The following is a 109,951-nucleotide window of genomic DNA, read 5'->3' on the forward strand; positions in this document are numbered from 1 at the left end:
GAAAACATTTAGTATGAAATGGAATCAAGATCAAATGAACCAAATGGCCTGTCCAGTGCCGTACTGTTGTGTATTCTATGTATTCAACCAATCAGAAATGGTATAGGTCTAGCAGAAGACGTACAACATTGTTAAGATTCCATTTCCATTCCCTTGCTTTTGATGGTGATAAAGAGAACATAATTTGTACTTGACAATCTTTACAGCAAGTTTAGTTTATTCTGTGTGACAGGTGAAATCTATTTATTTGAGTTGAGATCTGACATCTGTTCCTTCCCTGTTTGTCTATAGGGGTTTGCCTTCACCTCTTTTGCAATTGCTTCGAGTTGATGGACTGAGCCATGTCCAAGGACTCATCAGAGGATCTGAACAAGTTCACCAGAGTTGTCACTAACTTCATAAAAACAGTCATAGACAAGAGTGTCCCCACAAAATCATTCAGAATTTTCCCCAATCAGATGCCCTGAATGAACCACAAGTTCCCCAATGTGCTGAGGGCCAAATCAGAGGCACTCAAGTCTAACGACCAAGAAAGTTACCAGAGTTCCAGGTACAATCTCCAGAAAGTATTCTTCAGGAGGGTGAAACCACTGAAAGCATCTGGCCCGGATGGGATATCTGACCAAAAACTAAAGACCTGTGCTGATCAACTGCTGGAGTGTTCACTGAGATCTTTAACCTCTCCCTTTGGCTGTCTGACGTACCCACCTGTTCAAGCAGGCTTCAATTATACTGGTGCCCAAGAAAAACGTGGTAACCTGCCTCAATGACCATTGTCTTGTAGCACTTATTTCTGAAAGGCTGATAATAAAACATACCAACTCCTACCTGAGAAGCGAATTGGATGCTCTCCAATTTCTCTACTCGTTCAACAGATCCACAGCAGATGCTGTTTTAGTGGCTCTACACTCAACCCTGGAGCATCTGGACAGCAAAGATGCATACATCAGGATGCTCTTTATCAACTACAGCTTGGCATTCAGTACTATCGTTCCCTCAAAAATAATCAATAAGCTTCAAGACCTTGGCTTCAATAACTCCTTATGCAATTGAATCCTCGATTTCCTTACTTGCAGACTTCAGTCAGATTGGATTGGCAACATCTCCTCCACAATTTCCATCAGCACAGGTGCACCACACTGAGCCCCCTGCTCAACTCACTTTACACATATGACTATGTGGCTAAGTACAGCTCCAGTACCATATTTAAGTCATATCCCCTGTCATAGGCTGAATCAAAGATGGTGATGAATCAGTACATAAGGAGAGAGATTGAAAACCTGGTTCCAATGTTGCAAGACCACAGAATTGATTATTGACTGCAGGAAGTCATGAGCAAATTCTCTTCAGTGGATTAGAAATGGAGAGGGTCACCAACTTTAAATTCCTTGGTGCTATTAGTCAGAGGACCTACCCTGGGCCCAGCACTTAATTGCAATTATGAAGAAAGCATAGCAGCACCTCTGCTTCTTTAGGAGCTTGCGAAGATTCAGCATGACATCTAAAACTTTGACTAACTTCCAGTTATGTATGGTGGAGAGTATATTGACTGGCTGCATCACATCCTGGTATGGAAATACCAATAGTCTTTAACAGAAATCCTACAATAAGTAGTGGATATGAGTACAGGTAAAGCAACACCCCCCCACCCCCACACACACACACACACACACACACACACACACACACACACACACACACACACACACACACACACACACACACACACACACACACACACACACACACCATTGAGCACATCTGCATGAACCGTTCTTGCAGGAAAGTAGCATTCATCTTCAGAGACCCCTCCCTCCAACCACCCAGAACAAGCTCCCTTCTCACTGCTGCCATCAGGAGGTACAGGAGCCTTGGGACTCACGCCACCAGGTTCACAAACAGTTATTACCCTCAGCCATCAGCCACTTGAACCAAGGGGATAACTTCACTCACCTCATCATTGTAATGTTCCCACAATCTATAGACTCACTTTCAAGGGCTCTTCATCTCATGTTCTCAATATTCATCGCTTATTTATTATTTATTATTTCTTTTTCTTTCTTTTTGTATGTGCAGTTTGTTGTGTTCTGCACACTGGTTGTCCTCCCTGTTGGTATGGTCTTTCATTGATTCTATTAAGGTTATTGGCATAATAGCCTACAAGAAACTGAATCTCAGGGTTGTTTATAGTGGCATAAAAGTACTTTGATAATAAATTTGCTTTGAACGTTGAACTTATTAACTCCACTTCCTACCACAGATCTCTGATTTCTGAATGGTCCATGAACGCAAACTCATTATGCCTTTTGTAGTATTTAGTTTAATTTTATTTTATTGTTTAGAAATACAGCATGTTAACAGGCCCTTCCAGCCCAACGCCTCCACACCACCCACTTACATACATGCGACTAATTAAACTACTAAGCCGTACATCTCTGGAGTGTGGGAGGGAACCGGAGCACCAGGACGAAACCCACGTGGTAACAGGGAGAACATACAAACTCCTTACAGACAGCGGTGGAATTGAACCCGGATGGTTGGTGCTGTAATAGTTTTACAGTAATAGTAATTTATTTTGTTGCATTCCACTGCTGCTGCAAAATAAAACAAATTTATCATCAAAGTGCATATATGTCATATAAATTAGTGATAATAGATCTGATTCTGAGGTTACTGGTTCAATAATATTTTACCAAATCTGGATCCCTCTGCTGAATTTGGCACAGCATCAATAATTCCTCTTATAAACTGCACTTCCTGCATTCCTAGTTGCTTGTACATTGTGTTATTCTGAAGCTGTGATTACAGAAGGGTGACTTGTGGAGTAGAGGGTCACAAATATAAGCAGTGAATGCAGAAAGAGTAACTGCAACCACTCTGAGTTGCCCTAAGCAACCCCAGAGCACTTGTACTCGTGCAAACTCAGGTTTAGCGTGGACCCTCACTCAACACAATGCCATGCATTCAATGTCACACCACTCACATTTCAATCGGAATACCAAAGCCAAGTTCCCCAGACAATCACTCACATCATCCCCAGGTGACATGGGAGTTCTCCACCTCCTCATGGACACCCTGCTCTGGTCTTCTACCTGCTCTGGATCTCTTTATTGCTAATTGCCACTGGGACATCAACCGTCTCGACTTCACCGCACCCTGTTCCAATTCCAACCTCACTCCTTCCGAACGCTCTGCTCTCCACTCCCTCCGCACCAATCCCAACCTCACTATAAAACCTGCTGATAAGGGGGGAGCTGTTGTAGTCTGGTGTACTGACCTCTACCTGGCCGAGGCACAGCGGCAACTCTCTGATACCTCCTCTTGTTTACCCCGCGATCATGATCCCACTAAGGAGCACCAGGCCATTGTCTCCTATACCATCACCAACCTTATCAGCTGTGGGGATCTCCCATCCACTGCCACCAACCTCATAGTTCCCACACCCCACACTTCCCGTTTCTACCTCCTACCCAAGATCCACAAACCTGCCTGTCCAGGTAGACCTATTGTCTCAGCTTGCTCCTGCCCCACTGAACTCATTTCTGCATACCTTGACAATGTTTTATCCCCCCTTGTTCAATCTCTTCCCACCTATGTTCATGACACTTCTCATGCTTTGAAGTTTTTCAATGATTTTAAGTTCCCTGGCCCCCATCGTCTTATTTTCACCATGGACGTCCAGTCCCTATATACCTCCATCCCCCACCGAAGCTCTTCGCTTCTTTTTGGATTCCAGACCTAATCAATTCCCCTCTACCACCACTCTCCTCCGTCTAGCGGAATTAGTTCTTACTCTCAATAATTTCTCCTTTGGCTCCTCCCACTTCCTCCAAACCAAGGATGTAGCCATGGGCACCCGTATGGGTCCCAGTTATGCCTGCCTTTTTGTTGGCTTTGTGGAACAGTCCATGTTCCAAGTCTATACCGGAATCCATCCCCCTCTTTTCCTTCGCTACATCGACGACTGCATTGGCGCTGCCTCCTGCATGCATGCTGAGCTTGTCGACTTCATTAACTTTGCCTCCAACTTTCACCCTGCCCTCAAGTTTACCTGATCCATTTCTGACACCTCCCTCCCCTTACTTGATCTTTCTGTCTCCATCTCTGGAGACGGCCTATCTACTGATATCTACTATAAGCCTACAGATTCTCACAGCTACCTGGACTATTCCTCTTCCCACCCTGTCTCTTGCAAAGATGCTATCCCCTTCTCACAATTCCTCCATCTCCGCCGCATCTGCTCTCAGGATGAGGCTTTTCATTCCAGGACGAAGGAGATGTCTTCCTTTTTTAAACAAAGGGGCTTCCCTTCATCCACCATCAACTCTGCTCTCAAACGCATCTCTCCCATTTCCCTCACCCCATCCACCCGCCACCCCACTTGGAATAGGGTTTCCCTTGTCCTTACCTACCACCCTACCAGCCTCCAGGTCCAACGTATAATTCTCCGTAACTTCCGCCACCTCCAATGGGATCCCACTACCAAACACATTTTTCCCTCCCCCCCTTTCTGCTTTTCGCAGGGATCTCTATGCGACTCCCTTGTCCACTCGTCCCCTCTATCCCTTCCCACCGATCTCCCTCCTGGCACTTATCCTTGTAAACAGCACAAGTGCTACACCTGCCCTTACACTTCCTCCCTCACCACCATTCGGGGCCCCAGACAGTCCTTCCAGGTGAGGCGACACTTCACCTGTGAGTCGGCTGGTGTGGTATACTGCGTCCAGTGCTCCCGGTGTGGCCTTTTATATATTGGTGAGACCCGACAGACTGGGAGACCGTTTCGCTGAACATCTATGCTCGGTCCGCCAGAAAAAGCAGGAACTCCCAGTGGCCACACATTTTAATTCCATGTCCCATTCCCATTCTGATATGTCTATCCATGACCTCCTCTATTGTCAAATGAATCCAAACTCAGGTTGGAGGAACAACACCTTATATACCGGCTGGGTAGCCTCCAACCTGATGGCATGAACATTGACTTCTCTAACTTCCGCTAATGCCCCTCCTCCCTTTCCTACTCCATCCCTGACATATTTAGTTGTTTGCCTGTTCTCCATCTCCCTCTGGTGCTCCCCCCCCTCCTTTCTTTCTCCTGAGGCCTCCCGTCCCATGATCTTTTCCCTTCTCCAGCTCTGTATCACTTTCGCCAATCACCTTTCCAGCTCTTAGATTCATCCCACCCCTTCCAGTCTTCTCCTATCATTTCACATTTCCCCCTCCCCCCACTACTTTCAAATCTCTTACTATCTTTCCTTTAGGTTAGTCCTGACGAAGGGTCTCCGCCCAAAACGTCGACAGTGCTTCTCCCTATAGATGCTGCCTGGCCTGCTGTGTTCCACCAGCATTTTGTGTGTGTTGTTGTTTGAATTTCCAGCATCTGCAGATTTCCTCGTGACATGGGAGTTCTTGCAGCTTTGCCATATACACTTAAAAATGTAATACTTTTACAACTTACAGAAACTGGTTTCAAAAATTGGAACAACCCAATGTTTGTTTTCCTTTCTAAACCACGACATAGCAGCAGAATTAGGCTATTTGGCCCTTTGAGTCTGATTCGTCCTTCAATCATGACTGAATATTTTTCAACCCCATTTGCCCATCTTCTCCCTTTAACCCTAGTATGGTCAGGAGAATAGACAAAGTTCTCTGTCACAGGGGTAGAGCGTCCCGAAGGCTGTGTTGCCTGCCTGGTGCCCGGGTTTGGGACAGCTTATCTGACCTGCAGAGGAATTTGCAGTGGAGAGGAAAGATCCAGTTGTCATGGTCCATGTGGGTATCAACGATGTAGGCAGAACAAGAGGTTCCGCTGAGGGAATTTGAGCAGCTAGGGACTAAATTAAAAAGCAGAACCATAAAGGAGGTAATCTCTGGATTACTACCTGAGCCACATGCAAATTGGCACAGGGTTAAGAAGATTAGAGAGTTAAATGTGTGGTTCAAGGATTGGTGTGGGAGAAGTGGGTTTGAATTCACGGGAAACTGGCAGCGGTATCGGGGAAGGAGGGAGCTGTTCCATTGGGACAGACTCCACCTGAACCGTGATGGGACCTGGATCCCAGCGAATTGCATAACTAAGGCTGTGGATAGGGCTTTAACCTAAATAGTAGGGGAGGTGCATTCAACAGATTGGAGAAATATGGATAAAGTAAAAGTGTGGATAATGATAAAGTAAAGGCAGAAGTTAAAAAAGAGAAAAGTAAAGGTGGAGTACAGAAAAGTCAAATGCATAAGAGACAAAGGCTACTAGATTTTAAAGGCACAATGAGTGTAAGGGCACTTCATCTGAATGCCCGTAGTAATAACAGGTAATATGGAAGGATAGGCAGGAAGGTAGGGGAGGTGGGGTAACACTCTTAATTAAGGATGAGATCAGGGTGATAGTGAGAGATGGTATAAGGTCTAAGGAGCAGAATGTTGAATCCATCTGGGTAAAGATTAGGAATAGTAAAGGGAAAAAATCACTGCTGGGAGTTGTCAATAGGTTACAGACTAACAACATTACAGTGGCACAGGCAATAAACTGAGAACTGGCTGCCTTAAGGGCACCAAATGACTTGGCCTGCACAGCCCTCCTTGGCAATGAATTCTGCAGATTCACCACACTCGTTTAAATAATTTAATAGAGGTCAGCTTGTGGTGTTTTGAAATAATCAAAACCAGGGAAAGGGCTTGCTTTACTGTCGTTGTTGCTTATGTGACCTACAAACATGGTGGGTATGGTATTGGTGCTGGAATGTGTGGCAACACTCATGGGCTGCCCACAGCACTACTTGAGTTGTGTTGGCTGTTAACACAAATGCAGCGTTTCACTGTATGTTTCGATGCACATGTGATAAATCAATGAATCTGAACCAAGGCAGGGCAAAGGACTCAGCAGCAGTTGAACTGAGACAGAAATTGGTTGTCTCAGAGATGGCTAGGTATATAATTTTATCCTCGGACGCAGATATGCAATGATTACCGTTTTATGGCCTCATTCATATCTCACCCTACACATCCCAAACATAACATCACCCACGGTGACAACGTCTTTAGCGGGAGAAACGCAAGAGCTCCCTCTCTACACACTTTAAGGTTACCACTTGATTCAATTGCACTTTCCTCATTTTATCTAGAATCTTGAGTAACTCAGATTTTGCTTGGTTATGCTCCTAATGGCCCTCTTTGAAATTTTGGCAAGCCTGGAAAAATCTTTCCATTTATCATCAGCTGCACTGCCTGAACTGCAGTCCTCTGACTCCCTCGTGTGGTAGGGAGCATGTGACAGAGTGAGAAATTCTTCGACTATGAATAACCTGAAGACACTCCATGTCTCTTTATGCCATGAGAACAGTGTTAGGGGTCACCTTAAAGCTGTTGTGAAAGCAGTGTAAAGAGAAACAACTTGAGTTACAAGGCCGATAGGAAATCACCATAGGACATCTACTTATATGTTCCTAGTTCTCTTATCAGGTGGGACGTTGTCAGCCTACTCACGAAGGAGCATGCCACAACACAAACAGAACTCTTCCAGCTACTCTTTCATTCATTCATTAGGATGTGCGTATCACTGAAGATATGGTGAAGGGGAGGGGGAGGGGGAAGGGGAAAGGGAGAGAGAGAGTTAATGTCACAATCTACCTCATCATGGCTGGCCTGAACTGCACTTTCTCTGAAACTATTACTCCATAATCTGCATTCTGTTATTACTTTTTTTGTTGACCTAATGTGATGATATGACCTACTGTCTATGGATGGCATGCAAAGTAAAATTTTCCCTCTGTACGTTGGTACGTGACAACCACTTTACTAATTTACAGGCTTGTGCATGAAAGTTCAAAGTACATTTATTATATACTATATACAACCTTGAAATTCATCTTCTTACAGCCACAAAAAAAAAAGAAACTGAATTGAACCCATTAAAAACTGTCAAACACCCAATGTGTGGAAAGAAAGAACAAGTCGTGCAAACAATAAAAAGTAAACAAGTAAAACCCAGAACTAAAGTTCACGAAAGCATGTTCTTCCTGCAAGGTGCTCATGGAGATCTCCAGGACATAGCCTTGTGCCTTTGGAAGTAGCCAGAGAGATCTCTGTAAAGGTACATTATGTGCACAACTTCTGTGATCTATCTTCTGGGTAATGTCCATACTGTGGAAGTGGTAGAATCCCCCTGCTCTGCTCTCTCTGTACCTATGGCTGTTTCAGTAAGTACAGCTTCAACACCATCTAGAAATTCACCTGAGATTCCATATGTGAGATAGGTCAGCTGGTTGAGTGATGTCTAACAACTTTATTTGTTTAAACATGTTTATGTTTAACAATGTTTATTTTCCCTACATTCTCATCAGCTCATTCATATTCTGCCACTCACTTACACACTACAGGCAATTTATATTGGCTAATGAACCCACCAGGCCACACGCCTTTGGGATGTGGGAGGAAGCCTCATCTAAAAAATTGAAAAATTATGGAAGAATCAAGAGCAATTTCTCCCTATAAAAGCCAGGTGATTTGGCAATACTGAAGTCACTGAACTATCTTGACAATGGAATTAGCAAATCAACCTCACTCTGCCTCGAAATAACACTGTCATCTTGCAACCTAACTTACATCATTATAAACGTTAGTGATAGTACCGTGTTAAAGGGAATGAATCTAGCACCACATCTTTGTGTAATGTTCTGGTATCAGTCGCAGACCTAACTAAACAGAGGATATATCTGTTTATCACTTCCTTAATTCTTAAGTAATATGGCTAATGCTAACAGAATTAACTTAAAATAAGTGCCTCAAATTTGAACATCTTCGTATCAACTATTCCAGTATCCTAGGTTGTCCATTCGTGTTTAAATCATACCACTAGTTATTTTAATTTTGCCTCTCTAGGACAGAAAATGTTTTTATTGAATTACATTGATAAATTATTATTAGTATTGAGAAGATCTGCAGACATCACCTTGCAATAATTTGCGAAAAACTTCGTTCAAATCTCTGCGTGGGCAAAGTAATTTCTAGAATTCTTAAATATAAATTTAACTGATGCATTTCATCCTAATGACACTTTTTAGAGCCTTTTGGGGTAGGTAGGTAGGTCGCATCCAGAATTATTTCCAGGTAGCGGACGATTTTCTTCCACGGCGCTCTGACGTATTGGGAAATCACACGCATACTAGGCAAGTTACAGCAGTGGTTTGCCATTTCCTTCTGCCAAGTGAGGTTTTTTTAAAAGATCACCAGCTCTTAATGGGAGCCCGCTGGATTCAAACTTGGGACTTCTCACCCAGAAGTCCAGCGCTGATGCCACTACGCCACCAGCCTTTTGGAGTAGAATGTGCAATTGCAGTAAAGACTATTGGTTTTGTGTACCAAGATTTAATGACCTTTGATATCAGTCGGTCAGTACTTTTTTTTATCTGGTCAAAAAAATGCCAATGCTAAAAACTCGCTAGAGTTGTTAGCAGTTATAAGGCAAATACTCTGTTGGCCTTCAGATGCAGAAGGATTTGCGACTGCACAGGATCTTGGTAATACCCCTTCTGGAGTTTTGTGTAGATACAAGGGATTGTACCTGTTGCAATCCGGAGCAGTAAACGAAAAAGCTAGAAGAACTCCGTGGATCAGGCAGTATCTTTGGAGGGAAATGACAGTCGGCGTTTTTGTTAGAGTTTCTTCATCTGGACTGCGACAGTCAATATTTCAGGTCAAGACCTTCAAATGCAATTTTAGTTTTCTTACCAAGGGATGTTTTGTCACGGACGAAGGTGAAATGAGAAAAGGTTAGAGCAGATCTTGTGGCTAGTTCCTAGCTATCATTTCAGGGATGATTTCGTGTGAGGCCCTGGGCAATGATTTCTAGTATTACTTTACCCCTTAAATCTTATTCACTAGAATGTTCAAACACTGGCTTTCTGAGAAGGTCCCAAAACTAGGAATCCCGGGACATTGAGTATCACCTCAATCTGACCTCCGGCGAGTCTGAGTTGCGGAGGACCCGCCCCTGTGGGGGAGGGGGGAGGGGAGGGGCTGGGTGATGACGTCATAATGTGCGCCGGGCCTGGTAGTGACAGGCGAAGCCGCGGATTCGGCAGCTGTGATCTAGGTATTCTCGCCGACAGCAGAGCGGCCCTCTCATATAGAGTCAGGTGGGTCAGAAGACTCCCTGCCAGGGTGACCAGTGCCCCCAGGATTACGTCCAGGCGCCGTTTAGCCACCACAACGAGGTTTGAGCAGCGCTGGCGGGGTGATACAGCGGCGCGCGATGATTGGCTGAGGACGTTTCCATGGGAATAGGTTGTTTGGCGGCCCCTCGGCCCCTCTCCCTCTTCTGACCCTCCTCATAGCACAGTAGGGGAACAGGTTTTTTGGCCCATCATGTCGGTATTTACTACGATGCAAAATTTTAACTAATCCTATCTGCCTGCACGTGGTCCATATCTTCATTCTCTGTTGGTTCACGTGTCCATCTGAGAGCTTCTCAAACGTTATTATCATTATCTACTACCGTTAATTTCCCTGGCAGCGCGTTCCAGGCACCCACTGTAGTGTGTAAAAAACACACACACTTGCCCTACACATCTTTGAATTATCTTAAATACACGCCCTCTGTTGTTAGATATTTTTACCCTGGGGAAAAGAGGCCAAAAGCCTATCTATACCTCTGATAATCTTATAAACTTTCGTCATGTTTTCCTTCAGCTTCTGATACTCCAGAGAAAACAATACCAGTTTGTCCAGTCTCTCCTTGTAGTATATATCCTATAATCCAGGCAGCATCTTGGTAAATTTCCCTACCATCTGCAAATGTCACTCAAGAAAGTATCTTCAAGAAAGGAAGGAGGCAGAAGAAAGGAAACTGAAGGCCAGTTAGTCTGACCCCAGTGTTTGGGAAGACGTTGGAGTCAATTGTTAAGGACAAGGTCTCAGGATACTGGAGACACATAATAGGCCACAGTCAGCATGGTTTCCTCAGGGGAAATCTTGCCTGACAAATCTGATGGAATTCTGTTAAGAAATAGCAAGCAGGATAGACAAAGGAGAAGCAGTTGGTGTTGTGTACTGTATTTGGATTTTCAGGAGGCTTTTGACAAGGTGCTACCATAAGGCTGCTTAACAAGCTACGAGCCCTAGGTGTTACAGGATACTAGCAGGAGGCAAAGAGTGGGAATGAAGGGAGCCTTTTCTGGCTGGCTGCCAGTGACTATTGGTGTCCCACGGAGTTCTGTGTACTTTTTACATTATATCTCAATGATTTGGATAATGGTATTCATGACTTTGTTGTAAAGTTTGCAGATGATAGGAAGACAGGTACTTTTGAGGAAGCTGCCTCATTACAGGAAGGATGTGGATGCTATAGAGAGAGTGCAGAGGAGATTTACAAGGATGTTGCCTGGATTGGAGAGCATGCCTTATGAGAATAGATTGAATGAACTTGGCCTTTTCTCCTTGGAGCGACAGAGGATGAGAAGTGTCCTGATAGAGGTGTAGAAGATGATGAGAGGCAATGATCATGTGGATAGCCAGAGGCTTTTTCCCAGGGCTGAAATGGCTTAGCACAAGGGGGCATAGTTTTAAGGTGCCTGGAATTGGGTACAAGGGGAATGTCAGAGGTAAGTTTTTCACAGAGAGCAGTGGGTGCGTGGAATGCACTGCCAGCAAAGGTGGTAGAAGCGAATACAATAGGGTCTTTTAAGAGACTGTTAGATAGGTACATGGAGCTTAGAAAAATACAGGGCTATGCGGTAGAGAAATTCTAGGCAGCTTCTGTAGTAGGTTATATGGTTGGCACAACATTGTGGGCCGAAGGGCCTGTAACGTGCTGTAGATTTTCTATGTTCTAAGTAGAAAGGCTAAAGAAGGACTTAGAAATGTTAGGAGAATGGGCAAAGAAATAGCAGGTGGCATACAATGTTGTATGGTCATGCACTTTGGTAGGAGAAATGAAAGGGTTGACTATTTTCTAGATAGAGAGAAAATACCAAAACTGAGGTGCAAAGGGACCTGGGAGTCCTTGTGCAGGATTCCCTAAAAGTTAATTTGCAGGTTGAGTCTGTGGTGAGGAAGGTGAGTGCAATGTTAGCATTCATTTCAAGAGGACTAGAACATAAAAGCAAGGATGTAAGTTGAAACTTTATTAAGCACTGGTGAGGCCTCACTTGGAGTATCGTGAGCAGGTTTGGGCCCCTTATCGTAGAAAGGATGTGCTGAAACTGTAGAGAGTTCCAAGGTGGTTCACAAAAATGATTCCAGGATTGAATGACTTGTCATATGAAGAGCGTTCAATGATTCTGGGCCTGTATTCACTAGAATTCATAAGAAAGTGGTGATCTCATTGGTCAAATGGTTGCACTCTTTTGAATCACGGGGTTCACAAACATTTGAGGTAGCTCTCCAGTGCAGTGCTGAGAGTGTGTTGACCTGACGGAGAACCCAATTTTCTTAATGAAACTTCATCTGTTCACTCTTCAGCTGTGTGCAAAGAATCCTCAGTATAAATTAGAAAATTCTACATCTATTTCCATTTAATGGGGGGGGGGGGGGGAGAGAAGAATTTTTACTTTCCTGACTACAATAACTGCACTTCAGCATTACTTTGCATGTAAAGCAATTTGGGATGACCAGGTAATCATGGAATGATCTAGCTTTCCAAAGGTTAACAAGCAGATCGATCAAGTAATTAAGAGTGGATGTTCACAGCTTCCTGAAAGTGGTGGCACAGATGGACAGGTTGTAGACTGAGGCAGTGACTATAAAAGAGGAAATGCCATGTTATAGGTGTGCAAAACTTTCATTAGGCTAGGATTTTGTAGAACTGGAATAAATAAGTGATTGGAACAAAACTTCTTATAACTATAGCGTGGTTTATGTCTGTGCCATTTGCAGAGGCAATTTTCTCAGAAATTTTTAGAAAAGCTGCTGAAATTCTCAATCAATGTCTTTTCTTCACTGTATATTTGAAATTTTTATCATTTTAAACCAGAACTAATTTATTATTTTTCTCAAATTTTAGTGTGATGAGGTAGCATACTGTTTATAAAGTCCTGTCCACAATGGGATCTCAGGCATATGGTGAAGGGGCAGAACCTTCTGAAGCCTTCTTGAAAGATATGGATTCAAAGGATAAAAAAGTGGAACAGAGTGGAATCAGTGACTGTGAATCCAGGGATGAGAAAAATCAATCAAAGGAGAATGAATGGAATGTTGGCAGAAAGGAGCCCATATCAAAAAGACAGATGAAGAAGTTAATGAGGGAGAAACAATGGCAGGACCTAAAAGAGCAACGCAAGTATGTGTTATTGAATAAATATGTCCCCATTTTAATTTCCTTAGAGACATCATTTATATCATGAATAGAAGTCAAAATCTCTCTTGTCAAATGACATGATAACTTTTCTTGATATTTCACTATGATCTGCATTTTGATTTTTCTACCTTCTAATAGCCCCCAACATATCTTCTTTAGTTGTGAAATAGAAGCAAATGAAGCTGTATCCACAACTCTCTGCAGTTTCTTGTGATCATGTGCAAAGCAGTTGCCATACCAAACTCTTTGAAATGCCTACTGTACTCATTTCCATTGATGCTGCCTGGCCTGCTGAGTTCCTCCAGCATTTTGTGTGTGTTGCTTGCATCCAGATGTGATGTTTTCTATGGTTCACCAGTAAAAGTTGGTAAGGGTTGAGGGGATCAGTTCTTACGTTTTGCTGACATTAAGAGAAAGGTTGTTGTCATAACACCATGTCACTATGCTCTCTATCTTCTTCCTGTACTCCATAATGATTTGAGATATAGCCCACTATGGTGGTATCATTGCAACCTTACAGATGGGGTGAGAGCAGAATCTGGCCACGCAGTCAGGAGTAGAATAGGGGGCTAAGGACGCAACTTATGGAGCACCATGGTTTAGAATAACTCTGGCGGAAGTGCTGCCGCCGAACCTTACTGATTGAATCTGTTGGTCGGAAAGTCAGGCATCCAGTTGCAGAGGGAGGCATTGACTCCCAAGATCCAGAGTTTGTTAACGAGTTTGCTTGGAGTTTTAGTAATGAAGTATTATACTAGAATAGCCTAGTCATATGTAGATGGATAAGGGAACTTTTTTTAAAAAGTAAAGAACAGACTGGGGCTGTGAGAGACAGAATACAACGGATGCTAGAAAATGAATAAAAACGTATAATTCCCGGAAGGAAATCACCTTCTGTTTACCTCAGATTTCCAATAACCATTTTAATTTTTATGCTGCCCAATTGCCCTTGTGCTCTTCCTATGCATCCCATTTAGACCTGATAAGTGCAGCTAGTGCTTTTGATACCTCCTGTATATCAATGATTGGCACCTCTAGAATCTCAGTTATGCTTCAGTTAATTCACTGCCAAGTCATGCCCAGAATGCCAAAGTGTGTAAAGGAAAAACATGGATTAGGAGGGACTCCATCAGGTTTAGGAACGGTAATTACCCCTCAACCATCAGGCCCTTGAACGAGAGGGGATAACTTCACTCGCCCCATCATCGAACTGTTCCCACAACCTATGGACGCACTTTCAACAACTCTTCATCTCATGTTCTCAATATTTATTATTTATTTATTATTATTATTATTTTCTTTTTGCATTCGCAGTTTGTTGCCTTTTGGACATTGGTTGTTTGTCCATCCTCTTGGATGCAGTCTTTCATTAATTCTGTTGTGTTTGTATTTGCTGTGAGTGCCTGCAAGAAAGTGAATGTCAACGATGTAAATGGTGACATACTGTATGTACTTTGATCTCCATTAGAAGGATCGATAGTCCACACTGGTAAGAGTTCATTTCAGTTGCAGGAAAGGTTATTTGAAAGAGATTGAGGCATCACATACTGTATTAACTGTTCATGTACTGGGCCCTTTTTAAGAACTGTGATTTCAAGTTAATCAGTGTACCATATGCCATCTTGGGAAAATACCAGTGTGGCAAGTCACCTGAAACTAACCTTGTCCTTGTCCATTCAATGCCACCTTTGCAGTACCGTAGACACCAGTGAATGCAGTCCAGTTTAGTTCATAATAACAATGAGGACTTTTACATTGAATAGCTACAAACCTTTCACTCACCAATAGTAGAATTAAATTTCTAAACTAATCACTTTTTGACTAATATTTTTCTTCCTCTGGAGTCAGACAGAAACGTAAAGAGAAGAAACTTAAAAAGAAATTAGAACGTCAAACTCGGATCGAAGATGGGATTGAAGAGTCTACTAAAAAGCGCTTTAAGAAAGATATCATTCCAAGTAATGTTCGTGTGGCACTGGACTGCAGCTTTGATAGTTTAATGGTGCTGAAGGTGAGAAAGAGTGAAAATAGCATAGATAGAGTTCACAGCTGTCCTCAGCTAGAGACCTCCCCTTTATAACAAGTTTAAAAGTCAGCACCAGCATTGAACCTGTTAACATTGGGAAATCTCCAGGTTGGACGGACCTTCATGGACCACACAAAAAGATGGGGAGGCAGCAGATTGCATTGCATCCAACAGAGGTGATGGGATTGAACACAAAACCAGCAGATTGTCAGTACATGTAGTCAATAGCCTGGGCTCACCCCGTTGGGCAGGATGTACCCATGGATGCGGCATCTCAGCACTAAGAGGCTGCACTACTCACCTCAACCCACTAAACACCACTCCCACGGGCAACTGCTACACATAATCGTGGGTATTTTTCTCCTGCAGGAGTGCTAGCAGAGGTAGAGATTCATACCTGGTTCCAAAACTGGACAGTCAAAGCTGATGTCTTTTTGTTTTAAAATACAGATGTTGACATATCTGTAAATGACCAAACTGGAGGCCAAATAGTTATAATGAATCAGCAAGCAGTGGCATAGTGGTAAATGTTCTTCTGTGTGACCTCCCACAAAAATGTTTGATGTCTTTTAAAAATAAATACTCATAAATTTAAAAATATTACCCTCCACCTCTTTCTCTTTAATTATTCGAAGTTCAGTCTTCAGTTTCCTTCTCTCTTGAAAGTGATAATTACTCATAGCTGCCTTGATAGTGCACTATTTGTCTGAGTTTAAAAACAAAGTCGAAGTCACCTGACAATTGCAAGATTTACTGTGCTTATATTCTAAGTGTACCTCATGGTCTCATGCTGTTCTCCCATCGTTGAATGGGTTTTGGGCAATGCATTGATGAAAAATGCTGTTAAAACTGACCAGTAGTATGATTTTGTAAGTGTAAAGTGCATCCCTTGTTTGCATTATTTTGCTGTTCAACATTCACAAAGGTATAAAGTGTGTGCACAAGAGTAAAAATTGTTTTATTTAATTTAGGATGTCAAAAAGCTGCATAATCAGATTCAAAGGTGCTATGCGGAAAATCGAAGAGCAACACATCCTGTAAAGGTAAGGTCTCACATTCAGTTTCAGTTGCTTGTCTGCAGGTTGGAGAAATAAAAAGTTGAATTTTACTCCTGAATCCAATTGTTTTCAGTACTTGGTGGTCATTACAGGTAATTTTAAGTAAAACATATTAGGTTGTGAAAACACTTGAGAATAGAACTGTAATATCCCGAACAGTTTTATAGCCAATTAGACAGTGATGATTGTTGATATACAAGTGACACAGAAGCCAATTTAGTTTGTATAATAGACCACAGACAGCAAAGTGAAGAAGACTTGAAAATCTTTCTTAATTGTTTTGAAGGGTAAACATTGTGCTGATACCAGAGAGAATCTCCATGTTCTTCTTTGAAATATTACCAATGAAATATTACCGCTACTTTCTCTTGAGGACAGACAAAGTCACAGTTTAATGTCTCTAACATTTCTTCAGTGTGTACTGGAATCTGAATCTAGATTTGTATTCTTGGGTATCCAGAATGGTATTTGAATTGGTAATCATTTGTAAATAGAGATGAAAGTTACCAACTGAGTCTAATTTAGCACACATCAATGATGTTAAACTAAGACACTAATGTGATTGGTTAACAATCTTGCAATTTAACTATAAGGTATCAGAAACTGCTCTGCTGGGCTTTGACTATATAATCCATGGTTGATTTTCATCAGAGGGGGGGCTTAATTATCAGAGATGCCATCCAACATAACGTGAAATGAGGATATACCTTTCAATTCAGGTATATATCAAAGGTCCTAGAGCAGTATTTAATGAAAAATTAGTATTATTATTTGTGGTTGAAAAGGGATCGAGTACTTTCCTGGCATATATGACAAATAAACTCTTCATGGGCTTCCAACCTGGTACAGGCATTGATTTTAACCAATATTTTGATGACAAAAATGTCAAATTGTCGGTTAAAATCGATAATTACACCTGGCTGGAAGCCCAAGAACAGTTTTTACGCTATTATTTGTGTGCAAGGAGAACTACTTAATTTGATCTAAATAAGAAAGCGAGAATACAAAGTAATTCATGGATGAGGAGAACATGAATACCATAGTAAGTTGGTAGATACCATAGTAAATTGGTTTATTATTGTCACATGCATCGAGGTAGAGTGAAACTCTTTGTTTTGCATGCCATCCAAACAGATCAATTTATCACAGTGCTGAGATGGTACCAGAAAAACAATAATAGATTCTAGAATAAAGTGTTACGTTTACAGAGAAAGTGCAGAGCAGGTAGACAATAAGGTGCAAGGTCATGATGAGGTAGATTGTGAGGTCAAGAGTTCGTCTTATACTAAGGGACAGCGGGCAAAGTGAAGGAACTTCATGGAGATGCAAGAAACTGCAGATGCTGTAGCCTGAAGCAACAGACAATCTGGTGGAGGAACTCAGCTGTTGAGCAGCATCTGTGGGAGGAAAGGAATTGTTGATGATTTGCACTGAAACCGGGTCCTGATGCAGAATTTTGACAGGAAATGTTAATAATTGTTTTCCTCCCACAGATACTACTCAATCTGCAGCGTTCCTCTGGCACATTATTTGTTGCGCCTGATGGAACTTGAAAAATCTAGGTATCCCTGTATTATTTTTTTGTTTTCCAGTGTGGATGGTGGTTCAAAATGAAGAGAAAAGAGAAAAAGCTTCGGTTACAGATTTATCCGGTCTAGTGTGGATGTAGCCTATGTTTCACTGTTAAAATGTAGAACAGTACAGCATAGGAACAAGCCCTTTGTTACATCATGCCAGTGCCAACTGTTAACTAATCTAACCTGCCTACACATGATCCCAATCCCTCTTTCCCCCCACATGTTCACGTGTCTGTCTAAATGCCTCTTAAACATTAGTATCTTGTTTGCTTTCACTACTTCCCCTGGTAGCATGTTCCAGGCACCTACAATACTCTGTGGGGGAAAAAGCTTCCCTTGTACTGTAAATCTCCTTAAAGCTTTTCTCCTTTGTTGGAGTCTGTTGTTTTTTATACTTTTTATAAGATATTAGTTGAACTAATGCAAGATTAAAATCGTAGTTTTAATCATAGTTTCTTTTTGACTGACATAATTTGTAATTTTAGCAATTTGTATCTTCAACAAACTCATGTATTTTTCACAATGTGTGGTGTTTTGTCTCTACTTACTGGTAGAAAGCGGTATAGCAGTTACATAACGGTTTATCACCCCTTTTCACTTTTCATTGGCTAAGTTTTAATACATAACCCATGCAATATGGTTGTACAGCAGTTGATTTGGTTCGTTCTTATCTAAGGAATTTCTCTTATCTGGATTATAAAGATGATAGATTTTTTGTTAAAAATGCCATCTTTTTCTTTAATTTTGGTCCCTTGGTCCTCAGCTCCTCACTCAGTTTTAAATATACTTGTTTAAACCTTAAAATAAACGATCATGAAGAAACATGTTTTTTACTCTTATCGAACTCCTAAAAGAATGCAGGGATTGAAAATTACCAAGATTCAACATCTTATAGCTTCTACTCTGTACTCCAGGCCACACTTAGTGGAACTCTTCTGCAAACTTTCCAAAGCTTCCACATCTTCCTGTCATGTGGTGGACAGAACTACATGCAATACTCAATATGACTTGTCTAAAGTTGTACACAGCTGTTTTCTAGACATTGTTAAGTGTTCTACAGTGTTGAAAGTTTGAATGTAATTATGATAAACTCTGGAGCTTTTGAATAAGTATTAATTCTTATTTTACCTCCTTTTCTAGATGTTCTTGACCAGTCATAGTGGACAACTAAAGAAGAATATGGATGAAAATGACAAAGGATGGGTCAACTGGAAGGTATGAAGAAAGTATTTATGGAATAGTTTGATTGGGCAAATGACGATGAGTCTTTGCTTCTGTTGGACTGTGTTCTGGCTGAGCAGTTTACCAGAACTAATCAAATAGCCCTGAAAATAGTTAGAAATTCTCCAGCGTAGATTGATGTTCCTGTCGATTTCTCTTTTAAACTATTGGGTTTGGCCTTCACATGCTACCTCACTGACCTCGAATGATATTTTAGGATGTTTTGCAAAAACCGATCTATAAAAGGAAAAACAATGCTTGCTGTCCTACCTAAGTGGCTCCGAGTCCAGAAAAACATGTATTTTAAAAATGTATAAGCTCATAAGGCATAGGAGCAGAATTAGGCCATTCAGCCCATCGAGTCTGCTATGCCATTTCATTATGGCTGACCCATTTCCCTCTCAATTCCATTGTCCTGCCTTCTCCCGTAACCTTTCACACCATGACTAATAAAGAATCTATCAACTTATGACTTAAATACACCCAATAAGCTGGCCTCCAAAGCCACCTCTGGCTGTGAATTCCACAGATTCACCACCCTCTATCTAAAGAAATTTCTCTTCATCTCTTGATGAAGTCCTTCTATTCTATTCTGTGGCTGTGCTCACAGGGTTCAATGAAATCCCTCATCATTCTACTAAATTCCAGTGAGTACAAGCCCAGAGCCATTAAACATTCCTTATATGATAACCTTTTCGTTCTTGGAATCGTTCTCAAGAACCTTCTCTGAACTCTCTCTAATGTCAGCACATCATTTCTTAGATAAGGGGTAACGCCAAAATCTATTGATTCTTGAAATATCATCACTGATGCCTCCACAATTTCTTCAGCTACCTCTTTTAGAACCTTGGGATGTAGTCCATTGGACCATGTGACTTACCTACCTTCAGACCTTCCAGCTTCCCCCTGGTAATAGCAACTGCGCTCATTTCTGCCCCCCCCCCGATACTTATTCAGTTTGTCAGCCATTTTCTTGTCCCCCATTACTACCTCTCCAGCAACATTTTCCAGCAGTCCAAAATCTACTCTTACCTCTCTTTCACTCTTTATATATATATATGAAAAACTTCGGTATCCTCTCTGATATTATGGTTAACTTAACTTCATATTTCATCATTTCCCTCCTTAAGGTTTTTTTAGATGTCTTCTATTGGTTTTTTAAAGTTTCCCAATCGTTTAACTTACTCCTAATTTTTGATCCAGTTATGTGGCCACTCTTTTGCTTTTATGCTGGCTTTAAATTCCCCCGTCAGCCACGTTTGCATTATCCCGCCTTTGGAATACTGTTTCTTCTTTCGGATGCATCTATCCTGCGCCTTCAGAATTACTCCCAAAAATACCAGTCATTGCTGCTTTCCCATCATCCCTGTTAGTGTCCCCCTCCAATCAACTTTGGCCAGCTTCTCTCTCGTGTTTCTATTTCACTGTAATACTGATACATCTGACCTCAGCTTCTCCCTCTCAAATTGCAAGGTGTATTTATCATATTATGATCGCTGCCTCCTAAAGGTTCCTGAATCCCTTAAGCTCCCTAATCATTTCACAATACCCAATCCAAGATGGCAGATCCCCTTGTGGGCTCAACAACAAGCTACTCAAAAGCCATCTCTTAGGTATTCTACAAATTATCTCTTGGGATCCAGCACCAACCTGATTTTCCCAATCTACCTGCATATTGAAATCTCCCATTTCAACATCATTCGATTCTCTATCATAGCATTGCCCTTTTGACATGCCTTTTCTGTCTCCAATTGTAATTTGTAGCCCACATTCTGGTTACTGTTCAGAGGCCTGTACATAACTCCCTTCAGGGTAATTTTACCCTTGCAGTTTCTTAACTCTATCCGCAAAGATTCAACATCTTCTGATCCTATGTAATTTCTTCCTAAGGATTGATTTAATTTTTTAACAACAGAGCCACACCACCTCCTCTTCCTACCTGCCTGACCTTTCAATACCATGTGTACCCCTGATGTTAAGCTTCCAACTAAAATCTTCTTTCAGACATGACTTGGTGTTGCCCACAATGTCATACCTGTCAATCTCTAACTATGCTACACGTTCATCCACCTTATTCCATGTACTACATGCATTCAAATATAACACTCTTTTTGATTTTGTTCCTGTTGCACTGCAGCTCGTCCCACTGACTGCAATTTTGCCCTCTCATTTGCCTGCCCTATCTGACATTCTCACTACACACTGCCTCTGCTTGTATACCAACTGCCCCCATCCTCAGCCCTATCACTCTGGTTCCCATCCCCCTGCCAAATTGGTTTAAAACCCCCTTTCCAACAGTTCTAGCAAACCTGCCCGAGGATATTGGCCCTCCTCTGGTTCAGGTATAACTCAACTTTGTTTTCCCATCTTCATGATATTAACCCTTCTTTTTGTAATCCCTTCCAACTTTACAACTCTCCCAGATCTCTGCTCTAATGTACATTTTGATTTGAATCATTTTTTTTTTATTGTGTCTTGTGCCTGGAATTCTGACAACCTTCCATTCTTGTCAATCTCTTTGATCAAATCTTCTTTCAACTATCCTAATATATCATGCATGGTTTGGCTAAATTTTGCTTGATATCACTCCTGTGAAGTGCCTTGGCACATTTTAAAAGTAGTATTATTGCAAGTTGATGCTGATGAATTTCTAACAACACTGACCTGGTTTATTATCATTTAAACCTTTTAGGGAATCACTGTTACCTCAAATCATTTCAGTGAAATAATAAAGAAGGAAGACTTGATTTATCTTACGTCTGATTCCCCAAATGTGCTTAATGAGCTGGATGCAAGCAAAGCTTATGTCATTGGTGGCTTGGTGGATCATAATCACCACAAGGTATTCTGTAACTTCTATACCTTTACAGCTAGCAGTTTTTGACACTAGAGCAGTTTGCAGTTTTTATTTCAGTGTGGCGTAATATGAATGTTGAAAGTTATTCTTAATGTTGGAATCCCACAATTAGGAACTTTACGAAAACAAGCTAAACATTGCTTATTGTGTTTATGTGGCTGCTATTTCAGGGTTTAACATATGATAATGCACTGAAGCTAGGAATCGCACATGCCCAGCTTCCTCTTGGAAATTATGTGAAAATGAATAGCCGCAAAGTCTTAACAGTAAATCATGGTAAGTAGTAAAATGATCAGTTCCATTCTGTGAAAGCCCACATCAAATGTACTCTTTTTTTTTGGATAAAGCATGGGTGTTACATACGAATGATTTACAATAATATGATTAAATTGCATGACTCAATGAGATAACAAAGAGATATAACTAATGACCAACAGCAACAAAATACATCAGCTGTTTTGCAGAGGGATTTTCAACTCCTCTTGATGGTGTCAGTGGCTTGGAATTTAGACACAAAAATAATTGTCCATCCTATTGCCTGATTGTGAAATGGAACTATTTTCTTTCCTGCAGTATTTGAAATAATCCTGGCATATCTGGAGAAGCAAGATTGGGAGAAAGCTTTTTTCACAGTGCTGCCACAGCGCAAAGGAGCAGTTCCTGCAGGAGAGGTTGGTAACACCGAACAATACCATGCTGGTGCTGACTCGGACACTTGTGATTCTACAGAAACGGGGACAGCAACGTCAGCAGCTTGTGCACTAGAAGACAAAAAGCCTACTGACTTAAATTGTGAAGATAGAAGCATAGGGATCGAGGAAGAACTACACGGTGAAGTGTAGTCCTTTCTCAATTTGATTCAATACTTGACTGTTGCTTTGAAGTTTTATTTGTATGGCTTAAAGAAAGCAAAATCAAGTCTTTCCATTTGGCTTCATAGTTCTTGTATTCCTCATGTGATATTTAAGTCAGTGAATACAGAAAAAAATCATTTTTAATGAATGAATTGGATTTATTTAAAGAATTTTAGTCAAGATTGACAGCTGTTTCATTTTTTCAGCAGCTCCACTGTTACATTTATAATGTTAAAACTACACTCACCATAAGTGCCATTTTGCATTTCGGATGCTTTGAATTACTCCAGTTCATTATGACTGCATAATCTTAGCTCTTCTTTATTACTTTACAAAGGCACAACTATCGGAATCATATTTATTATCACTGACTGTATGATGTGAAATTTGTTTTGCAACATCAGTACACTCACAAAATTACCATAATTACAAAACTAAATAGTGTGAAAAAAAAAAGGAATAACGAAGTAATGTTCATGGACCATTCAGAAATCTGATTGCAGAGGGGAAGAAACTGCTTCTGAGTTATTGAGTGTGGGTCTTCAGGCTCCTGTATCTCCTCCCGGATGGTAGTAATAAGACAAGAGCATGTCATGTAACTCCCACAGACTAAACGCATTCTGTGATCATGATAAACTTGATTACACGTGATTCAAAGATGAATTCAATCCATTTTCTATTAGCAAGGAGGCCTTGTTTGCTTTAAATTTCAAATATATAGTATTTGATTTACAAGGGACCAAGCTGATATTTGCCAAATAACAGTAATTCAGACTTCAGCCTCAACTGCTCAACTGATGTGTAGTGGAATCAGCAACCAACCAGTTTGTCAAAATAACCCATAAAATATAATCTTCCACCTTAGTTTATAAGATAGAATTTACTACAGAAACCTCCAGGGCTGTCAATAAAGCATTAAACCAGAATTGAATATTACTATTGAACATTGAGATTTGGCAAAATCCTGAGAGTGACATCAAAAGTTCCTTTCTCAGGATTAATTATGATACTTGACTGTAAAAATATTTTAAAATCCCTTTTTGCATTGTTTCAGAACATTTTGAGAACAGCGTAAAATGGTTCAGATAATTAAAGTGTTTTTTGTGGTTCACAGGTAGCCATTTGTCCACTCATATCTATCGCACTTTCCAGTGAAAATCTGCTGGACTGAATTGCCTTTCTATATTTAACTATGTCTCGCTCATCAACAGTATCCTGTCCTCCTACCAAAGTAATTTAAACTTTCCCCAGCAAACTTCCCTGCAATGATGTTGGACCCTTTCCAGTTTAGATGAAACCTATGCAGCTTGTCACATCTTTCCCAGTGCCAGTCCTCCTTCCTGCTTCATCTCTGATCTATCCTCAGACCACATAGGACTGTAATCCATGGTTTAAAACCACGTGCATCCAACTCTTCAATTTGCTCTTTAGTGCCCTATATTCGGGTTGCAGGACATCATCACTCTTGCCTGTGTCATGAGTACCAATATGAACCACCTTTATCTGTTCATGCTCCCCTTCTTAAACAGTACTTTAAGAAATGGCACTTCTGGCATCTTAGTCATCCCCAGTGTTCGCACTCCACCACTGGATGAGAATCGGGTTTAATATGTCATGAAATGTGTTGTTTTGCAGCAGCAGTCCATTGCAAGACATTTACCACTCAGAGTTTTAAAAGTAACAAAAAAGAAATCTTTTAAGGACTATACATATTAAAATAACCTCCAAAAGGGCCACAACCTTGTCTTTGGATTTGGAGGCTTGCGTGCCTCAATGACCCAGAGAGCTATGGTTGCTGGCTTTATGCTTTGGCTCTTGGTAGGATCATCCATGCCAAACAGGTCAAAGGGTAGAGGCCAGACTAAAATGGTCCACTGGTCCTCCAGGTTCAGGGATTCAGCTCAGGGCTAACAACCTTGACTTGTAAAACAAAATTGTTATGGAAACAGCAATGAAGAATCCTTCTACACCTGAGTGTGACATTATCCTGAGCCTTCACCCAGGACTTGCATGTCTGACAGTGGTGAAAACCAGGGGAAGCTAAAGATATGATGATTGAAGAAGCTCTGAACATCACCAGAGATGGAGAACCTTCATTGCTGCACTAAACGCCAGTAATGTAAGTAGTAAGTATTTTATAATTTATAATCCTTATAAGATTCGTGACATTTGCACCATCTAACTAAGTTAACATTTTCAGGATTCCCTTAACTTTAACCACTATAACTCAAACCTGAAATTCTGTAAAAGTTTTTGCAGTCGATTGGGAATATCCTCCAGTAAGTTATTAATCATCAGTAATCAACACAGGACTGTTATTAATATTATTACTTTAACATTAATTAAATCAGTTAAAACACTAGTATTGCACTAACATCTTAGTAGAATTACTTCTATATGTGCATTTGTATATCTTAAGTGTAACTTCTTGGAACTAATTGAAGTGGTTAAAAAAGTTTCAAAGAAAATATAAATATTTACATGACGTGTTGTAAAATGGATTGGAACTGACAATAGGATGTCTTCTGCACTGCAAGAGAGACAGTTTTAAAGTTGTTAAGTTTAGACTAACTTGTATTGTGTCTACACAAAGTACACTGCAGATTCTGTGGTCAAATCAACACATACAAACAAGCTGGATGAACTCAGCAGGTCAGGCAGCATCCGTATTTCAACGGATGCTGCCCGACCTGCTGAGTTCATCTAGCTTGTTTGTATGTGTTGTATTGTGTCTCTCTGTTGCCTTATGACATGGGTTGATTTGCGTAAGTCCTTTTGTAGTGAGCTGCTGTAATTGGACCATGCTTAACAGAAAATCTTGACACCAACTGGCCTTTGTGCCCCTGACATCCAGTCAAGAAAAGCAAGAGATCTGAGGTGGTTTTCCAAATCAATGGGTATATGATTTTAGAAGAATTGACAAAAATGAAATAAGATTTTAAATTTGTATATAATTGGAAGAGATTTGGTCTACAAAAGATAATTTAAGAAACTGAATGACTATTAGGGTACAAAATCACACAGATATATAAAATAACCTGTAGTTAAGAATGCATATTTTGTACAACTGTACATCCTTACCTGAATGATGTTACAGTAATTATGGTTGACAGTCTTGACTGGTATTTCAGTGGAGGTACCACCATTTCAAATCATCCCTAATGTGATCAATCCATTTTCCAGGACCAGCTTTCAAACCAATCTGAAAGTAGTCTTACTGATTTGTATGAATACTGACTAACTTGTTCAAAGAGTCAATTTCCTCCACAAGTGCTCAATATTTAATTAATAAAATGATCATGTAAAATTCTTTGGAATCAGAAAGTGTGTGCATAAGGAGCCATTTATGATTACAGTAATAATCAAGTCTTACTATTAATTATTTGATTTCAAACCAATATGTTAAAGAATGTCCATAATAATCATAAACACATGTATTAGTTTAGTTGTAGCCTAATCAAAGGTTCTCTGTTAAACTTATCTTGTTTCAAACAGGATTATTCTAGAGGATGACAAATGCAAGAACTTCCAAAGTAATTCCTGTTAAATTATTCATTGTATTCATGTATTCAAACACATAGGAACACAAAGTAAAGTAAAAAATAAAAGAGAAATTAGAACCTTAAGGGATGTAGATAGTAATCTGAAATTGCTGTAATAGTTGGTTTCGCGTGGGTTAAGATATTTCTTGTTGAGGTTGGGTTAAGGAACACAAAATGTATTCAAGGATATACTAAGTTGCAGTCAACAGAATAATTATTTTGCTTTGTTGAGCTGTATTAAACGGAATAGAGTTGTTGGGCTTCCAGTCATCTGGAACACCTTCATATTCCAACGATGCAGTTGAGGGATCTAAATTCACTGAATGTTTGAGCTGCAAGCTATATTAGTCCTTCTGATTATAAAAATGATCTGATTGTCATAACAAAGGCACAGCAGATATGGAAGGGATGTCTCCCATGGTGGGGGAGTCTAGGACACAGCCTCAGGATGGGGGTGGGGGGGCGTCCATTTAAAAGAGATGCGGAGAAATTTCTTTAGCCAGGAATTGGTGTATTTGTGGAATTTGTTACAGCAGACAGCTGTGGAGGCCAGGTCGTTGGGTGTATTTAAGATAGAGATTGATTTGATGGGCCAAATGGCCTAATTCTGCTCCTATGTCTTATGGTCATGAATTTAAGGAAGAAATGTAATTGTCCTTATAGGTCTGGTCTATACATCGCTCCCATCCCATAACATAGAGGTCTCCAAATGATATATCTAAGTGAGTCACTGGGTTAATGGGTATTTAGAGTTGGGTAATAAATGCTGCCAGCAATATCTTGAAATAATTTGCAAGGAGAGACAACTAATATCAGCAATAACTTGTAATAATATATTAAAAGAACTTTTTAGATAAAATGCTTGTATTTTTTAGTTCTGTTGTGCAGTAAGAAAGACATGCCATCTTTAATGCCACAGTCACAGTACAAGTACATTCATAGGATAGTAGCCACATTGCTACGTTATAAAACTAGAATTGTGACTCTAAAGTTCCTTAAAATTACTGAATTTCCTTTGTGTAACAGAATGTGCTTGGACCAATCTGTAATTTAAATCAAGGAAGTTGGATGACATAATCTACACATTGATACTTCCATTAACTTCAAAAAAAATTTACTTCTAACAACTCTGCAAGCTCATTTGTTGCAAACTGCTGAAGGGGTGTGCAATTTTCTTTTAAATTTTATATAAATCACTCTCACTGTGACACAATTTCCCTTCCATTATAGGTGAAGAAGGCACATTGAAAATTTTCCTTATATCTCCAAGTGCTTTTGTCTTCTTTGCAGTTTTACTCTGTGAATTGTGTTGGCAAGAACGAGGCGACTTTGTGTTTTCCAGAACATTGAAATCTTTTTTATCTGAAACAGTAAAATTACGATAAATGTGATACATGCTTGATTAAAATCACAGAAAATTCATAGCACAGAATGAGGCCATTTGAGACAGCAAATCCTAGTTAAAGGATTACCCAGCCAAACCTCACCTTCCTGCACTGGATCCCATAATCCTTTAGGACATGGCTCTTTAAATACAAATTCATGTTTAAATTGGATGAAAATATGAAAGTTTTCAACATCCTTTCAGGCAAAGTAAGGAGAGGCTGGTCAAGGGCTGTGAGCAAACTAAACATTGTCATGTTGAACCTGTTGGGATCCATTCTAATCAAGTTAATCAGTGAATGACACAATCCCTTTAAATAGCAGCTCAGGGGTGTTCATTCATTTTAGAAATCGTTCAGCTATTAGAACGAGAGCCACATGCTTGTCAGTACTGAGACAGTGGTTCCACCATCCAGATGATAAGTGCAGAGGTCTCATTCGAAAGGAGAATTTTGTCACTGTGAGATACATCTTTGTCTCTTATAACTCAATGGCCTATAAACTAGTAGTATATCAAAAATCATGTCTCCAATATAGTTATTATTAAAATAACTATCATTTAAAAACATTAGACCTGAAGATTACCATTCAACCGTTGTGACTGTGTTGGAACTTTGAAAGAGTTTCCACTTAGCCCCCATTTCCTCTTACCCACCTCCACTGACCTGCGTATTCTCTGCTTACCTTAAATGCAATCATCTCAGCTCTGATCAACCCATGGTGCAGTCTTTCCCTCCATTAATGGTTTATTGAGTTGCTGCTTATTATAACTAACCCCTGTTTAGATTACTACAACAGGAAGAACCCATTGTTTGACACCTTGAATCAGAACTTGCATACCTGGCTCCTTCTCCAAGATTGCCTCCAATCTCTGCTGTTGGGACCTGTAACAGTAAATTCCTTTAGTTCTAATCTTTTGAAAAGAGAGCAATTTCACAGATCCTTTTATCCCCAGTGAATAACTTTTGCTTTAACTGTAAGTAATGCTATAATGTAAAAAAAAAATTGGTGAACAGCAAACTTCCACAAAACAGAAATGACCACTCTGTTTAAGTAGTTTTATGCTGGTTGATCAAAATTTAAAGTCTTATCTGTTTTTATGCCTGACTATCAGAAAGATTGCAAAGATGGAAAAATAGGGTCACAGTTGTACAGCACCGAAACAAGCCCTTTGGCTTGACTTGTCCATGCTGACCTTTATACACAGATACACCGATCCCCATGATCTCCACTAGGATCATTTCCTTTTATGCCTTACCATTTATGTTTCAAAAATCTTAAATACATGTGTAATCCTCCCACCACAGTTTGTAATAAACCATGCTCCTTAGCTGACACACACAAAATGCTGGAGGAACTCAGCAGGCTGGACAGCATCTATGGAAAAGAGTAGAGTCGATGTTTCGGGCTGAAACCCTTTGGGAGGACTGGTTAGTTCACTCTGGCTAACAGCCACAAAGCCCATCTTCAATAAGTAATGTGTCTAGAGTTGGTTTGATTCAGTTACAACTCAACAGGAAAGTTGGAATATTCGGATGAAGGAACAAAAATTAATTGTGAATGCTCTGTAAATGCTGCCCCATACAAAATTATCACTCGCCCAGAAATAACAGTCCTTACACCAGCATAAAATTAAAATGGAAGTATATTTACAGATATTTCAACTCTAACAGTTAATAGAGAAAAAGTAAAAGGGCCCAGTACGGATAAACTAGTCCAAATGTGCACATTTAAGTTGGAGCTCATTTCTGGTGTAGTCGGGTGCTTGCTTTGATTACTCACACGCTGAACCCAAGTTCTGCATGAAAGACACCAACCACAGTTCGAACTTCCCTCAAAGACCATTTCAAATGAACTGGGTAACTCAAGTATTGACACTTCCTCCTTAGAAGCATTTGTCTGCACAAATCACTTCTTACAACATGGTCTCTTCCGAGCGACATTCTGTGAGCATCTTCCCTTGTGCTCCACTCCATACCTCCTGCCAACAATGAACCCAAAAACCAGACCACTGTCCCCCAGAAATATGATGCCGGCCAGTTCTCTCGAATGTTCCATGGCATCCCACTGGACAGAATGTTACAGCACTTTAACATCAAACCCAACTGGTTGACACAACATTCCCAGGCTGAGCAAAGGACTCCTTATCTCAGCTGAAGCCAAAACACTAGTCTATGAAACTTAACTAACAGAACACACTGTATTAGCAGAAAAGCTGCTAAAAGCACTAAAATATATATCAGTAGAAATACAATAAACCATGTTCTGAACCAGGGCATTACATTCAATGCCCACCAAAAATAGTTATGTCCTCTTGACTTTGGAAGCCTTCGGAACTTATCAAACTATTATTAATAACCTGGTATTCAAATGAATTTTGTGATTTCAGGACCACCCCCCAATCCATTTGTAAATGGAAGTACTGTTTCTCACTATTGGGATTGACACAATACTCTGTTTCCCAGGTGCATCATATGCCAGCCTATCTGGACTCTCCTTACATCATCTTAAGCTTCTTCAGCCTCAGCCACACAACGTGACTGTTCCTGTTTACTCAGGGGTGCCTCCCCGTCTGTCATTTCTACTTTCTGGCAACTCAGTTCCTTCCAGCCCCTGACTGAACTCAGCTTCTTCCAGTTTAAGCAGGTGCTACTGAACATCTTCAACCTGCACTGGTGCTAACTGGCGAGACCTCTCTCGGAAAGGGGTTACTATGTCACTCTAGCTGCTCCTCCAGGATGTAACTTGACAGGTTTAGTCTGGGTGCACCGAACAGTTCCTTGTTATTGCTCATCATCCTGATTAGGAGGAACTTGCACCTCCTTGAAGCAGCTCTGAATACCGGGTGAATGGACAAGGTTTTCAAAAAATTCTGTCCATTTCTCTTCTTGCTTGCTTCCACGGGCCTTCTCACAATGGGAGTATTTGTTCCCACAAGAATGGAAACTTCACCCTTTTCAAACATATCTGGGCAGACCAACACCGGTGTGGCAATGGTCGCAGCTACTCCAACATCTGCTTCCGAAAACTCCAGTTACATTGACAAGTAACCATCATATGGGTAATGATCAGCACTAAGCCCCCAATTCTCAAGGGCACTGAGTGGTGTCAATGATAAATCTATCAAATGCTGGTTGTAAAAGGATCTACAGAGTAAAGTAACTTGAGAACCTGTGTCAAGTATGGCTCTAGCATAAATGCCTTCAATCCATATGGATACATCAGAGCTTGGTCCCACTGAACCTTAAGGAATAATGTTTTGAACTTTAGTATTTCTAGTGATACACTGATTGGAACGTATTTTCTTGGAGATTCCAGTCTGTTCCTTCACTGGATCCCTCCGTAGTTTTGCTTCATTTTTCTCTGTTTGATTAACCATGACTTACTTTTCAAAGTTTTTCCTGCCCCTCTCATTTTCATTTGAAATGTACATCATTTCCACGGTTTTAAATGAAAATACCGGTCATCACTCTAGTAAAAAAAAAAACCCTTTTCAGCAGCATTCCTCTTCCTAGTAAGTCCTACAGGAGGGTTGGTTTTCCTAACAGACATGTCACGTTTACTTGAAATAGCAGCAGACGTCCTGTGAGTCAGCTCAGCTCAAAGGTTTTTCACTCGATTCCTCAAAAGCTCTATCTCTGCGGCATCAGGGGCCACTGAAGTCATTACTCGGATTTTGGAAACATTCCGCTCCTCAATCCTATTTTCCTCCCCTCTAACTTCTTTGAGTAACTCAGTAAAAGATGGAGGAGGAAGCATCTTGTTGGTCATTGGAATGCGTAGAGCAATCATGTCGTGACAGCACACCCTTCACAACTTGCACCACCCTCAAGCAATTTCTCAGATAGTTGGATGCTCCCTTTGGCACAAACAGTGCAGCAGTTTCTCCAACCTGAAAAGGTAGGCAGAAAGCTTCTCTCCTTTTCTCCTGGAATGTGTGCCTAAACTTCATCATAAGACTAGCTGAACTTTCGGTAGTGCCAAAAGCGTTTTCCAGAGTTTACATATAGTTAGCTGACATGGCTAAAGGATTTTCTGCCTTTAGGAACCTCACTATATCAGCCGTTGGACCTTTTAAATTCTCTACCAGCCTCTGCTTTTTCATCTTATCTGAGCACTGCCATTCTTCCAGTAACTTGAGATGTCTGCTCAGCCCAAGCCCTATATTCTTCTTGCCCATCGGGTGTGGGCTTGACGCCAGAGAACATTCTCAGCCTATGATCACTTTGGCATTTATCGACCAGTGATTAATAGCTGAAACCAACTGCTGAAGGACCTATTAGACCTTTCACATCAAAAACTCCTTTCCTTCACGTCACAGAAAAGAGAACAACTTCTCGTTGAAATCTTCACTCTCAACTACATTCCTTCTGGCTATGGCTCTGTCTCTCCAAGTACCCTTATCCTATTGGGCAGTGTGACTTCAGTCACGTCATTGGTAGCTGTATTGAACCCAATCTTAATCTCCATGGCATCCATAATAAAGTACCTTAATTATGAAAGAACTCACTTTACACAAAACATTAGTTTAAACACTGACTCCAACACACAAATAAACAGCTTAATCAATCCTTATAAAGCATTGGATCACCAGACGAAGCCCCCAAAAATGTAATCCTCTCACTGCAGCTTGTAATAGACCAGAGTCTTTAGCTAAGTCTGACTAACAGCCATGTGACTCAGCATTGCATGAGTAACAGTGAGAAAGCCACCTTCAATAAGCAACACACATCTAGGATCAGTATGATTCAGGTTCAACCCAAGAGGAAAGTTGGAATGTTTCAATGAGGGAACGGAAATTATGGTGATTGCTGTGTAAATGCTGGCCCATACAAAGTTCTCACTCGCCCAGAAATAACAGTCCTTACACCAGCATAAAATTAAAATGGAAGTATATGTACGGATATTTCAACTCTAACAAACAGTTAATAGAGAAAAAAGTAAAAGGGCCCAGTACAGATAAATCAGTCTAAATGTGTACATTAACACTGGAGCTCATTTCTGGCATAGTCGGGTGCTTCTCTTTAATTACTCACATGCTGAACCCAAGTTCTGCATGAAAGACCCCAGCCACAGTTTGAACTTCCCTCGAAAACCATTTCGAACAAACTGGTTGACTCAGGAGTATTGACACTTCCTCCTCGGAACCATTCATCTGCACAAAGCACTTCTTACAATGGGGTCTCTCTTTCAAGTAGCATTCTGTGAACAATCTTTCCTTGTGCTCCGCTCTGCACCTCCTGTTAACAGCAAACTCAAACACTAGACCACTGTCCCCCAGAAATCTGATCCTGCCCAGTTCTCTCAAATGTTCCATGGCATCCCACTGGACAGAATGGTACAGCACGTTAACAAAACAAACCTAGCTGGCTGACACAACATTCCTAGACAGAGCAAACGACTCCTTATCTCAGCCAAAGCCAAAACATTAGTGTATGAAGCTTAACTAACAGGAGACACTGCGATGGCAGAAAAGCTGCTAAAAGCATCATGCCATAGTAGTAGAAATACAATAAAATAGGTTCTTAACCAGGGCATTACGTGTGAAAATGTGCAAGTATGGACCATGTAGCAAGATTTTATGGAACATAACAGTATAACACAAAGGATGATACTGACCGTGCACGCCGTCTCTCAGAGGCAGTTGGTGCTCGAAATATTGCTTCTGGGTCTTCAGCCATCTGGTGCAGGGCTGAACCTTCCTTCGACACAGTGCCGCCCAGCCCATTCAGATTTGCCGACCTCATATTCGCCACTGCCATACGAATCAAATCCAGCATCGCTTCTTTGTCTAAGGGAGGATGAAAAGTGGCAGGGAATGTAATTGACAGATAATGTGCTACTTTACAACTCAAACAGGCTGTGCTCAAAATTCTCTCATGGCAGATATTGGAAATAGCAGCTACATTGTTTAAACCAGGTAAGGAATATTACAATGTTTTTATTTAGAATGGTTTAAATGTAATAAAGCATCCCTGTTGCTTCACGGAGGTGTCACTGAAGAAAGATAAGTTTATGCCAGACAAAGGATGTGGAATTAGGGCAGAATGGCCAAAGATGGATCCAAGTTTCTTCCAGTGTTAGCGAGAAGCAGTTTGTAATTCTATGTTATTAAGGTCTAAATGGATGTTAGCATAATTGCTAGTGACAGGGTGAAGGACTTCTTTGTCCAGGATGGTGCCAAGCTGCAGGAAAGAAAGATCTTCAGGACATTTGACACCTAGAGCCAATGAGAGCCAATCTTGCTTCCATTGTGCAAACTTGCAGGGCATTTTCCACCCCTCCTCCCAATGATCACCACGTATGTAGTGTGTTATAACAAACATGTATTTAAGAAATATCTTAAATTCTGGTCTTCTATAAATGATGCTAATCAATTTCACCAACATACCCCACCAGCTCCCCTTTCAACATTCCAAAAGGAACTCTGCCCTCTGCAACTCCCTGACCCACTCCCATCACCCGCAGTGGCACCTTTTCTCACTCTTAGTTCCCTGTGCAGCTGCAGCACTTTTACCTCGTTACTCTGCACACTTCAGGACCCAAGCAGTCCTTCCAGGTGAAGGACCACTCAATCACACTTCGTCCAGTTTAGTGTACTATTCACGACGTGGTCTCTTCTACAGTGGGGAACTCTTAATACAGATTAGGTTACAGATTGTAGAATATCTTCATTCAGTTCAAGAGGGCGAACCAAGGCTTCCACCATCCCACTCCTACCATTACCTCAACAGTGCCTAACTTAAGCTTTGTCAAGGTGCACAACTTCATCTTCTGTCTGGCAACCCTCAAGATTTGATATTGAATTTCACATTTTCAGGTAACCTGGTCTTTTGCCTCTCCACAGATGTGATTCTACCTCTGGGTTTAAATTTTTTTTCTTGTTCTTTTCTGATACCACCTATCAATTTTTAAAATAAACACTCCCTCCAACAACCTTGGTCTGGATCCTATCACAGGTATTCCCTGTCCTTCCACACAAACTCTCTCTGCAACTTAAAATGTTTGTTTTCTCACTTTCCAGTTCAGATGAATGATCTTTGACCCAAATCATCAACACTGTTTCTCTCCCACTGCTTCCAGTAACTTTTGTTGTTAGTGTTAGGAAATAGCTTAGTGTAATTGTGAAAGCCACCTGGTGTTAAGGACAAAAAGATATGAATTTATTTAACATCTTTCATGAAGACATCCTGAAGTACTTTAGAGCAAATAAAGTATTTCAGGAGAGAAGTTTGTTGTACTTCATGAAACAAGTGTGGAAGTTTCAACAGAAAGATAATGTCTTACCAAGGTCACTAATATTCCTGGGTTATGTCACAAACCTTTTGGACTTGTCACAAGTAACCATTGCTGGACTGCTTGAAGTGAGTCAGTCTGCAGGATCTGAGATAGCAGTTCCATCACCTGTGAAGGGCAGTACATTACACAGAAATATTGTTTCACCAATCCCAATACACCTTCCTGTTGCCAGTACTATGATAGTTTGTTGTGGTGGGTCACGAGGGGCTGTGAATTGAGTATCCAAATGGAACACAGTCTCAGTGATACAGGGTAGCCATAATCCTTTACAACATCTACATTTAATCTTGTTTCTCTTGTCTCTCCGTACTGGGTTATCACAATGAATTAAAATGGGTGTGATGATTCTTTTAGTCATAGAGTAATAAAGTAGAGAAACAAGCCCTGTGCCCCACTTTTCTATACTGACTAAGGCCCACTCAGTCTTGTCCCATTTTCCCATATTTGACTTGTATCCCTCTAACATGTCCTTTCCATACAGAATACTTATCCAAAGGCCTCTTAAATATAGTTATTGAGCCTGACTCATCTACTCTTTCTAGAAGTTTGTCCCATATACACTACCCTCTGTGTGAAGTTGCCCCATAGGTCCCTTTTAAATCTTTCCCCTCTCACCTTAAATCTACAGCCTGTAGTTTTTGGCTCACTTTACCCGGGACTAAGACTATGCATTTAGCCTGTCTGTGCCCCTCATGAAATTTAAACTTGTATAGGATATCCCCTCAGTCTCCTACACTGCAAGGAATAAAGTCCTAGCCTGCCCAATCTCTCACTTTAACTCAGACCCTTAAGTCCTTGTAATATCTTTGTAAATTTTCTTAGCACTTGACACAGCTTTATGATGCCCCTCCTAAAAAAGGACAACCAGAATTATACACAATTGACTGAAACTATACACTTTTGAAAACAGTTATATGTTCTCCTATTATATTGGAGTTCACTTCAGAACTGGTCATTGTTTCTGAAGTAATCTAAAAAAAAAATTGTTTAACGACGAGGTAAGGCTTGGCTTGGCTGTTGAAGTCAAGTCAAATTCCCTGTCATATGCACAAGTACACGTACAGTATGTTCAGGTGTAATAAAGGCTTACTTGCATCAGCATCACAAACACATTGCATTAGATAAGCAGCATTCACAAGAAATTTACACACAAAATTAAATGCTACAATTTAGCAACACTATGACCACTTTGAACACTCTGTGCTAAAATGTTTTTTTTTGTTCTGATTGTCATTCTTTCTTGTAAAAAGTGTGTATATTAAACATAAAATATTCATTTTTTACAAGAAAGAACACATTCGTACAAGTTGGTACAAAGTGATCATAGTGTTGCTAAAATGTAATGATTGGGGTTTTGTCAGTTGGTTCAAGCAGAGAAGGGAAGCAACTGTTGTTGAACCTGGTGGTGTGGGACTTCAGGTGACTACTATGTATTGTTGCCAATGGACTCTAGAGATTCAGACAGATAACAGAACATTCAATTTGTGCCTGTGTTAAGTGGTGCATTACACCATACACATGTGCAGGTTTATCAGCTGAAGACTCTGATCACAACTGCTTGCATTTATATTCATGTCATCACATCTTTGTGACAGATGAATAGAGCCACTGATTAACACCACAGTAAATCATTGGTACTGTATATGCAAAGGTATAGCACTCCCTCAGTACTGTGCTGTGGATGTCAGCCTGAACCTCTGGATTTTTGAAACCACAGCATTATGAAGAAGTCACACTTCATAGCTGTACTTCAAGTTGTGATATTGGCAGGCAACACTTGTACCAATAAATTGCATAACACATTGTAGGAATACTCACAAGGATTTCACGTTCAGTCTCTGAGAGCACCAGTCTCGCACCTTTGTTGGTTCCAGTATGCGAGCTTGGTCTAGAGGAGTTCCGTGATACTGGCCGTGATGGTGAGAAACAAAGACTCCCCCTCTCACCAGAATACTGGCTGGCCCGTTTCTCTTCCTATTTTAAAAATAATTAAATTTTAAATCAGTTCAAAAATAATAGAGTGTATAACCATTCAACAAGACTAGCTTAGATGTTGAAAACCCTGATCATCCTAACTACTAAAGAATTCTTTGATTACAAGCTGAAAAGAGGAAGGTGTGATCAGTATCACTGAGATCATGGCTGACTTGTGATACAATTCCTTCTTGTTCTCTATACCCCTTTGGTCAACAAAAACTTAAATTACTCATGGATTTTAAATTATTAATTGATCAGTTGACTTAGAATCATAATTTCTAAACAGCTACCAACACCCCCCCACCCATACTAAAATGGAACCTGGCCACTCCTGGACATCCTCTGTTGTTTTCTCCCACCATGACCCCTAATCCTAGACTCCTCAAACCTGCAGGAAGCTTCTTTATATCAATTGTATCAAATTTCAACCTTTGTACACCTTATAGTTCTAAATTCTCAGGAAAAATGTGCATTGCTCAACATTCCTAGCCAAGGAAAATATATTGAAGTTTAACATTTCAATTGACTCGCATAAGGGCAACAAAATTCCAATTTTCCATGTGTCCTTTGTATGAAAAGGGTATCTTGATTTCACTGAGCTATCTGGACATTCCTTTGCTGTCCGTCCTCCCACCAGAGGAAATGGTTTATATGTAGCTATTACTTATTGCTTCACACTCCTCAAGCTGATCCTTCCTCAGCTTTCCAAACTCAAGTGAATAGAAGCCCAGCTTGTGCATCCTGCACAGAAAAACAACAAATTACAGATACTGCAAACTGAAGGAAGACAGAAGATGCTATAAGTACTCAGCAGCTCAGGAGAAAGAAGAACGGGTTAACATTTCAGGATTTGTTAGTACTGCAGTTCTTACTAAGCGATTTATTGTTATGAAACATTAACCTTGTAATTAATTTTTTCCAGCTCCTAATCACGCCCCAGCTGGGTACTGCATTAGTTTCCAGTCCCTATAATATGATATCATTTGTACTTGTTTTCCATTGCTACCACCATATTGATGAATCTTCTGTGCAGGGCACAAGTCTAAAGTCTTCTGAAAATATAAACACACCACACTGCTGGTTCTTTTCTTTCTTTATCTATGTCCACAATGAATTCCAGCAAATTAGTCCACCCTGACTTCCTTATATAAATTATACTGATTCTGCCCAATGCTGTTCTTGCTTTCTAAATGTTCTACAGAACAATGTTCATTGTGGAATCTTGTTAAATGTGAAGCTAGAAATCGCTGTTCAACTTTTAAAAAACCAATTTGTTTCTCAACGCACGCAGGGGTGAAAACCTGCTCATTAAAGTGAGGGACATCAATGCTGGAGATTGAACTTCCACCACAGGTACTATGGCTACCGACTCCATTTGGACTAAGTCTAAAGTTTTCATTACATGGCCTCCACTTTCCTATTGTTACCCACCTCCTAGTAGTCTCCCAAGGTCATTCAGAAAGCAAACATACTCTTCATTATCCAAATCATCCTCAAGCATATGGCCTTTTTATATCCATACTTTTTTATGCAAGTACAAGGAAGATTTATTTGTTTATAACAATGATCATTTTAATTTCTTGATTTTTTTTCTCATAGTACTTCCTTTGGATCAACGTAAAGCAATCTTTGAGTGTTGGCAAGCCCAATGTACATATTGGGTGATATTCCTCCTCTAGTTATATTTTACCAAATAGGTGACAGGATGAAACTAATTTAGATTTGTACAAATTCTTTGTTAATAACATTATTTTCAAAAGATGATTAATTATTTGACATTCACATATCCAGGGTTGATGCAGGGGGTAAAACCCAAAGCAGTTTCTCTCTTTTAAGAACGTGTTTCCAATCATTCTTATTTTGAATCTCAGACCCTCAATGTGCATATATTTTCTTAATGCCGCTAGAATTCCTTCAACAACATGCAAATCCATCAAGGAACTCCATGAATGACACAAGCACATTTAACAATATCATACAATATCAAATATTTTCCAAGAATCTTAACTTCTGCAATACCTTTCCCTATATCCAAATCCACCTTAAAACTCATAACGAATGTGGTTTTGAAGTGTAATTGGTGTGGTAAGCTCCCCATGTTTAAGACAGATATAAACATCAGGAAAGGAGGTAGATTTCAAGAAGGTCAAGTTTGTTTTTTTGGTTGATATTCGACAGATCAGTATTAGGTAAAAGCAGTGCAAATTACCTCTTTTGCTTCCATTCCTGGTTCAGCAACGAATTCCACTCTGGCAGTTAGGTCCTTCAGTGCTTCCTTCCAAGCCTGGGAGTCTGAACAAAAATATAGTCACATAAATAATACAAAAAAACAACAAGCCTTAAATTTCATTAAAGAAATTCCTTCACACTCAAAGAAACTGATTTTTGCGAAACAAAGCTGGCTCCTGTACAAAAATTGTGGTAGGATTAGGAACTCTGAAGGAAAGTCAAAAGGAACGCTGTCCCAGAAATAAAATACTGCAGATGCTGCATATCCAAACTGAAAACAAAATGCTGGGAATATTCAGCTGGTTAGACAGCATGTGTTTTAAGTCCATGACATTTCATCAGAATGATTCTGAAGGTTCTTAATGTCCAGCAGAGTCTCATTAGTACTTACATAATAATCCGATGTCAGGTTGTGATTCTTCTTTACACGGGAACAGTGGCAATCCCGTAATGAGGTGTGCCGGATACGGAGGTGTGATGGGAATATTGGCAGTGATTGGCCGCTTAGGTCGGAGGAGCTCTTGTTTAGGTGTTTGTGATCGGCCTGGCACTTTGGGGTAAACCGGATCATCATCCACCTTGCACACCAACGCGTTGTTCAGACCTGCAATACAGTCATAAAGTAATATAACATGAAAACAGGCCCTTCGGCCCAACCTGTCCATGCTGACCAAGATGCCCATCTGGGCTTGCCACATTTGCCTGCATTTGTCCCATGTTCATCAAAACTCCTCCCTTCCATGTACTTATCTAAGTGTCTTTTAAATGTTGTTATTGTATCTGCCTTTAACCACTTCCTCGGGCCTTTTACCAGCCTCTGCAACTTCGGGTCCCTTTTAAATCTTACACGTTACACCTTAAAACTAAACCCTCTAGTTTTACAAACCTAAGCCTCTAGTTTTAAGTTTCCCTTGCCTTGGAAAAAGCGTATGTATATTTACCCTGTCTATGCCCCCTCCTGTTTCTATCCACCTCTCATAATATCAGCACTCAATTTCCTACACATTAAAGGTGTCTGAAGAGATGTTTCAGCTGCTAAGAGTTTTGCTATTTATGAAGTCCACAGAGGCTAAATGTACCATCATTGTAGTTGGGTGACACAGACAAGCATGCAAAGCTGAAGGTCAAATAGACACCTGTTTCCCTGTAATTCTGCCCTACTATGATGAAGTGTTTTTAGAGTCAGAGTATACAGCCAGATACAAGTCCTTCAGCCCATTGATTCCTTGCTGACCATAGCACTCACCCAGCTAGTCCCAATTTCTTGTGTTCAGCCCATATCCCTCTAAGCCTCACCCCTCCATGTTCCTATCCAATTGTGTCTTAAATGATATTATTGTACTACCGACCTCAACCACTTCCTCTGGCAGCGTATTCCATTTACTCCCCATCCTCTGCGTGAGAAAGTTGCCCCTTAGGTCCCTTTTAAATTTATCCCCTCTCACTCTAAACCTCTGCCCCTGGTTTTAGTTTCCCCTAACCTTGGGAAAAGACTGTTACCATCCACCTTATCCATGCCATACATAATTTCAAACACTTTGGCAAGGCTATCTTCATCCTCCTATAGTCCATTTTATATTGACTTTTGCTGAATTATTCCACAGATTATACAAACAGCTGATCCCTTCACAATTCAGTCCATTATTTGTGTCATAGGAGGCTGCTCAGCCTACTTTACCTATGTCAGTTCTTTGCAAAAGCTCTTTTTCTGATATTTACTCCCTTCTTACATTTTTATCCAATTCTCTTTTGAAAGCTGCCCCTAAATCTACTTACACCACCTGTTCAGGCTGCGTATTGTAGCTCACAATAACCTGCTATATGTAAAGAAGCTTTCTGTATATGCCAGTGGCCGTAACCCAATGCTTACTAAACCCTCCCACTGCCAAATAGAATCATAGAGTTGTACAGCACTGTTTCCCTTCACCCCCCACGACAACCTTTGTGCCCATGTACACTCATCTCGTTTGCCTGCATTAGGCTTATAGTTCTATGTCTTGACTGTTTAAGCATTTCTCTAAATGTCTCTTAAGCATAGCGGTTAGTGCAACACTATTACAGCTCGGGCGTTCCAGAGTTCAGAGTTCAATTCCGGCATTATTCTGTTCACCTCCCCTGTGGAATGCATGGGTTTTCACCAGATCCTCTGATTTACTCCCACAGTCCAAAGACTTACTGGGCGGGGTAATTGGATTTGTTGGGTGCTGCTGGGGAGAGTGGCTCGAAGGGCCTACTCCATGCTGTATCGCTAAATAAAATAAAAAATAAAGATGAAATGTATCTGATTCCACCACCATCTCTGGCAGAACATTTCAGATATCAACCACTCTCTGCAAAAGAACAAAAATGTCCCCTCTCCTACCTCTCACCTTAAAGTTATGACCCCTCTTGCTTTACACCCTTTGACAGGAAATAGATTTTGACTATCTATGCCTCTCAGTCTGATTTACCTCTGCTAGGGGCCCATCTCTCAACCACACTTGCTCTGGGAAAAACAAGCCCAACCTATCCAATCTCCCCTTAACTGAAGTATTCCATCTAGCTGAATCTCCTCTGAACTCCTGCATCCTCCCTAGTGTGGTGACCAGAACTGCTGACACCACTCCAAGTGAGGAACCAATGGGCTGAGAAGCTGCAATAATATCCCAGCTCTTTTCACTACAAGGAGTTCTACTTTATCCAGTTGTCCCAAAAGTGTATTTTCAAAAACTTTGATAGCCCTGATGGGTTTTAATAATTAGTGTGTGGCAGCATGGGTTACCTCTGATGTGATAGACCCTTCTGGGATGAGGATTGTTACGGGAATAGAATGAAGTGTCGACATAGTACTTGCAGGTGTTGGATGTTGCAGGTCTGTTGTTGCCCAGCGACGGTAAGGGTAGCCCATTCCTGCTTTGTGCCAGCAGTGGTTCAATTTGAAACTCATTTGCAAAATTACTGAAAGATAAACCGTATCGTTAGCCACTAATGACAACACTCAGAAGATCTGACAGCGTCCGTGGAATAAGCAGTGATTCAGGTAAAAGATCCAGCATGGGAACACTGTCAGACTTAGTTTTGCAGCAACTAGTAATTAGTCATTGGCTTATTATTGTCACATGTATTGGGGGACGGGGGGGAGCTTTGTTTTGAATGCCATCAGACAGATCACCACAGCATTGCATTGAGGTAGTACAGGGAAAAGCAGCAACAGAATGAATGGAAAATGAAATGTTACAGTTACAGTGAAAATGCTGTTCAGGCAGATAATAAGGTGCAAGGCCATAACGAGATAGATTGTGAGGTAGAGAGTCAATTTATCATGCTAGACCTCCATTCAGTAGTCTTATAACAGTGGGAAAGAAGTATTAAATTTTACAACTATGTACCCTATAAAAGGCCTGTGTGCATTTATACAGAACAACACACAAAGAAGATGTAGGAACTCAGTAGGTCAGACTGTCGAGGGAATGGACATTGAATGTTTAAGTCAAGACCCTTCATCAGGATTTCCTGAAACATCAGCCATCCATTTCCCTCCATCGATGCTGCTGGAGTGGTTGAGATCGTCCAGTTCCTTTGTGTGTTGCTCCAGATTTCCAGCATCTGCAGTCTCTTGTGTGCATTTGTGCATTTTCAAGGGGGAAAAGATGTCCCCATGATCTTCACAGAGCATCGTCTTCAAATACAGAACATAGAATGGAACAGCACGGGAAATGGCCTGACAACAGATGACAGATGACCCACAAAATACCAGTCTCTCTCAGCAAATGTAGTCGTACTGACGGAGGTCCTATGAGATAACTCTAAATGTGATCTAATGTGTTCTTGAAAGTCAAGAGAAGAATTAAACAAAAAAAGAGGAAATTGTAAACCAGCTCATTAACAGTCCTGATAAAGGACTTGGCCTGAAATGTTAACTGATCGTGCAGGACCTGCTAAGTTCCTCCAGCATTTTGTGTGTGTTGCTCATTAACATTGGTGGGCCAAAGGGCTTTTTTCAATACTGACTCTGTAAAAAGGATTATGGTTTTTTTTTTAAAGGTAATGATATGCATGCAACCACTGCAACAAGTTGAAAACATACATCTAGGGCAAGAAAAAATGTTCATGTTGCTACAATTGCCAAGGAGATCTCTGGAGTTTCAAAGAAGAATCTGCTTACACAGATTCTTTGAGGGGGTAACTTAACAGTAACTGATTAATGTATTACTTAATTTCTATAAAGTTATGAGAAGGTCAGAAGAGTGGAATAGGAAGTAATTACTTTCTGAAGCAACAAGGTCAGTGACCAAAGGAAGTAAATGCAAAGCAACAGGTTCAAGAACAAGAGGAAAATTGCATTCCTCAATAATAACCTGCTATTCCCTGTGTGAAAAGGTGGTGGAGGAAGAAACACTAATAGCATTTAGGATGTGAGAACCCCTCACGTACGATACCCTACAAATGTGTGTGGCCTCCATAGGTTGTGGTCGACCATGGGTATTGCGCCTCTGGTAGTCACTGGGAGTGGCTTCTCCAGGACGCAAGCCAGGGCAGAGTTGTTATGGAGATCTATCTGTTGCCCACGCAGTGGGACCCCCCCCCCCCCCCCCCAAGCTGATGACAGGTCCAAAGGAACGACAAAAGTCAATACAGTTTGGTGCCAGCAGCATCGCAGGAGTTGCCGTGCCGGTGCTGGGTACAGCAGTCAGCCGCCTTCAGGACTCCAACTCCGGACTTTTCCTCGGGGTTTACTCCCAAAGCCTTCCCCGTGAGCGGGTATAGCCGCAAGGCAGCGGAGGTTTTAAATCAGAGTTTTCCCTCTCCCATACCCTACAAGGCTATAGACAACAAGGCAGAATGACAGCCAGTGCTCCTGCTCTCGGCTTCAGTGACTGGATTCACTCCTGCTAATTGTATGAAGTTTGTATACTTTCCCAATGGGTTTCCCCCCACTACTCCAGCCTCTTCCCACATCCCATAGACATGTGGGTTGGCAAGTTAATTATCTACTGTAAATTAGCTATAGTGTGTGGATGAGTGGTAAAATGAAGGTGAGGTTAATGGGAATGTAGGGGGAATAAGAAACTGCATTAATGTAGGATTAGGTGTAAATGGGTGGTTAACAGTCCAGAGGGGGCTGAAGAGCCTGTGTCCATGCCCTAACAGAGACAATTCTGGAATACCGACAGGGAAGATGTGGAGAAAGTATTTTATAGGTGAGACCAAAACTGGGGGCCATAATCATACAGGGTGACTAATTAATTTGATAAAATTTCTTTAACCAGAGAGCAAAAGAGTTAGAAACATAGAAAATAGGTGCAGGAGTAGGCCATTCGGCCCTTCGAGCCTGCACCACCATTCAGTATGATCATGGCTGATCATCCAACTCAGAACCCTGTACCTGCTTTCTCTCCATACCCCCTGATCCCTTTAGCCACAAGGGCCATATCTAAGTTGTATGACAGAAATATGTTTAAAAGGAAACTGAGCTAACACAGAGGGAAGAGAGGAATAGAATTGTAGGAAAAGGTAAAGAGAGAGGAGCCTTGCATGGAACACAAACACGAGCATGAAGAAGTTGGACCTAACCCAGGGTTGTACATTCAGTGACACTTTATATATAAAAAATATATAGATAGAAGATTCAGACTTACCTCATTTTGAAAATGGTAGGTCCTAATTGAAAATTCATTGCTGGTGTCATTATAGCCTCAGACATGATTCACAGCACTGCTGAGGCATAAGAGGAAACAGAAAATGAACTCAGAGTTAAAACACAATACAGAAATTTACCGTGTGCTAACCATGGCAACACTTGGTGTTAATGTATAATCTCCAGAGTTTATATTGTAATGCAAGTATCATACTTGACATTTGTCACTTTCCAACCTTATTGCTGAAGGAAGGACACGGCAGAGCAATGAGAACATTGGAGGATAAGGGCATTCCAATAACCTGGCAGCCTCTTCTTCAATACAGTTAGATGGTAGCTGATCTATTGTGCCAACCCAACCTTCAGAAAGCATGACTGTGGTGTCTTTACTTACTGATCTCCAGAAGGAAACTAAGAAGTGGTCCTCGACATCATGGTCATTTCTACTTCCCTTCAGCTGTATGAGTGAAGGTGAAATACACAAACTATCTCAGGGTTCAGAAGTGAGGACTACCAGAATTGACTGAAGGGGAGCTAGATGATATGGGTTAGGTACTAAATGAATATGTGTTATCTGTACTCATCATGAAGGACATAGACCCTAGTGGCATCTAACTACGGTCAAGTAAGGACACATAGGTAATTTGGAGCGGATTGGTATTGGGGAGGGAGATGTTAGATGCCATTGGACATGTGAAGGTAATAAAATCCCAGGGCCAGATGAGATCAATCAAATTGTGCATGAGAAGCTAAAGGGAAGACAGCTGGATCACTGAATGGATGTTTTTTCCATTGTCATTGGCCATAATGCGAGATGCAAGACTGGACAATAGCTAATGTTCTTCCTTCAATTAAAGAGCAGCTGGAATAAACCAGATAACCACAGGGACAGTGAACCTTATGTCTGTAGTGGAGAAAATTCTAGGGGACAGAAGTTACGTACATTTGGAAAGGCAGGGCTTTTCAGGGTGCTCAGCATGGCTGTGTGCAGGGGAAGTCATGTCTCACTATTTTAATTGCGTGTTTTAGGATATAACTAAGAAGATTCACAAAGCAGGGCATGAAGATTATCTGTTTGAACTGTAATAAAGCAGATGATTTATAACTATATATTTCCAATGCAGAGAGATAGATTCCTGCAGTTTTATCTTTGCTTGCTCAGTTTAGTAGCTTTTCTGGTTATAAACTAAATCTTAATAAGAGTGAACTATTCCCATTGAATATGCAAGTTCCAATTTACAAACATTTACCATTTAAATTGGTCACAGACAACTTTACTTACTTGGGTGTTAAAATTACTAAGAAACATAAGGACTTATTTAAGGTTAATTTTTTACCTTTAATTGATCAGGTTAAACAACTGTTTACTCAATGGTCCCCATTATCTCTATCATTGGTTGGTCGAATCAATGCTGTTAAGATGATTATTCTAGCTAAATTTTTATACTTATTTCAAGTGTTACCAATTTTTATTTCTAAATCCTTTGGTCGTATATATGGCAGAATAAAACTCCTAGATTAAGTAAAAAATATTTACAGAAGTCTAAAAAAGGTGGTTTGGCATTGTTATGGACAAAGTCTTTATGATATGGAAAACGAAGGGTATAACATGCTTTCGTGACTTATTCATGGATAACTGTTTCATGTCTTTTGAACAGTTGTCTAATAAATATAGTTTACCCAGATCCCATTTTTAGATACTTACAAATTAGAAATTTTTTGAATAATATGTTACAGTCTTTTCCCAACTGATATAATGGAAAAAATTTTAGGTTTAAACCCTTATCAGAAGGGCTTAATAGCAACCATTTATGATATGATCATGAAAATACAGCCAGACATATCAGATAAAATTAAGAATGAATGGGAAAAAGAACTTCAACTTCCGTTACCTACAAGAAATGGGAGAAAATTCTACATTTAGTTAACTCTTCCTCTACATGTGCTAAACACGCGTTGATACAATTTAAGGTGGTGCATAGGGCTCATATGTCTAAGGACAAACTTGCTCATTTTAACTCCCACATTAATCCTATCTGTGATAGATGCTATCCCGAAGTAGCCTCTTTGACTCACATGTTCTGGTCTTGCCCTCTTTTAGAGAAATATTGTAAAGATATTTTTGGTATTATTTCAACAGTTTTGAGTATAAATTTACATCCTCACCTTATTACTGCAATTTTTGGCTTACCAATGGTGGATAATAGTTATTTATCCCCATCAGCTCATCGGATGATTGCATTTGTTACATTAATGGCTAGAAGATCCATTCTATTGAATTGGAAAGAAACTAATCCTCCAACTACATTCCAATGGTTTTCCCAAACTACATCTTGTTTAAATTTAAAGAAAATCAGAAGTGTTATTTTTGACCCTTCGATTAAATTTGAAGAAACCTGGAGACTATTTATTCAACACTTTCATATGAGCTAAATCGATCTTTCCCGAACCTCTTTTATTACCTTTAAATATTTGGATAGAGGAGCGGAGTTATTGACACTACCGTTTATATCCGTTATAATATAATAGCCCAGCTTTTTTTTCTCAGTTCAGTCTGCAAGTTAGTTATTTTTTATATGTTTTTCAATTTGGGTTTTTTTTTCTTACTGTATAAATACAGGGTGAGTTTGGGAGATTTGTTATATTTGTGTTATCAATAGTTTATACTTGTATATACTGCCCTATTAACTTTGTATTCCCAATCTCTCTGTATTTCTATTGTTACTCTGTTTTGTTTGAAAATTAATAAAAAGATTTAAAAAGAAAATAAAAGAACTGTAATAAGACATTTCACAAAGTTCCACATGGTAGGTTGGTGTAGAAGTTTAATGATTGATAGATAGATAAGTGGATACTTTATTGTTCCTGAAGGAAATTACAGCATTACAAGTACACAGGTATAAATATTAGAAGAGAAGTAAAAAGAATAAAAAATAAGTTACCACAAACAGTCTAACAGGAGGGGGTCATCACTTCCCGGCTATAGGTTGACTCATTATAGAGCCTAATGGCCAAGGGTAAGCATATGGGATCTAAGGCAAGTTTCAGGGTCTTCACCTGAAAAGTCAACATCACTTTGCCACTAGGGACACTGCTTTCCCATCAACTTCCTCCAGCATTTGATTTTTCTTGCTCTCAGTTTCAGCCTCTCTTGTGGATCAAAAATTGGCTTGGTGATACACAACAGAGAGTAGTGGTGGAAGGATGCTGTTCTGATTGAAAATCTGTAACCAGGAGGTATACTACACAGATTTGTATCAACACCCTTGTTATTTGTGATACCCTGGGGTTTAGTCCATCTGGTCTACTTTCAGACCCTTCAAATTCCCAAGCACTTTCTCCTTAGTAATAGCAACTATATTCACTTCTGCCCTGATACGTTCAAATTTCTGGCATACTGCTAGTGTCTTCCACAGTAAAACTGACACAAAATACTTAATAAGTTCATCCACTAATTCTTTGCCCCCTATTACAACTCTCCTGTGTCATTTTCCAGCAGTCCAATATCTACTCTCGCCTCCCTTTTACTCTATATATTAAAAAGATCTTTTGGTATCCTTTTTGATATTTTTGACTAGCTTACCATCATATTTAATCTTTTCTCTCCTATTGTTTTAGTTGCCTTTTATTGATTTCTAAAAGCTCCCCAATCCTGTAACTTCCCACAATTTTTAAAAATATTATATGCCCTCTCTTTTCCTTTTATGCTGTCTTTGACTTCCCAGGTCAGACACATAAAAACATAAGAACATAAGAAATAGGAGCAGGAGTCAGCCATCTGGCTCATTGGGCCTGCTCTGCCATTCAATAAGATTACAGCTGATCTGACCATGGACTCATCTCCACCTACCTGCCTTTTCCCCATAACTCTTCATTCCCGTACTATGCAAAAATCTGATTCATTGGGCAGAGAAATCCACATATTCACCACTCTCTGGGAAAAGCAGTTCCTCCTCATCTCCATCCTAAACCTACTCCCCTGAATCTTGAGGCTATGTCTCCTAGTTCTAGTCTCACCAGTGGAAACAACTTTCCTGGTTCTATCTATCTGTCCCTTTATATATGTTTCTACAAGATCTCGTCTCATTATTCTGAATTCCAGCGAGTACAGTCCCAGGTGACTCAATCTCTCTTCATAGTCTAACCCCTTCATCTCCAGAATCTCTTAAATTCAATCCCTCTAGCAATGAAGGCCAACATTCCATTTGCCTTCTCGATAGCCTGCTGCATCTGAAGACCAACCTTTTGTGATTCATGCACAAGCCCTCCCAAGTCCCTCTGCACAGCAGCATGCTTCAATCTTTTATCATTTAAATAATAACCTGATCTTCCATTTTTTCTTTCAAAGTGGAGGACCTCACATTTACCAACATTGTACTCCATCTGCCAGACACTTGCCCACTCAATTGATCTATCTGTATCTCTTTGCAGACTCTCCGTATCCTCTCCACAATTTGCTTTTCCACTCACTTTAGTGTCATCAGCAAACTTAGACACATTATACTAGGTCCCGTCTTCCAGATCGTTAATGTATATCATGAACAGTTGCGGGCCCAGCACCAACCCCTGTGGCACACCACTCACCACTGATTGCCAACCAGAGAAACACCCATATATCCCAACTCTCTGCTTTCTATTGGTTAACCAATTCTCTATCCATACTAATACATCACTCCCAACTCTATGCATCCTTATCTAAAGGGTAAGTCTTTTATGTGGCACCCTACCGAATGCCTTCTGGAAATCCAAGTAAATAACGGTCATCTGTTCCCCTCTATCCACTGAGCTCATTATATCCACAAAGAACTCCAGTAAGTTAGTCAAACAGGACCTGCCTTTGCTGAATCCATGCTGTGTCTGCCTGATGGATCTATTTCTTTTCAGATGCCTTGCTATTTCTTCTTTAATGATAGCTTCAAGCATTTTCCCAACTACAGATTTTAAACTAACTGGCTTATAGTACCTGCCTTTTGCCTACATCCTTTTTTGAACACTGGTGTGACATTCGCCATCCTCCAATCCGCCAGGACCTGCCCAGAGTCCAGAGAATTTTGGTAAATTATCACCAAAGTTCTACCATAACCTCTGCCATTTCTTTCAGTGCCCTGGGATGCATTCCATCAGGACCAGGGGACTTGTCTATCTTTAGGCACACAAGCTTGCTCTGCACTACCTCTTTAGTGATAGCTATTGTATTGACGTCCTCACCTCCTATTGCATCCATATCATCTCTCTGTGGCATGTTAGATGTGTCCTCCACCATGAAAACCAACACAAAATAGTCATGCAAAGCCTTCACCATTTCCTCAATACCCAGTATCAATTCCCCCTTCTCATCCTCCAAGAGACCTACTTTAGCCTCCCTTTTCCGCTTTATATAATTATAAAAACTTTTACTGTCCATTTTTATATGTTGTGCTAGTTTATTTTCATAATCTATCTTCCCTTTATTGCTTGCTTAGTGGTTCGCTGTTGCTTTTAAAGTTTTCCCAATCTTCCAGTTTCTCTCTAATCTTGGCGACTTTGTACGCACAAGTATTTAGTTTGATGCCTTCCTTTATTTCCTTAGCTATCCACGGCTGGCTCTCCCCATCCTTACTGTCCTTGCTTTTAACTGGAATATACTTTGTTGAACACCATGAATAATCTTGATGAAAGTCTTCCACTGTTCCTCAACCGTCCCACCATATAGCCAGTGTTCCTAGTCTACCCTATCCAACTCCTCTCTCATCCTGTTGTAGTCTTCCTTGTTTAGGCATAATACACTGATTTTTAAACAAACTATTGCGCCCTCCACTTGTGTGAGAAACTCAGTCATACTGTGATCACTCTTTCCAAGAGGATCCCTAACTACAAGATCTCTAATTTTATCTATGTCATTGCACTGGGCCAGATCCAAGGTAGTACATTTCTTTGTAGGTTCATTAACATGCTGTTCAAGAAAGCTATCATATGTGCATTCTATGATGTCCTCTTCAAGACTACCTCGACCAGCTTGATTCATCCAATCTATGTGCAAGTTAAGGTCCCCCATGATATCTGCTGTTCCATTCTTACATGTCTCAGATATTTCTGTTTATTGCCTGTACCACTGTACTGTTATTATTCTGGCCAATAGACAACTCCCACCAGTGATTTTTTTACCTTTCTATTCCTAATCTTTACCTGGATGGATTGAATATTCTGCACCTTAGATCGTCTATCATCTCTTACTATTGCCTTGATCCCATCCTTAATTAAGAGCGCTACCCCACCTCCCTTACCTTCCTGCCTATCCTTCCATATTACCTGATATCCTTGGATATTTGATTCCCAATCCTCTCCACCTTGCAATCACGGTTCTGTAATGACTACTAGATCATACCCCTTTATACTGATTTGTGTCACAAGGTCACTGACCTAGTTTCGAATACTACGGGTATTCAGATAAAGTGCCCTTACACTCATTGTGCTTTTAAAATCTAGTAGCCTTTGTCTCTTATGCGTTTGACTTTTCTGCACTCCACCTTTACTTTTCTCTTTTTTAACTTTAACTTTTACTTTCTCCATACTTCTCCAATCTGTTGAATGCACCTCCTTGCTATTTAGTTTAAAACCCGATCCACAACCCTAGTTATGCAATTCACCAGGATCCAGGTCCCACCACGATTCAGGTGGAACCCATCCCATTTGATACAGCTCCCTCCTTCCCCAGTACTGGTGCCAATTTCCCATGAACTCAAATCCACTTCTCCCACACCAATCCTTGAGCCAATCATTTAATTCTCTAATCTTCTTGACCCATATGCCAGTTTGCATGTGGCTCAGGTAGTAATCCAGAGATTGGCACCGTTTTGGTTCTGCTTTTTAATTCAGTCCCTAGCTGCTCAAATTCCCTCAGCAGAACCTCTTTCCTCACTTTACCTATGTCATTGGATCTTTCCCCGCTCACTGCAAATTCCTCTGCAGGTCAGATAAGATGTGCTGAACCAGGCACCAGGCAGGCAACACAGCCTTTGGGATGCTCTATCCTCGCAACAGAGGACTCCGTCTATTACCCTGACCATACTATCCCCAATTACCACTACATTTCTCTTCTCTCCCCCTTCTTGAATGGCTCCCTGAACCACGGTGCCACAGTTAGGTTGCTCATCCTTCCTACAGTCCCCACTCTCATCCACACAGGGAGCAAGAATCTCAGACCTGTTGGACAAACTCAAGGGCTGAGACTCCTCCAGTACTGTCTCTCGGATTCCTCTACCCACCTCACTCGCAGTCACACCCTCTTGTCACAGACCGAATTTGAGGCAGCTAATCTAATGGGTGTGACTACCTCCTGAAACAGAGAATCCAGGTAACTCTCCCCCTCCCTGATGTGCTGCAGTGTTTGAAACTCAGATTCCAGGTCATCAGCTTCGAGCTTGAGTTCCTCGAGCAGCCAACACTTGCTGCAGATGTGGTCACCAGAAACCACGATGGGGTCCACCAGCTCCCACATCATGCAGCTACAACACATCACCTGGTCCTGCACTTTCCCTGCTTTATTTAATTAGTTATAGTATGGTGACTTCTTTTATTCAACCACTACAAAACCTTTACCCACTCCTCTCCGGTAACTCCTCACTGAAGCCTTGAGCAAAAGTTGGTAAACTCTGCTCTCTCCATTGGTAAGCTACACCGCGAAGCAACTCTTAGTCCCCCCTTGTTAGGCCTACCACAACTTCGCCACTATTCTAATTATCAGTTCATTTTTTTCTTTGAAGAGCATGCTAAGCACCTCTATTACCGCTAATGCTAGCAAACAGTTTATGCAAAGACGGAAAAAACGGCCGCACAAAACAAGGGATAAGCTGGAAAACAATTCCTTTGTGGCGACCAAACACGTTATATAAACAGCCATATCCAAAATTTAAAATAGAGTAAAAGAATGTTACAGGCCAAACAACCAAACCTCTTTCTAACACTCTCCAAAACAGCTCACACAGTCGGACCGGAGTCTACTGCACCATCCTCTTTTAGAATACTTCATCTTTGGGATGTATCTATGCTGCACCTTCTGAATTGCCCCTAGAAACTCCAGACTCTGATGTTTTGTGTCATCCCTGCTACTGTCCCTTCGAATCAACTTTGCCCAGCTCCTCTCTCATGCCTCTGTAATTCCATTTGCTCCACTGAAATATTGATACACCCGACATCAGCGTCTCCCTCTCAAACTGCAGGGTGAATTCCATCATATTATGATCGCTGCCTCCTAAGGGTTTCTTGACATTCAGGTCCCTAATCAAATCTGGTTCATTACACAACACCCAATACAGAATTGCCTTTCCTCTAGAGGACTCGACCACAAGCTGCTCTAAAAACCCTTCTCGTAGGCAATTTACAAATTCCCTCTCTTGGGATCCAGCACCAACCTGGTTTTCCCAATCTATTTGCATACTGAAATCCTGATGACTATCATAACATTACCCTTATTACATGCCTTTACTATCATAACATTACCCTTATTACATGCCTTTACATGACCAATGAAATTTATATCCCACATCACAGCTACTGTTTGGGGACCATATATGACTCCCATCAGGGACTTTTTACACAATTTCTTAATTTTACCCTCAAGGATTCTCCATTTTCCAATCTTATGTCACCACTTTTCTAAGGATTTGATTTAATATTTTACCTACAGAGTCACCCCACCTCCTCTGCTTACCTGCCTGTCTTTTCAATACAATGTATATCCTTGTATGTTAAGCTCCCAACTGTGATCTTCTTTCAGCCATGTCTTAGTGATGCCCACAACGTCATACCTGCCAATTTCTATCTGCGCTAGAAGATCATCTACTGTACTCCAGTCAGAATTTGTGGTGCACTTGGGCATCAGTGACATAGGTAGAAAGGGGGAAGAGGTCCTACGCAGTGAACTTAGGACATTAGGGAAAAAGCTGAAAAACAGAACCAAGGTAGTAATCTCTGGATGTCTTCCAGTGCTGCGTGCTAGACAGGGCAGGAGCAGGATGATGGTACAGATGGTACAGTGGCTGAGGAAGTGGTGCAGAAGGCAGAGTTTCAGATTACTGCATCGTTGGGATCTCTTCTGAGGAAGGTATGCCTTGTACAAAAAGCATGGGTTACACCTGAAACCTGAGAGGAAACAGTATCCTTGTGGGCAGGTTTGTTAGAGCTGTTGAGGAGGGTTTAAACTAAGGTGATTGAGTAATGGGAACCAGAGTGATAGGGCTGAGGACGGGGCAGTTGGTATAGAAATCGATGCAGTGAGACTGTAATGAGGGACAGGCAGATGAAAGGGCAGAATTGTAGTTAGTGGGATGAGTTAAAGTGTAACATGGGGGCAAAGTCGAAAGGACTGATGAATACAGTACCGAAAGTGTTATGTATGAATCTCCTATCACCGCTCTGCCTGACTTTACCCTTTCCCGCTGAGCCTCAGAGCTGGCCACAGTACCACTGGCCTGGCTGCTCTGCTCTGCCCTGATAGTTCAAGTCCACCCAGTGGTATCCAAAGGTTACCACTTTTTGCTGAGGGGAATGGTCACAGGGGGACCCTGCACTCAGCATCATCAGCTAACACACGTAGTCGAGTATGATTCTTCTCCTGGAGGCTAATCTGGTCACTTGTGGGTCTTGAGATGACTGAAGAAGCTAATCCGTGATCTGCTACTCCCTTTACATCACCTGGTGGTCACCCATCTACTATCTGAAGCTTGCACCCTGGGTGTGATGACCTCAGTAAAAGACTCATCTTTGAAATTTCCAGCCTCCCGGATGGTCCCGAGTGCCTCCAGCTTCAGCTCCAGTTCCTTGACCTTGTCAGTCAGGAGCTGAATTTGGGTGCACTTCCTGCAGATGTAGTCATCAAGAAGCCCCTTGGGTACCCTAAGATCTCACATCTCCTTGCCTGAACTACCATCCTGCCCACACTTGTCAACATCACTAACACTATCAACTCCAGAAACTGAATAGCATTACGGACACTAAATTCCCCTACTATCAATATTTTACTATTGATCAGGAACTCGAGCAACATCCTACAGATGTACCGTGGAGATCATTCTGATTAGTTGGATGGCCACCTGGTATGGAGGCTACGATGCAGCTGCAGAGGGTAGTAGTCTCAGCAAGCTCTGTCATGGGCACTACCCTCCCCACCATTAAGAACACCCTCAGAAGGTAATGCCTCAGGAAGGTGGCACACACCATTAAGGACCCTCACCAACCAGGACGTGCCCTTGTCTCATTGCTACCATCGGGGAGCATGATGATGCACATGCAGCATTTTAGGAACAGCTTCTTCCCCTCCACCATCACACTTACGAATGGTCAATACTTCACTGTCTTTTTGCACTGTTTATTTAGCTTTCATATATTTCTTATTGGAACTTACAGTAACTTTTCAAGTATTGCACTGTACTGTTGCCACAAAACAGCAAATTTCACAATGTACGTCAGTGACAGTAAACCTGCTTCTGAAACTGAACTGGAATAGCCCTATACACAAGCACAAGAGATTCTGCAGATGTGGGAAACCCAGGGTAACACATCTAAAATGCTGGAGGAACTCAGCGGTTCAGACAGCATCTACTGAGGAGAATAAACAGTCAACGTTTCAGGCTAAAGCTTTTCATCAGGACTAGAAAGGAAGGGGGAAGAAGCCAGAATGAGAAGGTGCAGGGAGGGGAAGGAGGACAAGCTAGAAGGTGATAGGTGAAGCCATTTGGGTGGGGAGGGGGGATGAAGTGAGAAGCTGAGAGGTGATAGGTTGAAAAGGTAAAAGGCTGAAGAAGAAGGAATCCGATTGGAGAGGAGCGTGGACCATGGGAGAAAAGGAAGGAGGAGGGGCAGCAGGGGGAGGTGATAGGCAAGTGAAGAGGAGAGATAAGAGGGGAACCAGAGTGGGGAATTGAAGAAGCGGTAAGGGGGGGAGGCAGAAGGGGGAAGATTTTAATCAACATGGAATGCTGATTTGGACTCTCAGGTTTATAATGTGTTCCGGTTCTGGTCACTCCTTTTTGTTACTACTTTTGATCAATTTTTGAATTGGAACAGCCTGCAGATAATGAACGCTGAGCTGAACTGTACTGAAATATGCTTTGTGATTTTGTATCTTTTATCAGGCCAAGACCCTTTATCAGGTCTGGAAAGGAAGGGGGAAGGGGAAGGAGAGTAGTGGGAAGTTGATAGTTGAAGCCAGGTGGGTGGGAGAAGCAGACAGATGGAGAAGAAGGAATCTCATAGGAGAGGAGAATAGATCATGGGAGAAATGGAAGGAGGAGGGGCACCAGGGGGAGGCGATAGGCAGGTGAGGAGAAGAGGTCAGAGACCAGAGACCAGAGTGGGGAATTGTAGAAGAGGGAAGGGGAAAGGGGAAAAATTACTGGAGAAATCAATGTTCTTGCCATCAGGTTGGAGGCTCCCTAGACGGAATGTGAGGTGTCACTCCTCCAACCTCCGAGTAGCAGAAGAGGAGGTCATGGACCAACATGTCAGAATGGGAATGGAGATAGGAATTAAAATGGTTGGCCATAGGGAAATCCCACTTTTTGTGGATGGAGTGGAGGTGCTTGACAAAGCTATCCCCCAATCTACATCAGGTCTCACCAATGTAGAGGAGTCCACAATGGGAGATCTGGATATAGGAGACAACCCCAGCAGTATTGCAGGTGAAGTGTTGCCTCACCTGGGGCCCTGAATGGAGGTGAGGGAGAAATGTAGTACTTCTGCTGCTTGCAGGGCTAGTGCCAGGAGGGAGGTCAGTGCTCAGGGAGGAACGGACAAGGGAACCATGGAGGGAACAATCCCTGCAGGAAGTGGAGAGTGTGGGGGAGGGCGGAGGTAGAGATGTGTTTGGTGGTAGGATCCCGTTGAAGATGGTGGAAGTTGCTGTAGGATGTGGAGGCTCATGAGGAGAAGAGAAACTCTCTCCGTTAAGGCGGTGGGAAGATGGGTTGAGTGCGGATGTCTGGGAAATGGAGGGGATGCGGGTGAGGGCAGCAGCATATACATAGTGTGGTTAACAAGAGCTACTCAGAGGACAGGGATCCTGCAGTGAGTATCTCATATCCTAACTCTGCAAAGTCTGTCCATCATCTACAAGGCTCGAGTCAAGAGTGTGATAGAACACCCTCCATTTGCATGAACAAGTGTAACTTCAACATCACTGAAGAAGCTTGATAACATACAGGACACTTGTTAGGCAACCCATCCACTTACTCCACTACTACATGGACAGAGGCAGCATTTTGTACCATCTGCAGGATGCACTGCCCCAACTCACTGAGACCCCGTGAACAGCACCTTCTAAACCCACCACCTTTACCAGCTAGAAGGTCAAGGGAACTCCACCACCTGAATTTTGCCCTACAAGCCATCATGCTGAGTTGGAAATATATCCCTGTTCCTTCACCATCAAGGTCCTGAAAACCTCTCCCCAACAGTATCGTGTGTGCCCCCGATATTATCTCAAACCTCAAAGACTTCAAAGGTTCAAGAAAGCAGCTCAACACCAACTTCTCAGGAGAATTAGGGTTGGACAATTAAATTCTGGCTCACCCTGTAAAGCCCACATCTTTTGGATCAGTAAAAAAGTGGGCAAAAAGTTCAGCATGGTTGTCATGGGCTGGATGATGCTGCGCAACACTATGAATTCTGTTACTTGTTTCCAAAGTATCTTTGTAGAGATAAAGCCAAGGTTAGAGATAAGACTGCGAGAAACTCCAGCACATTTTATCAAACTGCTTATGTATTATCAAGGACGGTATGATATGAATTATAAGTCTGAGTAACAGACACTGCTAGTTTACCAACAATTTCAGGGCCCTTGTATTTGAAGGCTCTCAGTGCACTGGAGCTCTGCTCACAGAAGGCAAGCTTTTTCTAATGGTAGGGATATCAAAAATAAAAAAAATATATAGGTTTAAGGTGAGAGAAATTAGGTTTAAAGGGGATTTTATTTTTAAACAGCTAAGGTTGATATCTGGAGGGGAAGTGGTGGAATGAGATCGAGTACAATTATAACATTTTAGGGACATTTAAGCAGATATTGTGGATTGGAAACTGAAATATAAACCTTCTGATACAGAGATACAACATTTAAGATACTGGACCAACTTACAGAATCTTAGAGTCATAGAGCAATACCGCATGGGTACTGGCCCTTTAGCCCACCTAACTAATCCCAATTTCCAGGCCATCTGCTGTCAAGCCCTGCCACTCCAACATGCTTCTTAAATACTTCTAATTTACCTACCTCAAGCACTTTCTCTGACAGTTCTTTCCATCCTCTGCATGAAAAAGTTTCATAGAAACATAGAAAACATATAGCACAATACAGGCCCTTCGGCCCACAAAGCTGTGCCGAACTTGTCCCTACCTTAGAAGTACCAAGGCTTTACCCATAGCCCTCTATCCTTCAAAGCTCCAGTTAGCCATCCAGGAGTCTCTTAAAAGACCTTATCATTTCCGCCTCCACCACAGCCACCAGCAGCCCATTCCACGCACTCACCACTCTCTGCATAAAAAACCTACTCCTGACATCTCCTCTGTACCTACTTCCAAGCACCTTAAAACTATGCTCTCTCGTGCTAACCATTTCAGCCCTGGGGAAAAGCCTCTGACTATCCACACAATCAATTCCTCTCATTATCTTGTACACCTCTAATCAGGTCACCTCTCATCCTCTGTTGCTCCAAGCAGAAAAGGTAGAGATCACTCAACCTATTCTCATAAGGCATGCTCCCCAATCCAGGCAGCATCCTTGTAAATCTCCTCTGCACCCTTTCTATGGTTTTCACATCCTTCCTATAGTGAGGCGACCAGAACTGAGCACAGTACTCCAAGTGGGGTCTGACCTGGGTCCTATATATCTGCAACATTACCTTTCGGCTCTTAAACTCAATCCCACAATTGATGAAGGCCAATGCACCGTATGCCTTCTTAACCACAGAGTCAACCTGCGTAGCAGCTTTGAGCGTCCTATGGACTCAGACCCCAAGATCCCTCTGATCCTCCACACTGCCAAGAGTCTTACCATTAATACTATATTCTGCCGTCATATTTGACCTACCAAAATGAACCACTTCACATTTATATGGGTTGAACTCCATCTGCCACTTCTCAGCCCAGTTTTGCATCCTATCAATGTCCCGTTGTAACCTCTGACAACCCTCCACACTAGTTTCAGCGACAGGTTACTATCGATGCAATGCTCCTCAGACAGGATGATGAGGTCAATACTCCCCAATGCCATTAGGCTTTACAATTCAACCGCCAGGAGTAAGATATGTTAAAGTGCCGGGGTTGATTGTATTTAAGTAAACTACTTAAGAACTTTTTAAAAGCTATTATTAATGCTTTTTGAGAGAGTGATTTAGATGCATATCATATTTTTACTGAGTTAAGTATTGTATGTAATTAGTTTTGCTGCAAGTGTATGGGACATTGGAAAAAATGTTGAATTTCCCCATGGGGATGAATAAAGTATCTATCTATCTATCTATCTATCTATCCACAACACCTCCAACCTTTGTGTCATCAGCAAATTTACTAACCCATCCCTCCACTTCCTCATCCAGGTCATTTATAAAAATCACAAAGAGTAGGGGTCCCAGAACAGATCCCTGAGGCACACCACTGGTCACTGACCTCCATGCAGAATATGACCTGTCTGCAACCACTCTTTGCCTTCTGTGGGCAAGCCAGTTCTGGATACACAAAGCAAGGTACCCTTGGATCCCATGCCTCGTTATTTTCTCAATAAGCCTTGCATGGGGTACCTTATCAAATGCCTTGCTGAAATACATATACACTACATCTACTGCTCTTCCTTCATCAATGTGCTTAATCACATCCTTTAAATCTTTCCCCTCTCATCTTAAACTTATGCTCCCTAGTTTTGGACTCCCCTCCTCTGGGGGGGGGGGGGGTGGTGCAGAAAGACTATTACCATCCACCTAATCTATGCCTCTCACAATTTTAAACGTATCTGTAGATAGATAGATAGATAGATACTTTATTCATCCCCATGGGGAAATTCAACATTTTTTCCAATGTCCCATACACTTGTAGCAAAACTAATTACATACAATACTTAACTCAGTAAAAATATGATATGCATCTAAATCACTCTCTCAAAAAGCATTAATAATAGCTTTTAAAAAGTTAAGTAGTTTACTTAAATACATTAAATACAATCAACCCCGGCACTTTAACATATCTTACTCCTGGCGGTTGAATTGTAAAGCCTAATGGCATTGGGGAGTATTGACCTCTTCATCCTGTCTGAGGAGCATTGCATCGATAGCAACCTGTCGCTGAAACTGCTTCTCTGTCTCTGGATGGTGCTATGTAGAGGATGTTCAGGGTTTTCCATAATTGACCGTAGCCTACTCAGCGCCCTTCGCTCAGCTACCGATGTTATACTCTCCAGTACTTTGCTCACGACAGAGCCCGCCTTCCTTACCAGCTTATTAAGACGTGAGGCGTCCCTCTTCTTAATGCTGCCTCCCCAACACGCCACCACAAAGAAGAGGGCGCTCTCCACAACTGACCTATAGAACATCTTCAGCATCTCACTACAGACATTGAATGACGCCAACCTTCTAAGGAAGTACAGTCGACTCTGTGCCTTCCTGCACAAGGCATCTGTGTTGGCAGTCCAGTCTAGCTTCTCGTCTAACTGTACTCCCAGATACTTGTAGGTCTTAACCTGCTCCACACATTCTCCATTAATGATCACTGGCTCCATATGAGGCCTAGATCTCCTAAAGTCCACCACCATCTCCTTGGTCTTGGTGATATTGAGACGCAGGTAGTTTGAGTTGCACCATATCACAAAGTCCTGTATCAGTTTCCTAAACTCCTCCTCCTGTCCATTCCTGACACACCCCACTATGGCCGTGTCGTCAGCGAACTTCTGCACATGGCAGGACTCCGAGTTATATTGGAAGTCTGATGTGTACAGGGTGAACAGGACTGGAGAGAGCACGGTCCTCTGCGGCGCTCCTGTGCTGCTGACCACCGTGTCAGACCTACAGTCTCCCAACCGCACATACTGAGGTCTATCTGTCAAGTAGTCCACTATCCAATCCACCATGTGAGAGTCTACTCCCATCTCCGTTAGTTTGTGCCTTAAGATCTTGGGCTGGATGGTGTTAAAGGCACTAGAGAAGTCCAGGAATGTAATCCTCACAGCACCACTGACCCTATCTAGGTGAGAGAGGGATTTGTGCAGCAAATACGTGATAGCATCCTCCACTCCCACCTTCTCCTTATACGCAAACTGAAGAAAACTTGAACAATTCATCCAAATACGAACATGAATTTCGCCAGCACAACTGATGAATTTTAATTTGTGGTGGAATAAATATGGACTAAAAAGCCATAATTGGTATTGGTAAACATGAAACTACCAGACTGATTTAAAAATGACACTGGAACCATGGACATCCTTCAGGGAATGGAAACGGTACTCCAGACTCAATAGCTTGATTGACTCTCCACACACTCAGGTCTGGCAATATCTGCTGACAAAGTCCAGGTACCATGAATAGATACATCTTGTACTAGGAATGAAGCTGTCAGTGCTCCAACTTGCCCATTTATCTCAGGAAACACACCACATGAAGCATAATATCTCTCTTGCCTCAGGGTTCCTGTGCTAAAGTCTTACTGTCATGGTTTATGATGGAATTGAAACTGTTCGATAGATTTTATGCCCATTCCTGCACTTGGGTACTGTCCCCAACCCTCCTTCGTCCCCCCCGGAACACAAGTGCATTAGGATAAAGGTTCACCTCATTTCTGAGGAGATTTACAGATCTGACCATGAATATAATATTTGATTATAGAGTTACCGATAACCCTGGTCACGTGTTTTAACTGAAAATATGAAGAGGAAATGATAATTTTCGGTGTTAATATTTAGCCTTCAGCTAGCAAAAAAAAAATTACCTCAATACTCGCCTGAAACGACCTCTCTCGCCATTTTGCAGGTAACTGGAGTCCAACGTGAAGACTGCAGTGGCTACCGACCCCTGAGGCGCAAGATAGTTCAAGAAAGAGCGATTGTTACGAAATGAATATTGTTTGGGGAGGAGGGGGAGGGGGAATCCCTTTCATTATAGGTCATTATCCGTCTCCCCACATCGGCTGATTTATAATCATCAATGAAAAGTCAATGCTTTGGAACCTCTGCGCGATTTTCCAATCTAATCTTAGAAGAAACCCTATTCACTTTCATTCACATATTTTCAGCAGGATGCGTATTTGTGAAGACACCACATATTCCTGATGAAGGGTCCCGGCCAAACGTCGACAGTTTACTCTTTTCCATAGATGCTGCCTGGTCTGCTGAGTTCCTCCAGCATTTTGTGTGTTGCTATGGAATTCCAGCATCTGCAGATTTTCTTGTGTTTGTGATATTATTCAACTAATGTTTTCATCTACATAACTTTAATTACCTCCACTCACTTTATTACCACCAACTGGTGACAATGTTATCCGCAGTTCGGTATTAATTTTCACCAAACTGTTATTACCTCTGGTCTAAAAGACCCTTCTCTCGAAATCCCCCGCGCCTCCCGACTCGTTGTGTTTCCAGGGTTGCGTGAAAGGCCGTTGTTCGCCTTGTCTTACTAGCCCGTGAGGCACAACACGCACGCCAAACCTTTGCTCTCCTCGCTCTGAGCAAAAGCTCTGCTCTCGCCCCGAGTCCGAGACAATACCAAACCTGCCGAGTGTGGGATGAAACTTCTGAAGTATTAGCTTGTAATGAAGGTTTAAGTTTGTTGAGGCTGAAATCCCCCCCTACGCGCCCACTAATCAACATCACCACTCTCCACGTCTTAGCAACCTCACAATGACTTGAGCAACACCGAGCGGTAAGAAACATTCCTATTGCCGGTGCCCAAGACAATGGTGATCTTCAACAAACAAACTTCACAAAAGTCTGTAGCTACGAAACAAAAGGAAACCATGACAAATAGTGGGAAAAAAGTACAGTCAACGTTTCGGGTCGAGCCCTTCGGCAGGTCTCCGCCCGAAACGTCGACTGTACTTTTTTTCCACAGATGCTGCCTGACCTCCTGAGTTCCTCCAGCATTTTGTTTGTGTTGCTTGGGTTTCCAGCAACTGCAGATTTTCTCTTGTTCATGCCAAATAGTCCCCGACCTTGGACAACTACATGGATAGGAAACAAAGGATATGGGCCAGACTTAAGCAAATAGGACTGGCTTAGATTGGCATCTTGGCTGGCAAGAAACAGTTAGTCCAAAATATGTATTTTGTGACTATGACTTTATGACCATGGATGTTGCCTGTCACAGAGTCGTTTCAGCATTTTCTGTTTTTATTTCAGATTTCCAGCATGAGTTTTTAAAAATATTTTTTCATCTCCTACTTAAATTATTTTCTCCTCCACCTGGCTAGGCTTCTGTGGATAACAAACCTCACAAGCTTTGTTTACAGTGCCCGGGGCAATTAGGCGATAAACCAGTAAGAATCCTGGACACCATCTATTGCAAGGAAGAGCCTGGCCCTGGGGCAGGGAAAAGGACCAATCATTTGGCCAACTGGAGATCTCTTATCTCAGAGTTGTGAGAGTAGTTTGGGTGAGTACTGGTCCAAAAGGAATTATTGACTCCAGATCAACATAATTTACAGGGATATTTGCAATTGATATAATAAAGTGTTTCAATACCTTTGCAGGTAATTTTGATTAATTAGGATTTGTGTGGTCATACACTAAGTTAATTGATAAGGATAAGGGTCAGTACTGGGTTTGTTTTTCCAGGAGTAAAGGTGCTTAAGAGAGAATCTGATTGAGGTACATAAAATTATGAGGGGTGTAGATAGGGTAAACTGCAGGACCTAATCACCCATCCCAATGGACCCAATCTCAGTTGCCAGCCCAAAAGATCCATTTATTCCCACTTGTTGCTTTCTATCTCTTTAGCTATTTCTCAATCCATGCCAGATACTCTACTCCCAATTCTACGTGTTATCACTTCAAACATTTTTCCTCAACACCAATTAACATAGTACATATTTGGATGAAAGCAGTGTCATAGGTAGACAGGGTAATGAAGTTGGCATTTGGCATTCTGTCCTTCATCAGTCAGGACATTGAGTGTAAGTTGGGACATTATGTTGCAGTGGTACAAGACATTGGTGAGGTCAATTTGGAATTTTGTGTACAGCTTTGGTTATGCTGTTATAGGGAAAATGTCATTAAGCTGGAAAGAATGCAAAGAGGATTTACGAGAATGTTGGCAGGAATCAAGTCATAAGCAGAGGTTGGGCAGCCTAAGGCTTTATTTCATGGAGTGTTGAAGACTGAGACGTGATCTAAGAGAGATGTATGAGGGGACATAGATAGGGTGAATGCACACAGCTTTTTCGGCAAACCTAGAGGTCAGTGGTTTAAGGTGAGAGCAGAGTAATATTTAAATAGGCCTGAGTGAGAGAGTGGTGTGTAGCAATCATAAGACAGAGCAGAATTAAGTCATTCAGCCCATCGAGTCTGCTCTGTCATTCAATCTTTGCTGATTTTTTCAACCCAAAACGTTGACTGCTTCTTTCAACGGATGCTGCCCGACCTGCTGAGTTCATCCAGCTTTTTTGTACGTCTTGATAAGAACCTATCAACCACTGCCTTAAATACACACAATGACTTCACCCCCACCACCCTCTGTGGCAACAAATTCCACAGATTCATCACACTCTGGCTAAAGAAATTCTTCCACATCTCATTTTTAAGAGACATCCCCTTATTCTGAGGCTGTGTTCTAGACACCCCTATAATGAACCTATCCTCTCACATCCACAATATATAGGAGCTGGCAGGAGAAGTGCTTGAGGCAGGTTTAATAACAGCATTAAAAACATTTGGATAAGTACATGGATTGGAAAGGTTAGTGGGATACAGGTCAAATGCAGGAAAATAGGACTAGCTTAGATGGGCATCTTGGTTAGTGTGGGCAGGTTGGGCCAAAGGGCTGTTTTATTTTAAATCTCTACACCCCAAGAGGTCAACCTCACTGACAAATGAAAATGACCCTTTGTCTAAGTCCTTCATGACTTTACAGACCCAGATATGGACCACCGCCCTTCTCCAGATTAGTACTATGGGATCCTCTCTATCCATCAGAGCAGACGGGCTTTGGTTAAATCAATGCATGGCTGCAGAGGGTTGTAGACTCAGCTAGCTTCATTCCGAGCGCAACCCACCCCATCATCGAGCAAAGGCATTTTCAAAAGGCAATGCACCAAAAAGGCATCATTCGTCACTCTGGACCCACTGCAAGCCGGATATGCTCTCTACCATTTGGGAGAAAGTACAGGAGCCTGACGATGCACACACAACGATTCAGGAACAGCTTCTTCCCCTTCGCAATCAGTTTTCTGAATGGTCCGTGAACACAAACTCTTAATTGACTGTTTATCTATCACTTAATTTATTTATATGCCTTGGAATGTACTTCTTCTGAAAACAAATTTCACGACATATGTCAGCAATAATAAACCTGATTCTGATTTTGGTTCCTCCAACAGTGAGGCATTCCTGCACCAAGACGGATTTTGTGCATAAGATCCGGCCAAAGCTGCCCGACTCGACCAGACCGAAGCGCTTCCCATTGTCGACGGGAAACGCGACACGGTAACTTTGTCGGTCGGTCAGTCGGTCAGGAGGGGTCACGGCTCCTCACCCGCCCAGCCCATTGAGGGCAGACGTCGGTTTAGCCAACCAGAATCTGGGTGCCTATGATTGATATCTACTTTGACCATTCACAGATTAGATACGCGCCGCTTGGCGTTCCCTTGCTGCAGCTGCTTGGACGGTGAACTGCCTCGCTTCTGCAGCGCTGAGAAGATGGCGGGGACTGCAGGCCAGGTGAATTGGGAATCTTACAGCCCGGAGTGCCTTTGCTGGGGTCGGGGTCAGGTGGTAGGGAAGGCGGCTGTGCAAGGTGTCCTGATCGCAGGCCCGGCTGGTGTATCCAGTGTAACCCCTCACAGCAATGTTACAGGACGCAGCGTTGTGTTGGAGCGAGCCCAGGGCAGTCCGTCTACCCGAGGGTGCGGTGCGGTGCGGTTGTGTGTTGCTATTCCGGGGTGTTTGAAACAGGTTGGGTGTTGCCGGTTTGAGGATTTGGGGGGGGGGGGTTCCATTATCAGACTGGAGGGGGTTAAGGATTAAACAACATACAGTTAACAGCGAAGATTGAACTCGGGTTATTGACGGTCTTTTTCAGAGCGGAGTAGTGAACTAAGTTCATGTTTTCTTGTTCTAAGTCAGTCAATCAGCTGCGTTCTAATTTTAAGTACAAATGAAATATATCAAAAACACACAATTTCTAAATTAGTTGAATGTTTGTGGTACATTTTCAAAGGCCACAGTGCATATGGTGTACTGTTCTGGTCGTCCCATTGAATGATGTTGAGGCTTTGCAAAAAGGATGCAGAAGATGTTCATCAGGATGCTGTTCGGCTTAGAGGGTAGGACTTCTAAGGAGGGTTTGGGCAAACTTGAGTGGTTTTCTCTCCCATTTCTGAGGCTTGGGAGAGCCCTAATAGAATTTTATAAAACTATGAGAAGGGTACATCTTTTCCCCAGGGTACAACGGTCAAGTACTAAGAGACATGCATTTAAGATGGGGGAGAGGTTTAAAGGAGATGTGTGGGGTAAGTTATTTTAGACAGAGAACGGTAGGTGCCCAGAACAGGCTGCCAAGGGGTTTGTGGTGTTAGCAGATATGTTAGTGGTGTTAGCAGATATGTTAGTGGTGTTTTTTAAAATTCATTTATGGGATATGGTGTCGCCAGCTGAGCCAGCATTTATTGCTCATCCCTAGTTGCCCTTGAGAAGGTGTTTAAGAGGCTGTTAACTAGAGAGCCAGCTGGTGGCATAGTGGCATCAGCGTCGGATTTCAGAGTGAAGGTTCCGGAGTTTGAATCAGGCCAAGACTCTTAAAGGAAGAAGAACAAGCTGGCAGGTGATAGGTGAAACTGGGAGAGGGGGCGGAGTGAAGTAAAGAGCTGGGAAGTTGATTGGTGAAAGAAAGGGCTGGAGAAGGGTAGAAGACCATGGAAGAAAGTGAAGGGGGAGGAGCACAGGAGAGGTGTTGTTAAGATGAGAGAGGAAATGGGAATGGGGAATGGTAAAGGGGGGCAGTTACCAGATGTTTGAGAAATTGATGTTCTTGCTCTCAGGTTGGAGGCTACCCAGATGAAATATAAGGTGTTCTTCCTCCAACCTGACTATAGCCTCATTGCGACAGCAGAGAAGGCCATGGACTGACATATGGGAATGGGAGGTAGAATTAAAATGGGCGGCCACAAGGAGATCCTGCTTTTTTGGGCAGACGGAGCGTAGATGCTCGGTGAAGTGGTCTCCCAATCTACATCGGGTCTCACCAGAGCGCCATACTGGGAGCTCTGGGTACAGTCGATGACCCCAACAGAGTCATGAGTCGCCTCACCGAGGAGGACTGTTTGGGGCCCTGAAAGGAAGTGAGGGAGGAGGTGTAGGGGTAGGTGCAGCATTTGTTCCACTTGCAAGGACAAGTGGGGAGGGACAAATGAAGAAGGGAGTAGTGTAGGGAACAATTCCTGCGGAAAGTGGGAGGGAGGGAAAGATTTGTTCAGTGGTGTATCTAAGGTATGCCACGTGCCCTGGGCACCACTTGAAGGGGGGCACAACTGAGTATTTTCTATTAAAGTCAGACAAGCCATCCTCAGATAGTGAAAAAAGAATTTTCTTCAGATGTATGATCTGTCTTTGATTATCATGGGTGAGAAGCACTAGGATGGCCTTATTTCAGAGCATTGTGTAAGAAGACCATGAAATGTTTCTTCACGAAGAAGGGAAGTGGAGCTGAAGGACAGAAGAGACAAAAGTTGGAGATGGAGGAAGCTAAGAAGTCGAGCAAGTTCTTCATGCCCTTCTTTGAAAAGCCCGGAACAAGTAGTTCGACACGTTCCATGGAGTGGCCTGCACCCACTACAAGTTTGTTAGAATCAGAAGGTGGATCGAGTACAAGTGCATCACAAGCCGAGGAGGAAGTCAAGTCAGATAAATCCGAGTATGGCGAGATTAAGAGTGAGGCTGCCACAGAGAACGTGGACATGACAGGAGGGGAAGACGATGGTGGTGGTGGTGATGTTGAGTTTATTGACAAGATTGAACCTGACCACACTGAACCTAGTGAACTGGATGGTGTCAAAGAGCCTCGAACTGTCATACCAGAAGTGATTGAACAGCATGACATTGGACTTCTGAAGTTCGACAAGGATACTGGAAAAGCAATTCTGCCTGATGCGTTGAGAACAGAAATAATAAAGCTGGGTTCGAAGTATTTCCAGAACAGTAAGGGGCCTTTCCTACCAATAAATAACCACTCAATGAACAAAACTTGGTTCAAGAGGAAATTGGGAAATGGTCGTGGTGTGGAAGTGACTCACTCATGGCTGGTCTATTCCCCTTCTAAAACATCTGCATTTTGTATCCGTTGTCTTCTCTATTCCCAGTCAGATCATCAATCCTCATTGGAGCAGGAAAGTGGATTCAGCCAGTGAAAAGCACCTGAAAGGATTAGTGTTCATGAAAATGCCAAGAATCATCAGGAATGCTTCACACAGTGGAAAGAAATGGAAATAAATTTAGCTGGAAACAGAGGAGTTATTGACGTGGTATCTCAGTTACAGATTGAGAAGGAAAAGCAGAAGTGGCATGATATCTTGACGAGAATCCTTCACTGTATAAAATTCCTTGCGACTCAGAATCTGGCTTTGCAAGGACACAGGGAGTCACTTCAACTAGACGATGACTCCAATGTGGGAAATTTCCTTGGTTTACTGAAACTACTGGCCATCTTTGACCCTGTCATAAAAGAACACCTCACTCATTTGGAAAGTCATCCTGGATCCACGTCTTATTTTTCACCGGGTGTCCAGAACGAATTCATGCACATGATGGCATCCACTGTTCACCAGAGTTTACTGAGAAGCATTCATAAAGTCAAGGTGGTCTCATGTTTGACTTGACTCCTGATCAGGCGCACCGTGAGCAGATGTCAGAAGTAGTGAGGTATATGGAAGTTGATTTTGAGAGGAAAACAGTCCGTGTTAGAGAGTCCTTCCTTGGTTTTATCCAGATAAGCCAGAAGGATGCTGAGAGCTTGGTTGAAGACATCTTGAAACAGCTAGAGAAGGACGAAATGAAGCTATAAGATTGTTGGTCACAGTGCTATGACAACGCTGCTGTGATGGCTGGACACAAGTGATGTTTATCAATGAATAAGTGAGAAAAACAACCTGGCAGTGTTTGTGAATTGTGACAATCACTCACTCAACTTGGTGGGTGTACATGCAGCCAAGCAGGATACAATGATGGTCATGTTTTTTGGAACCTTCGAAGCTCTCTATGTGTTTTTCTTTCATTCAACACAGTGCTGGGAAAAACTCAAAAACGCCGTGCCTGTGATTGTTAAGTTGGAGTCCGAAACCAGGTGGAGTGCAAGGACAGAAGCAGTGAAGCCCGTCAACAAGTACCTTGAGGAGATACTTCAAGTCCTCCAGGACATGGTAGACAATGAAAACAAGGCCAGTGAAACAAGAAGTAACGCAAGGCAGCTGTACAACTGCACGTTGAGTTACGATTTTCTGATTTTGCTAGGATTTTGGAACAAAGTACTCATTCGCATTGTCCGTATTCAAAAGAGGCTGCAGGATCCTAGCATGATCTTCCACGATGCTGCCCTGGCTTTGAAAGGCCTCCGAGTTCACTTTTATGATGAAAGAGAAGTGTTGGTCAGTGAGTCAGTCGAAGAAGGAGTCAGCCTCTGTCAATAATGAAATATTGAAGTTGAAAGACGTCAGAGATGAAAGAAACGAATGGCTGATGAGAACTCGAGAGATGCTGGGTTAACAGCTAAGGAGGAAATGGAAAGAGTCATGAAGGGAATATTCGACCGCTTTCACAGAGAAATGGCCGAAAGGTTCGCTCGTTTGCATGACACTGACGCCAAGTTTGGGTTCCTTCTCGATGTCGAGGGACTGTGTTACGGTGCTGACAGTAACAGTCTAAAGCAGTGGTCCCCAACCACCAGGGCGCAAAGCATGTGCTGCCGGGCCACGAGGAAACGATATGATTTGGCGATATGAAATTATATGAGTCAGCTGTACCTTTCCTCATTCCTTGTCACACCCACTGTTGAAATTAAACGCACACGAGGTCATCAGTCGCCTAAACGCAGTGCTACCCTAGTGCCAGGGATCACTGGTTGGACTCGGGTAACTGGCCGCCTCGCACGGTCGGCGAGAAGTGCCGTTGATACTGGCCTGGAGCGCGGACAGATGGGCGCCGCCTCTAAACTTGTTTAGCACACTGAATGTTTGTGGGGAACCCGGTGCTAAAATATTCACAGACGACCTAATTGAGGCTCAGGGTCTCATAAGTAGCAGAGCAGCTACCTCGCTGCGATCTACTGAAAGTCATTCCTTGAGCCAAACTTTTGTCGGCCGATAGATTCTACCTGCCTACAAGGGCACACTTGTTGCACTCCTCGCTCGGTCAGTCGCTCTCTCTGGACTGTGACTGCCATGGCCCCCGGTACAGGGACCAACGGCCCTTACCTTGTCCTCTCACCCTGCCACCCCCCCACCCCCCACCATGACCAGCCACACCTGGCCAAGGTGTCTAGCGGCGGGCGGGCGGGAAGCTGGAGTTCGGGCCTGGAGGCTGTCTAAATGAGGTAATGAAGCCCTCAGAACAGCTTCGGCATCTTGAGTCGAAGCACCCTGCACTTAAAAACAAACCCATTGAGTTTCTTGAGCGGAAAAAACATGAGCAAGCGAGACAGAAGCAAGTGCTGAGAGCAGTGAAAACTAAATTGCGGAATAGGCTGGACATAAGGAACCACCTTCGAGTATCACTGTCTCCCATCACCCCTTGATGGGACTGTTTTGTTGCAGGGAAACAACGAATTCCCACTGATTCAGCGATATTGGTGTGCTGCAATGATTTTATATGTTCATACGAGGAAAATATGCGGTGTGTTTAATATCGAAAGGTTACTTAAAATGTTATGATGCTATTCACTTATAATTGACATCACTATATTCATGTGAGGAATATATGTGCTGTGGGTTTAATATTAAATCCATTAGATAAACCCTTTTAGAAATGAAATTGAATGTATTAGTCACTTATAAGTGACTTATAGTTGACTTACCACCCATATTCCGGTCGTGATTAACACCCCCCGTCGGCTGGTCAGCGAGAATATTGTCAATGTTAAACCGGTTTGTGGTGTAAAAAATGTTGGTGACCCCTGACTAAAGAAGAAGTGTGAAAATTTGGGCGAATTGTACAGCTCTGATGTTGATGGACAGCAATTATATAAAGAAATTTTGGATTGCAGATTGTTGCTATCAAGGTGGGTCAACATGAAAATATCAAGACCTGAAGAGCTTCTTGAATTATTGTTCAGTATGGAGATGAGAGCGTCTTTCCCAATCTTCGCATTGCTATTCAGATATTGCTAACCACCGCAGTTTTCATCACCAGCTTCAGCAAGTTAAAACTAATACTTCCATATTTAAGAGCCTCCATGGGTCTGTGATCTTGCTCTACTGAGTGTAGAAAGTGAAAAAACTGACTTTAATCACATCATAGACCAATTTGCATCAGTGAAAGCAAGGAAGGTGCAGTTATAATTTTCATGTAGTGCCATAATTTGTTAATTAAAAGATTAATGAGCTTGATTTGTATTTTTGAGCTGATACTATGGTAAAGTTATCTAAAAGATGGGTGTCAGATTTTTGGACAGGGGTGCAATTTCAGTGCTTGCCATTGGTGCTATTTTCCATAGGTATGCCTTTGGGTGGGATCCCATTGGAGATGGCAGAAGTTACAGAGAATTATCAGCCCTGATGAAGGGTCTTGGCCCGAAGCGATGTCTGTTTACTCTTTTCCATAGATGCTGCCTGGCCTGCTGAGTTCCTCCAATGTTTTGTGTGTGTTGCTCTGGATTTCCAGCATTTGCAGATTTTCTCATCACAGAGGATTATGTGCTGGACGCAGAGACTAGTGGGGTGATAGGTGAGGACAAGAGGAACCCTATCCCTGGTGGGGTGGCGGGAGGAAGGGGTGAGGGCAGGCGTGTACAAAATGCAAGAGATGTGGGCGAGGGCAGCATTGATGGTGGAGGAAGGAAAGCTCCTTTCTTTAAAGGAGGAGGGCATCTCATTAGCTCTGGAATGAAAAGCCTCATCCTGAGAGCAGATGTGGTGGAAATGGAGGAACTGAGAGATGCTTGGCATTTTAACAAGTGGCAGGGTGGGAAATTGAGAGAAGGGGATGTCATTTTAACAAGTGACAATGTGGGATTGTTTCTCTCACTGACTTCTGATGGTCATTGTCATCTTTGCTTCTACTATAGGTTTTAAACACTGGTCAGGACACATCTGGTCACCACACTACAGGAAGCATGGAATCAAATTGGAGAAATGAGTCACCAGGGTATTGCTGTGAATTAGAGGATTGAGTTATAAACAGATTGGATAGGCTGGGCCTGCTTTCCCTGGAGTGATGGAGGCAGAGAGATGACATGATGGAGATATATAAAATTATGAGATTCAGTGATAGGGTGGATAGTCAGTTGCCCTGTGGTAGTTGTGCCGAAACAGAGGGAAGAGGTTTAAAGAGGATTTGATGGGTTAATTTTCTTCACACAGAACAGTTGTTATCTGAAAAAGAGCTGCCAGGGGAGATGGGAGGAGGCAGGAACAGTAGCAACATTCGAAGGGCATCTGGTCGGGCAAGGTGTAGAAGGATATGGACTAACACAGGCAAGCTGGGTTACTGTTGGTAGGCACGAGGGTCAGCAGGTACACAGTGGGCCGAAGGGCCTGCTGTACAACTCTAAATCTGTTGAGTAACCATAGTACATTCAGAGACAAGTTCAGAAATTACATTTTTATCATTCTGTTGTTCAAGGAGTAGTTATGAGAGACAGTTTGTGATTTTAGTGTACATACCTTGTGGACTTTACACTTTTGGCACAACACCATTCAGCTTGCTCCATCTGTAGCCAGCAAGCCGTGACCCTCTTCATCAGCCAGAGGAACAGTTCAAAGTTTAGTACTTTATTTCCTTATTTAATTAAATATGGAATTGGCAACCCAGCACGCAGCTTATCCTTGGATCTCAGCTACATCTTCTGACTAGACAATTTATCTTGAATATCTCACAAACTACCACCACTCTGATCACTTTGAAATAAAATTGACATTTTTTGTCCTAATTGTGATCTTGTAAAAAAGATGTATAATTTCTGTTGTTGTTGTTTTTCTTGTGAATTCTGCTAAGAACCTGTGATGCCACTGTAAGTTGTTTTTTAATTGCATCGGAGCATACATATGCACATGCATATGATGGTAAGCTTGACTTTGACTCTGTCTTTGAATGGCCTGTAGTCCTTCTTCCTGGGGTCTCCAGCCTAGCTGTCTACCCCTCTGCCACAAAATTTAACCTTCAATGTTTATCAATCAGGGATGTGGATTTTTAGGACACCAGCTCTAATTCAAAGGGTAGCCTACAGTTGAGTCAGAAGGACAGGGTTTGAGACTTGAGTGCAAAATTTGTGCTGGGGTGCTAATTCATTATCTAAAATTTAATACTTTTTATCAGAATCAGACTTTAATCGCCAAGTACCTGTGCACATACAAGGAATTTACTTCCGGCAGATGTTGTCTCTCTGCTCATAACAATAATAATGATAAATATAAATGAAAATATAGATTATACATACAGGTAGTGCAATCTGTTTATCTGTTTATTATTTATCTGTTATTCCGTTAAATCATATATGTCAAACTCAAGGCCCGCGGTGGAATTATCTTTGGCCCGCGAGATAATATCAAATTACTATTAAAGCTGGCCCCAGTAATCGAAGCGCCTATGGCGTATGATATGGCTAATGCTGAGTTTATTCAGGTACCAGGTTTTCAGGTTTTTAGTGTTTATTCGGCAGTCTTGCTCGGCAGTCTTCTTCATAAGAAACGGAATTTGTAAAGTGAAACACTTTGTAGTTATAGCAGAGACTGAGACACATGAGAGCAGGCTGAAAAAACGGAGGCAACGAAAGCTGCGTTCGCACGCGTCCGACTGATCCGGCCCGCATGAAGCTGCATTTTGCTCAATCTGGCCCGTGACCTAAAATGAGTTTGACACCCCTGCGTTAAATAAAGGTACAAAAGAGGATGATGGAAGACATCAAGCAGATAAACTTCTAGCTGCTGTCTGCAGCCTGTGAAGACCTGCCACAGTGGGAATGAAAGATAAATCAAATATTGTTTTGTCAGTGAGAGATGCGCCTTGGTCTGCCTGAAGTGTGTTTGCCTTGCAGTGTCAGATGCTCAGGAGTGAATACTGTCAGCTGGCGTATTCCAGGGTGTAGGAGTACGTGCTGAGGGGCTGAAGCTCAGTGTAGCCAATTCAGAGGCTCTTGGGGAAACAACCACAGTCTTAAGTCCTGCAGCTGTGGTTGCTGAGGGACTGGGCTTGTGTAAAAGCCTCTCCAAAAGTTCATGGATACATTGAAAGAGAAACGTAAGGAAAATTAATGCATTGTAAGTGAAGGTATCTATTTCATAGAGCAATACAGCACGGGCTTGCAGGCCCTCTGGCCCAATGGGTCCACAGCCTGAAAAATCCAGTCATCCTCAACCTTTGGTCAATAAATGTGCTATCTTTATCTTCTGTCCAGTCCCGGTGTTTAGCTTCACTTACTCCACAGTCAGAGTTGGTTTATTACTGTCACATGTACCACGGTACAATTAAAAAATGAGGTGATGTTAAGGGTCCATTTTCTGGTACTAGGGAACCATCCAGTTGTCTTTTAACACCAGGGTGGAAGCTATCTTGAGCCTGGTAGCATGAGCTTTTGGGCTTTTAAAGATATAAAAGTCTGCCCGGTGGGAGGGGGAGTAGAAGAGTCCAGTGTTGGGTGGAACTTTGGTCATGCTGGCTGCTCCACTGAGGCAGTGAGAAGTGTAGTCAAGAGTCCATGGGCTGGAGAATAGTTTCCTCAATGTGCTGAGCTGTGTCCACAACTCTCAGTAGTTTCTTGTGGTCGTGGGCAGAGCAGTTGCTGTACCCAGCCTTGATACATTTGGATAGGATGCTTTCTATGGTGCATCAATTAAAAAAAAAACTAAGGGGTGATGCTAGATTTCTTCAGCTTCCTGAGGAAGAAGAGGTGCTGGTGAGTATTCTTCGCTCATGGTTGGAACAAGACAGGCTATTGGATGTTCACTCCAAGAAACTTGAAGGTTTCAACCCTCTCAGTCTCATCACGGTTGATGTAAAGCAGATTGTGTGTACTTCCCTAAAATCGATGACCAGCGGTTTGTTTTTTTGTTTGCTGACATTGAGGGAAAGGTGGAAAGGTTCTTGTCATGGCACCATGTCACTCGGCTCTCATCTCCTGGTTATTTCAGGTTTGGCCCACTGTGGTGGGATCATCTGCAAACTTGGAGCTAGAGGTGGAGCAGAATCTGCCCACAAAGTCATGAGTGTATAGGGAGTAGAGTAGGGGGTTGAGGATGTAACCTTGTAGTGCACCCGTGTTGAGAATAGCCATGGTGGAGGTGTTGCTGCTTATCCATACTGACTGTGGTCAATAGTTCAGGAGATTAAGGATCTACTTGCAAAGAAAAATGCTAAGTTCTATGTATAGGGGTTTGGGGATAGAGTCACCTCCCTCTCTCTTCTTTCTTGTTCCCCATTCTGGCTTACCTCTTATTCCTTCTCTTCTCCTCACCTGCTTATCACCTCCCTCTGGTGCCTCTCCTCCTTCCCTTTCTCCTGTAGTCCACTCTCCTCTCCTATTGGATTCCTTCTCCTTCAGCCCTTTACTTTTTCCATCTATCACTTCCACCTCTACCTTTGGCATCTTCAGAGGTGGTGGGGGGTGATTGAAAGAAGGGAAGAGTTCCAGGCTGAGAGGTGACCTGGTAGAAGCATGTATGTCAGCTATGTAGGTAGGTTAGGTGGTCTGAATTATTTCTCTAGGGTAGAAAACCAAATCAAATACTAGAGAGCATAGGTGTAAGGTGAGCAGAGGAAAGCTTAAAGGAGATTGACGGGGCAAATTTTTTTTAAGTTGAGGGTGCCTGGAATATGCTGTCAGGGGAAGTAGATGCAGAATCAGCATTTAACTGGCAATTAGACAGACACAGGAATAATGACCCTGTGAGGGCAGGTGGGATTGGTTTGTCGTCATGGTGGGTCGAAAGACTTGTTCCTGTGTTGTGCTACTTCTGTGTTCTCTAATCTTAGCTTGAGCTGCTTTCTGAACATCTGGGCTCTGATATGAAGGCGATCGCCCCTCCTGGCTTCCATCTTTTGCTGTTATTCACTGAAACCTTTTGTTTTGACAGGTTATCAAATGCAGAGCTGCTGTTGCCTGGGAAGCTGGAAAGCCCCTTTCTATTGAGGAAGTAGAAGTTGCTCCCCCAAAAGCTCATGAAGTTCGAATCCAGGTATGGAATAAAACCTGACCACTGTAGGCTTCAAACACCCAGGAGTTTGGTTAATCTTCTGAGTAACTTCTAACTTCTTTAAAATTCATTTCCAAATTCATTACGTTAAAATCACTGCTTCCAATAAATCACCGTACACTGGAGCTCTTCTGATGAATGGAGGTGTTTGTTTTAACTTGATAAACTAGATGCATAGTCTTGCAGCATGGAAACAGGCCCTTTGAGCCATTGAGTCCATGCCAACTACCAAGTGCCGATTTACACTAATCCCACTTTATTCTCTCCACATCTCCTGAACTACCCTGAGAATCCACCACACACCTACACCAGGGATGATTTAGAGTGACAAATTAACCCACCAACTAGCACATTTTTGGATGTGGAGGGCAATCCACAAAGTCACAGGATGAGCTTGCAGACTCCGCTCAGGTGGCACCAGAGAACAGGTTCAGATCGAGGTTGCTGGAGCCATGAGGCACAAGTTCTACTCAATGTACCGCAAGGCTCTGGAATACATTTAACAAGAAGTCTGATAGGAACCTAACTGGGTATGTTACACATTTGAAAAGGAAAGTTTTTCCAGGGCTGTGGGGAAAATGCTTTACTACTCCAGCTTTCGAACTATGTCAAAGTGGCCACAGCCCCAACTTTCCATCTGTCCGTTTCCTTAGACTTGATTCCTCATTATACTTTAAATAACTGAGAAAATTAGTTTTGTGTTTAACATTCATGCATTGGGTAAACAAATAGAGCTGTTGTCAGTTCTGATGTTCAGCGCCTGTGTTGCAAACAAGTTTTTCATTGCACCTGTGTATACTTGTGTTTATGATAATGAACTAAACTTTGACTGTTGGGTGTCTTAACAGAGACAGGACAGTAGAGCACAGGGACAGGCCCTTTGATCCATAATGACTGTGCCAAAAATGCCTAATTAAATTAATTTTCTTCTGTCTGCTATTTCCTCCATATTCATGGGTCTGTCTACCTGAAAGTCTATTAAACATCTCTACTGTGTTGCTTGCGCCATTCCCTCTTTGAGTAATGGATTCCAGGTACTTCCCACTCTTTGGCTGGAAATCTCTCAGCTCATTCCTAAACCTTTTGCTCCCTGCCCTAAATCAGTGTCCTGTAGTTTTATCCACCTTTGATGTGGGGGTTAAATTTCCTGCAGTCTACCTTATCTGCACACCTCATAATTTTATATATCACAATCCTGTCCTCTCAACTTTCTCCACTCAAGAGAAAACAGATCCAATCTCTCTAGTATCTCCCTAACTGAAATGCCCCATTCCAGGGAATATCCTGGTGAGTCTCCACTGTTCCCTCTGCTGCTGTCACATTCTGCCTATAGTATGGTGACCAGAGAAGCAGGCAGTACTCCTGCTGATGTCTGAATAATGATTTGTAAAGTCAGAAAGTAACCTTTGGAATCCCAGTGTTTCCCTCTAACCTTAAACAACCAGGTAGACAGATCTTTGATAACCATTCATTTAATATTAATAAGTGACTTTGGGTTGACTTTAACCTGCAGGACAAAGTTCCAAACTTCTACCATGCCTTGTAATTTCACTGTATTTGATTGCTCCCTTTTCCATGACATTTATCCCCAAAACTCCCTGGCAATAGTTTCTCCACTTCATGAAAATATATTTCTTGTTGGTTCATTTTGTCTTAGTGCTTGCAAAACACTGACTGGTCGTTAATATGAAAGGTTGAGATTGTTTCCTGTTTAATGAAGTTGTGATGTTTGCCTGTCAGATTGTGGCCACTGGTGTCTGCCACACCGATTCTTACACCCTGAGTGGTTCTGATCCAGAGGGGCTCTTCCCAGTTATTCTTGGCCATGAAGGAGCTGGCATTGTGGAGAGTGTTGGAGAAGGAGTGACCTCCTTCAAAGCAGGTAAAGAACTACGAAGGAAGCTTTAAAATCTCTCCAAAATGAATATAGGTTGCAAAATGTTTCTGTGTGTTTAGTCAATGGTGCGGTTGAATATGGTTGCATTGCTGACGGAGTGCTGGGATGTTGGATGAGGTGTTAACATTCCTGTCTCAAGTATGTGTACAAGATCCAAAAGCTGTATTTCAAAGAAATGTAGGTGAGCTGTACCAGGTGTTCTGCCCAGTTTTGTTTTCTCCCTACTGAATATTTACTGTGGTCTACACTGACCGCTATACCTCCTCTCTCACCCCCATACAGTCCTAAACATCCCTTCCTCTAGCCTTATTTGTTGCATCTGGTACTGCCGATGTGGCTTCCTTTACATTGGAGTGGTCTGAGAGACAGCTATGTCGAGCACGTGTTCTCTGCCTGCCGTCTCCGTTTACACCTCCCAGTTGCCAACCATTTCAAAGTTCAAGTAAGTTTATTATAAAAAGTACGTTCAGTATATACGACCTTCAGGTTCATTTTCTTGCAGGCTTTTACAGGGAAATGAAGAGATGCAATAGAATTTTATGAAAAACTATACATAACAGAAAAAGAGGAACAGACAGTCAATATGAAAAAGAAGACAAACTATGCAAATAAAAATAATACTGAGAACATGAGTCCTTGAAGGTTAGTCTTAGGTCGTAGAATCAGTTCAGAGTAACGGTGAATGAAGTTATCCAAGTCGTTTCAAGAGCCTGATGCTTGTAAGGTAATAGCTGCTCCTGAACCTGGTGATGAGGGACCTAAGGCTCCTGTACCTCCTGCCCAATGATAGTAGCAAGGAGGAGACATGGCCTGGATAATGGGAATCTTGATATATTCTGCTTTCTCTCTTTTGTCTTGTAGCTCATTGATCATTATCATGAGTGCTTTATGGTCCACCTGAGTCTACAGTCTGGAACCAGGACACTTGGGCAATAAGGGGGAAGGTTCTTTTGGTACAATAGAAATTAACAAGCTATAGTTGAGTTGAATACTGTTAGTTTAACTAAAGCCAATTGGAATTCAGTAAACTAAGGTTGATTACATTTGCATTAGATGGAGGTACAATCTAGACTGTTGGATAAAGTTCAGACATTGTGCAGCCATAACAATTGAATAGTAGTTTAGACCAGAGGGGCTGAATAGCCTTCTCCTGTTCTTATTTCTGACACTCCTGGAATGCAGTGTGGAATAATGAAGAAAAGAATACATTTCTGAAGCCCATCGCTTCTGTGCTAGATGGAAGAGCTGAAAGCTTTCATTTTGTCTGATGTATGTCCTCTTGTTTATAAGGTGATCGAGTGATTCCTCTGTACATACCACAGTGTGGGGAATGCAAGTTTTGCCTGAATCCCAAGACCAATCTCTGCCAGAAGATCAGGTAGACTCATTGTTCTTAATCATTCTACACACGAGACTGAAATATCTTGGTTTATCATGGTGATTTGAAATGTTTCTGCACCAGGAACACCATTTGAATATTAACATCTACCTCTGAGATTGCTTATAACTATGGCACACTTCGTGGTTATCCCTAGTTGAATGAGTGGTCTGATCCAAGGGACAGTCTCCACTAATAGTTCTTTGGCACAAGTGGTCAGGTCTGCTGTATTTGCTCTAAACCAGCAGTTCCCAACCTGGGGCCCAAGGACCCCTTGCCTTGTGGTATTAGTCCATGACATTAAAAAGGTTGGGAACCCCTGCTCTAAACAAACCCCCACTCTCTTTATGTTACTATGGAGTCTTTGTACAATAAAGACTTAAAAATAAAAAGAGACAGGTATGTGAATAGGAAAGGCTTAGAAGAAATGAGTCAAAAGCAGGCAAGTGGGACCAACTTAGAAGGACATCTTAGTTGGCATGGCCCATTTGGGCTGGAACACCTGTGTTTGTGCTGTATGATGTTATCGCATCCTAAAGATAAATCCTTCTGTTCTTCTCTCCTCAAAATATTACTTTAAGGATTTTTTTTCAAATGATGGGTGTAATCATGTCTTAGAGAAATTCATTAAAGAAATCTATATGCAAATTCTGGTGAATACTTTTATATTAGTGAAATTGATAGCTTTTATTGCTGAATATTTCATTGTCCTATCATTCTATAGGTTATTGGTAGTAAAATTAATGACTTTTTTTTGGTGGAATCTGTGTCTCATTAGGGTAACCCAAGGCCGGGGTCTGATGCCAGATAAGACCAGCAGATTCACCTGTAAAGGCCAGCAGCTTTACCACTACATGGGGACCAGTACCTTCTCCGAATACACAGTTGTTGCAGACATTTCTCTGGCAAAGATAGATGACGCAGCTCCACTAGATAAAGTTTGTTTGCTAGGCTGTGGTATTTCCACCGGCTATGGAGCTGCACTCAACACTGCCAAGGTATTTTTATATAAAGTTTTTAACCTTCCCTATCTTCAAGCCAATGTTACTGAATTGCTTCTATTCTGGCACAAAAAAAGAGCTATTGCTGAAATTGGACTGGACTTGTTGCCATATATAGTTTGTATCAAAGATGATGGACATTGTGAGCCTTCATCAGATTAATTCATTGGGTAGGAGCGTTGTCCTACGAGGAGAGAGCGAGTGGAGTTGGTTTATACTGAGTGGACCTTAGAAGAATGAGAGATCACTTGGACTTTGAGAGACTATTTCTTCAGGCTGGAAAGTCCAGAATGTAGGAACTTCCTCTCGTGATTTACTACCCTCTGGCTAAAGAAATTTCTCCTCATCTCTGTTCCAAATGGACATTCCTTTATTCTCAGGTTGTGCCCTTTGGTCCTACACTCCCCCACTACAAGAAACATCTCCACATCCACTCTATCTAGACCTTTCAATATTCCATAGAGTTCAATCAGATTCCCTCTAATTCTTCTAAAATCCAGCAAGTACAGGCCCAGAGCCATCAAGCATATAGAAACAGAGAAAACCTGCACAATACATGTTAACCCTTTCACAAGCAAGAGAAAATCTGCAGATTCTGGAAATGCCGGAGGAACTTAGGACAGGCAGCATCTATGGAAAAGAGTACAGTCGATGTTTTGGGTCGAGACCCTTTGGCAAGACTGGAGAAAAAAGATGAGTCAGAGTAAAAGGGTGGGGGGGGGGAGAAACACGAGGTGATAGGTGAAACTGGGAGGGGAGGGGTGAAGTAAAGAGCTGGGAATTTGGTTGGTAAAAGAGATACAGGGCTGGAGAAGGGGAAATCTGATAGAGGACAGAAGGCCATGGAAGAAAGAAAAAGGGGAGAGGAGCACCAGAGGGAGGTGATGGGCAGGCAGGAAGATGAAGTGAGAGGGGGGAATGGGGAGTGGGGGGGTGGCATTACCAGAAATTCGAAAAAGTGATGTCCATGCCTCCAGGTTGGAGGCTACCTAGGTGGAATATAAGGTGGAGCTCCTCCAACCTGAGTGTGGCCTCATCATGACAATAGAGGAAGCCCTGGGTGGATATGTGGGAATGGGAAGTAGAATTAAAATGGGTGGTCACTGGGAGATCTCTTTTTTCGATGGTTGGAGCTAGGTGCTCAGCGAAGCGGTCTCCCAATCTATGTTGGGTCTCACCAATATACAAGAAACCATACTGGGAGCACCGGATACAATTGATGACCCCAACAGACACATGGTGAAGTGCCGCCTCACCTGGAAGTACCTCCGGCAGCCAGGGCATGCCCTTTTCTCACTGTTACTATCAATTAGGAGGTACAGAAGCCTGAACGCACACACTCAGTGATTCAGGAACAGCTTCTTCCCCTCTGCCATCCAATTCCTAAATGGACATTGAACCCTTGAACACCACCTCACTTTTTAATATATATTTCTAGTTTTTTGCACGATTTTTAATCTATTCAATATACGTATACTGTAACTGATTATTCATTATTAATATTATTATTTTCTTTTATGTTATGTATTGCATTGAACTACTGCTGCTAAGTTAACAAATTTCACGACACATGCCGGTGATAATAAACCTGATTCCAGTTCTGTTTGGGTCCTAAATAGTAGTGAGGGAGGTAGTGTAGGGACAGGTGTAGCACTTGTTATGCTAACAAGGCTAAGTGCCAGGATGGAGATCAGTGGGGAGACCCTTTCATTTGGGTTCATTCTTGTGAATCTCCTCTGGATTTTCTTCAATGTAAGCACATCTTAGATAAAGGGCCCAAAACTGCTCACAATACTCCCAAGTGTGGTGTGACTAATCCCTTTCAAAGCTTCAGCATTATCTCCTTGCTTTTGTATTCTAGTCTTCTTGAAATGAAAGCTAACATCGCATTTGCCTTCCTTACACCGAATCGACCTGCAAGTTAACCTTTAGGGAATCCTGCACAGCACTCTCAAGTCCTTTTGCACCTTTCATTTTTGAATTTTCTCCCCATTTAGAAATTAGTCCATGATTTATTACTTCTTGCAAAGTGCAAGACCATGCAGTTCCCTACACTATATTCCATCTAGCATTTCTTTATCCATTCTCCCAATCTGTCGAGGCACCCTACTTCCTCAATGCTATCTGCCCCGCCACCAATCTTCAAACCTGGCCTTTTTCTATGCCTTTTGTATCCCTCTTTGTAATCTGTAACCCTCATCAGGGTCTTTTTACCATTGCAGTTTAATAAATCTACCCATAAGAATTTTACATCTTGTATCACCTCTTTCTAAGGATTTGACTTAATTTTTTTACCAACAGAGCCACTCCGTAGCCTCTGCCAACCTGCCTGTCCTTTCGATACAATGTGTGTCCTTGGATGTTAAGCTCCCAACTATGATCTTCTTTCGGCCACATCTCACTGATGCCCACAACATCACACCTGCCCATCTCTAACTGCGCTACAAGATCATCTACCTTATTCCGTATTCAGCGTGCATTGAAATATAATACTTCAATCCTGCATTCATCAGCCTTTTGGACCCCTGTTACACTTTTAGCTCATCCCACCGACTGCAATTTTGCCTTATCATCTGCCTGTGTTTCCGCAGTGTCACTACATATTGCCTCTGTTTGTAAATCAACTGCCCCATCATCAGCCTGACCACTCTGGTTCCCATCCCCCTACCAAATTAGTTTAACTGCTCTCCTACAACTCTAGCAAAACTGCCCTCAAGGATATCTGAACCCCTCGAGTTCAGGTGTAACTCGTCCATTTTAGATAGGTCATACCTTTCCCAGAAGAAATCCCAATGACAGAAATCTGAAACTCTTCCCCCATCACCAATTTCTCAGCCACATACCTATCTGCCAAATCACCTATTCTTACCCCCCTCGGGCATGTGACACAGGCCTGCAGTCCAGAGAGTCCCTGGACATCCTGCTTTTATAGCTTCCTGCCTGATTCTTAATATTCTCTCTTCAGGACCTCTTCCCTTTTCCTACCTACGTTATTGCTGCCAATATGTACCGGGACCTCTGGCTGCTCACCCTCCCTCTTTATAATGCTGTGGACACAATCTAAGATATCTCTGACCCTGGCACCCGGAAGGCAACATACTATCCTGGTGTTTCATGTCCACAAGATCTCCCATCTGCTCTTCTAATTATGGAATCCTCTATCACTAATGCTATCCTCTTCTTCCCCACAACTCCCCTTCTGAGACATGGAGCCAGAGTCCCAGTCGCTGCAGCTTCCCACTGCTACGTTGTTCTCCCCCCATCAACAGTATCCAAAGTGGTATACTTGTGTAACTTTCTAAGTGGGGCTCGTAACAAACTTGGCTCTTTAGCTAACTCTGCCCAACGGCCACATGATTCAGCATCTCATGGGTAACAGTAAGCAACACACGTCTAGGGTCGGGTTCAACCAAACGGGAAAGTTGGAATGTTCTGATGAGGGAACAAAAACTGTGGTGAATGCTGTGTAAATACTGCCCCATGCAAAGTTATCACTTGCCAGGAAATAAGTCCTTACACAGGCATAAAATTAAAGATAAGGGCCCGTTACAGTTAAACCAGTCTGAGTGTGCACATAAACATTGGAGCTCGTTTCTGCAGTAGTTGGGTGTATCACTTTACTCATGGTGCTGAACTCTCATCACCAGCCAAAGTTCAAACTTCCCTCGAAGAATGTCACAAACCAACTGGCACTTCCTCCTTAGAACCATTTGTCTGCACAAAGCACTCCTTGCACTGGGGTCTCCCCTTCAGGTGGAATCCTCCAAGTGTCATGTCTTGTCTTCTCCACACTTTCTCCCAGAAAACCCAAAGCCAGACTACTGTTCTTAAGAAATCTGATCCTGTCCCGGTTTCAAATATTCCAAGGCATCCCACTGGATGGAATGTTACAACACGTTTCCAAGACAAACCGGATTGGCTGACACAGCATTCTTAAGTTGAGCAAATGGCTCCTTATCCCAACTGAAACCAAAAAACTAGTCTACGAAGCTTGCTAACAGAACAGTGTTTGCAGAAAACTGCTATAATAAAATGCCTAACAGCGTAGCAGTAGAAATACAATAAAACGTGTCCTTAACCAGAGCATTACACTTATTATTGAGGGAAATGGCCACATGGATACTCTGCACTGGCTGCTTACTCCCTTTCCCTCTCCTGACAGTCACCCAGGTACCTGCTTCCTGCTACTTGTGATCTACAGTCACACCCATTTGTCATTCCTTATTCTCCTGTATGAGCCGAAGGTCATCCAGTTGCAGCTCTAGTTCCTTAACGTGGTCTCTAGGGAGCTGCAGCTCGATGCACTCTGTGCAGATGTCATTATTAGGGAGACAGAGTTACCACATCTCACACAATATTAACATACTACTTACACTGGATCCATTCTTAGCACACAAGGAAAGAGGGGAAAAAAAGTTTAGCAGAAACTTATTTAGATCCTCCACCAGTCTTCACCTAAGCCTGACCACTCCCAACACTGGCCCACTCCAACACTGACCCCTCCCACAATGGCCGCTCACTTACACCTCACTTCTTTACATAGGTCTTTGCTGAGTAATTGAAGCCAGAAGGCCCTGAACACTTTTTTAAACCTTGCGCTGCATCAGCTAAATGAGCAGCCCTAATTAAACTAATAGAATATATATTGCATCCAGATAATAATGAATGCCTTGAAATACTTTATTACTATTCGCTTGAAAAACACTTTAAAATTCATGAAAGAATTTGTGTAAAGTCGAATTTGTATAAAGTCAGATTTCTGTAAGTCGGGTTATTTGTAACTCAGGGAGCCCCTGTATATTCAATTTGGACATTAATAGTATTTTGTATACACAAGGATTCAAGCAATAAGGAGATAGTGCAAGACTGTAATGTGGAGGTGACGGATCAAACATGAAGGGGCGAGTGGCCTATAGTTCTTTCGTTTGCTTTATGCTCTTGTGATTACCTGAAGGGAATGTCACTGAGAAGGGCTGTTTGTTCTAGGGATGTATTGGAATCCTGGCTGAACTCTTCTCTGTTTGCCCGGCTGACTGTTTGTGCTCCCAAATCGCAGGTCGAACCGGGCTCCACCTGTGCTGTGTTTGGACTTGGCGGAGTGGGTCTCGCGGCCATCATGGGATGCAAGGTTGCAGGCGCCGTCCGGATCATTGGCGTCGATGTCAACAAGAGCAAGTTTGCAAAGGCTGTGGAGTTTGGTGCGACGGAATGTGTGAACCCCAAGGATCATAACAAACCTATTCAGGAAGTTTTGGTAGAACTAACTGATGGGGGAGTGGACTATTCTTTTGAGTGTATTGGCAACGTTGTTACTATGGTAAGTGAGAGACCATTCATTATCTACCCTTGTCTAATCATGATTGCTAAAGAAAAGAACTTGCTTTGCACCTGAGCAGAATTAGCGTTGGTTTATTTAAAGTCACTGGGTGAATAGGTATTTTTCAAAAAAATCATTCCTCTCTCTGAGTAAAGAGTCTATTCTACCCATCAGCTCTATTCTGCAATGGTGATATCATTGCTGTTTGTTATTTTCAATAACTTGCCCTAGTTCCATAATCCTTAATCTCTCTGTTTCATTAAAAACCTCTTAACACTTGGCTGTGGAAGTTTCAGCTGGTGTTTTATAAAATACAAAGCTGCAGATACAGGAAATATGAGATATAATGCTGGGTATAGTCAGTAGGTCGGGCGGCATCTTTGAAGAAAGGAAAGGAGTTGATGTTTCAGATCAGTGACCAAAATAGTTGTCAGTCATAACACTTTTTCAATTGTTTAGATTTAGTTTTGGAAAGTTCTGCCTCCTGCAATGTTTTAGGCACTCTTTGATGCATTTCAATAAACTTAAATTTATGAAGTCTCCAATCTCAATAGAGTTAAAAGGGGACTTTATATAAATCCAAGTTGATCTATAAATTGTCACAAGATGTTTTGCAACAGAGCTAGCAAGCAAACTTTGATGCTGAGCTTCTTCAAGGAATAGTAGGATTCCTTGAAGAAGCACAGCATCAAAGTTTGCTTGCTAGCTCTGTTGCAAAACATCTTGTTTTGCATTGATTTTTGCCCATTGCATTGTTTTGTCCATTGATCCAAAACTTTGCAAAGAGGTAGGTGGGTCTTGTGGAGCATATTAGAGAAATGAGAGGAAAGCAGTGAGGTTTTGGGGTATTGCAAAGCCTAAGCCCATGACAACCAAAGGGAAGGGTGCTTATGAGGGACAATGTTCAGAAATGATTGGTAGGCTGGAAGCAGCAGAGCACAATGTTGTTATACTGGATAAGTTTGCAAAGAGGGATGTGGGTGATCCCTGGAAACATTTAAAAATCAGAGCCTAACAGCATTTTGTGTGTTGCTGAGCCTTTTCAGGACTACTTGAGATTTTAATTGTTCTATCACTGGCAGCTGCCAAGACCCCTTACCTCTAGAATTCCCTCCATTGATGTACCACTGTCTCTGTTTTAAGATGTGTCTTAATACCTACCTCTCTAACCAAGCTTTTGACCACCTACTCTGGTTGACTTGGTGTGTAATTGGGTTGGATTTGCTCCTGAAAAAGCTCCAAGACCCAAAGATGCTTTCTAAATGGAAGTTGTCACTATTGTTGCTAAATCTTGTCATTTACAATAAACTATCCCTGTGACCTCTAAATTGTATTGCTTCCTGTTTGTCTCTTCCACCCTCTTTGTCACCTTTAACTTGCCCTCCAAAATAATTTTACAGAGAGCTGCCCTGGAGGCCTGCCACAAGGGCTGGGGAACCAGTGTCATCATTGGCGTGGCACCTGCAGGCCAGGAAATTGCAACACGTCCCTTCCAGCTGGTGACTGGTCGTGTCTGGAAAGGAACTGCGTTTGGAGGTAACACCTGTGCATTGTGACTCTCACTGTCTTCGATTATGGACTGACTGGACCTTGCTCTATTCTGGCCCTTTGAGTTGGGAACTGTCCTTCCCTTCTGAAAGTGGTAGGCTCCCATTTGGTAATGCTCTAGTTTCAGAAAGTGCGTACGTTTCTGCAGGAGAGAATGAGGAATGGGCATGAAGTCCAAGACCCAGCACCGAGCATTTACTTTATTTGTCTGATTAGTCACAGCTCCTGGCTTTAATTCCTCACCATTTCCAGTAGTTATAGAGTCATGTAGTAATACAGTATGGCCCAACTCATCCATGCTGACTAAAGTACCCCCTAAACTACCCTCTAAGCTAGTCTCATTCACCCATGTTTGGCTTATGTCCCTCTAAACCCCTGCTACCCATGTACCTACTTGCCTACCAAAATATCTTTTGAACGCCATTTAAGCACTTGCCTCAACCAGTTGTCTGGCAGCTCATTCCGTGTATGCATCGTGCTCTGCAAGAAGTTCCTTGTTAAGGTGCCAATTCTATGAGTGCAGGTAAATGAGAACAGTTGGTGGGACCTTCCCAAATTAGGGCAGAATCTTGCACCTCGGATTTTGCTGTGGCCTGCTACTGTGGTATTGAGATCGACTGGCAGGAATAAACAAACATGGATGCAGTATGAATGATTTGAGTAATAATGTGCTTAAAATTCTCCAGACTCTTGTGTTAATTTCTAACCATGTTGTTCTGATTTTATCTGAAAGAAACTCCACCATTTATTTAACATTGATAGGGTGCAAAACAGGGCTGAGAAGTGACAGATAGAGTTCAACCCAGAGAAGTGTGAGGTGATTCATTTTAGTAGGTCAAATATAATGACAGAATATAGCATTAATGGTAAGACTCTTAGTGTGGAAGATCAGTGGGATGTTGGGTCCAAGTCCATAGGACACTCAAAGCTGCTGTGCAGGTTGACTCTGTGGTTAAGAAGGCATACGGTGCATTGGCCTTCATCAACTGTGGGATTGAGTTTAAGAGCCGAGAGGTAATGTTGCAGCTATATAGGACCCTGGTCAGACCCCACTTGGAGTACTGTGCTCATTTCTGGTCGCTTCACTACAAGAAGGATGTGGAAACCATAGAAAGGGTGCAGAGGAGATTTACAAGGATGCTGCCTGGATTGGGGAGCAAGCCTTATGAGAATAGGTTGAGTGAACTTGACCTTTTCTCCTTGGAGCGACGGAGGATGAGAGGTGACCTGATAGAGGTGTACAAGATAGTGAGAGGCAATGATTGTGTGGATAGACAGAGGCCTTTTCCCAGGGCTGAAATGGCTAGCACGAAAGGGCATAGTTTTAAGGTGCTTGGAAATAGGTACAGAGGAGATGTCAGGGTAAGTTTTTTACGCAGAGTGGTGAGTGCATGGAATGGGCTGATGGTGGAGGCGGAAATGATAGGGTCTTTTGAGGAGCTCCTGGATAGGTACATGGAGCTTAGAAAAATAAATGGCTGTGCGTAAGCCTAGGCAGTTCTAAGGTAAGGACGTGTTCAGCACAGCTTTGTGGGCCAAAGGGCCTGTATTGTGCTGTAGGTTTTCTATGTTTCTATACCATTTGTATATGGTGGCACTGAGGGGCAGGACTTCATCTGTACTACAGCTATGGCTGGAACTGGAGACATCAGTTGTACCAAGCTGGTACTCAGTAGTAACATTGATCAGGATGATCCTTTAAATTGTAGTTTCATATTTTGTATAATAGTTTGGTTGTTTTTACTCTGTAGCTAATCAATAACCTGTTACAACTCTGCTTGTATTGCTTATCGTAGAGTCACTGGGTTGAGAAAGAGGCCCATCAACCTGCTGGGTCTGTGCCAGCCATTCACACCAATCCTATACACTTCCATTTTATTCTCCCCTCGCTCCTATCAGATTCTACTGCTTACCTATACACTCTGTAACATTGAGGGATTGGAGATGTCTCTCAAGAGACTTCTTTCAGGATTTTCTATAGAGACTTTCCCTATTGTCCTTTGCAGGAGTTTTCTGAATGGTTCGAGTCCCTACTCTTCACCTCTCTGGCTATCCATCCCATAGGATGATGATGGTTCCTTTCAGTCAGTTAGTGGGGTTTGATATGTGTGTCCTGCAGTGGCTGTACAGGCAGATCCTTGACGGGCACTGCTTGCCACATACTTGGCAGATGAGGCCTGGAGGGGCAGCAGGGGCAGAAGCTCTGTTGTGGCACTTCCTGTGCCTTTCCTCTGTTGCTTCTATGAGCTTGTTCTCAGCAGCGTCCACACCTTTTCTGATGGTGTCCCTCCACTGTGAGCGATCTTGAGCCAGATCCTCCCATGTTGATGGGGCAATGTCAGCTTTCTTGAGGCTCCCGTGCAGAACATCCTTGTACCATAATTGCTGGCCTCCTTGTTTTCGGGTAACACTGGACAGTTGGCCGTACAAGATGTCCTTGGGCAGTCTTCCTTCAGGCATTCTGACAACATGTCCTGCCCAGTGCAGCTGGGCTGACATCACCAAGGTTGAAACTGCTGGCATTCCGGCTCGAGAGAGAGGACCTCAGTATTGGAGACCTTGTCTCGCCAGGTGATCTTCATCAGAGAACGTAGGTGACGCTGCTGTAGTTCGTCAAGCTGGCTTAAGTGACTCTGATATGGGCACCACATCTCACATCTGTATAGCAAGGCTGATATGTCAGTGCCTGTATACCTTGCACTTGGTGGCCAACCTGATGTTCTGTGACCAAACTCGATCTTTCAGCTGACCAAAGGCAAAACAGGCTTTTCTGGTTCTTGAGTCAATCTCTCCATCCAGAGAAGCTGAGGATGTTATTATGCTGCCCAGGTAGCAAAACTTGTTGACAGCATTGAGACGAGTGTCATCAGTGAGGACAGTTGGTTCTTCGTAGCTTGAGCCAGGAGCCAGTTAGTACAAAACTTCTGTCTTTTTCAGGCTGATTGTCCGTCCGAAGCTTTTGGCTGCACTGGCAAAGCGACTGGTGATCTCCTCTAAGTCTTCGAGAGAGTGGGCAACCAGTGCACAGTCATCAGCAAACTGTAGCTCATGCGCCACAATGTCCCTGACTTTTGTTTTTGCCCTCAGTCTTGCAAGATAGAGGAGCCTGCCATCAACCCTCATTTGTAGGAAGACCCCTGACTTCAGGTCTGATGTGAAGAACAGCAGCGAAGAATAGTCCAAACAGAGTAGGAGCCAAAACACAGCCCTGTTTTACGCCGTTGCTGATGGGAAATGGGTCTGAAAAATACCACACACGTTGATGCGGCCTTCCTTGACTTCGTAGAACTGATGGATGATGTTGGTTAGGCATGGGGGGCAACAGAATTTTGGTAGGAGCTTCCACAGGCCATCTCTACCAACAGCATCAAGTGTTCTCTGATGGTGGTGTCTGAAAAGAGGATGCTGTCCAAGTTACATGCCATCTTGGACAATGTCTCCCATCGACTCCATAATGTACTGGTTAGGAACAGGAATACGTTCAGCCAGAGACTCATTCCACCGAGAATTAACACTGAGCATCATAGGAAGTCATTCCTGCCTGTGGCCATCAAACTTTACAACTCCTCCCTCGGAGTGTCAGACACCCTGAGCCAATAGGCTGGTCCTGGACTTATTTCCACTTGGCATAATTAACTTATAACCATATAACAATCACAGCAGGGAAACAGGCCATTCCGGCCCTCCTAGTCCGTGCCGAACTCTTAATCTCACCTAGTCCCACCTACCCGCACTCAGCCCATAACCCTCCACTCCTTTCCTGAAACTTATTATTATTTAATTATTTATGGTTGATATTGCTATATTTCTACACTATTCTTGGTTGGTCCGGCTGTAACGAAACCCAATTTCCCTCAGGATCAATAAAGTATGTCTGTCTGTCTGCTTTGGTTAGATCAACAAATGTGACATAGAGACTAATCTGCTGCTCAACACATTTATCTTGGAGCTGCCTCAGTAAGAAGATCATGTCCACTGTACTACAGCCTGTTTAAAAACCACACTGGCTTTCTGGAAGGATGTTGGACACCAAGCATCTAAGGATGATCTATGAGGCACTTTCCCGCAATTGACGGAAGAGAGATGCCACGGTATTTCAGGAAGGTGTTTCTGGTGTTCGTTGCAATGAATGCAAGGCTGGATAGTTTGCTGTCAGTCTCCACAACCCAGAAGGCTGTAGTCTCTGTTACTGCTCTGGTGTATCCAATTCCTGCTCAGAACTCCAAGGACTGGTCAGAGTTCCTGTAAGCACATCTTCCTAATGTATTGGTTTATTATTGTCATACGTACCAAGATGCAGTGAAAAGCTGTCTTGCACTGCACCCTCTTCTTACATCTGAAGTATTTACTCAGTGCATTGAGATAAAGCAAGGCAAAAGAATAGCAATGCAGAATAATCTGTAAAAGGTGCAGAGTAAGTACGGTGCAGGAAGACGGAAGTGCAAGAGCATAGCGATGGCAGGGTAGAAACTGTCCTTGAGCCTGCTTTCAGGCTTTTGTATCTTCTGCCCAGTCGGAAAAGGGAAGAGAGAACGTCTGAGGTGGGTGAGCTCTTTGGTTATGCTGGCTGACAGACCAGTGAAAGAAACAATTTTCAAAGATGCTTCTGCAAAGTGTCTAAACAATGGATAAAATGCTGGCTGTAAATATAAACGTAGTTTATCAGTATTTATGAATTAATTGGACTGAACAGAAAAGTAATGGAATCTCATTCATGAATATTACTGGGTATTATTGACTCTTCACCACAGCTCTGCAGATTATACCCTTGTTTCAGATTTGTTTTTCACTTTGAATTACACCTTCATCCACTTGCAGTCTTCAGGAGGAAGTGCATTGCTATCAGTTGATGTTGATCCGTCTGTCCTTGTGTTACGCAGGATGGAAGAGTGTAGAGAGCGTCCCCAAATTGGTGAAAGAGTACCTGGATAAGAAAATAAAGGTGGACGAGTTTGTGACTTTCACGCTCCCATTTAAGCAGATTAATGAGAGCTTTGAACTGATGCATTCTGGCAAGAGGTAATTTTTTTTTAAAACTTCTTATTGAAATGAAAAAGGATTGCTTACTTTCCTGGCATATATGAAGAATACTCTTTGGTTTCCAGGCAGGTACAGGTATTGATTTTAACCTGATGAAAATGGCAGAGTTTGTCATCAAAATGTGGGTTAAAATTAATACCTGTATGCGGTTGGAAGCCTGAGAAGAGTTTTGCTAAAATAATAGGTGTGGCTCTGGGAAGCTCACTTCTGACCAGGTGGTCCAAGGTCCTGAGCTAAAAAATCTAGTGTGCATATGTGAGAGCTGACGTGTAGTCTCTACATCAGCACCCCACCTCCACACTTGGATGCGTACAAAGCTATGGAACTGTGAAGAAAAGCTGGGAAGTTATCCATGGTGACCAATATTCTGATAAAGAAAGTGATCTGGTTAATGGTTTTGGAAGATAAATCTGGGCAGATTAACTTTATTTTTCCTCTGTTGTTGGTGACCACACTTAGTTTTATAGACTTAAGTATTTTCTAAACACATTGGAATATTTTGAAAGTGACATGAAATACAAGTCTTATTTCAAAGCCAACCACCAAGGATTTTGTCTCAGCTTTTCCTGAATCAGAAGTCAGGCATCATCAGTGGAGAGGGAGACATGGTTAAAGCTTCAGGTTAAAGATCCTTTTTCAAAATCAACTTACTGTTATGTTGCATTGAAGGTGGGTATTGTGACTATTGAGTTACGGAGTGACACTGGAGCTGTGATATAAAAGTCTTTATTCAACACTGCAGATCTTCTGGAGAGAAGTTCCCCTCCTCATGCCAAGGAACTTTGTAGAATTACAATTAGCAGAACTGTTTTAAATATTAAAATATTTACTTAAAATATAAGTGGCTGGTCCAAAAGCTTTGAAGCAAAAACTACACACAAAATATACCTCTGCAATTAGTGTTGAGGAATAGCTACCAGAATATACAATTGGTGAGGATATTAATTGACATAACAGCCTTGTTCAGTGACAGAGGAACATTTTAGCAATGGTGAAAACCACGTAATGTGTTCCCTGATCTCATCCTGAAGTCTTCAGTGGTATAGAATCAGAATGTCCCCCATCTAATGAGCCTTAAAGAATCAGTTGAAATTAAATTGTGAACAGGGTTTATTTCCTGAAGACTGATCCTCATCTACTAGCCATAATTTCATAATTCCAGTGTTTACGGAGATGTCTGGTTAATGCACGAATGGGGGAAGCTGCAGAGCAAAAGCAGTAGGGCTGATCATTCAGCACAGGCACAGGGGATGGAAAGGTTTGTCCCAGTGCTGCGCTGTTCTATATTCTAGTCAAAGCTGCAAAATGTGCGTCATAGCGTTTGCCGAAAACTATAAGCAAAAGCAGAATGCTGAATATGACCGACAGATTGGGCAGAATCTGTGAAGAGAAGGAAAAAACCTGAGTTTTTATCTACAGATGAATAACTTTGTAGGTGAATTGTCAAGCTCTGGATAAACAAGAACTTGATATTCCAGTGGTCCAATATCAACTCTCACTTCCCTTTTACTCTTTATATAACTGAAAAAAAACTTTTATTATCCTGCTTTATATTATCAGTTAGTTTGCCCTCATCTTTTCCCTTATGGCTTTTTTTTGGTTGCCTTTTGTTGGATTTTAAAAACTTCTCAATTATCCAACTTCCCACTCTTTTGCTACATTATATGCCCGTTCCTTTGCCTTTATGCAGTCCTTAACTTCCCCTGTCAGCCATGACTGCCTACCCCTGCCATTTGAGAACTTCCTCCTCTGTGGGACATAACTGTCCTGTGCCTTATGAACTTTTCCCAGAAACTTCAAGAACGTCTGTTCTGCCGCCAATCTCACCAGTATCCCCCTCCAGTCTACCTGGTTAAACTCCTCTCTCCTGCCTCTACAATTCCCTTTATTCCATTCTGATACTGATACATGTGACTTGTGCTTCTCCCTCTCAAATTGCAATATGAATTCAATGTTTTATTTTGAGGAAATGACATTACAAATTAATTCAGGAGAACGGTGGATATGGTGTCTATGGAGCTTAAAGCTTTTTACAAGATTCAAAGGTGGGGATCAGAAAACGTGATCGTGCTCTCTCCATCCACTTCACAGAGCACTGTTTACATGGACATTCCCACCTTTTGCAATAAATATATTGTTTTGAGTTTGCATTGTTGTAATTATTCTCATCAGTCACTGGGGAACTCTCTCTCCTCACTAAATGAACCAAAAACCTTTCCACTCCTATTACTTTTCTAAAGAAACAACTTGCACTTTTAGCACCTTGCAATGTTGTGAAACTATTATATATTGCTGGTGAAGCACTAACTGTAATCACTTGTAAGCATCTGGCAGCCAGTTTGCAGTGACAATGACCAGATGCTCTAGATTAGTTGAGGGAGATTACTGGCCAGGATACAAGGTGATCTGCCATACTCTTCAAATAATGTTGAACTTGCGAGTGTATCCACCAAAAAAAAACTAGACTGCTGAGAAAGATGCACCACCTGAGCGTACAGATTTCTATCAACCATGTTTCAGTCAAGATTTCAGGCACAGTTCTCTTGATTGGGTGAGAATTAAGTGTTTTTAATTTGTTCACAGAATTTGGAAATGATTAGCAATTTTTAATTATCAGTTTTTAATAGTCTTTAGATCAATTCAGAGGGGTAGACTGACTGCATTTGACTGTTAACATGGCTCAGTTTGTTGGAAAGAGCTTTGGGGTGGGGATGAATTTGGTCTAAAGTCTTGTATCCATCAACCAAACCACTGCTTTAACCAAGAGAAATTTTGGAATGACTCAGCAGATCAGGCAACATCAGTGGAAAGAGAGATTTAATGATTCTGGTTGAAGAAACTTTGTCAGAACCACTATGAAATGATAAAAGGTTGAATGGCAAAATGATAATTTAAGAAAATGAAACTGGTTCACATATTATATTGTGCAAGACAAATCTTTACGTAGGTGAAAAATAGATACAGCTCACTGTGCCACAGTAATTCATGGTTCAATCCATTTAACTACATGATGTGTGCAAATAAACTTTTTAACCTTGAGCTTATATTTAAATTAATCCTTTTTCCTGTATGCTCTCTTTTAAAGCATTCGAAGTGTCCTCACGTTTTAAAGGTGGGCCAGGCAGGACCCATTTCTTCAGTATGGAAAGAAACATTTTGAAAATTTACTTTTGATACTTTTCAGCATATTTTAATATTGCTAAGTCATCTGTTTCAGAATGTCTGTATTGTTAACCGAAATGTTAACTGTTTAACTTTGATGGGCACTTTTCCAAATTAAACCAACTTGTCAAGATAATTCGTTGCCTATGTTCTGTGAGTTTTGAGTATATCAAATGCAACTAAGTTTCTGCCTAATTCCAATATTTGCCAAGTGTTACATATAGAGGTTCTCCATCAGTGCTAAATAGAACAGTACGACACAGAAATAGGCCTTTCAGCCCATCTAGTCTATGCTGAATTATTGATCTGCCTAGCCCTATCGACCCACACCAGGACCATAGCTCTCCGTACCCCAGATATCCATGTACTATCCACATTTCTTTAAATGTTGAAATAAAACTTGCATCCACCACTTCCGCTAGCAGCTCGTTCCACACTTTGTGTGAAGATGGCCCCTCTCATGTCCTCCTTCACCATTTTACCTTTCACCTTTAACCCATAACCTCTAGTTCTAGCCTTACTCAACCTCAGTAGAAAAAGCTTGCTTGCATTTACCCTATCTATGCCCATCAATCTTGTATACCTCTATCAAATCTCCCATCATTTTTCTACACTAGGAATAAAGTCCTAACCTATTTAACTTTTCCAAATGCCTCAGGTCAAGTCCTGGCACCAGCCTTGTAAATCTTCTCTGCACTCTTTCCTGAAGGTAGGGACCAAAATGCAAACAATTCTCTAAATTAGGTCTCACCAACATCTTATAACTTCAACATACCATCCCTACTCCTGTACTCTCCACTACATTGATTTACGAAGGCTAATGTGCCAAATCTGCACTCCTCAGTGCCCTTTAGCTCACTATCCTGGTCTGCCCTTCCAAAGTGCCACACCTCATACTGTTTGCATTAAATTCCATCTGCCGGTTTTTTCTGGTGACGTCATCGTTGAGAATGGCAGCTTAAGTCACTAGCTCCTCCAGAAAAACGCGTATTAAGCCCCGTTAACCCATCAAATATAATACTTTTTGAAAAATATTTGAACTGAAAAGAGGGGCAAGAATGGGGAAAAAGAATGGAAATTTAAAAAGTGACACTGCGGAGCCTGCGTCTGAAAGGAGTGCAGCGAGTGGCTCTCCTACCCGACTGCGTGCTAGCAAGGCAGACGCTGGGCCTCGCTCAGGCGAAGCGGCGAATATCTTCGAAATCCTGAAAGAAATAATGGAGGTCCAGAAAGATATAAAGCAGCAGCTCCGTGATATCAAGTCAGAGCTCGCCAGCGTCAATCAAAAAATAGCGGTGGCAGAGACTTGAATTGGGAAGGTGGAAGATCGCGTTCAAAGCTTCTCTCGGCTATGAAACTGGAAGTCGAAAGAGCCCACCGCACGTTAGTCCCGAAACCTACCCAGGATAGAAAGCCACGCTCAATTATAATTAAATTCCTTCGGTACAGCACCAAGGCGGAGATTCTACGAAGGGCCTGGGGTAGGAAGAGAGTGTTTTTAAGAGGATAAATTAATATATTTTGACCCCCCGCAGTCCTCCAGAAACGCAAAGAATACTCCAAAGTAAAGTGAGTACTAAAGCAAAATAAGATTAGATTTCAAACTCCATACCCTGCTAAACTTTGTGTTTTATGACAACGGGACGTGGTTGTACCAGACAGTGGAAGAGGTGACTACAGACATGAAGGCCAGAGGGTTGCCCGTCAGCATGACCAAAACGAAGGAAAGCCTGGCTGAGGAATTATCCCGCTTGGCTTGGGAAATAGTGTGAGAAACGAGAAGGCAGGAGATGGGAGGAGGCCAAGAGAAATATATCAGGAAGAGACCGGGAGTTTCCCAAAGACAGTCCTCACCCCCTTCAGAAGAGCCATAAGGTTTGGCTAACTTTTAAAATGTTGAGAAGCTAAACAGAAGCTAAAGTACACGGTGATATACCTATCTCAAGAAATACTTATTATAATGTGGATTTTATATTACTTAGTTGTTATTCTTTATTCGCTCACTTACTCCTTTTTCCCCACCAAAATGAGAACATATCTATGTGTATGTATGTAATGTGTGTGAGTATATGTATATATAGGAGTATGTATGTAATGTGTGTGAGTATATGTATATATAGGAGTACACAGGGTAATCTTTTCTGTGTAATGGATTTGTTCACTGACTTATGAATACTGCAATGGGGGCCCTCAACTCACAAGTAGGAGGGGTTATCTAGCTCAACACAGGGTCATCTACTAGAGACCTCAGCCTTGGAATCACACGTTCGTTGCCATTTTTGTTATTATTTGTGTTTCTTGGTTCTTATTTGTTCAGGGAGTAGATCGATTAAGTTTTATTCTAATTTCAATGATACATTGACAGATAAATACAGATGGCTAAGGACAAGGTAAAATTCATTTCTTTTAATGTCAATGGGCTATTAAATCCAATCAAACATGAGAATTTTATCCAAAATGAAAAAAGAACAAGCCCATGTAGTATATTTACAGGAAACTCATTTAAGTGATAATGAGCATAAAAAACTAAAGAGAATGGGCTTCATTAATCTGTTTTTCTCTTCATATAAATCAGGACATACGAGAGGAGTTGCTATTCTTATCTCAAGTAAGCTAAATTTTGAAAAAGTATTCAAAATGGGAGATAAAGAGGGCAGATATATTCTGGTAAGGGGGAATATAGACGGCAATTCAGTTACTCTATTGAATATATACGCACCCCCGGGAAGTGATATTGGTTTCTTTCAGAAAATTACTGATATTATGGTAACGGAAACAGAAGGTCTCCTGATATGTGGAGGAGACTTAAATTTACAATTACAACCAAACTTAGACTCTTCCAATAGAAAAACCTATGAAACAAAATCTTTACATAAGAAAGTTAATACACTTTTTGAGGATGTTGGTTTAATTGATATATGGAGGGACCTTTTCCCTGACAGAAGGGATTACACTCATTATTCTGCTCCCCATTCTGTATATTCAAGAATAGACTATTTCATAACATTTGGAAAAGACAAAGACAAAATAAACACCTGTGGAATTGGGACAATAGATGTAAGTGACCATGCACCTATATATTTATCTGTTGATTTTGACCTACAACCAAAGAATACTATTTGAAAACTAAATTCAAGTCTACTCAATGATCCATACTTTAAGGAACAAATTAAAAAAGAAATTGGTCTCTACTTAGAATTTAATGATAATGGAGAGGTTTCACCTCCCATTTTATAGGATACTCTGAAGGAGGTCGTAAGGGGGAAAATTATAGCGATATCTTCATATAAGAAAAAAATAAGGAATAAAACATTAGAGGAATTACAAAATAAGCTGAAGGAACTAGAGAAAAAGCACAAATTGAATTTGGCACAGGATACATTAGGGGAAAATAAAAGAATTAGGAATGAAATAAATAATTTGGCTATGCAAGAAATCAGGAAAAACAACGTTTCTGAAACAGAGACATTATGAAAGTGGATTGAAATCTATGAAAATACTGGCGTGGAAACTGTAAAAAAGATAGCAGAAAATACAATTCATAGAATTAGGGACCCAAGAACAAAAATGATTAAAAAAATAAGCTAAGTGAAATTCAAGAAGCTTTTGAAGTGTTTTACAAAACTCTATATTCCAAAGTTCCAGGGGGAAGCATAACCCAAATTGACACCTTCTCTAGAGTTACCCACTTTAAGTGAAGAACAAAATAGAACGATGACTGCTGACATAACTGAAGTTGAATTAAAAGCTGCAATTAGTAGGCTTAAATTAAGCAAGTCACCAGATCAGATGGGTATACGGCAGAGTGGTACAAAGAATTTAAAAAATGAGTTAATTCCTGTTTTACTCCCCACACTGAACTGGGCTCTAAAAAAGGCACAAATGCCACGCAGTTGGAAGGAAGCGATAATCTCAGCTATACCGAAAGAAGGCAAGGATAAAATGGAATGCAGGTCATTTAGATCAATATCTGTTCTTAATGTAGATTATAGGTTATTTACCTCCATCGTGGCCAAATGATTAGAGAAGTTTCTACCCATACTGATACGTAACAATCAGACAGGTTTTATACGACAACGCCAGACACAAGACAATATACGAAGGACACTTTCACATTATGGATCATATACAAAAAAATAAAATCGAAGCAATAGTGATAAGCGTAGACGCTGAAAAAGCATTTGATTCAGTTAATTGGAATTTTCTTTACAGAGTTTTACATAGATTTGGTTTCCAAGACACAACTATTAAAACTATACAGACACTATATGACAATACTACTGCTAGGATTAAAATCAATGGATATTTATCAAATAGTCTTACCCTAGACATGAGACAGGGTTGTGCATGGTCACCACTACTCTTCGCGTTATATCTAGAACCATTAGCTCAATACATCAGACAAAATGAAGATATCAGGGGAATTACTATTAAAGGGACAGAGCATAAATTGGCTTGTTATGCGGTTGACATTTTGATCTATCTAGGGCAACCAACATACTCTTTACCTAAATTGATGCAATCCTTTGAACAATATGGTCAATTATCAGGATACAAGATCAACATAGATAAAACCCAATTACTTTCATATTACTATAGCCCACCAGGAGAAACTGAAAGTCGATACCCCTGGGCATTGCACACACAGTCTTTCAAATATTTGGGCATCATTATGCCAAAAGATTTGGCAAAATAATCAGAATGTAATTATCAGCCTTTATATAAAAAAAAATTAAGGAAGATGTGGCAAGATGGAACCTGATTCCTTTTTTCAGTCTCAGTTCAAGGATTGAGTCTATTAAAATGAATATACTGTCCAGACTGTTAAATCTCTTTCAGACCCTACCAATAGAGATTAATCAAAATCAATTCAATGAACGAAACAAGATGCTATCAAGGTATATTTGGCAGGGTAAAAGGCCTAGAGTTCGTCTCAAAACTTTGCAATTAGCAAAGGAAAAGGGGGGGATGGGGCTTGCCTTCTCTTAGAGATTATTATTTTGCAGCACAGTTGAGAGCTGTGATATGTTGGTGCAACCCATCATATGACGCTCAATGGAAAAACATTGAGGAGCGGGTACTTCCCATTCCCATACAAGCAATTTGGGCTGATAACAACCTGCAAAGGTACATAAATACTATTGATAACCCATGGGTGAAATTGACTCTTAAAATATGGAAAACTACTATAAAAGAATATAATCTAGAGGGGGGTATAGCAATTCTTAAATGGTGTGCATATGACTCGGATTTTACACCAAATAAATTGGATGCTAGATTTAAGGACTGGGCAGCTAAAGGAATAACAGTTCTTTGCAACATAATGAAAGAAGGAACACTGTTCAGTTTTGAAATGCTTAAAGAGAAACACATTAGAAAAACAAGATTTTTTAAATCGGTATTTACAGATGCGACAATATGTTAATAAGACACTTAAAAATGTAACCAAGGCAAATACATGCTTGATAGAGCTCTTTAGAAAAGCATATAATTCAGATAATGGTAGTAGAATCATTTCAAGCATATATAAGGGGTTATCAAATCTTAAAACACATTCGACTTCATACATTAAAACAAAATGGGAGAAAGAAGGAGGGATAATTATATCTGAGGAAGAATGGACAACAATATGGAGATATCAATGGAAGTGCACCAGTTCACAGAAATGGAGAGAGTTTGGATGGAAAAACTTGATATTTTATTACACCCTCTCAGAAATCCCATTATGATAGTAACCTCCGTTTGCTGGAGAAATTGTGGAAATCAAAATGCAAATCATTATATTTCTTGGGACTGCCCTGTTATCAAAAACTATTGGAGGGGGATACACAATGCCCTACAAGACATCTTTAAATGTGAAATACTCTTGGAGAGTAAGACCATATATTTTGGGTATATACCTCAAGAATGGTTGAAAGGAGATAAATATTTAATGAATATCCTGTTGGTGGCTGGTAAAAAGACTCTTACTAGGAAATGGTTATCACAGGAGAGCCCAACTTTAAATACATGGATGGAAATTACAATGGACACTTACAAAATGGAGAAGATAACAGCATCTGTTCATCATAAGCTGGAACAATTTAATTCATACTGGGGAAAATGGTTTAACTACATAATGCCTCATAGGCCTGATTTTATTCTCACAAAGCAATGAATCTGTTGTAAAAAAAAATCATTCCCTACTTGTACATAGTTCTTTCCACTCTTTTCTATAAGTGTATACCCCAGATAAATACTTTGTGGAGATTTGTGATATATATGATTATATGATATATTTGTACAATGTCTGAAATACATCTTATGGAAATGTTTGTTTGATGAACTTAAATTTTAAAAAAAATTACAAAATTCCATCTGCCATATTTCATCCCATTTTCCCAGCTGGTCCAGATCCCACTGCAAGCTCTGATAGTCTTCCTCACTCTCCACTACACCCCCAATCTTGATGTCATTCACAAATTTGCTGCTCTAGTTTACCACATTATCATCCAGATCGTTAATATACAGTAGACAAAAAACAACAGAGCCAGCACTAATCTCTGTGGCACACCACTAGTCAGGCCTACAGTCAGAGAAGCAACTATGTACTACCACTTTCTGGTTTCTCCCACAAAACCAATATCTAATCAAGTCTCAACCTCATCCTGAATGCCAAGTGAATGAACCTTTTTGACCAGCCTCGTACACAGGACTTCGTCAAAGGCTTTGCTTGTGATTAAATGTGACCAATTTTACTCATAGGGTAATACATTATTCTAGAATGTGTGTTTAATTTCCAGCATTCCTCTGACCATCTGCTCCTCTTCTACAGATATATATTATTCATTTTAAGGCTTACATTGAGGTTTCCTGCAGTGAAAATTCTTGGTGAGGTCATCTTCATACTGTTTAAAGGAACTACCCCTTAGCAATGATGATCAGCGAGTATCTGCATTTACTGACAAGTAACTTTTATTGTCTCAAGAAGCGTGTGGGTTTACAAACTAACCAACTGTGTGTAGACCTACTAGGATTCCCTCACTCTCCATGAACAGTCAATGAAGAGAAAAGTTATTACCTGGGAAAGGAGTCCATGCTGGCCAGGTGTTTCTGTGGTTCTGATCTCCACATGCCTGTGGGGTCCTTCTCATCCATGATAATTGGCCTCTGGATAAGCTGAAGAATTATTGCTGCTTCGTATTTGAAGCTCCTAATTCTAAGAGTGTTCCTCATCATTCAAATGATGTAGCTCCACCCCATTGGCTCAAGGTCACCTGACGTACCTAGGTCACCTTCTCACTGGCTCTGGTCCAGGGTTAAAACCAGCATTGTATGGTTTCTAGCCCACTCCCACCAAGCCTCATGCCTTTGTCCCTTTCAACTCTGATTAGTTTTAAACCAGTTAAATTACGTGACCCAGATACAGAGTCTAACAAGATTATAGACTGCTTCTCTGGCAAGCCTGCCACTTTACATAATAAATATCTACTTATCTGAGAATGGTCTCAGGTTTGCAGGTCATTAGATTATCCTGGAGCAAGAATCAGTTCAGAGTTCACAGATGGTGAGGAGGGGAGGAAGGGAGAACTGCAAGGCTAGTCTCACAAAATGAACATCTCCATCTCCTTCAAGCACATGGCAAAATCAAAGATCTACTTCCACTCTCCTTGACTCATCCAAATCCATGATTTGTAGACTAGTTCTTTCTGGCCAACAATACAGAACAGCTTGGTCTCCATAGCCAAAGATGAATGCCTCTGCCTTGAAATCAGTGAAGCAAAAGTCTCTAATTGGGGGAAGAAATTGCCCAATGAGAAGTTGAATCAAACAAGCCCTATTGAGATTATTGGATTCAACTTTGTTTCATTGTGATTATTTTGAGTGATAAGATTGGGGTTGAGGTTTCTTCCAGGACTGAGGGCTTTCAGCTATGAGGAGAGGCAGAAAAAATGTGGGCATTTTCTATTAGCTGAGAATAATTAGAGATGTGAGAATGATGGACTTTGATGGATCTAAGTACCGGTAGATCTTTTCTCATGGGGAGATGGATTAAAGACAACAGAGCAGTGACTGGCAAAAGAGCACAGTGTAATATATGGAATTAATAGTTATAATTTGGAATAGTGGCTAAAACTAACCATCTCACCTGTATATGTAGGGCTGGGGATTGAGGGTGGAGACTGACAGAAAGATCTAAAGCAGAATATTTGTGGAGTCACAGTTTAATAGTTGCTGAGAGGCAGAGGTTGGTTCACCAAACCACAACAGCACTGCCTGTCAGCAGGGTTGAAGACAATGTTGGGGTTGATCCCAAGTATGTGGAGAGGTACAAGTTAAGGGCAGTGCTGAAGCTTACAGTGAGGGCGGTGCGCAGTGAATAGATCTGGAGAAGGTAAAAGTCCAATAAGTGAAGTACAGGTAAATAGACAACGCTGAAGACAATGAACTGTCTGTAGTACAAAGTCTAAGGAAATGGACTAAAGCAAGGGTGGCATAGAAAGCCCACTATCATATTAAGTTCTGAATTTGGCTGAGAATTGATCATTGAGAATTAGCAGATCAGAGCAGAAGAGATGGTGAACATGGCAAGGGGTGAAAGTCTGGAGGTCAATGGAGAGGGGGAAAAGTGGAAGGAAAATCAAGAGGAGTACCTGAATTCAAAAGATACTGAAATTTACAATCCCATTATATTTGAAGAGGAGGAGCTGGGAACCAGAAACAGGAAAAATGTAGCTGTGGAAGCAAATTTCAGTCATGACCTTATGGGGAGAAAACAGGGAAAAGAGAGTATTTATGGAGAGTAATCGACAAATTGTGGGAAGTAGAGCAACATTGTTCCAAAGCAGACACTCCTGTATGAGAAGCAGATGGAACAATCACCTACCAGTTTCTTTCTTCAGAGAGCATGGAGATTCAGAAAGTCATGTAGATATATCACTATCAACTGAGGAATTGATAACTTATGTGAACTGTGGAGTTTCAAACATGATATATGTTATTTGTAGTCAAATAGAATTGGTATTCAATTAGATCCATTACAAAGTTGAATACTGTTAAAATCCTAACTGGTCCTAAATTACTAAATGGTCCTTACTGTCTATATCATTGATTGGTCGAATTAATGCTATTAAAGTGATTATCTTACCTAATTTTTTTTTAATATCTTTTCCAAGCGGTACCAATCTTTATTCCTAAATCCATTTTTGATACTATTGATTCTAAAATGTTGTCATATATATGGCAAAATAAAAATCCTAGGCCAAGTAAAAAATAATTGCAGAAATAAAAAAATAAAGAACGGTGGCCTGGCACTGCCGAATTTAATATTTTATTATTGGGCAATTAATATTCGATATTTAATATTTTGGACACAATGTGGATATTAACATCAGTCCACAATGGGCTAATCTTGAATGTAATTCTGTACAAGAATTTTCATTGACTTCCATTTTAGGGACTTCGCTTCCTTTGGTTTTTTTCTATATTGAATAAACAAATGGTTAATCCAATAATTAAACATACATTTCGGATATGGTTTCAGTTTTGTAAATTTTTTGGCTTGAATAAATTTATTTTATCAAGTCCTATTATATCTAATTTTTTCTTTCAACCCTCTCTCATAGATCAAGCCTTTTTGATTTGGAAAACAAAGGGTATAATATGTTTTCGTGATTTATTTTTGGATAATTGTTTTATGTCTTTTGAACAATTATCTAATAAATACAACTTGCCCAGATCCCATTTTTTTGTTTTATGTACTTGCAGATTTTTAAAATACAATGTTACATACTTTTCCGATTTCATATCCAACTGATATCATGAAAAATCTTTTTAGGCTTAAACCCCTATCAAAAGGGTTTAATTGCAATCATCTATGATATGATTATGAATATAGTCAGATATATCTGATAAAATTAAAAATGAATGGGAGAAGGAACTTCAACTTTCTTAACCTTTAGAGAATTGGGGAAAAAAATTTCAATTAGTTAATTTTTCTTCTATGTGTGCTAGACATACGTTAATTCAATTTAAAGTGGTACATAGGGCACATATGTCTAAAGATAAATTAGCTCGTTTTTACTCACATAAATCAGAGTTGTGATAGATGTCAATCTGAGGTAGCCTCTCTGACTCATATGTTTTGGTCTTGTCCTCTATCGGAAAAATTTTTGCAAAGATATTCTTGATACATTCTCTGCAGCTTTGCATACTGATTTACAACCTCACCCTGTTACTGCAATTTTTAGCTTACCAATTATTGATCTGCCCTCTTCAGTTCGGCGGATGATTGCATTTGCTACTGATCTATTTTATTAAATTTGAAAGAGATAAATCCTCCAACTACATCTCAATAGTTTTCTCAAACCATATCCTGTTCCAAATTTAGAAAAAATTAGAAGTGGTACCTTTGATTCCTCGGTTAAATTAGAAGAAATTTGGAGGCCTTTTATTCAACTTTCACAGAATGTAATTTGACTTTTTTCGATTCCTTTATATTATTCATTAATTTGAGTAGAGGAGTGGAGTTGACGACACTAATAATCTTTTTTTTTGATGTAATAGAATAGCCCAGCTTGCTTTATTTTAAGTTTAGGTTTAGTTGTGTTTATTATATCTTGTTTTTTTTTTCAATGTGGGTTTTTTTCCAACTTTTTTTTTCTGGTATCCTGTTTATATTTAGGGTTTGGGAGGTCTATTATATGCTCTTACCTATAGTTTTTACTCATATGTTAACTGCCAACAATGTAATCTCACTCCCTTTGTACTATTATGACTGTTATGTATCTATTTTTGAAAAATTCAATAAAAAGATTGAAAAAGAAAGGAGATTCAGAAAGTCATGTAGATATATCACTATCAACTGAGGAATTGATAACCTATGTGAACTGTGGAGTTTCAAACATGATATGTTATTTGTAGTCAAATAGAATTGGTATTCAGTTAGATCCATTACAAAGTTGAATACTGTTAAAATCTGAAACATCACCTTCAAGCTCTTTGCCATCCATGTTAGTTCAGACACATCAGCTGAGACTAGAGAACTTATGTATCATTATCATCTTGGGGCAATTGTTAATGAGCAAATGACCATCCACACTGGTAGAAGATATTCAATTGGTCAATGACTGTAACTCTGTTCGGCTACCACTCGAGTCTGCATCCTATAATATACTGGTCTGTTGTTTTCCCATATCCACAGTAAAACCTCAAATGGCCAAAAAATAGGTTTGATATACTGTTTCTAACATTGTACTCTCAGATGAGCCATGAAAAATAATTCATGTATTTGACTAATTTATTGTGTGTTCATCATATAAAACTCAACATGACTTATTTCAGTGGCAATTTACTCAGACTGTTCCAATACGATTTCTGTATATTAATACATAAACTACCAATCTTGAACTTAAAGCCAGTCACATATTAAATACTGGCACCAAGAGTTAAATGCAGAGAAATTACAGATCAATTCCATTATTGCCGATGGATTGGTCCTGGAAGTGCTGAGAAACATTGTACTTAAGATTACAAAATAACGCTAAATTGTTGACTTGATGTAAACCTTCCAATGCATTTGGACAGAAGACTAAGTCAATGGTTAAGATTTAGTTAACTGTTACTTTTATGCATTGATGAGAATAGCCTAATATTTTAAATATGTTAAAAAAATCACTCCCATTTTGTACATTAAAAATCCAAATTCATTCTTTAAATCAATGCATCATGTAGAGGATTATTGCATCAGCTCAATACTGTTGTGCCAACTCTGATGAAAAAAAAAGTCTTCATCAAGAATTCATCATTAACTAAACCAAAATACAGGCATGACTAAATCAGTCATGGTTCAGTAAAGATTCAGAAGCCGCTCTCATTCCATTTTGGCTAATTTTCTTCACCAACGTCTATGATTAAATATAGTACATCTGTTAGTTTACAGCTTTTAGACAATTTTGCATTACAATTCAATTTTTATAGCTAGAAATTAGACAGGGACTCTGGCTCAATGTTAGAAAAGGACCATTCACTGTATCCTTGGCCTTCAGGAAGCAGTTAGCATTTCCTGACCTCATCAATGCTATCTTCACTAGAACCAAAACATTAAAGGCCAGAGACACTCTCGTATCCCGAGATCAATGCTGAGCTAGCTCCAACTCATTTTTAAGCTGTAAAGCAGTGTAATGTAGGGGCAGTGCCCAACCAATTACCGGATGTCCTGGATCTGAGTTAAAACTGAACTCAGGATATTAAAAATGGCCAAGGGAAAGAGAAATCATTCCCAGAACTAATTAATGAGCAAGACAAAAGATTAAACACTAAAGTCAATCACAAATACAGAAAAACACAATAGATTTGTCTGCTAATTTACAAACAGCAGCAAATCAACATGAATTCAAGACAAAGGAAGTTTCCAATTATTTGAGATTTATCTAGCTAGTCTTTCAGATACTTGTTCAACCACCCATACTGTGGTCTACAGTCCAGGAGTAAGGCTCGTCTCCACAGCTGTGGCTTTGCATGCTAGTATTGTTATCATTTTGTTTCTACTTCAGGATTTCAACATCTGCAGCATTTTATTTTTGCAATATACATGATTGATGAAAGCAAATGAAGTCATAATATTCTGGATCAGTGTAGATAAGGCACTTCATAATTATGTTGCAAAGTGACAGGAGGCTGAGATGTCAATCTGTCAAAGGCAAAGCCATCTTTTAAGGACCAACAAATCTATGACATTATTTAAAACAATCTAAGCAAGCACAAGGCCCTTTTCCTCTAAGCATTATGTACAAATTATACTTAACACACATATGGACGCAGTTGACATTTACCCTACATATTGAGCTGCATTTTGACATCTGGCAGTACTCAGGATTTTATTCATTTGGGAATCATTTGACAACATGCCAACATGTAGGTAATAATCACCTACTTTCCCTTCACACCACAATTCTTTGATTAAAAGCTTTCTAAACAAAAGCCACTTTATTGAAATCCTGTGAAACTAACTAGGATGTGGTTGACTTAAGCTAATTCAAACCAAATGTTTGTAGAAAGCACTAAAGTTTTAGTAGGCTTCACAGAACAGAAGAAATCTAAAACAGTCAGAACCAAAGAGAATGGAACATGCAGCAAACTCCATGGAAATTACCACATTCTGGACAGGAAGCAGTCAGACAGGAATTTTCAGTGTTTTTCCTCTACATCTGACATATCAGAGTTGTAACTAGCTTTTCCCCTTTCTCTGTCTGCCTTCATCTATTGTTCACCTCTAGCATCTTCCATCACACCACTCACATCATCGACCTAACACATCCTTCCTGTCACCTTTCATCCTCCTCAGCTCACCAATCACTTGGGAATCCTTTCTCACCATTCTTTATACTAGTTGACTTGTCTCTCTACTCAGTTCTGATGCAGGATTTCAACTTGAAACGTTGACAATTCCTTCCTCCCCCCCCCCCCCCCCCCCAAACATTGATGCTGCTTTACTCAGAGTTCTTCTAGCAATTTGGTTGTTGCTCCACATTCTAGCGTCTGTAGTGTCTTGTATCTCCTCATTACCAGTTTTCTAACTTTGGCCAGAAAGATTGCAAGAGATTGCAGGAAATTCAGGGTAATGCAAGGAACAGGAGCTTATCCCATCAACTGTTACATAAAAAAGTGGCTTTTCACATTAACTCACCATCTTCAAGTCAATATTTATAAATAACCACATCAGTTGTTTTAATCATTATAATTAGTCAGTTAACATGAGGTACAATGGGGAATATTGCTGTTTAATAATACTGTGCCATTTCTGCCTATGCCCAGTGAAGAAAACATTTGCAGGTAAGGGCCAGAGACTCTTTTATAACACTCCAGCTCAAAATGCCAACATGAAGAAATCTGCAGATGCTGGAAATTCAAGCAATACACACAAAATGCTGGTGGAATGCAGCAGGCCAGGCAGCATCTTTAGGGAGAAGTGCTGTCGACGTTTCAGGCCAAGACCCTTCGTCAGGACTAACTGAAAGGAAAGATACTAAGAGATTTGAAAGTAGGAGGGGGAGGGGAAAATGCAAAATGATAAGAAGAGACCGGAGGGGGTGGGGTGGAGCTGAGAGCCCGAAAGGTGATTAGCGAAAGGGATACAGAGCTGG

The 109,951-nt window shown here is 41.4% G+C and overlaps 3 protein-coding genes across 10 annotated transcripts; 2 read left to right on the top strand and 1 right to left on the bottom strand.

The window, feature by feature from the left end:
• Nucleotides 1–9,580: 9,580 nt before the first annotated feature.
• On the top strand, nt 9,581–23,998 carry trmt10a (tRNA methyltransferase 10A). Of its 5 annotated transcripts, none has more exons than XM_073042420.1 (8): nt 9,581–9,688; nt 12,995–13,270; nt 15,137–15,299; nt 16,286–16,357; nt 19,090–19,164; nt 21,863–22,012; nt 22,198–22,303; nt 22,601–23,998. In XM_073042420.1, exons 2-8 carry the CDS (start codon nt 13,035–13,037, stop codon nt 22,867–22,869), a joined length of 1,071 nt encoding a protein of 356 aa, XP_072898521.1. In that variant the 5' UTR covers nt 9,581–9,688; nt 12,995–13,034; the 3' UTR covers nt 22,870–23,998. The 5 variants fall into 5 exon arrangements, with proteins under 5 accessions (XP_072898521.1, XP_072898520.1, XP_072898518.1 ...); XM_073042419.1 differs by lacking the exon at nt 9,581–9,688 and adding an exon at nt 10,003–10,087; XM_073042417.1 differs by lacking the exon at nt 9,581–9,688 and adding an exon at nt 10,037–10,130.
• A 1,574-nt stretch (nt 23,999–25,572) lies between these two features.
• Nucleotides 25,573–65,595, bottom strand: LOC140726268 (protein TBATA-like). 3 transcript variants are annotated; one of them, XM_073042414.1, is made up of 11 exons: nt 65,445–65,595; nt 61,885–61,955; nt 44,930–45,005; nt 42,073–42,248; nt 39,703–39,915; nt 39,292–39,374; nt 36,924–37,079; nt 35,129–35,210; nt 33,426–33,597; nt 28,647–28,690; nt 25,573–27,785 (listed from the first exon to the last, which is right to left on the bottom strand). In XM_073042414.1, the coding sequence occupies exons 3-11, from the start codon at nt 44,992–44,994 to the stop codon at nt 27,601–27,603; spliced, it is 1,176 nt and encodes a 391-aa protein (XP_072898515.1). In that variant the 5' UTR covers nt 44,995–45,005; nt 61,885–61,955; nt 65,445–65,595; the 3' UTR covers nt 25,573–27,600. The 3 variants fall into 3 exon arrangements, with proteins under 3 accessions (XP_072898515.1, XP_072898514.1, XP_072898516.1); XM_073042413.1 differs by lacking the exon at nt 61,885–61,955; XM_073042415.1 differs by lacking the exon at nt 61,885–61,955 and having other exon boundaries at nt 44,930–45,008.
• LOC140726267 (alcohol dehydrogenase class-3) lies at nt 65,281–95,964 on the top strand. Of its 2 annotated transcripts, XM_073042411.1 has the most exons (11): nt 65,281–65,329; nt 65,473–65,578; nt 65,713–65,812; nt 76,366–76,467; nt 78,226–78,367; nt 79,673–79,760; nt 80,539–80,758; nt 85,818–86,078; nt 87,479–87,614; nt 92,507–92,645; nt 95,752–95,964. In XM_073042411.1, exons 3-11 carry the CDS (start codon nt 65,792–65,794, stop codon nt 95,774–95,776), a joined length of 1,134 nt encoding a protein of 377 aa, XP_072898512.1. In that variant the 5' UTR covers nt 65,281–65,329; nt 65,473–65,578; nt 65,713–65,791; the 3' UTR covers nt 95,777–95,964. The 2 variants fall into 2 exon arrangements, with proteins under 2 accessions (XP_072898512.1, XP_072898511.1); XM_073042410.1 differs by lacking the exon at nt 65,281–65,329 and having other exon boundaries at nt 65,412–65,578.
• The last annotated feature ends 13,987 nt before the right edge of the window (nt 95,965–109,951 follow it).

The sequence above is a fragment of the Hemitrygon akajei genome, chromosome 4 (genome assembly GCF_048418815.1).
Source record: "Hemitrygon akajei chromosome 4, sHemAka1.3, whole genome shotgun sequence".
NCBI lineage: Eukaryota > Metazoa > Chordata > Chondrichthyes > Myliobatiformes > Dasyatidae > Hemitrygon > Hemitrygon akajei.

Excerpts from the sequence above, each read along its gene's own strand:
- trmt10a (XM_073042420.1), top strand. The coding sequence starts at position 13,035 with ATGGGATCTCAGGCATATGGTGAAGGGGCAGAACCTTCTGAAGCCTTC. Across the intron at positions 13,271-15,136 it reads GACCTAAAAGAGCAACGCAA|ACAGAAACGTAAAGAGAAGA; the intron begins GTATGTGTTATT and ends CTCTGGAGTCAG. Across the intron at positions 22,304-22,600 it reads AGTCTTAACAGTAAATCATG|TATTTGAAATAATCCTGGCA; the intron begins GTAAGTAGTAAA and ends TCTTTCCTGCAG.
- LOC140726268 (XM_073042413.1), bottom strand. The coding sequence starts at position 44,994 with ATGTCTGAGGCTATAATGACACCAGCAATGAATTTTCAATTAGGACCT. Across the intron at positions 39,375-39,702 it reads ACCTGACATCGGATTATTAT|ACTCCCAGGCTTGGAAGGAA; the intron begins GTAAGTACTAAT and ends ATTTTTGTTCAG. Across the intron at positions 35,211-36,923 it reads AGACTGAACGTGAAATCCTT|GTGATGGAACTGCTATCTCA; the intron begins GTGAGTATTCCT and ends TGCCCTTCACAG.
- LOC140726267 (XM_073042410.1), top strand. The coding sequence starts at position 65,427 with ATGTCAGCAATAATAAACCTGATTCTGATTTTGGTTCCTCCAACAGTG. Across the intron at positions 78,368-79,672 it reads AGTGACCTCCTTCAAAGCAG|GTGATCGAGTGATTCCTCTG; the intron begins GTAAAGAACTAC and ends CTTGTTTATAAG. Across the intron at positions 92,646-95,751 it reads CTGATGCATTCTGGCAAGAG|CATTCGAAGTGTCCTCACGT; the intron begins GTAATTTTTTTT and ends TCTCTTTTAAAG.